The 143,326-nt window shown below is 48.7% G+C and overlaps 3 protein-coding genes across 4 annotated transcripts in view; 1 reads left to right on the top strand and 2 right to left on the bottom strand.

Annotated features, from left to right (window-relative positions):
• The first annotated feature begins 51,377 nt into the window (after positions 1-51,377).
• LOC147096708 (proteasome subunit alpha type-6-like) lies at positions 51,378-70,781 on the top strand. Of its 2 annotated transcripts, XM_085973306.1 has the most exons (7): positions 51,378-51,487; positions 55,912-56,006; positions 57,450-57,531; positions 57,648-57,803; positions 61,702-61,880; positions 67,281-67,375; positions 70,375-70,781. In XM_085973306.1, the coding sequence occupies exons 1-7, from the start codon at positions 51,412-51,414 to the stop codon at positions 70,430-70,432; spliced, it is 741 nt and encodes a 246-aa protein (XP_085829432.1). In that variant the 5' UTR covers positions 51,378-51,411; the 3' UTR covers positions 70,433-70,781. The 2 variants fall into 2 exon arrangements, with proteins under 2 accessions (XP_085829432.1, XP_085829433.1); XM_085973307.1 differs by lacking the exon at positions 55,912-56,006 and having other exon boundaries at positions 51,422-51,487.
• A 13,998-nt stretch (positions 70,782-84,779) lies between these two features.
• On the bottom strand, positions 84,780-116,343 carry LOC147096707 (NF-kappa-B inhibitor beta-like). Its single transcript, XM_085973305.1, has 6 exons — positions 115,659-116,343; positions 101,575-101,680; positions 100,153-100,393; positions 98,139-98,227; positions 96,926-97,171; positions 84,780-84,882 (listed from the first exon to the last, which is right to left on the bottom strand). The coding sequence occupies exons 1-6, from the start codon at positions 116,036-116,038 to the stop codon at positions 84,847-84,849; spliced, it is 1,098 nt and encodes a 365-aa protein (XP_085829431.1). The 5' UTR covers positions 116,039-116,343; the 3' UTR covers positions 84,780-84,846.
• A 14,533-nt stretch (positions 116,344-130,876) lies between these two features.
• The window catches only part of LOC147096706 (NF-kappa-B inhibitor alpha-like), a 17,425-nt gene continuing 4,975 nt past the window's right edge, over positions 130,877-143,326 (bottom strand). The window contains exons 2-6 of the mRNA XM_085973304.1: positions 141,409-141,508; positions 138,478-138,703; positions 136,124-136,212; positions 135,052-135,306; positions 130,877-133,219 (exon numbers count right to left, since the gene is read on the bottom strand). Coding sequence (XP_085829430.1) covers positions 133,169-133,219; positions 135,052-135,306; positions 136,124-136,212; positions 138,478-138,703; positions 141,409-141,508 — 721 coding nt within the window. The 3' untranslated portion in view covers positions 130,877-133,168. The remainder of the gene's footprint in view (positions 133,220-135,051; positions 135,307-136,123; positions 136,213-138,477; positions 138,704-141,408; positions 141,509-143,326) is intronic.

Raw genomic sequence — 143,326 nt, 5'->3', positions numbered from 1 at the left:
CTCGTCCCCTTAAAGCTGCAGCAGCAGCTGCCCCAGAGCAGCATTTAAAGGGGCCCAGCTGCCCCCAAAGAAGTTATTTAAAGGGGCCAAGCTGCACAAAAAGAAGCATTTAAAGGGGCAGTTAACCAAAACAAATATTTAAAGGGCCCAGCTCCCCAATACAGCGGCCCAAAAGTAGCATTTAAAGGGGCCCAGCTGCCCAAAATAAGTTATTTAAAGGGGCCCGGCTGCCCCAGAAGAAGTTATTTTAAAGGGGCCCAGCTTCCCAAAAGAAGTTATTTTAAAGGGGCCCAGCTGCCCAACAGCAGCAGAAATGTAATTGTAATCTGTTTGTGTAAATAGAGTACCATGTATGGCTTTGTTCTGAATTGTGCTGTATATATGATGATTTTTGAATTGTATTGTAATGCATTTTGACAAGCATTGAAATGTAATTTTGACAAATTTTATGAATAAAGTATATTTTTGAAATATAATTTTTTTTAAAGGGGCCCAGCTGCATAAAAGAAGCATTTAAAGGGGCAGTTAACCAAAACAAATATTTAAAGGGGCCCAGCTCCCCAAAAGCAGCTGCCCAAAAGAAGCATTTAAAGGGGCCCAGCTGCTCAAAAGAAGTTATTTAAAGGGGCCCAGCTGCCCAAAAGAAGTTATTTAAAGGGGCCATCTGCCCAAAAGAATCTGATGATGAATCTGCCATTCCCATTTACATCTCTTCTCGACCCATCTTTTTGTTCAGGGCCCCAAACACTCCTTCCAGCTGAAACAGCGATTTACTTGTACTTAAGCAAAGTACTGCGGATGCTGGAAATCTGAAATAAAAGCAGAAAATGCTGGCAACACCCAGGCAGCATCCGTGGAGAGAGAAACAGAGTTAACGTTGCAGGTCGATGACTCTTGTGATGTAGGGAAACGCGGCAGCCAGTTTGCGCACAGCAAGCTCCTGCAAACAGCAAATGTGTTAATACAAAAGCAAATTGGGGGCTGGCGCCAGTATTTCGGGGAATTGAAAAGAAAGACTTGCAGTTGTGACAAACAGTCATCGACCTGAATCGTTAACTCTGTTTCTCGCGCCACAGATGCTGCCCGACCCGCTGAGTGTTTCCAGCATTCTCTGTTTTTATTTACTTGTACTTCTTGCAATTTAGTATACCGTATTCGCTGCTCACGACACGGTCTCCTCTACATTGGGGAGACCAAATGCAGATTGGGTGACAGCTTAGCGTAACGCCCCCATTCAGTCCGCAAGCGTGACCCCGAGCTTCCGGTCGCCTGTCACTTTAATTCTCCGTCCACTCCCACTTTGACCTCTCCGTCCTCGGGCTCCTCCACTGTTACAACGAAGCTCAACACAAGCTCGAGGAACAGCACCTCATCTTTCAATTAGGCACTTTACAGCCTTCCGGACTCAGCATTGAGTTCAACAATTTCAGACCATAACCTCGGCCCCCATTTTTTCAGACTGCAGCTGTTGATGATTCTGCCATCCCCATTTACACCTCCTCTAGACCCATCTTTTTATTTCTTTACTTGTTCCATTGCCATCTCATTTTGCCTCGCACCATCACCCCTTTTGTCTCTTAATCTCTCCTGCCTTCCACTCTATCACAGACCTTCCCTTTTGTTCTTTCCTCCCCTCCCCCCTTTCCCTGCACTTGCTTAAAACCTGTTACATCTCTAACTTTTTCCAGTTCTGACAAAAGCACATCGACCTGAAACGTTAACTCTGTTTCTCTCTCCACAGATCTCCTTCTTAGGCAGTCCCTCGGAACCGAGGATGACTTGCTTCCACTTTAAGAATGAGTTCTCAGGTGACTGATGAGTCCAATGCGGGACCTACAGTCTCTGTCACAGGTGGGGCAGATGGTGGTTGAAGGGGGTGGGTGTGGGGTGCTTGGGTTGACGTGCGCTCCTTGCGCTGCCTGCGCTTGGCTTCCGCTTGCTCCCGGCGAAGAGACTCGAGGTGTTCGGCACCTTCCCGGATGCTTCTCCTCCACTTTGTGCGGTCTTGGGCCAGGGATTCCCAGGTGTCGGTGGGGATGTTACACTTTTTCAAGGAGGCTTTGAGGGTGTCCTTGAAGCGTTTCCTCTACCCACCTGGGGCTCTCTTGCCGTGTCGGAGTTCCAAGTAGAGCACTTGTTTTGGGAGTCTCCTATCGGGCATGCGGACAATGTGACCCGTCCATCGGAGCTGATCGAGCGTGGTCTCCACAGATGCTGCCTGACCGGCTGAGCAGTTCCAGCATTTTCTGTTTTCATTTAAGTTATTTAAAGGGGCCAGCTGCCATTCTGATGTACTTTGTTGACGGTCTTTTTTTTATATAAGCAAAGTCACTGTTGTAACGTAGGGAAACGCGGCAGCCAGTTTGCGCACAGCAAGCTCCCGCAAACAGCAAATGCAATAATAGAAAAAGCAAATTGGGGGCGGGCGCCAGTATTCGGGAGGATAGAAAAGAAAGACTTGCAGTTCTGACGAAAGGTCATCGACCTGAAACGTTAACTCTTGTTTCTCTCTCCACAGATGCTGCCTGACCGGCTGAGTGTTTCCAGCATTTTTGTTTTTTTATTTCTTGCATTTCTATAGCGCCTTTCACGACCTCAGGACGTCCCAAAGCGCTTTACAGGCAATGAAGTACTTTTTGAAGTGTAGTCACTGTTGTAATGTGGGAAACGCGGCAGCCAATTTGCGCACAGCAAGTTCCCACAAACAGCAATGTGATAATGACCAGAGAATCTGTTTTTAGTGATGTTGATTGAGGGATAAATATTGGCCCCAGGACACCGGGGAGAACTCCCCCCCTGCTCGAGTTCAAAATAGTGGCCCCGTGGGTTCTTTTACGTCCACCTGAGAGAGCAGACGGGGCCTCGGTTTAACGTCTCATCCGAAAGACGGCACCTCCGACAGTGCGGCGCTCCCTCAGTACTGCACTGGGAGTGTCGGCCGAGATTTTGTGCTCAAGTTCCGTGAATGAATGAAAGAAAGAAAAGCTCCTACATGAGTAACGGCCACTGGGCGGGTTACTGGAGGGCAGCGGGTGGAGTGTCTATTCGATAGATGAATGCTATATAATCGATCCAATAGTTAGACAAAACAGAAGAAAATGAAGCCATTTCCCTGCATATTGAGATTTCATACTGGAAAGAGTATAAATATGCTGCAACCATCACATGTCCGCACTCCCTAAACCCCTTCACGTTGCTCTACAGTGTCAACCGTGGCTCAGTTGGTAGCGCCATCGCCCTCTGAGTCAGTAGGTCTCTGAGTCCGAAGGTTGTGGGTTCGAGTCCCACTCCAGAGACCCGAGCACAAAAAAAAAATCCAGGCCGACACTCCCGGTGCAGTACTGAGGGAGTGCGGCACTGTCGGAGGTGCCGTCTCTCGGATGAGACGTTAATCTGAGGCCCCGTCTATCTGCCCTCTCGGGTGAACATAAAAGATCCTATGGCGCTGTTTCGAAGAAGAGATGCAGGGGGGGAGTTCTCCCTGGTGTCCTGGGGCCAATATTTATCCCTCAATCAATGTCACTAAAACAGATGATCCGGTCATTATCGCATTGCTGTTTGTGGGAGCTTGCTGTGCGCAAATTGGCTGCCACGTTTCCCACATTACAACAGCGACTACACTTCAAAAAGTACTTCATTGGCTGTAAAGTGCTTTGGGACATCCGGTGGTCGTGAAAGACGCCAGAGAAATGCAAGCCTTTCTTTACTTCATTCCACCTTTAGAAGGCTCCTCAAACCTCACTCGTCAACCGTGCCTCAGTTACCTCCCTGATTCTGGACAGTGCTTGTCCCGTTTTCCCTCCCGCCCCGCCCCATGTAATGCTCCGCTTCGGGCCATTTTGGGCGTTTATTTTGAACACGCGCCTGTTGGTTTGTTTTGTTCAGAACGAACCGGCTTTCCAAAACAAAATTCAGACAGGGAAAATCAAATGATTGGCCCGGTTCCTGCCTCCGCCAATACTGCCACCCGGTGGGACTCGTAGGGACCATGCCAGCATGAACAAGGGCCAGCGGTAATCTGAGGAGGGCTCTTGCATTGTTCCAATGAAGCTCAGCGTAAGCTCGAGGAACAGCACCTCATCTTCCGATTAGGCACTTTACAGTCTTCCGGACTCAATATCGAGTTCAACAATTTCAGATCATGACCTCGGCCCCCATCATATTTATATATTTTTTATCCACACTTTAGGTTTGTGCCTTTTCTCTCCCACGTGGCAGCTGTCTCTCACTCTGCCAGTGCATTTCACACTTCATCCAGAGCCGTCTTTTGTTTCTTTACCTGTCCTATTACCATCTCGTCTTGCCTTGAATATCTCTCAATGTCTCTTCACCTCTCACTGACCTTCCCCTTTGTTCTTTCATCCCCTCCCCCATTTCCCAGCCCCCAACTTACTTTTTCATCCGTTTCATTTCCTACTTTTTTTTCTCAGTTCTGACGAAGGGTTTCGACCCGAAACGTTGGCTCTGTTTCTCTCGCCACGGATGCTGCCCTGGCCTGCTGAGTTTTTCCAGCGTTTTCTGTTGTTAATCTGAAGAGATTGTCCAGGCCAACTTTGTAAAACCAGCACAAAGTCCGACCCGCTCACCATAACCAGAAGACAAGCCAATCCTTCCATCTCATGACACTTCGAAGCCATCCCGTTTATATCAGAAAGTCTGTTGCTCCACGATACAAGGAAGTTTGATTATTAACTTAACTTCCCAGGACGTCCAAGAGGCAGTTTTTTTTTTGTGGTCTCCAAGGGGTTAAATTACGAGGAGAGATTACACAAACCACGGTTGTATTCCCTGGAATTTAGACGGTTAAGGGGTGATTTGTTCGAAGTATTCAAGATATTGAGGGAAACAGATAGGGGAGATAGAGAGAAACTATTTCCGCTGGTTGGGGAGTCTAGGACTAGGGGGCAGAGTCTAAAAATTAGAGCCAGACTTTTCAGGAGTGAAATTAGGAAACGCTTCTACACACAAAGGGTGGGAGAAGTTTGGGACTGTCTTCCGCAAACGGCAATTGATGCTGGGCCAATTGTTAATTTTAAATCAGAGATTGCTAGATTTTTGTTAACCAAAGGTATTAAGGGATGTGGGGAAAGGCGGGTAGATGGAGTTAGGTCGCAGATCAGTCATGAACTCATTGAATGGCAGAACAGGCTCGAGGGGCTGAATGGCCGCCTCCTGTTCCTATCTGATTCGCTGGGACGGAGAGTTTGATGAATGGCCTTAAAAGATCGAGGAGACTTGGGAGTGCTGAAGTGTTAAGCCGCGCAACTGCGTTTGTGCCCACGTTTCCCCGCGTCTCTGGGGCACCAAAGCAGAGGAAGCTCCCGGCCTTTATACAATTACAAACTGGTCGAGTAGTGGGTGTGACCGTGACACTGACTGTGTTGGAGCAGCACTACCACATGCTGCCCACCAGATGTCGCCAACTTACTGCCCAAAGTTCAGTCTCCTGCTCCAAAGGAGGGAAACTCCACAATCCACGCAATTTCCAGGCTGTTCTTCCCAATATTCGGTTCCCAGAACTAATTCATGTTATCATTTCTGCTATCAAGGGGAACAAAAAGCAAAATTTCCAAGGAGGTGTGTTACATTCCGCTTCCCATAGAAGATAGGAGCAGGAGTAGGCCATTCGTCCCCTCGAGCCTGTTCCGCCATTCAATGCGATCATGGCTGATCATCCAAATTCAGTACCCGGTCCCTGCTTTCTCCCCATACCCCTTGATCCCTTTAGCCTTAAGAAATATATCCAACTCCTTCTTGAATATATTTAATGAATTGGCCTCAACTGCCTTCTGTGGTAAAGAATTCCACAGGTTCACCACTCTCTGGGTGAAGAAATTCCTCCTCATCTCTGTCCTAAATGGCTTACCCCTTATCCTTAGACTGTGACCCCTGGTTCTAGACTCCCCGACCATCGGGAACATCCTTCCTGCATCTAGTCTGTCCAGTCCTGTCAGAATTTTATAAGTTTCAATAAGATCCCCTCTCATTCTTCTAAACTCCAGCGAGTACAAGCCCAATCGTCCCAATCTCTCCTCATACGTCATTCCTGCCATCCCAGGTATCAGTCTGGTGAATCTTCGCTGAACTTCAATATCCCTTTGGATATTGATTCCACCTCCCCTTCCCCTTTAGGTCTCAGCCCGTGGCTCAGTGGGCAGCGCTGTCTCTCTCGCCTCTGAGTCAGAAGGTTGTGGGCTTAAGTCCCACCCCAGAGACTTGAGCACGTAATCCAGGCCGACAACCCCCAGTACAGAACTGAGGGCGCGCTGCACTATCGGATGGGACCTTAAACCGTGGTTCCCCTGTTAGGTGGACGTAAAAGATCCCGTGGCACTATTTCAGAGATGAGCAGGGGGAGTTCTCCCTGGAGTCCTGGGGCCAATATTTATTCCTCAACCAACACCTAAAACTGATGATCTGGTCATCGTCACATTTGCTGTTGGTGGGAGCTTGCTGTTCGTGAAATGGCAGCCAGATTTCCCTACATTACAACAGCGACTGCACTGCCAAAAAGTACTGCATTGGCTGTAAAGGTGAGGCACCCACGTGCAGCGCAGCCTCAGTCATTCCGAAAGAGTACCTTTGACGCAGTGGGCCACGTGATTTACAGTAACCCCTTGAAAGGGCACGAGTGTGTTTTCACGGGCTGTTTTGATCCTCTATAGAAGCGGGGTTTCAGAGAGGGAAGCTGAATTCTATTCCGTTTGCATAACATCGCCAAAACACGCACACATGGCAGGGCACTCTCAGTGGTGGCAGCTTGAGTATGAGTCACCCACTATCGGTGAAAGTCTGATTACTACAATGAATCTCCCTGCACATAACTGTTAGCAGATTGGAATCGTAAAATGGTGCATCGTGCCTGTGCTCTCCAATTAGTCCCATAGCCCTGCAAATATTTCTCTTCAAGTATTTATCCAATTCCCCTTTTGAAAGTTACTGGTGAATCTGCTTCCACCGCCCTTTCAGGCAGCGCGTTCCAGATCACAGCAACTCGCTGCTTAAAGAAAAATCTCGTCTCCCCTCTGGTTCTTTTGCAATTACCTTAAATCTGTGTCCTCGTGAGTACCGACCCTCCTGCCACTGGAAACAGTTTCTCCTTATTTACTCTTATCAAATTCTTTCATGAATTTTGCACACCTCTATTTAATCTCCCCTTAACCTACATAGAAGGGAGTGGGCCTTTGGCGTAGCGGTAGCATCCCCGCCGCTGGGCCAGAAGGCGTAGGGTTTCGAACCCCGCTCCAGACAGTCCCGGCAAGTGGAGTCGGAGCTCCGGCTCTAAATTCTGGGTTGACATCCAGCGGGATACTTGCGTCCGTGGGTGTGGGTGGCCCCCCCCCCCCTCGTATGGGTTGTGGGAGCCCGTAAAACCCTCCCGCCATAGGGCTAACCACCCTAATGGCTGGTACGAAGATGGTTACGGTCACGGAAGGAGCGTTAATCGCGGCCAGAAATCCTTCCACCACTTCATACAGTTCCCCAAAGGGAACAGTGTGAAGACACGTATGGCGACGACCTACATAGAAATATTGTTATATTGGTGTTTATTGGTACAGAACCACTCTCCCAAGTGTTTTTCTAACGTATCTTATACCATCTCTATTTAAGTTTCCATCTGTTTGCCTGCTATGAGCAGTTCTGGAACTTTCTAGTTGTCAATGAAATTATTTTCCAATTCGACGAGGCTGAAAAAACAAAGTGACTCACGAGGCGAAGGAATGTCACCATGGCGATTCCTCCTTCACAGTTTCCTTCTCTGTTGTTTTTAATTTTTTGTCACCTCATCCTCTTCTCCTATATGTCAGAAAGATAAGAAAAACCTGCATTTCTATAGCGCCTTTCACCACCTCAGGACGTCCCAAAGCGCTTTACAGCCAATGAGGTACTTTTTGGAGTGTAGTCACTTTTGTAGGAAACGCGGCAGCCAATCTGCACCACATCAATCTCCCACAAAAAAGCAATGTGATGGTGACCAGATTATCAGTGTTTTTTTAGTGATGTTGGTTGAGGGATAAATATTGGGCCCGGGACACCGGGGAGACCTCCCCCTGCTCTTCTTCGAAATAGTGCCTGCAGGATCTTTTACGTCCACCCGAGCGAGCAGACAGGGCCTCGGTTTAACGTCTCATCCCAAAGCTTGGGACAGTTGGTCGCACTCTCGCCTCCAAATCAGAAGGTTTATGGGGTTCAAGCCCCACTCCAAATTTGGGCATGTCATCGTAGACTGACATGTCTGCAGTACTGAGGGAGTGCCGCATTGTCCGACGAGCTGTTTCTCAGGGACTATGTTAAACCTGTGGAATTGTGCCGCGGTGAGAGTCAGCACCTTTCGGAAGGAGGGGATGAAAGCGCCGTGCCTCAGTGGACAGCACTCTCGTCCCCGAGTCTGCAGGTTGTGGGTGCGTCCCACTCCAGAGGCCTGAGCACATAATCTAGGCTGACACTCCCAGTGCAGTACTGAGGTCTTCCCTCTCGGGTAAAAGATCCCATGCCGCTTGACATGAATCAGTCATTCATGAAAGAAAGACTTATGAAATAATACTGAGCGGCCTGCGGGTGGCGCTGTCCAGGGAGAGTATAAATACTCGGGCACGGGCCCAGCTTGCGCAGTACATTCTTAACAGGAACTAGTGAAGGACACAACTAGACCTCCATGTTGCAAAACAGTTGATTAAAGCTTTGTTTAACGTTTAGACCAAGTGCCTAGTAGTTTTCTTACGTCACCACTATTGAAATAAGAGCAGGGGAGTTCTCCCTGGTGGCCTGGCCAACGTTTATCTCAGCCAACAACACTAAAACTGGTCATTCATCTCACTGGGGTGTGTGGGGGCTTGCTGTGCACAAATTGGCTGAGGTATTTTTCTACATCACAACAGTAATGAAAAATAGTGGAAGCGCTTTGTGGCCTCCCGAGGACGTGAAAGGTGCTATATAAATGCAAACTCCTCTCCTGAAGGGACCGACTCACGCTGGGGTAGGGGCCCACTAATATTCAATGGAGGGGGCACCACAGACTAACCCAATCCTGCCCTCACCCGACATCCAATTCTTCCCACTTTCCAGCAGGGGAACCACTGGATAGCGACCAGGAGCAGGAAATCATGTCTGCTTCGCCCATCCTCAATTTTAATCACCCCACCATTGGCGGCCGTGCCTTCAGCTGCCGAGGCCCTAAACTCTGGAATTCCCTCCCTAAACCTTCTCTGCCTCTCTACCAGGTTGGGTGATTGGGCAGAAGCATGGCAGATGCAGTATAACGTGGATAAATGCGAGGTTATCCACTTTGGTGTCAAAAACAGGAAGGCAGATTATTATCTGAATGGCAATAGATTGGGAGAAGGGGAAGTGCAATGAGACCTGGGCATCCTTGTGCACCAGTCGCTGAAAGTAAGCATGCAGGTGCAGCAGGCGGTTAAGAAGGCAAATGGTATGTTGGCCTTCGTAGCGATCTGGAACGCGCTGCCTGAAAGGGCGGTGGAAGCAGATTCAATAGTAACTTTCAAAAGGGCATAGCAATAGGGAAAGAGCAGGGGGGAGTGGGACTAATTGGATAGCTCGCTCAAAGAGCCGGCACAGGCACGATGGGCCGAATGACCACCTTCTGTGCTGGAACATAAGAAGCATAAGAAATAGGAGCAGGAATAGGCCACTTGGCCCCTCGAGCCTGCTCCGCCATTCAATAAGATCATGGTCTGATCTTGGGCTCAAAACCACTTCCCTGCCTGCTCCCCATAACCCTTCACTCCCTTATCTTGCAAAAATCTGTCTATCTCCACCTTCAATGTATTTAATGACCCAGCCTCCACGGCTCTCTGGGGCAGAGAATTCCACAGACTTACGACCCTCTGAGAGAAGAAATTCCTCCTCATCTCAATTCTAAAAGGGCGACCCCTTTATTCTGAAACTATGCCCCCTAGTTCTAGATTTCCCCACGAGGGGAAACATCCTCTCTGCATCTACCTTGTCAAGCCCCCCTTCAGTATCTTATATGTTTCAAGATGTCTGCTGTATGATTCTACGATAATTGAACTGTTCTCTCTCACTAACCACTCTTTAAATTGTAATTCTGATACTAATTATTAAAATCTAACCGGTGTAAATTACAACCTTTAAAAGGCAGGAATGTCTAAGCTTTCTGTCCCGAGTTTAATTGTGGAAAATGAAAGTATGTAGAGATACGTAATAAATATTTTGTATCGGTTTGTACCAGTGATGATGGAAGTGAAAGTGTAGGTGTACCAGAGGAGGATGTGGAACAATCGATAGAGATAACTGTAGCAAAGGAAATTGTTCCAAAAAAATAGCAACCCTCAAGGTGGCTAAGTCACCCTGATCCCCAGTACCCTTGGCTGTTGAAAGAGGTCAAAGAGGAGAGAGCAGAGGCTTTGGCCAACTATTTTTCAATGCTTCTTAAATATGCAAATTGTGCCATTGGAGGCAATAGAACACCTTTGCTGAAGAAGGGAGGGGAGAAACATAGAAGATAGGAGCAGGAGTCGGCCATTCGGCCCCTCGAGCCTGCTCCGCCATTCAATGCGATCATGGCTGATCATCCAAATTCAGTACCCTGTCCCTGCTTTCTCCCCATATCCCTTGATCCCTTTAGCCTTAAGAAATATATCCAACTCCTTCTTGAATATATTTTTAATGAATTGGCCTCTACTGCCTTCTGTGGTAGAGAATTCCACAGGTTCACCATTCTCTGGGTGAAGAAATTCCTCCTCATTTCTGTCCTAAATGGCTTACCCCTTATCCTTAGACTGTGACCTCTGGTTCTGGACTCCCCGACCATCGGGAACATCCTTCCTGCATCTAGTCTGTCCAGTCCTGTCAGAATTTTATAAGTTTCAATGAGATCCCCTCTCATTCTTCTAAACTCCAGCGAGTATAAGCCCAATTGACCCAATCTCTCCTCATACGTCATTCCTGCCATCCCAGGTATCAGCCTGGTGAATCTTCGCTGAACTCCTTCCATGGCAAGAACATCCTTCCTCGGCAAGAACATCCTTCCTCAGATAAGGCAACCAAAACTGCACACAATACTCAAGATGTGGTCTCACCAAGGCCCTGTACAACTGCAGCAAGACATCCTTGCTCCTGTACTCAAACCCTCTCGCTACGAAGGCCAACATACCATTTGCCTTCTTAACCGCCTGCTGCACCTGCATGCTTACCTTCAGCGACTGGTGCACAAGGACACCCAGGTCTCATTGCACTTCCCCTTCTCCCAATCTATTGCCATTCAGATAATAATCTGCCTTCCTGTTTTTGCCACCAAAGCGGATAACCTTGCATTTATCCACGTTATATTGCAGGATAAACTGGGAAACTATAGACCAGTTAGTCTAATGTTACTCTTAGCATCAATAATTTGAGATAAAATAGCGAGTATTTTAGAAATGCACAGGATATTCAAGGACAGCGAACATGGATTTATTAAAGGCAAGTCCTGTTTGACAAATTTAGTAAGAGTGTGACTGATTAGATAGATAATGGGAATGCGGTGGATGCATTGTATATGGATTTTCAGAAGGCTTTCAATAAGGTGTCTCATGAGAGGCTCATTAGAAAAGTTCAGGCATATGGTACAAGAGGAAATATAACAGCATGGTCCAGATAGTTAGTTCATGGACAGGAAATGAAGAGTTAGGATAAATGGGCATTGCATGGATTGGAGAACGGTTGGAAGTGGCATAGCTAGGGTCAGTACTGGGTCCACTTTTGTTCTTGGTATATGGAGACGATTTTGAGTTGGACACAGGGAGCACAATTTTGAAATCCCGATGGCTCAGAGGTAAAACTTTTCATCTCTCAGCTGGACTGACCAAGAAGGGGTTGAATCCCCAGTCAGTGAATTGATATCAGCCAGTGTGGTGGCGGTACTCTCGGGTTAAGAAAGAGGGAACACCAGCTGGCCAGCACCCAGTGACTCCAGAGAGGGGAGAAGTCGGGAAAGTCGGAGGACCTCCTGGTGGGTCTGCTCCTGGGTCTGGCTGAGGTGGCCATCCACAGGTCCAGGTTGGTCACGTCCCATGGGGGTGGTCACTCTGGCTCTGCCTGCCTCTCTTCCGCGGTCTTGTCCGCGCCTGGGTGGTCCTGAAGAAGGAGCGTGGTGTCCACCGGTGCGCTTGAGGCCTTCCGCGACCAGTGGGCACCTGCAGGGACTGTAGTGTGAGTGCAAATAATATTGTGAGTTTCCTTTATTTTTGCTTAAAGATATATTGGTCTTGGAAGGAGTGCCACGCAGACTCACCAGAACATTACCATGGGTCCAAGGGTTATATTACGAGGAGAGATTACATAAACTAGGCTTGTATTCCCTTGGAATACAGAAGGTTAAGGGGTAATTTGATTGAAGTTTTTAGGATTTTGAAAGGAATTGATGGGGTAGAGAGAAACCTTTTCCACTGGTGGCGTCTAGGACAATGGGACACAACCTTAAAATCAGAGCCAGGCCATTCAGGAGAGATGTTAGGAAACACTTCTTCACTCAAAGGGTGGCAGAAGTGTGGAACTCTCACCCACAAAAAGCAGTAGATGCCAGCTCAATTAATTTTAAATCTGAGTTTGATAGATTTTTGCTAGACAAGATAATGGAACCAAGGTAGGTGGATGGAGTTAGGATACAGATCAGCCATGATCTCATTGAATGGCTTAACAGGCTCGAGGGGCTGAATGGCCTCCTCCTGTTCTGATGTTCCTCAGTTCTTTATTAGTTGTGCCCCTTTAAAAAGGGGGCACTTTTGTTAGGTTTTTGGTCTACTTATGGTTTAATAAAGAAAAGTCATCCAGTGACTGCTGCACAGGAGAAGAGTCAGGTGATAACAACAGAAAACGCTGGAAAAACTCAGCCGGCCAGGGCAACATCCGTGGAGAGAGAAACAGAGTCAACGCTTCAGGTTGAAACCCTTCGTCAGAACTGAGAAAAAAGCGGGAAATGAAACAGATTAAAAGGCCAGTTTGGGGGCTGGGAAATGGGGGCGGGGATGAAAGAACAAAAGGGAGGGTCTGAGAGGTGAAGAGACATTAAGAGATAGTTAAGGCGAGACGAGATGGTAATAGGACAGGTAAAGAGACAAAGGATGGCTCTAGATGAAGTGTGAAATGCGCTGGCAGGATGAAAGACAGCTGCCATGTGGGAGAGAGAAAAATAGAAAAGGCACAAACCAAAGGTGTGGATATAAAAATATAATAATAGGGGCCGAGGTTATGATCTGAAATTGTTGAACTCGATATTGAGTCCGGAAGGCTGTAAAGTGCCTAATCGAAAGATGAGGTGCTGTTCCTCGAGTCAGGTGATGTTGTCTACACTTGGATAGATGGCACTCAAAGCTCACACATACATAATGGCCTCCCATTGAGGCAGCCACTGCCTGTGGAACTACACCTGTAGTGTATGTACCCGTCTACCTTTAAGAGAACTATTGTATGTAACCGTCCACCTTTAAGAGAACTACTTTAGGTGTTGCACTACTTTGTTGGCTTCTGTATACTGTAATACCGACGGTGACCACACCGGTATATAAGTGCTGTGTCAGGATTTATTGGGCAGATTCGCCCTGACCTTCGAATAGTAAAGTCCTGTTTTAAGTTACTCTGGTAGTCTGTGTATTAATTAACTAACAACCCACAGACTTTACAGTGGCGACGAGTCCGATCGTACCCTGCGGCAACAATACTTCCGAAGCAGTTAACGAGCGTCGAGAAGAGGCAACCGCCCTCGTCGTTCTGCTGGGAGAAAACTCGAGGCTGCAGAACTAGAAAGGAGGAAGAATTTAGAGACAAAGACTTCCATCAGCAACAGGCACTGACTGTCCCTTCTGCCACGGTGAGGAGTGAGCCGATCAGCACGAGAAGCAAGGCGGCCACGGTGACTGTGAGTAAGGGAAAGTAAAAAGAATAACCGGAGGATAAGGGCGGTGCACTCGACCACGGTCGAGGGGGAAAGGAGCTGGACAGAAGTCGGGCCCAGAGGCGCTGAGACTGGGGCAGCGTGGAGCAAGGAAGCCGCGGTACAGACAGGCTGGGGATGCAACGGCGTCGTGAGACAGCTAGACCGCGACCGGCGAAAAAGGCCGGGCAGCGACCGAAGCCACGAAGAGCTGCGACCGGGAGCGTAGGCGTGGGAAGATATAAAAACTCAGCCGCAGCCGGGGAGGGAAGCACCGGACTGCGAGAGGGCTGGGAGGCGCGATTGGGAGCCGAGCGAGCGGGAGAGGCAGAGCCGACCAAGGGAGACTGAGCGAGAGCCAGTCCAGCGGCTGAAACTGTTCTCCGTCAACGGGGTGTACCCAGCGCCGGTAGAGCCGAGCGAGCGGGAGAGAGACAGAGCCCAAGCAAGGGAGACTGAGCGAGAGCCAGTCCAGCGGCTGAAACTGTTCTCCGTCAACGGGGTGTACCCAGCGCCGGTAGAGCCGAGCGAGCGGGAGAGAGACAGAGCCCGAGCAAGGGGAACTGAGCGAGAGCCAGCCCAGCGGCTGAAACTGTTCGCCGTCAACGGGGTGTACCCAGCGCCGGTTGCCCTGCCGAGAAAAGGGAAAGCACTGAAGCCGACGCGCAGGCTGTGAACCTGAAAGCCAGCGGCCGTCGCCCGTGGGGAAAGTGTACCCCTCCCGCCAGGGAAGAAACGCGGGAAGCCGCCATTAGGCGGGGAAGAAGACAGAAGCGGGAAACCGCCATTGAAGTGGGCGGGGAGAGAAGATAAGCGCGGGAAACCGCCATTTTCGCGAGAACCGCCATCTTTGAAAAAAAAAGAAAATTTAAAGAAATAATCCGTGGTGTCATCAGGAAGAGAGGAAGATGCCTAAGCGTGGTAACATCAACGATTTTAATTCCGAGGTAGAAGACTGGGCCACGTATGTGGAACGCATTGAGATCTATGGTGAGGCCAATAAAATAGAAGAAGATGACAAAGCTATAACCTTGCTAAACTCGATGGGCGCGAAGACATACGGGCTCTTGAAGCATCTACTAGCACCAGCTAAACCGGCGGATCAGACTTTCGATGATATTGTCGCTGTCCTGAAGGATCATTTTAACCCCGCACCACTGATGTTAGTGGAACGATCCAAATTTTACGCGAGAACGCAACGGAAAGACGAAAGCAACGCAGAATACTTGGTCGAACTGCGTAGACTAGCGAAATACTGCCAGTTTGGAGGGACTCTGACAGAGGCATTGCGAGACAAGTTCGTGTGCGGATTGGCAAAGGAAAGAACGCAAAAGCGACTACTCGAAGAGAACGACCTTACACTTGACAGGGCTGTCCTTATTGCAGCATCGCACGAAGCCGCAGCGAAGGGAACTGCGGAAATGCAGCTAAAGACAGCGGCACTCAGTGTGGATCAAATTACCTCGACAACAACAAAATGTTATCGTTGTGGGAAGACAACACATGACCAGAACCAATGCTGGTTTAAAAACCAGGAATGTAGGAAATGTGGCAAGCTCGGTCACATAGCTAAGGTATGCCGGTCAGGAAAGAAGACCAACAATAATGAGTCACCACAAAAGAGGTACAGAAAGGTACATGAGGTGACTAGGAAGAGTCCGGAAGAACAGAATTCGGACTCACACTCCAACTGCAAGGAACTGGATAGTCTGAGAATTCACAATGTGAGTAATGAAGCTGACCGACAAGCTATCTGGATCACACTACAGATTGCAAAAGTCCAAGTGAAAATGGAAGTGGACACCGGATCGGCGTTGACGGTCATGAATAAGCATGATTATAAAAAGTTATTCAAGCATATTCCCCTACGGGATACGGAACTAGTATTGCAGACATACACGGGGCACAAAGTATACCCCATCGGAAAGATAGAAGTCAAGGTGAGATACAAGGACAAAGATCACCAAAGGATGGACCTGTATGTGTTGCCTGAGGGAGGTCCACCACTTCTGGGACGGGAGTGGATCAGGAAAATAAAGATAGACTGGCATTCACTAAACACCATGACGGTAGATTCCGGAAAGGAAGATGTCAAACCTGAACGGTTGTCCAGAATATTGGACGAAGCTAAAGAGGTATTCCAGCAAGGACTGGGAACACTGCGAGGAATTAAAGCAAAGGTTAAGATTGCAGAACATGCAAGCCCAAAATTTTTCAAAGCCAGATCGGTACCTTACGCGATACGACCTGCTGTGGAGGCAGAATTGGAAGAACTTGAACGATCAGGGGTACTGTCAAAAGTGGACTGGAGTGAGTGGGCCACGCCCATTGTTCCCGTCATGAAGTCTTCACCAAGTAACAAGCCAGGGGGACCGGGGAAGGTCCGCATCTGCGGAGACTTCAAGATCACAGTGAATCCGGTGCTTCACACGGTACAATACCCGCTTCCACGGATTGAAGATATCTTTGCTTCGTTGGCTGGAGGGAAACACTTCACCAAGATAGACCTGGCACAGGCATACTTACAAATGGAAGTCGAGGAAGAGTCGCGTCAGTACCTCACCATCAACACACACAGAGGCTTGTATCGTTATAATAGACTGGTTTTTGGGGTAGCTTCGGCTCCAGCAATTTGGCAGAGGGCCATGGAGCAAGTATTACAAGGAATTCCAAGCACGCAGTGTTACTTAGACGATATCCTGATTACGGGAGAAGACGAGGAAGAACACCTCACAAATTGTGTGGGGCGTAAAGAAATTCAATCATTACCTGCAGGGCAAGAAGTTCACATTACTGACAGACCACCAGCCGTTGGTGTCCATATTCAACCCTAACAAGGCCGTTTCCATCATGACAGCGCAAAGGTTACAGAGGTGGTCCGTGTTACTTGGGGCACACCAATATGACATCGAATACAAAAGGTCCAAGCAGCATGGAAATGCTGATGGGTTATCGCGTTTGCCATTGCCGATAGTAGAAGAAGCGACTACAGTGGACCCGGTAGAGATGTTCCACTCATCCATAGTGGAATGTCTACCAGTAACAAATTCGATGATCGAAAACGAAACAAGAAATGACCCGACTCTCTCACGAGTCTATGATTTAACGGTGGAGGGATGGCCAGCACAGGGCAAACCAACGCTGCCAGCATTTTTGCAGAGAAAAGAACAGCTGTCAGTGTGTCGAGGAACCCTGATGTGTGGATCTAGAGTGGTGATTCCACCCAAACTTCAACAGAAGGTGTTAAAGGAGCTGCACGAGGGACATCTGGGTGGAGTGAAAATGAAGAACCTAGCAAGAGCGTTCGTGTGGTGACCAGGCATTGATGGGGACATCGAAGAAATCACTAAGAGCTGTCTAGGATGCCAGAAGGTCCAAAACGCGCCACCACAGGCTCCTCTGCATCCATGAGAGTGGCCCTCATCTCCTTGGCAAAGGGTACACATCGACTTTGCTGGTCCATTTATGGACTCAATGTTTCTAATAGCGGTGGATGCACACTCCAAGTGGCCGGAGGTAATAAAGATGTCCACCACCACCACGGAAAAAACCATCACAGTGTTAAGGACCATGTTTGCTAGGAATGGGCTGCCGGAACAGATCTGTTCTGATAATGGACCGCAATTTGTGTCCGAAGAATTCAAGAAATTCTTAAAGAGCAATGGGGTTAAGCACTACACGTCAGCCCCATACCATCCCGCCTCCAATGGATTGGCTGAAAGGTTTGTCCAGACCTTCAAGAAGGCCATAAAGGCCATGGGTAATGAAGCCATTAACTTACAACATAAGGTGGATAGCTTCTTGTTGGCATACAGGAATGCAACACATGCGGTCACAAATCAAACTCCCGCCATGATGTTTTTTAATAGACGACTAAGATGCCGGCTGGATTTGCTTAAGCCAAACGTCAGAAGGGACGTAGAGAACCGGCAATTCCAGGGCATGAATGAAAGGCCAACTAGATCTTTTCAGATAGGTCAACAAGTTTTGGCCCGGGACTACCGTACCGAGAAATGGCAGCCTGGAACTATTGGAAAAAGGCTAGGGCCATTGATGTATACGGTGGACATTGGGGACAGTATAATAAGGCGCCATGTTGACCAGATCATAGGGTCAGCCACAAATGGCCAATCTACTCCACCACCTTACACGGTTAATGTTGAGACAGAGATACCCAGAACACCTACCTCCGATCTGGTAATACTGGAATCAGATTAACCTGACACTGTCCTTCAAGCCGAATCGACCTTGCCAGAAGCACCTGCTACCCCGCCGGGAGTTACGACACCACCGAGGCGTTATCCGGACAGAGTCCGGAAACCTCCAGAGAGACTGAATCTGTGAACTGTCTTGCATAAAGTTGTATATATGTTATAATGTATGTTTAATGGGGAATCAGTATGTTGTAAGCTAAAAAGGGAGGATTGTAGTGTATGTACCCGTCTACCTTTAAGAGAACTATTGTATGTAACCGTCCACCTTTAAGAGAACTACTTTAGGTGTTGCACTACTTTGTTGGCTTCTGTATACTGTAATACCGACGGTGACCACACCGGTATATAAGTGCTGTGTCAGGATTTATTGGGCAGATTCGCCCTGACCTTCGAATAGTAAAGTCCTGTTTTAAGTTACTCTGGTAGTCTGTGTATTAATTAACTAACAACCCACAGACTTTACAACACCCAACTAAGTTGGTCCTGGGGGGGGAAGTCCCATCGCAGGCAGGCCTTGTGTCTATCTTGATTCGGTGACCGGGTCCGTTCCACTCTGATGGGAATTTTGGTTCTTGGCCTTGGATACCAGACCGGTCTTCAAATGACGAGACTTCCTCTTCAGTCACCACACACCTTGAGATTTTCATTCATGAATTGGCAAAATATGAATCAGTTGCTCAAAAAGCGATTGGTGGGGGGCGGAGGGAGTCAGGCAACTGTGACTCATGGCATTTCAAGCAAAGTTTTGCGATGAATACACAACTGAAATGTTGGTGTCTGTCGTGCAGCGTAAACGAGAATCCGCACGCGCCGTTTCGGTACTTGGATGACTCTTGGTAAAGTACAACGTTAGATCCTTTCTCCATCAAGTCACAGCGGGTAAAGGTGCTTACATATCCACGGGGGAGGTGAGGGAAGACTCTCTTAAGATCTACTGATAAGATCAGGTTGTGTTTAATATCATAAATTTCCCTCACGTACAAACTGTGGTCATTTGCTGCCAAAAGGTAATGAAGCTTTACTCTGTAGACGGACCCAATCCAGTTTTCATAGAACTGACCTGTACTGTATGTTTTTTAACAAGTGAATCTCACTTCACCTAAGCAGGAAAAGCCACCCTACCCATTCTCAGCCTCTCTTCAAGACAGGCATGGAGCCATTGACAGCCCTCATTCGGAGCTCCCAAACCCGTGTCCTCCACCATCTAGAAGGACAAGGGCAGCTGGCGCATGGGAGCACCATCGCCTCCAAGTTCCCCTCCAAGCCACACACCATCCCGACTTGGAACATATATCGGCCGTTCCTTCATCGTCGCTGGGTCAAAATCCTGGAACTCCCTACCCGACAGCAAATAAAGGAAGCAAGAATTTGCATCTATATAGCGACTTTCACGACCTCAGAAAGTTCCAAAGTGCTTTACAGTTAATTAAGCACTTTTTGAAGTGTAGTCAGACGCTGTGCATCGGCGCTGATGAGGTCGGCGGGGAGGCAGCAGAAGCAGCGATGGAGGCCACGACGACCTGCTGTAGCACGGCGGCCGGCAGCTCCTCGGCGGGAGGCTCGGAGGTCGAACCGGTAGGAGGGGAGGCGGCCAGCGGACCGAGGGCGGGAAAAGCAGGCCCTGGAAGGTCGGACACCGTGGGAGGCTCGGAGGTCAGACCGGGTGGAAGGAGAGCCAGGGAGAAGCAGGCCCCGGGACATCGGTACCACGGCGGCTGAAGATTGTCGGGCAGGAGTGCGGGAAAGGCGGAGCAAGGCGAGGGCGGACCCTATTGTGATGGCGCCGATGAAGATGGCTGCCGTCCTTGCGGGCTCCGTGCGTACCAGGCAGTTAAGTGTCCTTTGCTGCTCGGTGCGCTCGGCTCGTTAAGAAAAAAGCATTTCACTGACTGGATTTCACTTGCTGTATTTGGTTATGTGACAAATAAAATTGAAATTGAAATATAATGTAGGGAAAATAGGACTGTGTTGCCTGGGCTTTGAGGGTTGGAATGCCAGGGGTCGGGGGCAGTATGTAGCACACACACTGCAGATTGCATATCCCTCCTGTAGGTTATTGGCAATCCCCCATAGTGAGGCATAGTCCCATAGCAGAGGCCGATGGCCATGTACATCGCTTAGTCATAAGGACTGAGAACAAGGGTTAAAATGTCATCGCTCCTCTCACCTAGAGCCCGGGCTTTCCCCAGTGCGCTGTCTGATGTCTCATTCTCATTTCCTTTTAATTACGAGCCCCTTGTTTATCATCCCATTAGGGCAGCCCACCTTATAAAGAAAGAAAGACTTGCATTTCTACAGCGCCTTTCACAACCACCGGACGTCCCAAAGCGCTTTACAGCCAGTGAAGTACTTTTAAAGTGTGGTCACTGTTGTAATGTGGGAAACGCGGCAGCCAATTTGCACACAGCAAGCTCCCACAAACAGCAATGTGATGATGACCCAGATAATCTGTTTTTTAGTGATGTTGATTGAGGGATAAATATTGGCCCCAGGACACCAGGGGGAGAACTCCCCTGCTCTTCTTCGAAATAGTGCCGTGGGATCTTTTACGTCCACTGAGAGGGCAGACGGCACCTCCGACAGTGCGGCACTCCCTCAGCACTGCACTGGGAGTGTCGGCCCAGATCTTTGGGCTCAAGTCTCTGGAGTGGGGACTCGAACCCACGACCTTCCGACTCAGAGGCGAGGGTGTACTGGAGGCGGGAGATCATGCGATGAAACCTCCAGGGATCCATCCAACCAGAGTTGGCAACCCAAATCAGGAGGCAGGGAGCGAAAACCACCTCTCGGTTTCTTCACGGGATGTGGGCATCGCTGGCAAGGACTGGCATTTATCGCCCGTCCCTAGTGGCCCTGAGAAGCTGGTGGTGAGCCTGCTTTTTAAACTGCCGATAGCGCTTTGTCTTTGGGCAGCAAAGAGACTACCACGTGTTGGTGTGGGAATGGAGTCACATATAGGCCCAGACCTGGGTAAGGGCCGCAGGTTTCCTTCCCTAAGATTCGGTGAACCGATTGTTGTTTTTAATGACAATCCGACAGCCTCGTGGTCACTTTTACTGACGCCAGCTTTATATTTCCAAATTTTAAAACTGAATTCAAATTCTCAAAACTGCCAAGGCGGGATTTGAGCTCGTGTTCTTTGGATAGAGTCGATTATTCCGATGCCTCTCCTGGCCCGGCCTCCCACTTTCCACCCTCCGTAACCTTGAGCTCAACCAAAACTCTGCTGCCCCCGTGTTCCTAACTCGCACCAGGTCTCGTTCATCCATCACTACATTAGTTCCCGGTCCGGCAACGCCTCGATTTTAAAATTCTCATCCTTGTTTTCGAATCCATCCACGGCCTCGTTCCCCCCTCCCTATCTCTGTAACCTCCTTCAGCCCCACAACCCCCCCTCCCAGATCTCGGCGCTCTTCCAATTCTGGCCTCTTGACCATCCCCGATTTTCATCGCTCCACCATTGGCAGCCGTGCCTTCAGCTCTCTAGGTCCCAAGCTCTGGAATTCCCTCCCTAAACCTCTCCACCTCTCCTCCTTTAAGACGCTCCTTAAAACCTACCTTTTTGACCAAGCTTTTGGTCATCTGTCCTAATATCTCCTCATGTGGCTCGGTGTCAAATTTTGTTTGATAATCGCTCCTGTGAAGCGGCCCTGGGACGTTAAAGGCGCTATATAAATGCAAGGTGTTGTTGTTGATAGTATGATGCACTGCCTCCAATGACATCTCGTTTGCATCACAGCGTTGCCTACGAGAACAGGAATGGAATACGTAGTGCCTTTAACACAGAAGCCGCAGCACAGAGACCTGAGCCGAAGATTGAGAGACCAGGAGCAGTGACCAAAAGCTTGGTCAAAGAGGGGGGGTTTTAAGGAGAGTCTTAAAGGAGGAGAGGGAGGGGGAGATGCGGAGAGGTTTAGGGAGGGAATTCCCGAGCGTATGCCTAGGTGACTGAAAGCACATGGAAGTTTCATCACATGAGCACGGTGGCATAGTGGTTAGCACTGTTGCCTCACAGCGCCAGGGACCCGGGTTCGAATCCGGCCTCGGGTGACTGTCTGTGTGGAGTTTGCACATTCTCCCCGTGTTTGCGTGGGTTTTCTCCGGGTGCTCCGGTTTCCTCCCACAGTCCAAAGATGTGCGGGTTAGGTTGATTGGCTATGATAAATTGACCCTTAGTGTTAGGGGGATTAAATACGTGGGGTTACGGGGATAGGGTGGGATATGTGTTGGTGTAGGGGTTACGGGGATCGGGTGGGATATGTGTCGGTGCAGGCTCGATGGACCGAAATGGCCTCTATCTACACTGTGGGGTTTCTGTGATTCTGTGACCTCCTGCCTCCAAACGCCCCGCCAAGTAACTTTTTGCCCCCCCCACCCATTGCCAATATTTTCATAATAATCAATGTTTAAAGTAACACTCATAGGAACAAGAGGAGGCCATTCAGCCCCTCAAACCTGTTCTGCCATTCAATGAGATCATGGCTGATCTGCGACCTAACTCCATGTACCCGCCTTTGGCCCATACCCCTTAATACCTTTGGTTAACAAAAATCTATCAATCTCAGGTTTAAAATTAACAATTGACCCAGCATCAATTACCATTTGCGGAAGAGAGTTCCAAACTTCTCCCACCCTTTGTGTGTAGAAGTGTTTCCTAATTTCACTCCTGAAAGGTCTGGCTCTAATTTTTAGACTCTGCCCCCTAGTCCTAGACTCCCCAACCAGCGGAAATAGTTTCTCTCTATCTCCCCTATCAGTTCCCCTTAATATCTTGAAAACTTTGATCAAATCACCCCTTACCCTTCTAAATTCCAAGGAATACATCCCTAATTTGTGTAATCTCTCCTTGTAATTTAACCCTTGGATTCCTGTGATTTTTCTCCCGGGTTTTGCTTGCAACAGTGTCCAGGAGATTAATCTTTATTTCCTGGAGACTCCAGGCCAATCTTCTTAGGCAGTCCCTCGGAACCGAGGATGACTTGCTTCCACACTAAAAATGAGTTCTCAGGTGACTGATGAGTCCAATGCGGGACCTACAGTCTCTGTCACAGGTGGGGCAGACGGTGGTTGAAGGGGGCGGGTGGGTGTGGGGTGCTTGGGTTGACGTGTGCTCCTTGCGCTGCCTGCGCTTGGCTTCCGCTTGCTATGCTTCTCCTCCACTTTGTGCGGTCTTGGGCCAGGAATTCCCAGGTGTCCGTGGGAATGTTGCACTTTTTCAAGGAGGGTGTCCTTGAAGCGTTTCCTCTGCCCACCTGGGGCTCTCTTGCCGTGTTGGAGCTCCCAGTAGAGATCCTGGAGTTATGGCAACCTCTACTCCAGAAGAGGAGAGGGAAAACTGGGGAAAATACCAACAACAGTCCCTTTCTAAGGAGTTTTCACTTATAGAACAAAGTAAATAACCTTTCAACTCCCTCCCCCCACCTCGACACTCCATTTTCCATAGAAATAAGGTCGGAAGATACCCGGAACCCGACAAGAGGAGCTGCTGTTTATTTTATTTGACAATATTCCATTCTGCGATCAAATGGAATCCCTCGCCAAAGCCGTCACGCGGTGTAAACATCAATGGCCCGGGTTGCTTGTGTGGTTTTGTTGCTATCTTACAACAGCTACAACCTCTTCTCCTGGTGAAGGTTTGTCTGTGTCTGTGTGGCATTTGCTGTGGTCTGATGTGGAGTACAGTGAATCTGGAAGATATGTGTCATATTGGGTCGTTGCCTCAGTAACCGGGGCCGGCTTTGACCCAGCTAGGCTGAAAAGTAGGAGTTACTCTGTTGATATATTCCATTGACTCATCTGTCCGTTTTAAATGAGGTTTTTTTTTTCCAAACCCTCACTGGCCCACCACAGTGAGCTATATATAAAACGGAAAATATATATATATATACACATATTTTTAAAATGTTTCACCGTTTTCAAGAATTTCCAACTGCAGATTTACAATGGATTGTTTTAAACTTTTGTGTAGAATTTTTTTGACTCTCCCTTTTTTCTGTCTGCGCCCACGCATTTGATTACAGAAAGTCGCAAAGGTGTCGCGGGTTCAGTGTGTGGGACTCTCGGCAGCAAGAAACCAGTGGGTTTCCTGTTTATTATTTGGGTTAAAAGCCCGGGCCTAGACTGTATAACCTCAGCCCTGAGCTCAGTCACAAATCAAAGCAGCTTCTGAGTCCCTGACATAAGTGTACAACCCCAATCCCATCTGACAGACTCCCACTTACGAGCGTACGACCAATGAAGGACCGGTAAAGACCCTCTGGTCCATCCAGTCTGACCCCCACAATTGTGCATCACAATATATACAAATGTGAGAAGTCACACAACACCAGGTTATAGTCCAACAGCTTTATTTGAAATCACAAGCTTTCGGAGCGCTGCTCCTTCGTCAGGTGAAGTGAAAAGATGCATATAGGCACAGCATATATAGTCAGAGAAAACTGCCAGATGATTACAGGTAATCTTTCTAACAGGTAACCTTCTAACGAGGTGTGATAAAGGGCAGTTAGAAAGATTACCTGTAATCATCTGGCAGATTTCTCTGACTATATATGCTGTGTCTATATGCATCTCTTCACTTCACCTGATGAAGGAGCAGCGCTCCAAAAGCTTGTGATTTCAAATAAAGCTGTTGGACTATAACCTGGTGTTGTGTGACTTCTCACATTTGTCCACCCCAGTCCAACACCGGCATCTCCACATCACAATATATATATACACTCCTCACCCCATCCCATCCCATCCCAAACCACGTGATCTCCAGAGAGAGGCAAAAAAATAAATAAAACCCCAGGACAATTTGGGAGAAAAAAATCTGGGCAATTCCTCTCCGACCTATCTTGGCAATCGAAACTAGTCCGGGAGATCACTGTGGCCCTGAATTTCCTGCAGTGCCTCCCTTCTGTAAGAGGTGACCTCCGCCCCGGCCAGAATCAGGCCCAGCTCTCGCTCGAAGGAATTCAGCGAGTCCGCATCCACCGCACGAGCCGGCAGCCTGTTCCGGAGGTCCACTATTCTCTGGGAGAAGAACCACCTCCTGACATCGAACCGAGATCTGGCCTTATACAACTTAAATTAGTGACCCCTGGTCCTCCCCAACCTGTTTAATTGGAACAAGCTGCCGACTGGAACACAATCTATTCCCTTCATCATCTTATAAACCTCGACCTGATCACCCCCAAGTCTATGCTTCTCTAAAGTGTAGAGTCCCAACTCTCTTAGCCTATCTTGATAACAGATGCTTGTTTTGAAGGAGCTGTATTCATAGATCCCCTTTTAGTTCCAAGCATAAATCCCTCAACCTGTGTGATACTGAAGCATGCAAAAAAAAGACTTGCATTTATCGCCTTTCACACGCTCAGGACCTGCCGAAGCACTTTACAGCCAATTAAGTACCTTTCGAAGTGTAGTCAGGTTTAAAGACCTTTCCTGGTTACTCATTGCACAATTTTTATTACCCTTTTAGGTGCAAAGTTTTATTGCTAGACTGGTTCCTTCCAGTCTGACACGGCCTCTGTCACAACTGATGCCTCCTGAATCAGAAGGCTGTGGATTCAGTCCAGGACTTTAGCACATAAACTAAGGTGACAGTACTGAGGGAGCCTTTTGCGATGAGACACTGAATCAAGTCTGCCTGTTCAGGTAGATGCGGAGAAGCTGGGGTTGTTCTCCTCAGAGCAGAGAAGGTTATGCGGAGATTTAACAAGAGGTATTCAAAATTATGAAGGGGTTTTGATAGAGTAAATGAGGAGAAACGGTTTCCAGTGGCAGGAGGGTCGGTAACCAGAGGACACAGAGTGAAGATAATTGGCAAAAGAACCAGAGGGGGAGATGAGGAGAATTTTTTTTTACGCAGCGAGTTGTTGTGATCTGGAACATGCTGCCTGAAAGGGCGGTGGAAGCAGATTCAATAGTAACTTTCAAAAGGGAATTGGATAAATATTCGAAAGGGTAAAAGAATTGCAGGGCTACGGGGAAAGAGCAAGGGGGAGTGGGACTAATTGGAGAGCTCGTTCAAAGAGCTGGCAGAGGGATGATGGGCCGATTGGCCTCCTTCTGTGCTGTATGGTTCTATGATTCCATGTAAAAGACTGTTCAGAGGGCAGGGGAGTTGCCCACATGTTCCGGCCAACACGCCTCCCTCAATCAAAAACAGATTATTTGGCTGTTTATCTCATTGCTGTGCACAACATTGCTGTGCACAACATAGTTTAGAAGAATGAGAGGGGATCTCATTGAAACTTATAAAATTCTAACAGGACTAGACAGACTAGATGCAGGAAGGATGTTCCCGATGGCGGGGGAGTCCAGAACCAGGGGTCACAGTCTAAGGATAAGGGGTAAGCCATTTAGGACAGAGATGAGGAGGAATTTCTTCACCCAGAGAGTGGTGAACCTGTGGAATTCTCTACCACACAAGGCAGTTGAGGTCAATTCATTAAATATATTCAAGAAGGAGTTAGATATATTTCTTCAGGCTAAAGGGATCAAGGGATATGGGGAGAAGGCAGGGACAGGGTACTCATAGAGTCATAGAGTTATACAGCACAGAAAGAGGCCCTTCGGCCCATCGCGTCTGCGCCGGCCATCAAGCCCCGTCTAATCTAATCCCATTTTCCAGCATTTGGTCCGTAGCCTTGTATGCTATGGCATTTCAAGTGCTCATCCAAATGCTTCTTGAATGTTGTGAGGGTTCCTGCCTCTACCACCCTTTCAGGCAGTGAGTTCCAGATTCCAACCACTCTCTGGGTGAAAAAGTTTTTCCTCAAATCCCCTCTAAACCTCCTGCCCCTTACCTTGAATCTATGCCCCCTTGTTATTGACCCTTCTACTGAGGGGAAAAGTTCCTTTCTATCCACCCTATCTATGCCCCTCATAATTTTGTATACCTCAATCAGGTCCCCCCTCAGCCTTCTCTGCTCCAAGGAAAACAACCCCAGCCTGTCCAGTCTTTCTTCATAGCTGAAGCGCCCCAGCCCAGGTAACATCCTGGTAAATCTCCTCTGCACCCTCTCCAAAGCAATCACATCCTTCCTATAGTGTGGCGACCAGAACTGCACACAGTACTCCAGCTGTGGCCTTACCAGCGTTTTGTACAGCTCCATCATAACCTCCCTGCTCTTATATTCTATGCCTCGGCTAATGAAGGCAAGTATCCCATATGCCCTTTTAACCACCTTATCCACCTGTTCTGCTGCCTTCAGGGATCTATGTACATGCACACCAAGGTCCCTCTGATCCTCTGTCTTTCCTAGGGTCTTACCATTCATTGTGTTCCCTTGCCTTGTTAGTCCGTCCAAAATGCATCACCTCACACTTTTCAGGGTTAAATTCCATTTGTCACTGTTCCGCCCATCTGACCAACCCATCTATATCGTCCTGTAGCCTGAGGCTTCCCGCCTCGCTATTTACCACCCCACCAATTTTCGTGTCATCTACGAACTTACTGATCATACCTTTTACATTCACATCCAAATCATTAATGTAGGCCACAAACAGCAAGGGACCCAGCACCGATCCCTGCGGTACCCCACTGGACACAGGCTTTCAGTCACAAAAACAACCTTCCACCATCACCCTCTGCCTTCTGCCACTAAGCCAGCTTTGGATCCAATGTGCCAAGGCACCCTGGATCCCATGGGCTCTTACCTTCCTGACCAGTCTCCTATGCGGGACTTTATCAAAAGCCTTACTGAAATCCATGTAAACCACATCCACTGCATTACCCTCATCCACACACCTAGTCACCCCCTCGAAAAATTCAATCAAATTGGTCAGACATGATCTTCCCTTGACAAAGCCATGCTGGCTATCCCTAATTAATCCTTGCCTCTCCAAGTGGAGACCAATTCTGTCCCTCAGAATTTTTTCCAATAATTTCCCTACCACTGATGTTAGGCTCACTGGCCTGGAATTCCCTGGTTTATCCCTACTACCCTTCTTGAATAATGGTACTATGTTAGCTGTTCTCCAGTCCTCTGGCACATCCCCTGTGGCCAGAGAGGTTCTGAAAATTTGTGTCAGAGCCCCTGCAATCTCCTTTCCTTTGCCTCACATAGTAGCCTGGGTAGCTTTGGATGACCAGCCATGGTCTCATTGAATGGCGGAGCAGGCTTGAGGGGCCGAATGGCCTACTCCTGCTCCTATCTTCTATGTTTCTATGTCCCATTTTCCTACATAACGACAGTGACTACACTTGTGAAGCTCCTTGGGACACCCTGACTGGTTTGTCCCCTCCCTAGCCTGGGGAGGGGGGTTTCCATTGCGCTCTCCAACTGAAGCCTCCAGGAGCCTGGCTGCATGAGTCCCAGGGCAGAAGGATTATAAATAGCAGCAAAGTGGAAGCAGATTGAAAATAACCGTGCACCCCAGACAGGAAAATCAGGAATGTTAATGCGTTTGAGTCATGCGGATTTTTTTTTTTTAAAACCTCGTTCTATCAATCTTCTCTCCGTCTCCCTTCCTGAAGGCGTTGACTCCTTGCTCAGGTGTGAGCCGTGGCTCAGTGGGCAGCACCCTCGCCTTCCTGCGGTCAGGAATAGTTGTGGGTTCAAGTCCCACTCCAGAGACTTTGAGCACCAAAATTGAGGCTGACACTGCCAGCGCAGTACTGAGGGAGTGCTGCACTGTCGGAGGTGCCGTCTTTTGGCATGAGACGTTAAACCGAGGCCCCGTCTGCTCCCTAAGGTGGAGGTAAAAGATCCCGCGGCCGCTATTTCAAAGAAGAGTTAGGGGAGTTATCCCCGGTGTCCTGGGCCTCAATCAACATCACAGAAAACAGATTGTCACATTGCTGTTTGTGGGAGCTTGCTGTGCGCAAATTGGCTGTTGCGTTTTCTACACTACAACAGTGACTACACTTCAAAAGTAAAGCACTCTGGGACATCCTGAGGTTGTGAAAGGCGCTATAGAAATGCAAGTCTTTTTTTATTTTCTTTCCACTGGTGGGAGTCACCCTGGTGATACCTCACCCTAGTGGCTATATGTGAGCCCTCACAGCGAGTGCCAATCGACTGCAGGGGGGGCATCACAGTCCATTCCTGTCCTGTCCCACCAGCCACATTCACAGACTGTCCGGCAGGGGTCAGTGGCGGCAACCATTTACACCGAGGGAGGAGCAGCCAATCTTTAGCTCAGGGGTAGCAACGTCGCCTCTGAGCCAGAAGGTGCAGGGTTCGAATCCCACTCCAGACAGTCCCGTCGAATGGAGGCTGGAATTCCAGTTTGACATCCAGCGGGATATTCGCGTCCGGTAGGTAGATGTAGATGGCCCCCTTGTCGTACGGGTTGTGGGAGCCTATAAAACTCTCCCCCCTTGTGGGACTAACCATCCTTCCGCACCGATCGTGAGGTCCCACGCAGGCCGCACTCCAGCTCCTGTCGCTGGAAGAGACACCGCGCAACAAATTTAAAGGGACTGCGCACAAGAAAAAAAAATTAGAGGGAACGTTGATGGTCACATTGCGGCCAGTCAGGCTGCTAATCAGCCCACAAATCCTCCCACTGTTCGCCAAGGGAAAAACGCTGAATGAAGCACTAATGCGAGTTAGGAGATGGGACACTGCCTGCCATGGGATCTTTTCATCTACAGGAAACTTTGTGTTATCCGGAGGCTAAATGTCCGGCAAGCTCGAGCCACCGGCAAAAATCAGGAGCTGTTTTTTTTCTTTTCGTTGCTTTTTTCTCAACAGTCAAGCTCTGCAAGGTCTGTAGCTGAGCAACAGCTTCAGCTAGAGACGCTACAGAGACGCTTGCCGATTGTTTAGAAGCTGTTGCTAAGCAACAGGGTTTGTTGATTCACACGGAGCTGAAAATCTCCGTATGTTTCAACATTAGCGCTGGAGTGTCCGGCAGTTTTGATGGAACGGCAACAGCTCGGTCCCGTCAGTGCCGGATAGCACAAAGTTTCCTGTACTTGAGAAGACGGGGCCTCAGTTTAATCTCTCATCTGAAAGACGGCACCTCCGACAGTGCAGCACTCCCTCAGTACTGCACTGGGAGTGTCAGCCTGGATTATGGGCTCATGTCTTTGGAGCAAGACTTCGAACCCACTAACCTTCTGACTCAGAGACGAGAGTCCTTCCCACTGAGCCAAGCTAACAACACACTGTCCTCCCACTCTATATCAATGTACCGCTCCTCTAACGGCAATTGTTTAGTGTGTGAGGTCTGCCAAAAGATTTATCAATCAGGAACTGTTTCCACAGGGGAGGGGGAATCCTAACTGATTGGGGGAGGGAAGTGGGGGGTTTACAATGCCAAGCTTAGTCACTTTATCACCCCGAATGTCCTCAGCAGACAGAGAGAATCCCCCCTCCCACACACATACAAACACATACATCTCCAACCTTCCAGTGAGTCTTTTTTTGAACATTCTTGAGATAAAGGTTTCTTCGTAACCGTTGTAATAACTGCAGTGCGGTACCGAAAAGGTTGTCCGGGGTTCCGCCTTTCAGATGAGACGTTAAACCCCTGCCCTGTCTGCCGGCTCGAGTGGACCTAGAAGATCCCATGGCATTATTGGAAGAGCAGGGAACTCTCCCGGTGTCCCGGCCAACATTCATCCCTCAACCAACACCACCAACAACATAGAATCTGCTCAATGCCTTCAAGGGGAGCGGGGGAGAATTACCGGGGGAAACAAAAGAACAAGACAGATTTGAACATCCAGTTTACATTCAGATGAGGAGAAAATCAGAGGGGAGTTTAGTGAATGAATACAGAGTGCATTAATCCAGCTTGATGCTACAACAACTTGCATTTATACAGCGCCTTTAATGTAGTAAAATGCCCCAAGGTGCTGCACAAGAGCGTTATCAGACCAAATTTGACACCGAGCCACATAAAGAGATATTAGGACTGATGACCAAAAGCTTGGTCAAAGAGGTCGGTTTTAAGGAGCGTCTTAAAGGAGGAGAGAGAGGCGGAGAGGTTTAGGGAGGGAATTCCGGAGCTTAGGGCCCAGGCAGCTGAAGGCACGGCCGCCAACGGTGGGGAGATGGAAACCAGGGATGCGCAAGAGTTGGAGGAACGCAGATATAGCGGAGGGTTGTGGGCTGCAGGAGGTTACAGAGATAGGGAGGGGCGAGGCCATGGAGGGATTTGAACACGAGGATGAGAATTTTAAAATTGAGACGTTACTCGGGAGTTGGACTTCCATTGAGATGCGACTGAATGTTCCCTTTCAGCGACCAACTCTATGATCTTTCAGACTCCTTATCGCTCTCCCCTTTCCCATCTCTTGCTTTTTCCCCTATTCCAAGCTATTCAAAAATTCCATCTGCCAGATTCTGTTGCTTGCTTTTATCCTCACTGGCAAAACACGGGCTTTTTCCTTTATCCCAGAGAGAGAGAGAGAGGGAAAATCTCTTTACCACATTCTCTGCCAAACTCCAAGCAAACCTGGATCAGATTTATCCCAGTGTCTGATTGTACTTTGTCAGCTTGCTCAGTGGCTAGGGTAGCACCTTTGCGTCCAAGTGAGTTCATAGTCCCACTTAAGGTGCAAAATCTAAGCTGACTGTCCCAGTGCGGTACCGAGGGAGCGCTGCACTGTCGGAGGTGCCGTCTTTCGGATGAGAGGTTGAAACGAGGCCCCGTCTGCCCTCTCAGGTGGACGTAAGAGATCCCACGGCCACTACTTGAAGAAGAGCAGGGGGAGTTCTCAAAAACGATCATCACATTGCTGTTTGTGGGAGCTTGCTGTGCGCAAATTGGCTGCCGCATTTCCTACATTACAACAGTGACTACACTTCAAAAAGTACTTCACTGGCTATTAATGATGCTATATAAATGCAAGTCTTTCTGTTGGTATCAGGAAATCACAGACATACTGACTACAGTTTTCAGCTTGGCTCAGTGGGTAGCACTCTCACCTGTGAACCATTGAAGGTCATGGGTTCAAGCCCCGCTCCAGAAATATGAGACGCGTAATGCGGGCAAATGTTTCGGTGCGGTACCAAGGTAGTGCAAGTTCACCTTGCAGTGACTGGCCCCTTGGGCGATAGCTGCTGGTGGACCTCAACTGCCCTCCACCAACCCCCAGAAACAGTCGGCAGCTTCGGGAGAGGAGGAGAGAAAGGGGGAAAAATTCAGTATCGCCCCGTTTGGGGCGCCATTATCGGCCGTGCACAAAGTTCAGCGCCTGGCCCTAATTATCGCCTCCGACGGCAAACTTGGCTTTTATCGCCCCTGGAGGTGATTGGAGCGCTAAATCAGGCGCTTCACACCTGTCTTAAGGCGCAAAGGCCAAGCAGCGAGGCGCTACCTCAGAGCGCTGGCGAAGCAAGGAAGGGCAAATCAAAATAAACCTGCAAAGTGCTGCTCAGTACTCAAACCTCCTTCACACAGCGTTGAATCTCTCCAGAAGTCTCTCTCTCTCTCTCAGAATGCGTGGTGCAAAAACGTCACCAACAAAAAAAGGCAGGAAGTGGTCGCCTTTAAATAGCGCTCCCCCAGTCCCTTTCTGACTCCATAACGCTCCCCTCAACCTGTCGTTGCTAGCAGCAGGCGGTAAGGCAGGGGGCGCCACTCAATATCCGGTCCGGGGCGCTACCGGAGCGTTGCGCACTCGACTGACGTCACGATCTGCCGGTGCAGGAGATCGTGGCGGTAGTGTTTAGCGCCGCCGCAAAAAATGTCTAGTTAATTTCGCGAGCAGCGCAAACATCGTCGCGCCCGGGCGCGAGTTGCTTTGCGCCCCATTAGCGCCCTCTTAAGGCGCTAACGGGAGGCGCAAACAACTGAATTTTTCCCCCAAAGTTTGAGAGAAAAAAGCTTCAATAAAAGGATTAATCGTCAAGAGGCAGAATTTTCTTCTGCCAAATCATTTTATAGGATAGAGAGTACCTGCAGGATTTAGTAAACATTGTAACCATTATTAAATAACTATAATATTTGAAATTGTATGTTAGAAACCTAAAAAGCCCGTATAAAATGGCGAGTGGCTAAGAAGCAAAGCAGGATGGGAAATGATGCCAACCCGACTAAACTCTGTTAGAAAATGCTGTAGTAATGAAATGTTGTGTTAAGTAAACCCAGAGACTGTCGGAGAGAGACATGGAATTCGGTAATGTTATGGAAAAGAGATAAGAGCTCGAGGGGAGAGATAGGAGTTAGAGACAACCTTCACTTAAGAAGCTGCAGAACAGACTAAGGGCTAGATTTTCAGTATAGACAGTTTTGGGGCGCTAACCTTAGCGCCCGCCCGAAGTTAGCGCCCGCCCCAAAGTAGCGCCCCGTTGCCGGAAATTCAGTGGCTTCGCCCTAAGAGAGTGGTGGAGCGCTAAAAGAGGCGTTCCACTCCTACCTTTAGGCGCTAAGCCGGCGGTCCAGAGGGATAGCGCCCAGGCGGGGCGCAGCACGGGTGCGGTCATTTTTGCACTGACAGCAGACCCCGTGGTGCCGACCAGCTCTTAAAGGGGGAAGGGACGAATTGGTCTGCTGCCACGCCCTGCACACTGCAGCCTTGCAAAGAGGCCTCAACACTGCTGCTCAGCCCCAGGGAGTCATGGCAACGCCAGAGAAGGCCCGTCAGCGTGCCCTGCGCTTCTCAGAGGGTGATCTGGACATAATGGTCACAGCTCTGGAGGTGAGGCGCAAGATCTTGTTTCCAGAGAGTGGGAGGAATCCAACCCACCATGACTACACCAAAGCCTGGAAGCAGATCGCCCAGAGGGTGACGTTCACCGGCGAGGCCCCCAGGACCCACAAACAATGCCGTAAGAAATACAACGATCTGACCAGGATTGTGAAGGTGAGTAGCCTTTCCAGTCTCCTCCTCATTCTTGCATGTACACCTGACATGATGGGCAAAGGGACCTGAAAGTCCTATTGGCCAGCCCTCAGCCAGCAGCATTGGGACAGTCATGAGCATCAAATGGCCATTCGGCACTCTACACTTTGGCCAAGCTATTCCACCATGGGAGGCAGTGCACAGTACATCAGGGCTTCACTCTGTCCAAGCTATTCCACCATGGGAGGCAGTGCACACTACATCAGGGCTTCACTCTGTCCAAGCTATTCCACCATGGGAGGCAGTGCACAGTACATCAGGGCTTCACTCTGTCCAAGCTATTCCACCATGGGAGGCAGTGCACACTACATCAGGGCTTCACTCTGTCCAAGCTATTCCACCATGGGAGGCAGTGCACACTACATCAGGGCTTCACTCTGTCCAAGCTATTCCACCATGGGAAGCAGTGCACACTACATCAGGGCTTCACTCTGTCCAAGCTATTCCACCATGGGAGGCAGTGCACACTACATCAGGGCTTCACTGCGCACTTACAGCCCGTCCTTTCTCTTGCAGGCTAAAGTAGCGTTTAATCGCCAGGCCCGTGCCAGGGGTGGCCGCGCCAAGCTGCAGAAGCTCACTCGGCTGGAGGAGCGCGTGTGTGTGCTCATGGGAGCCCGTGTGATTGTCCCCACAGCGTGCGGTGTATCCGACCCTCCACTGCCCGGCAATGGTAAGGACCTCGCCTTTTGGCCCTCTCGCGTCGCACTGGCCCATCCGAGCTACCTCCTTTGCCACTGTCCCACCAATGCGCTGAATCCCACCAGTCCTAACTCCCTCGCTGACGCCGTCTCCTCACTCTGAAGCTACTCTTGTGCATTCCTGCTTTCAGCTGGTGACGACCAGGACCCTGAAGCTGCCAGTGACAGCACCTCCGACCAGGAGGAGGAGGAGGAGCAAGCCGGACCTTCGGGGGAACAGTCACGTCCCGCAGGAGAGGAGGAAATGCTTGACACCTCCTCACTGGACGAGTGCCTGGAGGAACTGTCGCAGGGCAATGCAGCTTCTGGGACCAGTGGCGTCCAGCCACCCAGCAGCCGTGCGCGTGGCCCGCGGCCTTCCCCCCAAAGGGGGGAAGGATCAGAGGGGAGTGCTGCTGCTCGGCACACTCGCCGTCACCAACGCGGCAAGGGTCCCCTAGTTCGGCCCCCTCCTCCCCAGCGGGAGAGTCGCGACTCCAGTCCGGACACCTTCACTTCGGAGGAGGTGCGGAAGCTGGATAAGATGGCCGACGACTCGGACCGGCGCCACACGGAGCTCATGAGTGTGGTGGGGCGCATGCCTGAGGCCATCGAGTCGCTGGCGACCAGTGTGCGCGAGTTCGGGGCAGCAACTGCCGCGAGTGGCCGCATGCTGACTGATGCCGTCAAGACCCTGGCGGATGTGATGTGCGCGCACACCAGGACCACAGGGCCACTCACTGCTGCCACACGCGCTGTCTCAGGCAGGCATCGCCAGGGCAGGCGTCGCGCTGCACCATCCCAGCAAGCCGCCCGTCGGCTGATTGCTGCGGATCCTGCAGTGCGGGCCCGGCCGAGTGCCACCGCGCCACAGCACCAGCCAGCGCATCCCAGACGCCAGCTGGCCCACATTGCGCCATCCGTCGCCGCCATTCCCCCTCTGGGGCATCAAGGGCAAGCGGCTGCAGCTGATGGTGGCCAGGCTCAGGTGCGCCACTCAGCAGACGGCCCCTCGAGGCCCAAACGCCGTATAGGCCGCCCCCCAGCGGCATCTGGCGGAAGGGCATCTGAGCCTCAGGCGCCTTCCCCCAGCCTCGCAGCAGCCACTGGGCAGAGCTTGCGAAGGAGCAGCAGGCCGGGCAGGGGAGGCAAAATGCTGGCCAAGGTCTCGCCCTCGCGGGCCACTCAGTAGAGGGTGTGGGCAGCTTTCCTTTAATATGGCGGTGGCCATCTTTATTTTGCCCATGGTTGTGCTTTTGGAGGGCTTATTTTTTGCGTTAGGCCGACGTTGAGGCCCGGTTTGAATAAATGTGGAGTGGCTCCTCCCCAGTTTGTGGGAGTGAGTCGTTTGTTGGGCTTTTTGTGGGGCCCGTTTATTGTTTTTGGGGATTCATGTGGGAAGGGCTTTTCATTTTTGTGAAATAAAAAATTATCTTTATTCATGCAGTCTCCATGGTTGTTCTTCTTAGTGTTTGTTGGCTTCGCCGGCTGAGGGCTTGCGGAGCGGCTGCATTCATCTTCCCTCATGGCCCCTGGCCATTCCCTGACAGGGGGCTTAGAAGTACCGTGTAATAAGGTGGCGTCGTGCGGCCCTTGGCCCTGGTCGCTCCCTCCTGGGAACGTACTCCTGCTCCTCCTCCTCCTCCTCCTCCTCATGCTCCTCCTGCTCCTCCTCCTGAGGTGCTGGTCCAACGTCAGGTGGCAGTGCCTGAGTCCTGCGGATAGCCAGGTTGTGTAGCATGCAGCAAACCACCACAAATTGGGAGACCCGGTCCGGCGAATACTGGAGAGCTCCTCCGGAGCGATCAAGGCAGCGGAACCGCTGCTTGAGGACCCCAATAGTTAGCTCGATGATGTTGCGGATGGTTTGATGGCTCTCGTTGTAGGCCTCTTCAGCAGCGGTCCTGGGCGCGCGGAGCGGGGTCATGAGCCAGGTGCACAAAGGATAGCCTTTGTCCCCGATGAGCCATCCTCTTGGGGGAGGCTGTGCCTGGAACATGTCATGCACAGTACTCTGCCGCAGGATAAAGGCATCGTGGCTGCTGCCTGGGAAGCTGGCATTGACTGCCATGATGCGCTGCTTGTGGTCACATACCAGCTGCACATTCAGAGAATGGTAGCCCTTCCTGTTGCGATACTGCTCGCCATGCTCCAGAGGGGCCCGCAAAGCCACATGCGTACAGTCAATGGCGCCCTGCACCAAGGGGAATTCCCCGAGTCTGGCAAATCCCAATGCGCGCTGATGCTGGCTCTCGAGGGCCATGGGGAAGGAGATGAATTGGCTTCTCCTTCTGAACAGTGCTTCGGTCACGTGGCGGATGCAGCGATGCGCGCCATACTGGGAGATGTTTGCTATGTCCCCAGCAGCGTATTGGAAGGAGCCGGTGGCATAGAAGTTCAATGCCACCGTCACCTTCACTTCCACCGACAGAGACGTCCTGCACCTGAGCTTTGGCCGCAGATCTCGGCGAAGCAGGTGGCAGACCTCTGCAATCACCTCCTTTCGGAATCGGAGCCTTCTAACACATCGCGCGGCACTCATGTTTAGGTAGGAGCGCTGCTGGCGGTATAGCCTGACTGGGTAAGGCCTACGTGGCCGACGCCTGTAGCCCCCTCTGCCTCTAGCCAGGGCTGCCCCTCTCACAATGCGTCTGCGAGCCCTACGGACATGGCGCTGCAGCTGCGCGTTGGCACCCCATGCAGCCCCCATCAAATCCTGGCAAACAGTCTAATTTCCAAATGGCCACTTGCAGCGCTATTGCCTGAGTCCAAAAATACCTGGCTCTTGCTGCTTGAAACCAGTTAGCTATCTTCCTTGTTGTGTCTCCAGAAATGCGTTGCACAAGACTGTTTTCTGAAAAAAGGATGGCCTTTATACTGGAGAGGACGTTCCCTTTAATTAGCGCCCCCCGGGGCCCGCGCTGGTTGTGTTGCGTTCCTTTTTCCAAACGCTCCGGCCGCCCGCCGCACAATGGGGCGGTCCGACTGAAGTTTGCAATCGGGGCGGCCAAAGGGCGTTGCACGAGGATGTGATGTCATTTTCTGCGCGCGCATCCGGGCGGGCGCTAAACTTTGCGCCGGCGCTAACGGGCAACTTAATTTGGGGCGGGGTGTAAACTGCGCTGCGCCCGGGCGCTACACGCATAGCGCCCGGAAATCACTTCTCTTAAGGCGCTAACTGCTGGCGCAAGCGACTGAAAATCTAGCCCAAACTGTTTAAAAAAACACCTCAAGAATGTTCTGTAAAGTGAAACTCTTAGATAAGGATAGCTTGTTATGCACAGAAAGAGGCCGAGTGGGAATTCACAAGGGTCCTAAGATGACCGGCAAGGAGAGGAGGGACATTTACAAGGTGTCGGAGGGCTAGTTAATGCCACGTAGGCAAAACGAAGGAGATATAAAAAGGTATAAATGAACAGCTATTGAACACTGAAGGTAGCGTGAAGCCAGAGGAAGAAGAAGCTTCAGTCAACAGAACACAGCAAGAGAAGAAAGAGATCGCGCCACAGTCACTCGGAAGGAACGCCGGGGTTCGATGAACAGACTGCGACTATCCTCTTGTTAAGTGTTACTTCTTTGTACTGGATGATTTATACTTAATAAACCTGTTATACTTATACAGGAATCCCTCCCCAACCACGGAGCACACGTCCCTGAAAACCCCCGTGGTTAGTAAAACCGTGTTTGGCAAATACAGTATAAATGTTCAAATAACACAATAAAAAAGAATATAAAAGCAATAAAATCATGTTATTTACCTTAATCCTAAATTTAAAACCGTGTATACGCAAAATTCAATGCCGCAAAAGTTGGCGCAGAGAGGAAACTGTGTATACTTGAAATCCGCGAATGGCAAAACCGCGGTTGGGGCGGGATTCCTGTACACAATATACCTGTACCCGGAGTGGTTTGTGACGTAAGAAAACTACTAGGCACTTGGTCTAAGCGTTAAACAAAGCTTTAATCAACTGTTTTACAACATGGAAGTCTAGTTGTGTCCTTCACTAGTTCCTGTTAAAGAATGTTCCGAGCAAGCTGGGCCCGTGCCCGAGTATTTATACTCTCCCTGGACAGCGCCACCAGCAGGCCGCCCAGTATTATTTCATAAGTCATTTCCACATGAATGACAAGATTCGTGTCAGTTTGTGTAGTCACGGACAAATTATTATAAAGAGCTTTTAAAAGCTACAATTTGTAAAAGCAGGGAAAATGAGGAGAGGCTGATCCAGTTGTAACTGGATCATCACTTGGTGCACCTGTACTGCCGCTCTTTGTCTTGCTTTTACACATGTCTGGATGTCAGTGAATAGGGAATTTCCAGTTGGGAAGCGTGCCAAGTGGACCTCACTGTACGTTGGGCCTCACACGTCCCGGAGACAATGGTCAGGTGGGACTCCTAGGCAACAAGGAAACATCTCAAAACCGCAAGCCACACCCTCTCCTCAATGATTGTTTTTCTATCCTTTGTGCCACAGGAATGTCCTCCAGGAAAATGCACCTTGAAGCCTGTTGTTGTGTTTTTCGAGGCTAAACATGTTGGCAGACGGAGGGGGGGGGGGGAAGAGGGGGGAGGGATAAATGCTACCCAACCGCATCAGACGTAGCAACATCGTAAACCTGCTCTTAATGACGAAGTGTTTACAATTTGGTACAGAGACGGAATCTTCCCCCTTCTCCCTCCACAACGCCCCCCCCCCCACACCCACAATTAATCCTTTTACAATATCACCCTTCACTTGCATTTATATAGCACCTTTCACAACCTCAGGATGGCCAATAGTGCAGTCACTGTTGTAATGTAGGACACGCAGCAGCCAATTTGCACACAGCAAGCTCCCACAAACAGCAATGTCATAATGACCAGATCATTTGTTTTCAGTGATGTTGGTTGAGGGATAAATATTGGCCCCAGGACATCGGGGAGAACTCCCCCCTGCTCTTCTTCGAAATAGTGGCCGTGGGATCTTTTACGCCCACCTGAGAGAGCAGACGGGGCCTCGGTTTAACGTCTCATCCGAAAGATGGCACCTCCGACAGTGCGGCACTCCCTCACTGCGGCACTGAAGGGGTTGACTCTCGTGCCGACAACCCTCTGGTCCCACACTCCAGTGGCCATTTTCCACATGAACCCTGATTGAGTGTCGGTGTGGGGCCTTGTAGCTGAGACTGACCCTGTCCCACCCTTAGCTGATTTTCAATTTCAATTTCAATTTTATTTGTTTATTTCTTTATCTTCCCTAACCCAGAGGTAGTTAGGCTAATTATTGCACCCTTCCCTAACCCATGACCCCAGTTGAGACCAACTAGCTCAGCACAGACTTGGGAAATGAACCTGCCACTACCTACAGAACCATAGATGTACAGAAGGAGGCCATTCAGCCCATTGTGTCAGTGCTAGCTCTTTGCTCACAGCCTCTCTCCCCTTTGGCTGAGGGGTCTAGAATGAGAGGTCACAGTCTCAGGATACGGGGTAGGACATTTACATAAGAACATAAGAAGTAGGAACAGGAGTAGGCCATACGGCCCCTCGGGCCTGCTCCGCCATTCAATAGGATCATGGCTGATCCGAATCTAGACTCACGTCCACTTCCCTGCCCGCTCCCCGTAACCCCTAATTCCCTTATCAGCTAGGAAACTGTCTATCTCCGTTTTAAATTTATTTAATGTCGCAGCTTCCACAGCTCTCTGAGGTAGCAAATTCCATAGATTTACTACCCTCTGAGTGAAGAAGTTTCTCCTCATCTCAGTTTTGACATTTAGGACTGAGATGAGGAGAAATGTCTTCACTCAGAGGGTGGTGAACCTGTGGAATTCTTTACCACAGAAGGCTGTGGAGGACAAGTCACTGAATATATTTATGAAGGAGATAGATAGATTTCTAGACACAAAAGGCATCGAGGGGTATGGGGAGAGAGCGGGAATATGGTATTGAAACAGAGGATCAGCCATGATCATATTGAATGGCGGAGCAGGCTCGAAGGGCCGAATGGCCGACTCCTGCTCCTATTTTTCTATGTTTCAGCCCTAAATCTTCCTCTGCCTCTAGTAGTTATCTGGTTTTCCCTTAAAATGTGCAATGATTTCTGCCTCAACCACTCCCTGTGGCAACACATTCCATGCTCCAATAACCCGATGTGGAAAAACATTTCTCCTAACCTCTCTCCGCACTCTCAATTTTAAATTGATGACACCTCATCACTGTCTCCCCAACCAGAGGAACTATTCTTGCCCTATTCTCTGGATCAAAAACTCTTCAACATTTTTTTTAAAAACCTCTATTAAATCTCCCCTGAGATGTATCTGCTTCCGTGGAAATAATCCCAGTGTCTCAAATCTCTCCTCGTAACTATAGTTACCCATCCCTGGATTCAGCCTTTCTCTCTCACTCCATCACCGTGTGAGGAGACTACTCTAGACAGTCTTTCTCTCTCTGACCCTCTCTGTCACCATGTAGGTACTCTAGACAGTCTTTCTCTCTCTCTCCGTTACCCTATCAGAAGAGTACTCGACAGTCTTTCGCTCCTCTCTCCCCTTCTCTCTATCTCTCTCTCTTTCTCATTCTCTCCCTTTCCCTTCCCCTCTCAAAAAGTACTTCATTGGCTGTAAAGCGCTTTGGGACATCTGGTGGTCATGAAAGGCGCTATAGAAATGCAAGTCTTTCTTTTCTTTCTCTCCCTGTCTCTGTGGCTCAGTGGGCAGCACCCTCACTTCTGAGTCAGAAGGTTGTGGGTTCATAGTCCCACTCCCGGGACTTGAGCACACAAAGCTAGGCTGACACTCCCAATGCAGTGCTGAGGGAGTGCCGCACTGTCGGAGGTGCCAACTTTCGAATGAGACGTTAAACCGAGGCCCCATCTGCTCTCTCAGGTGAACGTAAAAGATACCATGGCCACTATTTCGAAGAAGAGCAGGGGAGGTGTCCTGGGGCCAGTATTTACCCCTCAGCCAACATAACAAAAACAGATTATCTGGTCATTATCACAGTGCTGTTTGTGGGACCTTGCTGTGCGCAAATTGGCTGCCCCCTTCTCCCCTTTTTCTCTCTTCCCCCTCTCTCCCTTTTTCTCTATCTCACTCCCCCCTTTCTCTCTTCCCCTCCATCCCTTTTTCTCTCTTGTGTGTCTCCTTCACCCTGTGGGGAAACACTCCCTCTGTGACTCGGGGACTCCGGGCATGGCAGACTGCAGGCACCCAATTCCTAGCCCAGCCCACTGCTTTCTCCAACATGCCGGGGTGGTGGGGGGCGACCCCTCCTCGCACAGTCTGACTCTGGGCGCTTGCAGTGTGGTACGGTAAAAGAAGGTGCACTGAGGGGCGAGTTGTTCTCTGCTTGATGCTGCGTCACAGAAAACAAAAACCACAAGTGATGCAGCTATGGGTGGCGCCAGCTCTGTTTCCGTTGCCTAGCAACAACAACAACTTGCATTTATAACACGCCTTTAACGTAGTAAAACGTCCCAAGGATTTTAAAATCGAGGCTAAAGTTCCCAGTGTTACAGAATTTGCTCCTCAGTTATTATTCCCGATAACTTTCGACCTTTCCTCTAACATTTCCTCAGCTTTGGCTCCACGGATTGTACAGTGAACAGTTGGGGCATCCCAAATATACATAAGACCAGAAGACGTAGGAGCAGGAGTAGGCCATTCGGCCCCTCGAGCCTGCTCTGCCATTCAATAAGACCATGGCTGATCTGATCTTGGCCTCAACTCCACTTCCCTGCCCCCTCCCCATAACCCTCGACTCCCTTATCGTTCAAAAATCTGTCTATCTCCACCTTAAATATATTCAATGACCCAGCCTCCACAGCTCTCTGGGGAAGAGAATTCCAAAGATTCACGACCCCCTGAGAGAAGAAATTCCTCCTCATCTCAGTTTTAAATGGGTGCCCCTTTATTCTGAAATTATGTCCCCTCGTTCTAGATTCCCCCACGAGGGGAAACATCCTCTCTGCATCTACCCTGTCAATCCCCCTCAGAATCTTATATGTTTCAATAAGATCCCCTCTCATTCTTCTAAACTCCAATGAGTATAGGTTCAACCTTTCCTCATAAGACAACCCCTTCATCTCCGGAATCAACCTCATGAACCTTCTCTGAACTGCCTCCAGTGCAAGTATATCCTTCCTTAAATAAGGAGACCAAAACTGTACCTAGTGCTCCAGGTGTGGTCTCACCAATGCCCTGTACAGTTGTAACAGGACTTCCCTACTTTTATACCCCATTCCCTTTGCAAGAAAGGCCAACACTCCATTTGCCTTCCTAATTACTTGCTGTACCTGCATGCTAACTTTTTTTGATTCATGTATGAGGACCCCCAGATCCCTCTGTACCTCAGCATTCTGTAAAGATTTTACAAGAGGCGATATCTTGGCAACGTGACAAGATGTTACAAGGTTTAAGTCCTTTCAACCAGCTGGGTACAAAGGAAAGAAATTCTTATCGCGATTCCCATTCAGCCCCTTCCTGATTCTCTTTCCAGTTTTATTTCCCTTTATGAGGGGGTGGGGGGACAATTGCACTCCTGCTGAATGGTTCCCCGAGCGCGAGGCGGGCCAGGGCCGATCGACCACGGGGTGCGTCATGTCTCTCCCCGATCCCCGTACTTGCCCTGAGCCCACACGTCCGCACTTTTCACAGGGCAGCGATCTGCGAAGGGGATCCCTGGATGATTTCCCCCTCCCCGCCATCCTCTTCCCCAGCCCAGCAGCAGAGGGACCAATAGCACCCTAAGTGCTACATACCCCGTGTCTGAGATTAGCGATGTGGGCACAGACTGGGTTTCAAGCCCGTGCCCACATAAAACCGGTGTATTTAGTATGTGGGCCGTCGAGGTTTTTAGGGAGGGTGGGGGCTGGTGCCCATAGTTTCGAGTATCCGAGTTGTTAAAATTCTCATCCTTGTTCTCAAAACCCTCCATGGCCCTTGCCCCCCTCCCTATCTCTGTAATCTCCTCCAGCCCCACAACCCTCCGAGATATCTGCGCTCCTCCAATTCTGCCTCTTGTGCATCCTGGATGTCAATCTCTCCACCATTGGCGGCCGTGCCTTCAGCTGCCTGGGCCTTAAGAAAGAAAGAAAGACTTACATTTCTATAGCGCCTTTCACGACCACCAGACGTCTCAAAGTGCTTTACAGCCAATGAAGTACATTTTGAAGTGGGGTCACTGTTGTAATGCGGGAAACACGGCAGCCAATTAGCGCACAGCAAGATCCCACAAACAGCAATGTGATAATGACCAGATAATCTGTTTTTGTTATGTTGGTTGAGGGATAAATATTAGCTCTGGAATTCCCTCCCTAAACCTCTCCGCCTCTCTCTCCTCCTTTAAGATGCTCCTTAAAACCGACCTCTTTGACCAAGCTTTTGGTCACCTGTCCTAATATCTCCTGATGTGTCTCGGAGCCAAATTTTGTCTGAGTTACGCTCCTGTGACGCGCCACGGGGACGTCTTACTACATTAAAGGCGCTGTATAAATGCAGGTTGTTGTTGTTTGTGATCCAGGAGCACATTGCTCTGGGCATTAAGTATGAACCTAGTATTAATGGTCTGGATTTCTACGTGGCCATGGGGCGACCGGGTTTCAGTATTTCTGATACAAAGGGAACGCATTGGTTCCAAATAAAAAGGCTCAGAAATTCTTCTCGGGCGGAGGCGCAAAGGCGGGCGGTATCGGATCGACCCGCCCGTTCATACGCAGCGCCTAGTGTTCAGTTCGATTGACTGCGGCGGGGCTGAATATCAGGCGCTGCGTATAACGGGCGGCCGATCTGATGCCGCCCCCCCCCCCCCCAACGAGACGAATTTCTAGGCCAAAATTTCCAAGGCGGAATCGATGAGGTGGTTTCAGCAGGAATATGACGGCATCCTCCTGCCCGCAAAATAATTTGAAGAGCACGTGAGAAGCAAATTGAAACAGTGAGAGGGAAACAAAAGGGTAAGGGTTACCGTGGTGATGAAACCTGGGCGAGAATGGTCCAATCAGCTGCAATCCCTCCTGTCCCATTAATAAATCACTCCTTCGACTGCAAAAGACCTCGAACCTTACAGACACACCCCATCGACCAGCTCCTGTTGCAAGCAGATTCACGCAGCCTTACCTTCTGTGCTGGCTCGCTCCCTGATAAAGAGTTGCTAAAGTAGGTTACTGGTCGCTCGGTCCTGAACACGGTTCTGTATGTGGAGCAGCCCTTTCACTCAAAACTAAATTCACAGTTTTCCACAAATGGGACCGTGGGATAAAGAGGAGGCAGGGACCAAATCAGGGTGAATTCGATCTCCTTTCTGTGTTTAACTCTGTGCAGGTGATATAACATAAAACACACAGAGAGCTTATCTTGTAAGGGGTGTCGAAAGATGCTCAGATAATACCGGAGGATGGATAGGGAAACACACTCTGTCTCTGTCACGCTCTCTCCCACACACACTCTTTCTCTCTATCCCCCTCTCCTTGTCTCCTCTCCTTCAGACGGTTTGGGAGGGTTATTCTGAGTGGATCGACACCTTTGTTAACTTGTTCCAAACTCTTCAGGCCATCTAGTTGTCCTCAGCACCGGTTCCTTGTCCCTTCTCCACCCCCCATCCCCGCACCCCCCCAGTTCTGAATCCTTGTCCTTGTGTACTGAGGGAGGGCTGCACTGTCGGAGGCGCCGTCTTTCAGACGAGACGTTAAAACCGTCTGACCCTGATCAGGTGGACGTAAAAGATCCCGCGGCCACTTCTTCTTTGAAGAAGTGTAAGAAGTCACACAACACCAGGTTATAGTCCAACAGCTTTATTTGAAATCACAAGCTTTCGGAGCGCTGCTCCTTCGTCAGGTGAAGTGGAGAAATGCATTTCTGAATGGTGAAGTGCATTTCTCCACTTCACCTGACGAAGGAGCAGCGCTCCGAAAGCTTGTGATTTCAAATAAAGCTGTTGGACTATAACCTGGTGTTGTGTGACTTCTTACATTTGTCCACCCCAGTCCAACTCCGGCATCTCCACACCATCTTTGAAGAAGAGCAGGGGAGTTCGCCCCGGTGTCTGGTCATTTATCACGTTGCTGTTTATGGGACCTTGCTGTGCGGAAATTGTCCGTAAGGTCGGCCCTGACCGTACCAGAAGAGGCACGGCGGGGTACAACATGTTCAGCTGTACCCTTAGCAAACACGAACGGCTCTCCATTCTGTTTCGGTTTCCCTTAGTTACAATTGATAAGTGGGTTACTGTAACTTGAATCTTTTAATCTCGAGCAGGGCGTAGCCTTTTTCAGTAAATCATTTTGTTTTCTCTCTCCGTTCAATGGGAAAAATTGAACAGAGAGAGAGATAAGGAGATATTAGGACAGATGACCAAAAACTTGGTCAAACAGGTGTAAGAGCATAAGAAGTATGAGCAGGAGTCGGCCTTTTGGCCCCTCGAGCCTGCGCCGCCATTCAATAAGATCACGGCTGATCATCCAAATTCAGTACCCTGTCCCTGCCTTCTCCCCATATCCCTTGATCCCTTCAGCCTTAAGAAGTATATCTAACTTGAATATATTAATGAATTGGTCTCAACTGCCTTCTGCGGTAGAGAATTCCACAGGTTCACCACTCTCTGGGTGAAGAAATTCCTCCTCATCTCAGTCCTAAATGGCTTACCCCTTATCCTTAGACTGTGACCCCTGGTTCTGGACTCCCCCGCCATCGGGAACATCCTTCCTGCATCTAGTCTGTCTAGTCCTGTTAGAATTTTATAAGATTCAATGAGATCCCCTCTCATTCTTCTAAACTCCAGCGAGTATAAGCCTAATCGACCCAATCTCTCCTCATACGTCATTCCTGCCATCCCAGGTATCAGCCTGGTGAATCTTCGCTGCACTCCCTCCATGGCAAGAACATCCTTCCTCAGATAAGGCGACCAAAACTGCACACAATACTCAAGGTGTGGTCTCACCAAGGCCCTGTACAACTGCAGCAAGACATCCTTGCTCCTGTACTCGAATCCTCTCACTACGAAGGCCAACATACCATTTGCCTTCTTAACCACCTGCTGCACCTGCATGCTTACCTTCAGCGACTGGTGCGCAAGGACACCCAGGTCTCATTGCATTAATACAGATGGCTCCAGTTCCATTTCATCTCCCGCAAAAGCTACGTTCATTGTTATTGAGTTTCCTCTCTGTCTGTGTCGTAGTGAATGACCTTTCCTCCATTGATCCCCCAGGCTCTGTCCCACATCAGTAACCCCCTCTGACCCTCATTTCTCATTTTAGGCTCCTACACTGCTCAACACTCTTGCTTCCTTCTGGCCCACCAGGAAACTAAAAAATATATATATAACTTACCTTGCCATTAAAGAAGCAAACCATGTATTGGGGTTCATTTCTCGAGGGATAGAATTGAAAAGCAGAGAAGTTATGTCAAACTTGTATCGAACCTTGGTTAGACCACACTTGGAGCTCTGTGAACAGTTCTGATCTCCATATTACAAAGAGGATATAGAGGCACTGGAGAAGGTACAAAAAAGATTTACTAGAATGATACCAGAACTGAGAGGATGTACCTATCAGGAAAGACTGAACAGACTGGGGCTCTTTTCTCTAGAATAGAGAAGGCCGAGGGGTGACCTGATGGAGAGGTCTTTAAGATTATGGAAGGGTTTGATAGGATGACGTAGAGAAGATGTTTCCACTTGTGGGGAAGTCCAGAACCAGGGGCCATATATATATAAGGTAGTCACTAATAAATCTAATAAGGAAATCAGAAGGAACTTCTTTACCCAGAGAGTGGAGAGAATGTGGAACTCGCTACCACAGGGAGTCATAGTCGTAGAGTCATAACGGCACAGAAGGAGGCCATTCGGCCCACCGTGTCCGTGCTGGCTCTCTGCAGAGCAATCCAGTCAGTCCCATTCCCCGCTCTATCCCCGTAGTCCTGCAAGTTTATTTCCCTCAAGTGCCTGTCCAGTCTCCCCTTGAAAACATCGAGTGTCTCCGCTTCCACCACTTCCATCGGCAGCGAGTTCCAGGTCCTCACCACTCGCTGCGTAAAAATGTTTTTCCTCACATCCCCCCCTGTATCTCTTGGCCAAAACTTTAAATCTGTGTCCCCTAGTCCTTGTACCATCAACTAGTGGGAACAGCCTTTCCCCGTCTAGCCTATCCAAACCCGTCATAATCTTGTACACCTCGATCAAATCACCCCTCAACCTCCTTTGCTCTAATGAAAACAAATCCAGCTTCTCCAACCTGTCCTTGTAGCTAAGATCCCCCATCCCCGGAACCATTCTGTTAAATCTCCTCCACTCTCCAGGGCCTTCACATCCTTCCTAAAGTGTGGTGACCAGAATTGGATGCAATACTCCAGTTGTGGCCTAACCAGCACTTTATAAAGGTTCAGGATCGCACAAAATGGAGGAGAAGCATCCGAGAAGGCGCCGAACACCTCGAGTCTCTTCGCCAGGAGCAAGCGGAAGCCAAGCGCAAACAACGCAAGGAGCGCACGTCAACCCAAGCACCCCACCCACCCGCCCCCTTCAATCACCGTCTGCCCCACCTGTGACAGAGACTGTAGGTCCCACATTGGACTCATCAGTCACCCGAGAACTCATTTTAATGTGGAAGCAAGTCATCCTCGGTTCCGAGGGACTGCCTAAGAAGAGGATAAAGGTTCAGCATAACTTCTCTACTTTTGTACTCAGGGGGTGGTTGAGGCAAATAGCATAGAGGCATTTAAGAGGAAGTTAGGTAAACACATGAGGGAGAAAGGAACAGAAGGATATGCTGAAAGGATGAGATGAAGAGGGGTGGGAGGAGGCTGGTGTGGAGCATAAAGACCGACCAGTTGGGCCGAATGGCCTGTTCTGTGCTGTAAATATAACGCAATTCTATGTAGTTACCTGTCCCTGACTCCTGTTTCCAGCAGGTTTGGCCAGGCGGAGAAGCTATCCCTGCTCCCCCAGCTCAGACCTCATGTTAAAATTGCAGATCGTGCCATCGGAGCCCGAACTGCATATTTAAGGAGGACCCAGCCAGCTTTGGGAGGGTGTCCTTACCGCCTGCAGTTTAAACCACGGTGAAGGAGTGCGCAAGTCCCTCCCCTCCATTTTAAGTGACCCCTTAGGATAGGATAGAAGGCAGGAGAAGTTAAGAGACATTAAGAGATATTCAAGGCGGGAGGAGATGGTAATGGGACAGGTTAAGAAACAAAGGATGGCTCTAGATGAAGTGTAAATTGCGCTGGCAGAATGAAAGACAGCTGCCCTGTGGGAGAGAAGAACAGAAGGCACCCGCCTTCCATCCTATCACAGACCTTCCCTTTTGTTCTTTCATCCCCTCCCCCCTTTCCCAGCCCCTACCCTTGCTTAAAAATCTGTTCCATTTCCTGCTTTTTTTTTCCAGTTCTGACGAAAGGTCATCGACCTGAAATGTTAACTCTGTTTCTCTCTTCACAGATGCTGCCTGGCCTGCTGAGCGTCTCCAGCATTTTCTGTTTTTATTTCAGATTTCCAGCATCTGCAGTATTTTCTTTTTGTAGAAGTAAAACCAGATGTGCATTTTAAAAATGGGAGGTTTTTTTTTTAATGTCTGATTCACACCCTGGAAATTTCCAGAATGAAGTAACACTAGGGGACAGAAGTCCCGTCGCTGTACGACATCAAGGCAATTCCTCGGGGCTGCTCCCACTCCGGGCGATCACGTGATCAAACCTCCAGGAATGCTCCCGGCCAGAGTTGTCAACCCTAGTTTGTTGTGAGCCTGGAGATTTGGAAGGGGCAATTCTTAGCGCTGTGGCCTCAGCAGTGGATAGACCCTAAATCACAACACCAAGATCTGTTGGTATCAACAGCTTCAGATACGTTGGAATTAATGAGAACAGGGTTTTAAACTTTATATTAGGTCCCTTCTCCATTTAACACAAGAATTATGGACTCATAGAATCATACAGCACAGAAGGAGGCCATTTGGCCCATCGTGCCTGTGCCAGCTCTTTGAAAGAGCTCTCCAATTAGCCCCAATTTCTTTCATAGAAACATAGAAACATAGAAGATAGGAGCAGGAGTAGGCCATTCCTGCTCCTATCTTCTATCCAACGAGTAGGGGTTACGGGGATAGGGCTTGGGTGGGATGGCTGTCGGTGTAGGGACTGGGTGCTAGGGTTTGGATGATCAGCCATGATCTCGTTGAATGGCGGAGCAGGCTCGAAGGGCCAAATGGCCTACTCCTGCTCCTATCTTCTATGTTTCTATGTTTCTATTCGGCCCCTCGAGCCTGCTCCGCCATTCAATGAGATCATGGCTGATCATCCAAATTCAGTACCCTGTCCCTGCTTTCTCCCCATATCCCTTGATCCCTTTAGCCTTAAGAAATATATCCAACTCCTTCTTGAATATATTTAATGAATTGGCCTCAACTGCCTTGTGTGGTAGAGAATTCCACAGGTTCACCACTCTCTGGGTGAAGAAATTCCTCCTCATCTCTGTCCTAAATGGCTTACCCCTTATCCTTAGACTGTGACCCCTGGTTCTGGACTCCCCCGCCATCAGGAACATCCTTCCTGCATCTAGTTTCCCCATTGCCCTGCAATTCTTTCTCTTCAAGTATTTATCCAATTCCCTTTTGAAAGTTACTATTGAATCTGCTTCCACCGCCCTTTCAGGCAGCGCGTTCCAGATCACAACAACTCGCTGCATAAAAATAATTCTCCTCATCTCCCCCTCTGGTTCTTTTGCCAATTACCTTAAATCTGTGTCCTCTGGTTGCCGACCCTCCTGCCACTGGAAACAGTTTCTCCTTATTAAACCCATTCCTGATTTTGAACACCTCTATCAAATCTCCACTTAACCTTCTCTGCTCTAAGGAGAACAATCCCAGCTTCTCCAGTCGATCCACATAACTGAAGCCCTGGTACCATTCTAGTAAATCACTTCCACATCCTCTCTAAGGCCTTGAGATCCTTGCTAAAATGTGGTGTGCAGAATTTTCTTTTTTATTCATTCACGGGATGTGGGCATTGCTGGCAAGTCCAGTGGCAGCACGGTGGCATAGTGGTTAGCACTGTTGCCTCACAGCGCCAGGGACCCGGGTTCGAATTCGGCCTCAGGCGACTGTCTGTGTGGAGTTTGCACATTCTCCCCATGTTTGCGTGGGTTTCCTCCGGGAGCTCCGGTTTCCTCCCACAGTCCAAAGATGTGCGGGTTAGGTTGATTGGCTATGATAAATTGACCCTTAGTGTTAGGGGGGGATTAAATACGTGGGGTTACGGGGATAGGGTGGGATATGTGTCGGTGCAGGCTCGATGGGCCGAAATGGCCTCTATCTGCACTGTGGGGTTTCTGTGATTCTGTGATTTATTGCCCATCCCTAATTGCCCTCGAGAAGGTGGTGGTGAGCCGCCTTCTTAAACCGCTGCAGTCCGTGTGGTGAAGGTGCTCCCACAGTGCTGTTAGGGAGGGAGTTCCAGGATTTTGACCCAGCGACGAAGGAACGCCCGATTATATTTCCAAGTCAGGATGGTGCGTGACTTGGAGGGGAACTTGGAGGTGGTGGTGTTCCCATGCGCCTGCTGCCCCTTGTCCTTCTAGGTGGGTTTGGGAGGTGCTGCCGAAGAATTGGGACACAATACTTCACTCTATTAATAAAGCCAAGCATCCCTCATCCCTGGTACCATTCTGGATTTAGCCCATAATTTAAAGGGCTCTGCAACTTTAGATGCACGTTCAATCTGAACTTTTGTAAAGAGCTGGGAGTTGCATTCGCAGTTTATTTCCGGGGTCTGGTGGTGTGTGTGTCCAAATCTGGTGACTGAAATTGAAAGTAAAAGTCCAAAAGGTAAAAAAAACCTCCATTTCTGTGCGGGTGTCGTTTAAGGATGAGCCGCGGGTCGAGCGCCGGCTTCGACCGTCACATCACCATCTTCTCCCCCGAAGGGAGACTTTACCAAGTCGGTCAGTAATTTACACCTTTTTACCGGCCTCCGCCACTTTGAGCCAGAGTTCCGGCTCCTGTTGCAATTCTTTGTTACAGCAATGTAGCTTGTTCGATGATTGACAGCCCGCTTGCCCAATGACAGGAGAAAATCGCTTGTCAATCACAGCGCCTCCTCCAATCGGTGCAAAATGGGGCGGGATCTCGCGTGATTGACACTTGCATTTGATTTCGAATTTACCTTTTATGTAATATTGCGATGATTGAGCTTTTGCAAGTTTTTTCTTTAACGATTAACTTGTTACCAGAGTTCTTTTGCTACAGAAGATATATCAAATCATTGGTCTAATTAATGCAATTAGGCTCAGTGCGGTAGCACACTCACCTCCGAGTCAGAAGGTCGTGGGTTCAAGTCCCCACTCCAGAGACTTGAGCACAAAATTCTAGGCTGACACTCCCAGTGCAGTGCTGAGGGAGTGCCGCACTGTCGGAGGGGCCGTCTTTCGGATGAGATGTTAAACCGAGGCCCCGTCTGCCCTCTCTGGTGGACGTAAAAGATCCCACGGCCACTATTTCGAAGAAGAGCAGGGTGAGTTCTCCCCGGTGTCCTGGGGCCAATATTTATCCCTCAATCAACATCACTAAAACAGATGATGTGGTCATTATCACATTGCTGTTTGTGGGAGCTTGCTGTGCGCAGATTGGCTGCCGCGTTTCCCACATTACAACAGCGACTACACTTCAAAAAGTACTTCATTGGCTGTAAAGCGCTTTTGAGACGTCCGGTGGTTGTGAAAGGCGCTATAGAAATGCAAGTCTTTCTTTCGAAAGATCTTTTAGCCAGGCGGTTTGACCAGTTACAGAGTTCGATTGTTCTTCAGTAAGAGTATTGCTAAATGATTTTACATACTTTAACAGCGAGTGACTAAAGTTGGAAATTCCCATATTCCAGCAGGATTCGGGAATTGCAGGAGATGCATTGCTCAGTTATTAGTCCCAGATGATTTGCTCACCAAAATTTGGGGACTTTTCTATTCATTCATGTGGGCGTCGCTGAAGTGCCAGCATTTATTGCCCATCCCTAGTTGCCCTCAAGAAGGTGGTGGTGAGCCGCCGCCTTGAACCGCTGCAGTCCGTGTGGTGAAGGTGCTCCCAGTTGCTGGGTTTTTATGACTATCCGGTAGTTTCATGGTCACCATTACTGATACTAACTTTTTATTCCAGGTTTATTTAATTAACTGGATTTAAATTCCACAGTCGCTGTGGTGGGATTTGAACATTTTTTTATTTATTATTCGTTCATGGGATGTGGGCGTCGCTGGCAAGGCCGACATTTATTGCTCATCCCTAGTTGCCCTTGAGAAGGTGGTGGTGAGCCGCCTTCTTGAACCGCTGCAGTCCGTGTGGTGAAGGTGCTCCCACAGTGCTGTTAGGAAGGGAGTTCCAGGATTTTGACCCAGCGACGATGAAGGATCGGCCAATATATTTCCAAACCTGTGATGAAACAACAACCTGCATTTATATAGCGCCTTTAACATTGTAAAACATCCCAAGGCACTTCACAGGAGCGATTATCAGACAAAATTTGACAGCGAGCCACATAAGGAGATATTAGGGCAGGTGGTCAAAGAGGTCGGTTTTAAGGAGCCTCTTAAAAGAGGAGAGAGAGAGGCGGAGAGTTGGAGCGGTTTAGGGAGGGAATTCCAGAGCTTAGGCCCTTGGCAGCTGAAGGCGCGGCCGCCAATGGTGGGAGCGATTCAAATCGGGGATGTGGATTTGGCCAGAATTGGAAGGGCGCAGAGATCTCAGAGGGTTGTAGGGCTGGAGCAGGTTACAGAAATAGGGAGGGGGGGGCGAGGCCTTTTGGTAACAGTAAAGGACAAGGCTGACATATTGGCAAGTAGGCCCAACAGACACAAATATAACCAATGTGGCAGCCAGTAACATTAACAGAAAGCCGCACGCAAATAGATAACAGCACCAACAACAATGGGATCAATTAAATATGTGATTAAAACCAAGATTAACTGAGATTAAAACTATTAAACGCGGGATTAATTGCGATTAATTTTTTTAATCGGTTGACAGCCTAATCGCTGTACCGTACCACGTGATAAGCGGGCTACCAGAGCAGCAGCTGGGGAGTCTAGAACCAGGGGGCACAGTCTCAGGGTAAGGGGTCGGCCATTTAGGACCGAGATGAGGAGGAATTTCTTCACTCAGAGGGCGGTGAATCTTTGGCATTCTCTACCCCAGAGGGCTGTGGAGGCTCAGTCGTTGAGTATATTTAAGGCAGAGAGCGATAGATTTTTGGACTCTAGGGGAATCAAGGGATATGGAGATCGGGCGGGAAAGTGGAGTTGAGGTCGAAGATCAGCCGTGATCTCATTGAATGGAGGAGCAGGCTCGAGGGGCCGTATGGCCGACTCCTGCTCCGAATTCCTTACGCCTCATAGGCAGTCTCCACAAGTAGATGTTTACCATCTTGGGAGAGAAACATGCCTGGGAAATCCCTAACTCAAATTGCCAAACTGTTGTGGACAGGAGTGACTGCCCCAAAAGTATTTGTGTGAAGATTGTCCTTTGGGGACACTCCCACAAGTTAATTATTGGGATGGGTTTTTAATCCTCCATTTCAGCTTCGAGTCAACACCCAATGTTTACACTTAAGGTATTTTAAACAGTTAGTGTAGACATCCAGTTCTGAACATACCAGAGGAGTTTTGGAAAACATTGTTGATACGGTAAAACAACAACAACTTGCATTTATACAGTGCCTGTAATGTAGTAAAACGTCCCGCAGCACTTCACTTTACACTGTATCCAATAATATTTTTGCATTGCTACTACAAGAGTACAATTTGTATTGGTTGACCCGTGCCTGTCTTTTCTCATGAGATCTCTGTACGTCTGATTGAATGCAGTTTAGAAATCGCGTATATTCGGCTTGTTCCGAAGGTTGTGGGCAAGGTTTCCCACTAGACGGCGCGGCCCCTCACCGACGTCACGACGGAAATAACCACGTGTGCACAACAACATTAATCGGGCCCCCCAGCCAGTTGAAGGGAATGCATATCCAAACAAAAATTACAGGAAATATTGGTTGTGGGTACAAAAAATCCAGGCTGACACTCCCAGTGCAGTACTGAGGGAGTGCCGCACTGTCGGAGGTGCCGCCTTTCAGATGAGACGTTAAACCGAGGCCCCGTCTGCTCTCTCGGGTGGATGTAAAAGATCCCACGGCCACTATTTCGAAGAAGAGCAGGGGGGAGTTCTCCCTGGTGTCCTGGGGCCAATATTTATCCCTCAACCAACATCACTAAAACACAGATGATCTGGTCATTATCACATTGCTGTTTGTGGGAGCTTGCTGTGCGCAAATTGGCTGCCGCGTTTCCCACATTACAACAGTGACTACACTTCAAAAAAAGTACTTCATTGGCTGTAAAGCGCTCTGGGACGTCCTGAGGTCGTGAATGGCGCTATAGAAATGCAAGTCTTTCTTTCATTAGTAACCAGCTTGTTTGTTGGACCCCAAGATAAGTAAGGATGAAGAATACCACAAGACCCATTTAAGTTCAGCCATTGGCCATTGTAGTGGTTCTGACATCTGATTGGACAATACCACATGACATGAATCAGTCATTCATGAAAGAAAGACTTATGAAATAATACTGAGCGGCCTGCAGGTGGCGCTGTCCAGGGAGAGTATAAATACTCGGGCACGGGCCCAGCTTGCGCAGGACATTCTTAACAGGAACTAGTGAAGGACACAACTCGACCTCCATGTTGTAAAACAGTTGATTAAAGCTTTGTTTAACATTTAGACCAAGTGCCTAGTAGTTTTCTTACGTCACCGCATGGTTCGCATGGACCAATCATAAAGGCAGGAGGAACTCTACAGTCATACAAAACGTTTTGCTGGTCAGATTGATAACGAGTAATGAATAATGACATTAATGATGAATGCCCGCTTTCCACAAATCGTGTCAAGGCTCAGGGACTACAGTAGCTCATTTTGTGCTGATACTAAAAGATTTTTAACAAACTACAGGTAACTCTAGTTCTTGTTTTCACCAAGATTGAAAGGGAATTGGATATAATTTGAAAAGAAATCATTTGCAGGGCTGTGGGGAAAGAGATGGGGGGAGTGGGACTAATTGGAGAGCTCTTTCAAAGAGCCGGCACAGGCACGATGGGCCGAATGGCCTCCTTCTGTGCTGTAAGATTGTGATTTTGGATGAAGAAAAAGGTAAGGATTAAACCCCCCCCCCTACCAAAAAAACTGTGGTGTCAAAGTTCGCCCTGCCCTGTCGGGGCTCACAGTCTAAAATGGCCACTGATGCTGCAGGCCACTCCTTGCCTTCCTGGACTTGTCCCTGTCATCTGTTACTCTTGGGCGGCTTTTTGTTATGACCAATGTGCTGCTTTACTCTTTTTACAGAGTATGCCTTCAAAGCTATAAACCAGGGTGGCCTCACGACGGTGGCCGTGAGGGGGAAGGACTCGGTTGTCGTGGTGACACAGAAGAAAGTGGCGGTGAGTGCAATCCTCTTCTCCGCCTTCACTCTCCCAATGGCGCTGGCATCCAGATCCAATGTACACAACAACAACAACAACAACAGCAAAAACAACGACGAGTTGCATTTATATAGCACCTGATGACCATTTCCCAAGCGCTTCACCGGAGCCAGAGTAGGGAAATATTAGGAGGGCCAACCAAAAGCTTGGCGGGTTTCAAAGAGGGACTTTAAAGGAGGAGAGAGGGGTGGAGGGAGCTTAAGGGAGGGAATTCCAGAGCGTGGGTCAAGATGACTGAAGACGTGTCCACCGATGGTGGGGGGGAAGCGAGAGTGGGGGGGCAATGCACAAAAGGCCAGAGTTGGAAGAATAGAGTGCTCTGGGTTGAGGAGGTTGCAGACAGCAGGAGGGGAAAGGCCAGGCAGAGGTTTAAACGCAAGAATGAGTAGTGCCCATCTGATACCTCACCCTTATGGCCATTCTTCATGGTAAAGCCTAGATGGTAATGAACTCATTTACTGTTTGCGGGATCTTGCTGTGTGCAAATTGGCTACTGCATTTTCTTACAACAGTGACTGCACTTCAAAGTAATTCATTGGCTGTGAAGCACTTTCAGATGTCCTGCGGATGTGAAGGGCGCTATATAAATGCAAGTTATTTTATGTTAACTTTACTTTTAATTGATTTCTAACAAATGTAACTGAACCCACACCATCTACTTTTATTATATATTATTAAAAACTTTGCACAGGGGCACAAACCTTACTTCCTGTTGTCACACTTCACTGTCAAAATTTACCATTTGTAATTTACTATGTCAACATTTCTCATTCAGTTTTGCTATGTCAACCGTCACGGTGTAGTTGTGGGCTTTGGCCACTAGCTGGCGCCGTGGAGCAAGCCTCTGCCAACTCCATCACCATCTAATACATAAACAAACTTATATTAATCAACTAACTATCAGCAATGCCATAAGCAATCTACTAGCAAGTTTTAAATAGAAGCTTAATTTTCATGTCTGGTATTAAGGTCCTAACAAGACTTTGGAACATTGTCTGCCCACCAGTCCTGTCGCGGGCAAGTGGAAGATTGGGGAGGGGGCGGGAGTCTGACATTCATCCCTTAGGATAATATTAGAAGAGATTCTCTCACCAGCAGATTGTGTGAATCCAGCATTGTCATTCCTAGAATATAAACAGAAAATGCTGGAAACACTCAGCAGGTCAGGCAGCATCTGTGGAGAGAAAGAGAAACAGAGATTTAACATTTCAGGCGGGTGACCTTTCGTTCCAGTTCTGACGAAAGGTCACCGACCTGAGACGTTAACTCTCTTTCTCTCCCCACAGATGCTGCCCTGACCCGCTGAGTGTTTCCAGCATTTTCTGTTTATATTTCAGATTTTCAGCATCCACGGTATTTTTGCCTTTTGTCTTGTCATTCCTAGTTTGTGTTTTTTTTCAGGACAAGCTCATTGATGCCAGCACAGTCACAAACCTTTATCGACTGACTGACAAGATTGGCTGCGTTATGAATGGCATGTTGGGTAAGCCATTTTTATTCCATGTTTATATTCCTCTTCTTTTGACTGCGAAACAACTGGGCGTAACGCAGCTCTCCCCGACACTTTCCTCCACCCTTTTGTTCTCCCGGTGTAACCAGCGGACAGCCGGTCACAGGTCCAGAGAGCTCGCTACGAGGCTGCCAAGTGGAAGTACAAGTACGGATACGACATCCCGATGGACATGCTGTGCAAGCGATTGGCCGACGTCTCCCAGGTCTACACTCAGAACGCCCAGATGAGACCGTTGGGATGTTGTAAGTTCAGTCTGCTTCTACGCAACGAGTGGTTGGGATTTGGAACTGATAGGGTGGTGGACACAGATTCAATTATATAGAAACATAGAAGATAGGAGCAGGAGTAGGGCATTCAGCCCCTCGAGCCCACTCCGCCATTTAGAAACATAGAAGATAGGAGCAGGAGTAGGCCATTCGGCCCTTCGAGCCTGCTCCGCCATTCAACGAGATCATGGCTGATCATCCAAACCCTAGCACCCGGTCCCTACACCGACAGCCATCCCACCCAAGCCCTATCCCCGTAACCCCGTGTATTTAATCCCCCCTAACACTAAGGGCCAATTTTTTATTTTTTATCATGGCCAATCAACCTAACCCGCACAGCTTTGGACTGTGGGAGGAAACCGGAGCACCCGGAGGAAACCCACGCAAACACGGGGAGAATGTGCAAACTCCACACAGACAGTCACCCGAGGCCGGATTTGAACCCGGGTCCCTGGCGCTGTGAGGCAACAGTGCTAACCACTATGCCACCATGCCATGAGATCATGGCTGATCATCCAAATTCAGTACCCTGTGACATAAGAAAACTACTAAGCACTTGGTTTGAGTATAAAACAAGGCTTTAATCAACTGTTTCACAACCATGAGATTCTAGTTACATCACTAGTTCCTGGTTACAAAAACGTCCTGAGCAAGCTGGGCCCACGCCCGAGTATTTATACTTTCCTTGGACGGCGCCACCAGCTGGCCGCCCAGTGTTATCTCATGAGTCATTTCTACATGAATGTTAAGATTCATGACACCCTATCCCTGCTTTCTCCCCATATCCCTTGATCCCTTTAGCCTTAAGAAATATATCTAACTCCTTCTTGAATATATTTAATGAATTGGCCTCAACTGCCTTCTGTGGTGGAGAATTCCACAGGTTCACCACTCTCTGGGTGAAGAAATTCCTCCTCATCTCTGTCCTAAATGGCTTACCCCTTATCCTTAGACTGTGACCCCTGGTTCTGGACTCCCCGGCCATCGGGAACAGCCTTCCTGCATCTAGTCTGTCTAGTCCTGTTAGAATTTTATAAGTTTCAATGAGATCCCCTCTCATTCTTCTAAACTCCAGCGAGTATAAGCCCAATCGACCCAATCTCTCCTCATACGTCATTCCTGCCATCCCAGGTATCAGTCTGGTGAATCTTCGCTGCACTCCCTCCATGGCAAGAACATCCTTCCTCAGATAAGGTGACCAAAACTGCACACAATACTCAAGATGTGGTCTCACCAAGGCCCTGTACAACTGCAGCAAGACATCCTTGCTCCTGTACAGGAACCCTCTCGCTACGAAGGCCAACATACCATTTGCCTTCTTAACCGCCTGCTGCACCTGCATGCTTACCTTCAGCGACTGGTGCACAAGGGCCAAGGCAATTTGGATAAATACTTGAAGGAGAAAAATTTGCAGGGGTATGGGGGAAGAGCAGGGGGGTAGTGGGACTAACTGGATTGCTCTTCGAAAGAGCCGGCACAGACTCGATGGGCCGAATGGCCTCCTTCTGTGCTGGACTATTCTTCGATTCACGGTTTTGTAAAGCTGTTAATTTTCCTGCAGAGGAGCCATAGGAACAGGAGGAGTCCCCGCAGCCCCTCGAGCCTGTTCTGCCATTTCCTTGCATCGGGGCTAAGTTGCATCTTAACTCCATCTGCCCACTTTGGTTCTGTAAACCTTGCCTAACAAAATAAGACAATGCAGTCTTGGACTGCTTCGAAAGCAGGCAGTTTATTCCCAGGTGGGGGTGTTTTTTTCTGAAATTTTGAAGGCCCAAAGTGGATATTGTAGGGGCCCCCCCAAGGTGGAAGAGGAGGGAAGATCACGAAAGAAAGAACTTGCATTTATATAGCACCTTTCACAATCTCAGGACGTCCCAAAGCACTTTACAGCCAATTGAAGTGTAATCACTCTTGTAATGTCGGGAAACGCGGCAGAACCAAGATTAGGGAGTCACCCGGACAAGAAGAGCAATGACAAGCCTACACCCCCAGTACCAAGGGCTGCCAACCCTCAAGGATTGGCCTGGAGTCTTCAGGAATTGAAGATTAATCTCCGTGACACCACTGCCAGAAAAACCGAGAGAAAAATCATAGGGGGCGTTAAACAAATTGTATTTTTCTTCATTTTACATAGAATAGACAACAACAACAACTTGTATTTATATAGTGCCTTTAATGTAGTAGAACATCCCAAGGCACTTCACAGGAGTATTTTAAGACAACAAATTTGACACCGAGCCACATAAGGATAAATTAGGGCAGGTGACCAAAAGCTTGGTCAAAGAGGTCGGTTTTAAGGAGCGTCTTAAAGGAGGAAAGAGAGGTAGCGAGGCGGAGAGTTTTGGGAGCTTAGGACCCAGGCAACAGAAGGCACGGCCTCCAATGGCTGACTGATTATAATCAGGGATGCTCAAGAGGGCAGAATTAGAGGAGCGCAGATATCTCGGGGGATTGTGGGGCTGGAGGAGATTACAGAGGTAGGAAGGGGCGAGGAGGCCATGGAGGGATTTGAAAACAAGGATGAGAATTTTGAAATCGAGGTTCTGCTTAACCGGGAGCCAATGTAGGTCAGCGAGCACAGGGGTGATGGGCGAACGGGACTTGGTGCGAGTTAGGACACGGGCAGCCGAGTTTTGGACGATCTCAAGTTTACGTAGGGTGGAATGTGGGTGGCCGGCCAGGAGTGCGTTGGAATAGTCAAGTCTAGAGGTAACAAAGGTGTGGATGAAACAAGCCATTCGGCCCAATTAATCTGTGCTGGTGTTTATGCTCCACGTTAGTCTCCTCCTGTTCTATCTCCCTTATCTCAGCCTTTCAGCGTATCTTTCTATCCCCTTTTCTCTCATGTACTCGTCTAGTTTCCTTTTGAAAGCAGTTAAGCTCTACGTCTCAACCACTCCCTGTGGTAGCCCGTTCCACATTCTCACAATGAGAGATTGAGTAGAATGGGCCGATACTCTCTGGAGTTTAGAAGAAATGAGAGGTGATCTCATTGAAACATGTAAGATTCTGAGGGGGATTGACAGGGTAGATGCTGAGAGGTTGTTTCCCCTGGCTGGAGAGTCTAGAACCAGGGGTCACAGTCTCAGGATAAGGGGTCGGCCATTTAGGACTGAGATGAGGAGGAATTTCTTCACTCAGAGGGTGGTGAATCTTTGGCATTCTCTACCCCAGAGGGCTGTGGATGCTGAGTATTTGAGTATATTCAAGGCTGAGATCGATAGATTTTTGGACTCTCGGGGAATCAAGGGATATGGAGATCAGGCGGGAAAGTGGAGTTGAGGTCGAAGATCAGCCATGATCCTATTGAATGGCGGAGCAGGCCCGAGGGGCCGAATGGCCGATTCCTGCTCTTATTTCTTATGTTCTTATGTTCTCACCACTCTCTGAGTAAAGAAATATCTTTGAACATTTTCATTCATTAGTTATAAAATATTGGAGATGGGGGTGGGGGGGTGAAAAGAAATGCAGTTTGACTGACAGTCAAGATGAATCCAATTGGGTAACAAAGAGTCTGTTCCCTTTCCAATTGGCCGTGGGATGGCGGTGATGCCCGGAGGATGGACCAATGGCGGGAGGCTGGGAGGTCATGTGATGAAACCTCCACGAATACACCTGACCAGAGTTGGCGACCCCTATTGGCACTGCACGGAGGCTCAGTCGTTGAGTATATTCAAGGCTGAGAGCGATAGATTTTTGGACTCTCGGGGAATCGAGGGATACGGGGATCGGGTGGGAAAGTGGAGTTGAGGTCGAAGCTCAGCCGCGATCTTATTGAATGGCGGAGCAGGCTTGAAGGGGGGCCGAATGGCCGACTCCTGCTCCTAATTCTTATGTTCTTAAACCTGCCTCACTCCAGGCTATTATTTTCCAGGTATGATCCTGTTTGCGATCGATGATGAACGCGGGCCCCAGCTGTACAAGTGCGACCCCGCCGGTTACTACTGCGGCTTCAAGGCCACCAGCGCTGGGGTCAAACAGGTGGAGGCCAACAGCCACTTGGAAAAGAAGATCAAAAAGAAACCAGACCTGACGTACAAGGCCACTGCAGAGGTAGCCAGGAATTTCCTTATGTTGCTCATTGACAATATGAGAGTCTCTTTGCTCCTTTTATTGATTTTTAGAAAGAAAGAAAGACTTGCATTTCTATAGCGCCTTTCACGACCTCAGGACCTCCCAAAGCCCTTCACAGCCAATGAAGTACTTTTTGAAGTGTAGTCGCTGTTGTAATGTAGGAAACGCGGCAGCCAATTTGTGCACAGCAAGCTCCCACAAACAGCAATGCAATACTGACCAGATCATCTGTTTTTAGTGATGTTGTTTGAGGGATAAATATTGGCCCCAGGACACCGGGGAGAACTTCCCCCTGCCCTTCTTTGAAATAGTGGCCGCGGGATCTGTTACGTCCACCTGAGAGAGCAGACGGGGCCTCGGTTTAACGTCTCATCCGAAAGACGGCACCTCCGACAGTGCGGCACTCCCTCAGCACTGCACTGGGAGTGTCAGCTTGGATTTTGTGCTCAAGTCTCTGGAGGGGGGGGTCAGATATGTGTGTCTTAGGATTTTTTCAGGGAACCTATCTGTGCGCATTAGGATCTCTTTTAGGCGACAGATGTACATTTTAGGTTTTTTTTTTAGGCCCGGATATGTGTATTTTATCACATTTTGAACGTTTGCCCTTGTCCCCTTTCTACATCTCGCTGCTCTGCTCCCCCTGGTCTGGGTGGCGAGGTCCCACATTGGGGAATGCATTTACTGACGGAGCCCAGGGTGGGGGAGGGGGAGAATCCAGCTGTGTGGGGTTTTTTCATGAAGAGGTCCCATTTAATTCGCAGACGATGAGGAAAGAGCGGGGTGGGTGTGGGAGAACAGGACTAATTGGACAGCTCTATCAAAGAGCTGGCACAGGCAGGGATGGGCTGAACGGCCTCCTCGGTGCTGCATCGTTCTAGGCTTCACGGACGAGAAATGTTGTTCTGAAGCTGAGGGGGATAGCATGTGAGAGGGTCGGTAAATGGATCATCCTCTCCACTGCCTCTCCCAGGGGGTACCAACACTCCACGACTCAACAAAGAATATAGGAACAGGAGGAGGCCATTCAGCCCCTCGAGCCTGTTCCGCCATTCAATGAGATCCTGGCTGATCTGCGACCTAACTCCATCTACCCGCCTTTGGCCCATATCCCTTAATACCTTTGGTTAACAAAATACCATCAATCTCAGATTTAAAATTAATTGATCTAGCCTAAATTGCCGTTTGCGGAAGAGAGTTCCAAACTTCTCCCACCCTTTGTGTGTAGAAGTGTTTCCTAATTTCACTCCTGAAAGGTCTGGCTCTAATTTTTTTAAAACGATTCTGCGCTGACTGTGGGACAGAACCGGCAGGCGATCAGCTTTCTCTCCCCTGTTTGGGGAAAACCCCTGCCTAGGGTCCCAGAAAAAGACGGAACATGCCCAGCCTCTGTTTTCACAGTCTTTCTGAATCATTCGAACCTCGTGACTGCTAACCTTCCCCTGTCAAGAGACCCGAGCAGGTCCAGAGACTGTTTAAAACTGAAAGTTCAACCCGTTTTGATGAACTCTATTTACATATGGAGTTCCCATGGAGGAGTTATGTTACTGAATCACACTGAGTGGAAAGGCCCCAGGTGTAGTCCCTCAACTGTGCTGAGTTCACTGAACTCAAATAGAGAGACAACGACAGGGGTATATTTGGTTTCAATGCCCCTGGGCTATAGAAAGAAAGAAAGACTTGCATTTATATAGCGCCTTTCAGGACCTCCCAAAGCGCTTTACAGCCAATGAAGTACTTTTTGAAGTGTAGTCACTGTTGTAATGTAGGAAACGCAGCAGCCAATTTACACATAGCAAGCTCCCATAGACAGCAATGTGATAATGACCAGATCATCTGTTTTTGTGATGTTGATTGAGGGATAAATATTGGCCCCAGGACACCGGGGAGAACTCCCCCCTGCTCTTCTTCGAAATAGTGGCCGCGGGATCTTTTACCTCCACCTGAGAGAGCAGACGGGGCCTCGGTTTAACATCTCATCTGAAAGGAGGTGGGGGGGGGGGGGGGGGGGGGCGGGGTGTAAAAAAATCAGCCACGTTTCTCACTGACTAATTCTGGGGCAGGGTTCCACAAACCCGCTGGACGCCTCACCCAAGTGCTCATTCCTCATGCCCGAGTCTAGGTAGACCGTGTTGGCAGGGCATTGAAAGATGGCGGCTTTGGGGGCCTGATGATGCCCACTGCAAGCGTGTACTTCAGAGCAAGCGGATGTCCTGCGCCTGAACCTTGGCTGATTTTGGTCCTTCGCAGCCCAATGGCTGGGATTTTTTAAAATTCGTTTATGGGATGTGGGCGTTGCTGGCAAGGCCAGCATTTATTGCCCATCCCTAATTGCCCTTGAGAAGGTGGTGGTGAGCCGCCTTCTTGAACCGCTGCAGTCCGTGTGGTGAAGGTGCTCCCACAGTGCTGTTAGGGAGGGAGTTCCAGGATTTTGACCCAGCGACGATGAAGGATCGGCCGATATATTTCCAAGTCAGGATGGTGTGTGACTTGGAGGGGAACTTGGAGGTGGTGGTGTTCCCATGCGCCTGCTGCCCTTGTCCTTCTAGGTGGAAGAGGTCGTGGGTTTGGGAGGTGCTGTCGAAGAAGCCTTGGCGAGTTGCTGCAGTGCATCTTGTAGATGGTGCACACTACAGCCACTGTACGCCGGTGGTGGAGTGAGTGAATGTTTAAGGTGGTGGATGGGGTGCCAATCAAGCGAGCTGCTTTGTCCTGGATGGTGTCGAGCTGCTTGAGTGTTGTTGGAGCTGCACTCATCCAGGCAAGTGGAGAGTATTCCATCACACTCCTGACTTGTGCCTTGTAGATGGTGGAAAGGCTTTGGGGAGTCAGGTGGTGAGACACTCGTCGCAGAATACCCAGCCTCTGACCTGCTCTTGTTACCACAGTATTTATGTGGCTGGTCCAGTTAGGTTTCTGGTCAATGGTGACCCCCAGGATGTTGATGGTGGGGGATTCGGCCGTTGAATGTCAAGGGGCGGTGGTTCGACTCTTGCTAGTCCCCAGCATGGACTGGTGTGGGGGGGAGGGTGAAATCGAACGTCACAGATTCCGCTCTGAATGGCGTCAAATTTGCCAACTCCCCCCGCCAGCCGCTCGACCTTTCAATATTAATCATTCAAAAAAAAAATTCCTGAAAGTCATTTTTGTAGCAGTAGTGTGAAGAACAATCAAGGTTCTTCATTATTCAAATGGGTTTCTGTTTTAATTGGCGAGCTCGCTGACTGCACCCTCAAGGGAGGCAACCAGAAGGAACTTTAGAGCCAGCTGGTGCGAGGGAGCTGAATTGACCACAAGCACAGCCGAAATGACGAGACCAGCGTCAACACCATGAGAGCCTATCTCCACTGACGTCAACTCGCCCCTGGGCTCAGGAGAGAGACGGACCTGGCATTTTAATCTGTTCCATTTCCTGCTTTTTTCACAGTTCTGACGAAGGGTCTTCGACCTGAAACGTTAACTCCATTTCTCTCTCCACGGATGCTGCCCTGACCTGCTGAGTTTTTCCAGCTTTTTCTGTTGTTATTTCGGATTTCCAGCATCTGCAGTATTTTGCTATCGTACTTGCATTTCTATAGCGCCTTTCACAATCTCAGGACCTCCCAGAGTGCTTTACAGCCAACGAAGAACTTACTTTGAAGTGTGGTCACTGTTGTAATGTGGGAAACGCAGCAGCCAATTTGTGCACAGCAAGCTCCCACAAACAGCAATATGATAATGACCGGATCATCTGTATTTTAGTGATGTTGGTTGAGGGATAAATATTGGGCCCAGGACACCGGGGAGAACTCCCCCCTGCTCTTCTTCGAAATAGTGTCAGAGGATCTTTTACGTCCACCTGAGAGAGCAGACGGGGCCTCGGTTTAACGTCTCCTCTGAAAGACGGCACCTCTGACAGTGCGGCACTCCCTCAGCACTGCACTGGGAGTGTCAGCCTGGATTTTTGTGCTCAAGTCTCTGGAGTGGGACTTGAACCCACGACCTTCTGACTCAGAGGTGAGAGTGTGGTAACCACTGAGCCATGGGCTGACACGTAAAGGTGGCTTGGCCTCCATTTACTTTTCTCTCCTCCTCCTGTGCTGTGAAGGAGCAAGTGATTCCCCGGAGTTCACTCACTGCACCCCTGGGACCTGGGGAATGGTGTGCAACCTCTCCGCCCCTCTACCTCTCCGCCCCTCCACTCCTCCACCCCTCTACCTCTCCGCCCCTCCACCTCTCCGCCCCTCCGCCTCTCCGCCCCTCCGCCCCTCCACCCCTCTACCTCTCCGCCTCTCCGCCCCTCTACCTCTCCGCCCCTCCGCCCCTCCACCCCTCTACCTCTCCACCCCTCCGCCCCTCCGCCTCTCCGCCCCTCCGCCTCTCCGCCCCTCTACCTCTCCACCTCTCCGCCCCTCCGCCCCTCCACCCCTCTACCTCTCCACCCCTCTGCCCCGCCACCTCTCTGCCCCTCCGCCCCTCCACCTCTCCGCCCCTCCACCCCTCTGCCCCGCCACCTCTCTGCCCCTCCGCCCCTCCACCTCTCCGCCCCTCCACCCCTCCATCTCTCCACTCCTCCACCCCTCCACCTCTCCACTCCTCCACCCCTCCACCTCTCCACCGCTCCACTCCTCCGCCTCTCCGCCCCTCCACCCCTCTACCCCTCCGCCCCTCCACCTCTCTACCTCTCCACCCCTCCGCCCCTCCGCCTCTCCGCCCCTCCGCCTCTCCGCCCCTCTACCTCTCCACCTCTCCGCCCCTCCGCCCCTCTACCTCTCCACCCCTCTGCCCCGCCACCTCTCTGCCCCTCCGCCCCTCCACCTCTCCGCCCCTCCACCCCTCTGCCCCGCCACCTCTCCACCCCTCTGCCCCGCCACCTCTCTGCCCCTCCGCCCCTCCACCTCTCCGCCCCTCCACCCCTCCATCTCTCCACTCCTCCACCCCTCCACCTCTCCACTCCTCCACCCCTCCACCCCTCCACCTCTCCACCGCTCCACTCCTCCGCCTCTCCGCCCCTCCACCCCTCTACCCCTCCGCCCCTCCACCTCTCCACCGCTCCACTCCTCCACCTCTCCGCCCCTCCACCCCTCTACCTCTCTGCCCCTCCGCCCCTCCACCTCTCCACCCCTCTACCTCTCTCTCCTCCTTTAAGACGCTCCTTAAAACCACCACTTTGATCCTAATAGCTCCTTAAGTGGCTCGGTGTCAAATTTTGTTTGAGAATCGCTCCCGTGAAGCGCCTTGGAGGGTTTTACTATGTTAAAGGCGCTGTATAAATGCAAGTTGTTGTTGTTGCGAGGATGTTCTGGCCAAATCCTGAAGGGTACGGAGTCTTAGTACAGCGATGATCTCTTGTGAAAACATGATGTTGTCTTGAATTTAGATTTTTCCTCTTATTTTCCACAGCTTGCAATTTCCTGTTTGTCCACCGTCTTGGCGCTTGACCTCAAAACATCAGAGATAGAAGTTGGGGTGGTGACTGTGGACAATCCCAAGTTCAGGTCCGTATCAGTTTGTGAACTAAGAGTTACACAGGAGGCCATTCGGCCCCTCGAGCCAGTTACACAGGAACAGGAGGAGGGCCATTCAGCCCCTCGAGCCTGTTACACAGGAACAGGAGGAGGGCCATTCAGCCCCTCGAGCCTGTTACACAGGAACAGGAGGAGGCCATTCAGCCCCTCGAGCCTGTTACACAGGAACAGGAGGAGGGCCATTCAGCCCCTCGAGCCTGTTACACAGGAACAGGAGGAGGGCCATTCAGCCCCTCGAGCCTGTTACACAGGAACAGGAGGAGGCCCATTCAGCCCCTCGAGCCTGTCATACAGGAACAGGAGGAGGCCATTCAGCCCCTTGAGCCTGTTACACAGGAACAGGAGGAGGCCCATTCAGCCCCCTCGAGCCTGTTACACAGGAACAGGAGGAGGCCCATTCAGCCCCTCGAGCCTGTTACACAGGAACAGGAGGAGGCCATTCAGCCCCTTGAGCCTGTTCCGCATTCAGTCGGATCAGGGCTGATCTGTATCTTAACTCCATCCACCCGCCTTGGTTCCGTAACCCTTAATACCCTTACCCAACAAAAATCTATCAATCTCAGTTTTGACATTTCATTTGACCCCCAGCCTCAACAGCTTTTTGGGGGAGAGAGTTCCAGATTTCCACCACCCTTTGTGTGAAGAAGTGCTTCCTGACATCACCCTGAACGGCCTGGCTCTAATTTTAAGGTTAAGCCCCCTTGTTCTGGACTCCCCCCACCAGAGGAAATAGTTTACATAGAAACATAGAAGATAGGAGCAGGAGTAGGCCATTCGGCCCCTCAAACCTGCTCCGCCATTCATTGAGATCATGGCTGATCATCCAAATTCAGTACCCTGTCCCTGCCTTCTCCCCATATCCCTTGATCCCTTTAGCCTTAAGAACTATATCTAACTCCTTCTTGAATATATTTAATGAATTGGCCTCAACTGCCTTCTGTGGTAGAGAATTCCACAGGTTCACCACTCTCTGGGTGAAGAAATTCCTCCTCATCTCAGTTCTAAATGGCTTACCCCTTATCCTTAGACTGTGACCCCTGGTTCTGGACTCCCTGGTTTCTCTCTATCTCCCCTATCAAATCTTTTAATAAAACATAAACACCTCAATTTGATCACCCCTTCATTTTTTATACTCAAGGAGATACAAGCCTAGTCTATGCAACCTATCCTCATAATTGAACCCTCTAAAAGGCCCGGTATCATTCTAGTTAGGGAGGAGACATGGGCTGGATTTTCTGAATGGGAAGCTTTTGGAGGCGGGTCTCCCACTTGTCGGGTTTCAGTCCCGCCTCCATCAGCTTCTGGCCAACCAGCGAGATTTTCCCTTGATTGACCTTGTTAAGCCCACCCGGCGGGCTCAGCAGGCCAATTAGGGGGACGTCAGTGACAGACCATGTCAACGTATGACGTGTCATCTGTCAAGAACTTTTGAAAGAAGAACTGTCATCGTTTGACAGCTCTGTGAAGCTGTCAAACACTGACATTCTGTGCAGTTTGATGAGACTTTGTGTTCAGGACTCATCAAACCTTTCTACTTTGCAAAAATCAGCTGGCTGTTGGATCGGAGGATGCAACAGCCAGTCTGTGATCTCTACAATGGAGATGTCGGGGACTCCGGCAGTTACAGGAAACTTTTTTTTATCCGGCACCGAAGGGACCGACGTGGTGCCGGTTCATCAAAAATTCCGGATAACCGAAAGCCATAGTAAAAGATACGGAGCTGAGAGCTCCGTATAAAGCAACAAACCCTGTTGCTTAGCAACAGGTTCAGAACAATGGTCGCAAGTTCCAAGCGTCTCTGTAGCTTAGCAACAGCTGCAGCCACACCCTTGCACAGCAACAGATCAAGGAAGGCAAGTAATAAAACTTACCTGAACCTACTCCTGAATTTTGCCGGTTAACCGAGATTTCCGGTTATTTAGGTGCCGGTAAATCGAAAGTTTCCTGTAATAGGCTTTAATCCCTTCCCGCCTCCAAGGAGACGGAACCCGGGGCAGGACAGCTTCCTGCCTCCTGGCAAGAGGGCACGTAGAAGGGTTGGGGGCAGGTTTGCCACCCGCCCCCAAATTCTGCAACTTTCCCAGCAGTCCCGCCCCCATACCCGCCTCCTCGGGGCTGAGAAAATCCAGCCCAAAGCCTCCACACACACTGATTAAAGGTAAACTGTGTGCCAGTGGAAGCCAACTTAAGTGCAGTTGGTTTGAGAGGGAGCTGATCTACAGGGTTACGTTATCTGTGCCGTTTTGAAAAAATGCTACCCCCCTCCCCCCGATGGTGCTGATATGGGATGTGGCATGAATCAGTCATTCATGAAAGAAAGACTTATGAAATAATGCTGAGCAGCCTACGGGTGGCGCTGTCCAGGGAGAGTATAACTACTCGGGCACGGACCCAGCTTGCGCAGGACATTCTTAACAGGAACTAGTGAAGGACACAACTAGACCTCCATGTTGTAAAACAGTTGATTAAAGCTTTGTTTAACGCTTAGACCAAGTGCCTAGTAGTTTTCCTACGTCAGGATGGGTTCCGTTTCCGCAGCCCTCTGCCTCCCATCGGTACCTGACTGGGTGGCCGCTCTTCCGCGTGCGAGCCGAGACGGTGAATGTCAGCCGGCCGTTCGACCGTGAAGGGCATCGCAACCAACGTTGCCGCCCAGCTGCGTGGTCCCACACAGGCCGCTCACTGGCTTTGCAACAGAAAAACCACGCGCGCGGGCGTGAAATTTGAATGGGCCACGCAGCCCGTTAAAGGGACCGTGCACCCCCCAAAAAAATTAAAGGGAACATTGTTTATGACCCCCTGGTTTTTGGATTACCCCCCACAAGCGGAAAGGTTTGCTTGGGTTGGGGGCTGGAGGGGGGTAGATGGGAGAGCCGTGAGAAGCTTCAACATTGTTTGAGCGTCACTGCAGCCGTGACAGATGCGACATTCGTCATGACCCAGAAATTCTTCATTTTTTTTCTTCACAGGAGCCTCAGTGAGACAGAGATTGAAAAGCATTTGTCGGACGTTGCGGATAGAGAATAACGCTCCTTCACCGATCCCAAGAAAACTGCATTTAAACAAAGCTCGACAAACTTAAGAACGCAGGAAGGCAAGTCCAGGGAGACCTACCCTTCAAGAAAGAAAACTGGGCCAGCTTGTTTAAAAAAAAAATCCTCTGCCCTCCCCCACTCGCTTAACCCACTTTAAACACCTTGTATTCTGTTTGCAATTCAAAAACATTTGCAGCAACGCTCACAAGGGAACAGTTGATTGTTCAATGGATAAAATAAGCTCGTAATAAAAAGGAACTTAACATGCAAATAAACTGCTCTGAGCTCTACTTTAATCATTTAAAAAAATTAATAAATTGTTCATGGCTTTGTTCATAGTCCATTGATGAATCTAAGCTTTTTTTTTAATCCATATACAAGATGCCAATTTGTATTCAGATTTATATTTTCTCATACCAGGCAGTGAATCTGCGCTGTGCCCTCTCTATTGCCTCAACATCCTTCCTATAGTGTGGAGCCCAAAACTGCGCGCATGGTTCTCTATCGGTGCAGAACTTTCCCTTTATCAGTTTGAACTGACGTCCTGTTGATCTATAGTTGATGTAGTGCCCAGGTTGTTTTTAAATTGTCGTTTTATTTCGGAGGAAGATGGGGGGGGTGGTCCTGTTTCAACAGAAAGCTGGGTGGGCGTGTGTGCTGTGAGGAGGATGCCGAGAAACTCCAGGATGATTTGGACAGGTTGGGTGATTGGGCAGATTCATGGCAGATGCAGTATAATGTGGATAAATGCGAGGTTATCCACTTTGGTGGCAAAAACAGGAAGGCAGATTATTATCTGAACGGCAATAGATTGGGAAAAGGGGAAGTGCAACGAGACCTGGGTGTCCTTGTGCACCAGTCGCTGAAGGTAAGCATGCAGGTGCAGCAGGCGGTTAAGAAGGCAAATGGTATGTTGGCCTTCATAGCGAGAGGATTCAAGTACAGGAGCAAGGATGTCTTGCTGCAGTTGTACAGGGCCTTGGTGAGACTACACCTTGACTATTGTGTGCAGTTTTGGTCACCTTATCTGAGGAAGGATGTTCTTGCCATGGAGGGAGTGCAGCGAAGATTCACCAGACTGATATTTGGGATGGCAGAAATGACATATGGAGAGAGATTGGGTCGATTAGGCTTATATTCGCTGGAGTTTAGAAGAATGAGAGGGGATCTCATTGAAACTTATAAAATTCTAACAGGACTAGACAGACTAGATGCAGGAAGGATGTTCCCGATGGCGGGGGAGTCCAGAACCAGGGTTCACAGTCTAAGGATAAGGGGTAAGCCATTTAGGACAGAGATGAGGAGGAATTTCTTCACCCAGAGAGTGGTGAACCTGTGGAATTCTCTACCACAGAAGGCAGTTGAGGCCAATTCATTAAATATATTCAAGAAGGAGTTAGATATATTTCTTAAGGCTAAAGGGATCAAGGGATATGGGGAGAAGGCAGGGACAGGGTACTGAATTTGGATGATCAGCCATGATCTCATTGAATGGCGGAACAGGCTCGAGGGGCCGAATGGCCTACTCCTGCTCCTATCTTCTACGTTTCTATGTTTCTAAAGCCCGAAACGTACAGGTCAATGAGTTCAATAACCAGGGGGCACAGATTTAAAGTAATTGGTGGGAGGATTAGAGCGGAGCTGCAGCGCATCTTGTAGATGGGACACACTGCAGCCACGGCCCGGGGTTTGATGTTTAAGTGGGTGGATAAGGTGCCGGTGCAACACACATGGAGTTGGACATCTGGGAGTCACTGCTTTCAGGATAGGAGAGTATTGGGGGGAGGGAAAAGCAGCAGTTTAAGGTTTTAATCCCATTTATTGGATTCACTATACAAAGAACAAGTGCAACAAGTACTGAAAAAGAAAAACTTGCATTTCTATAGCGCCTTTCACAACCACCAGACGTCCCAAAGCGCTTTACAGCCAATGAAGTACTTTTTGAAGTGTAGTCATTGTTGTAATGTAGGAAACGTGGCAGCCAATTTGCACACAGCAAGCTCCCACAAACAGCAATGTGATAATGACCAGATCATCTGTTTTTAGTGATGTTGGTTGAGGGATAAATATTGGCCCCAGGACACCAGGGAGAACTCCCCTTGCTCTTCTTCGAAATAGTGGCCGTGGGATCTTTTATATCCACCTGAGAGGGCAGACGGGGCCTCGGTTTAACATTTCATCCGAAAGACGGCACCTCCAACAGTGCAGCACTCCCTCAGCACTGCACTGGGAGTGTCAGCCCAGATTTTTGTGCTCAAGTCTCTGGAGTGGGGACTCGAACCCACGACCTTCTGACTCAGAAGTGAGAGAGAGTGCTGTCCACTGAGCCACTGGCTGACACGTGAAAGGTCTCAGAGGGTCAAAGGTGAATGTTAAAAACACCATAAATAAGCCATCCACCTTCAGAAGTCTTACACCTGTAACCACTTGGAGGCTCATTCCATCTCCCCGCTGTAGTAAGAGAGCCATTAAGGCATTACAGTACCACGTTTTAAAAGTGGCAAACACAGTACATTTCCTTTCCTGGAGCGCAGAGTTCTTCTGAATTCATCTCTGCGGCTGGCCATTCCCAACAGTATGGACTCTGATACAATAGCGAAACACTGCAGATACTGGAAATCTGAAATAACAACAGAAAATGCTGGAAACACTCAGCAGGCCAGGCAGCATCCGTGGAGAGAGACACAAGCGTTAACGTTTCAGGTCTGGGACCCTTCGTCATCAGGTATGGACTCTGACATTGGCTTGCAAAACTCAAAAGCCTTGCGAGGCGGCAGAACGCAATCTACCCCAATCCGGGGGGGGGTAAACACAACTATCCCGTGGGATATGCTTTCACTCAAACCCTTTTTCGACCACCTTCCAGTCCTACTTATCTGAGGAAGGCTGTTCTTGCCATGGAGGGAGTGCAGCGAAGATTCACCAGACTGATACCTGGGATGGCAGGAATGACGTATGAGGAGAGATTGGGCTTGTACTCACTGGAGTTTAGAAGATTGAGAGGGGAGCTCATTGAAACGTATAAAATTCTAACAGGACTAGACAGACTAGATGCAGGAAGGATGTTCCCAATGGCGGGGAGTCCAGAACCAGGGGTCACAGCCTAAGGATAAGGGGTAAGCCATTTAGGACTGAGATGAGGAGGAATTTCTTCACCCAGAGAGTGGTGAACCTGTGGAATTCTCTACCACACAAGGCAGTTGAGGCCAATTCATTAAATATATTCAAGAAGGAGTTAGATATAGTTCTTAAGGCTAAAGGGATCATGGGATATGGGGAGAAAGCAGGGACAGGGTACTGAATTTGGATGATCAGCCATGATCTCATTGAATGGTGGAACAGGCTCGAGGGGCCGAATGGCCTCCTCCTGCTCCTATCTTCTATGTTTCTATGATACCACCACACAGTTTGCACAAAGCACTCCCTCACCCACCACCAGCAAGAGGCGTGTGAAGTCTGAAATAAATGGTAGAGAGAGGTGAGCCAGACCAATGGAGCCCAGAGGACATAAATTAGGGAAGATATAATTAACACAAATATTGAAGAAGGATTCAACATGCAAAATGTTTGGGATAATTGGTCAGGCGAAGTGCAGTTGGATCCCAACGGATGGCTTTCACGAAAACAAATGAGGTTTTCTTGGCCGCATTTGTGTTGGAAAAAAATGGGGGGGGGTGATTCAAAAATACATTAGACGCTTTGATTAGAATTAAAATACTACATGGGGATGAATGGTAAAGGGCCTTTTCCCATCGACAAGGGTACCACCACACCCTTCTAAGCTGGGCAAAGCAAAGTTACTGGACACCGATTCCTGTTTGGGGACCATGTCCTTTGAACGGAATGTCCTACATGCCATTGGGAGCCACCAGTCAGTGATTCAACAGCAAGGTATTTCAGGTATTTCCCGTTGCCTAATCGCTCACAGTCACAGCGCAGGTGACTTCAGGTAATTAAACTTGCTGTCATCAGTACAAGTCACGAGCCTTTCGGAATCAAGGTGAGTTTGGGCTGCAATTGCGACAATAATCCGGGACAGGGAGAGAAAGGATTCACTTAAATGACTTAACGACCGGAGTTATTTTAATTTAAATGACTTGGAATTCTCGATTTCTTTTTCAGATGTTGAGTCATCAGTTGAGCTGAGTTACTGTTATGCAATTGCAAGATCGGAAATTCCAACTTTTATCAGCAACTACAATGTAATCAAGGTGAGACTGAAAATGTTAAAAGTGCAAATCAGGTGCTTTAAGAACCGAACAAGAAAGGTGGGTGGGCGGAGCCCATTCAACTCGGCCCCCTAGGACCCTGACTCACCCCACCCTAGCATCCAACTGGAATTTAAACACACTAATTTCTTTAACTGATACTTGATTATTTCAAACATTCATCACGCTTTTGAGAAAAATAAATTTAAAAAACTTGCATTTCTGTAGGGGGTGGTGGGGGGGGGGTAACTACAGCTCTGTCGAAACCTGGGTCTGTACATTGTCAATGGTAGGTTCATAGGAGACCTCCTAGGAAGATCGACCTACTGCTCACCTCTTGGCTGCAGCACAGTAGACTATATGATTACAGACTTGGACCCATCCTCTTTCAGAGCATTCACAGTCAAACCACAAACAACACTGTCAGATCACAGCCAAATTACTATGTTTCTCAAAAAGACAGAAACAAACAACATAGAAACACAACCCAGTAAACTGTACAACACCAAAAAATCGTACAGATGGGCCAAAAATGACACGGAAAAATACCAGAAAACAATTAGCAATGCATCAACTCAAGCTCTCTTAGACACCTTTCTGGATAACATATACACTCACAATAAAGAAGGCGTAAACCGGGCAGTTAGTAAACTAAACAATATTTTTGATAATTTGGCAACAAATGCAAACTTGAAAGCTCGCAAGAACAAACCCAAAACAAAAAACTATGAAAAATGGTTTGACCATGATTGCCATAACATGAGGAAAAAACTTAGAAAACTATCAAACCAAAAACACAGACATCCAGAAAACGAGGAATTACGCCTTACTTATTGTCAGACGCTAACACAATACAGAAACACACTCAGGACCAAAAAAGAGCAATTTATTAAGAATACACTCAGCTCCATGGAGGAATCCATTGAGTCGAATTGTTTCTGGGACAACTTGAAAACACTACACAAAAAACAACACGACGATTTGTCCATTCAAAATGGGGACACATGGGTAAACCACTTTGAAAAATTATACCAGAAAAACACACTAGGACCAGAGCAACACCAAATACGCAAAAAACTTGAAAAGCTTGAAATGGCCATAAAAGATAACCAAAACCCGCTAGACGCCATAATAACAGAAAAAGAACTTCTTGAAAAACTCAAGGACCTGCGACCAGGAAAAGCTTGCGGGACAGACGGCATACTAAACGAGATGATTAAACACGCAGACGACAAACTGAAACTGGCTATCCTAAAACTCTTCAACTTGGTTCTGAGTGTCGGTTATTTCCCTGACATCTGGAACAAAGGACTCATAACACCCATATACAAAAGTGGGGACAAAATCGACCCAAACAACTATCGAGGCATCTGTGTAAACAGTAACCTGGGGAAGGTATTCTGTAGTATCATAAACAAAAGACTTATAAACTTCCTTGAAGAGCACAATGTCTTGAGTAAAAGCCAAATTGGATTCCTGCCAAACTATAGAACATCCGATCATATCTTCACCCTACAGACCCTAATTGACAAACACGTTCACCATAACAAAAGCAAAATCTACGCATGCTTTGTAGATTTCCAGAAGGCTTTCGACTCCATCTGGCATGACGGTTTATTCCTGAAACTTATCGAAAGCGGGGTAGGAGGGAAAACATATGATGTAATTAAATCAATGTATACAAACAATAAATGTGCAGTTAAAATTGGAGACAAACAAACAAAATACTTCCCACAGGGGCGGGGGGTTGACGCAGGGCTCGCCAATCTCACCGACACTCTTTAATATTTACATTAATGGATTGGCAAAACTACTTGAACAATCTACAGCACCCGGCCTCACCCTATATGAATCCAAGGTTAAATTCCTCCTCTATGCCGACGACCTGGTTCTGCTGTCACCAACTAAGGAGGGTCTACAGCAGAACCTGGACCTGCTGGAGTCGTACTGCCAGACTTGGGCCCTGACAATAAATCCCCAAAAAACCAAAGTCCTTGTGTTCCAGCAAAGATCCAAACAACATGGACCCACAATAAATTTCACAGTAGAAACAACCAAAATTGAACAAACCACTCACTACACATACTTGGGCTTAAAAATCAGTTCTACGGGAAACTTCAAACTGGCTGTGAATGAACTGAAAGAGAAAGCAAGAAGGGCTTTCTATGCCATCAAAAAATCAATCCAAATAGAAATCCCAATTAGCATTTGGCTCAAAATTTTCAAATCAGTAATTGAACCAATTGCACTCTATGGCAGTGAGGTCTGGGGACCACTAACACAACAAGATTTTGCAAAATGGGACAAACACCCAATTGAGATCCTACATGCGGAATTCTGTAAAAGTATCCTCCGGACTCAAAGGAAAACAGTAAACAACGCATGCAGGGCGGAACTAGGCCAATACCCATTAATAATCACTATCCAAAAAAGAGCCACCAAATTTTGGAATCACCTACAAATGAGCAACCCCCAATGCTATCACTACGACGCCCTGAAATGCCAAGAGCTGACCATAAAGAAGAATACCCTCAGTCAACTAGTCCTGGGACTCAATAAAGTAACTAATAACAATACTAACAATAACCAGTCCCAGGACAGTGACAGGGTAACACAAAGAATTCGACCCAACACAATCGTCGCTAAGCAAAAGGAAAAATATGTCATATTGGGCAGAAACAACAAAAACCCAAAGCAAACTCAATTGCTACTTGGCCCTAAACAGACAATACAACATAGCTGATTACCTGACCATGGTAAAGGATAACAAACTGAGAAGAACCTTGACAAGGTACAGACTTAGCGAACATAGCCTAGCGATCGAAAAAGGCAGACACAGGCAGACCAGGCTGCCAAGAGAAGACAGGATATGCTCTCACTGCAGTCAGGGAGTAGTTGAGACAGAGATGCACTTCCTCACAGCCTGTGGAAAATATCAGGGCATCAGAGAGAATTTCTACCAAAAATTCTCACAAATATGCCCTGAATTCAGAAATCTGACTGACAACCAAAAACTCCCATTCCTACTGGGGGAGGAGAGAAGCTGTGTAACACTGGCGGCACACTATGTTACAGCTTGCCATGAACAGAGGGACAACCAGTAAACTAAGACAAGAGTATATATAAACAAGGCGAATGTATATTTATAAACTCAGGGATATACCTGTTTATACACTGTATGAATGGAACCACGTTTATGTGTTCAACCATAAATGTATTTTGATGCTTTGGCAACATAAGATGTACCTTATCATGCCAATAAAGCGATTTGTATTGTATTGTATTGTATTGGGTGGTGGTGGTGGTGGGGGGGGGGTGGTGGGGGGGGGGGGGTGGTGGTGGTGGTGGGGGGGGGGTGGTGGGGGGGGTGGTGGGGTGGTGTTGGGGGGGGTGGGGTGGGGTGGTGGGGGGGGGGTGTGGGGGGGGTGTGTGGGGGGGGGGTGGGGTGGGGTGGTGTGGGTGGGGGGGGTGGGTGGTGTGGGGGTGGGGTGGGGGGGGTTGTAATAGATTAGCAGGGAGAGAGGATTGGTTAACAGAGAGCAGGGATAAACGGGTCATTTTCCGGTTGGCAGGCTGTAACTAGTGGGGTGCCGCAAGGATCAGTGCTTGGGGCCTCAGCTATTTACAATCTATATTAATGACCAGAGATAAAGGGACTGAGTGCAATGCATCCAAGTTTGCTGACGATACAAAGCTAGGTGGGAAAGTAAGCTGTGAGGAGAACACAAAGAGCCTGCAAAGGGATATAACCAGGTTAAGTGAGTGGGCAATAAGGTGGCAGATGGAGTATAATGTGAGGTTATTTACTTTGGTAGGAAGAATAGAAAAATAGATTGGCCCAGTACTTCGGGGACTTGATTCTTTAAGGTAAGTGGTCTATTATTTAAAATTGTAACATTTTTTCCACAGCTTTATTGTTTTTAAGGACTTTACAGTAAGGTAAGTGTATTTTTAGACCCGATTTTTAAAAAAATTATTTTTTTCAAAAATTTGAATAATTGTTTAAAATAGTTTTTTTAAAGTTATTTATAGTTCATTTAATTAGTAGGATTTAAAAAAAAAATTATTTAAAGTTTAAGTAGTGTGTTGGGCGCCCGTAATTTTCATGAATCACAGAAACCCCACAGTGCAGATAGAGGCCATTTCGGCCCATCGAGCCTGCACCGACACATATCCCACCCGATCCCCGTAACCCCTACATCAACACATATCCCACCCTATCCCCATAACCCCACGTATTTAATCCCCCTAACACTAAGGGTCAATTTTTATCATAGCCAATCAACCTAACCCGCACATCTTTGGACTGTGGGAGGAAACCGGAGCACCCGGAGGAAACCCACGCAAACACGGGGAGAATGTGCAAACTCCACACAGACAGTCACCCGAGGCCGGATTCGAACCCGGGTCCCTGGCGCTGTGAGGCAACAGTGCTAACCACTATGCCACCGTGCTGCCTTACTATCAAACTCATGAATGAAGTTTTCCCTCCCCTGATTGGCTGCCCAGTGCTCACCTGATCCCAGCCGGCACATCGCACTAACTACGCTGCTGGATCAGGCAAGCACAGCGCGCCGACAGCTGAACCAGGCCAGTGACAGGAATTCCAAGCAGGCCCAGGCTTCAGCTGTCGGCGCGCCGGGTAAGTGCACATCGGGGGCTTGCACGTGCGGCAAGCCCCCGAACCTAATTTCTGAGCCATTATTTTTTAAATGGTGAGAAACTATTAAATGTTGGTGCTTGGAGAGATTTGGGTGTCCTCGTACAGGAAACACAAAGTTAGCATGCAGGTACAGCAAGCAATTAGGAAGGCAAATGGCATGTTGGCCTTTGTTTGCAAGGGGGTTGGAGTATAAGAGTAAGGAAGTCTTACAATTGCACAGGGTCTTGGCGAGACCACAGCTGGAGTACTCTGCACAGTTTTGGTCTCATTATCTGAGAAAGGACATACTTGCCTTAGAGGAGGTGCAACAAAGGTTCACTAGATTGATCCCTGGGATGGGAGGGTTGTCCTATGAGGTGAGAGTGAGTAGATTGGACCTATACTCTCTGGGGTTTAGAAGAATGAGAAGTGATCTCATTGAAACATTAAGGTGGATTGACAGGGTTGATGCCAAGAGGTTGTTTCCCCTGGCTGGAGTCTAGAACTAGGGGGCATAGTCTCAGGATATGGGGTCGGTCATTTAAGACTGATGAGGAATTTCTTCACTCAAAGGGTTGTGAATCTTTGGAATTCTCTACCCCAGATGGATGTGGATGCTGAGTCATTGAGTACATTCAAGGCTGAGATCGCTAGATTTTTTTGACTCTAGGGGAATCGAGGGATATGGAGATCGGGCAGGAAAGTGGAGCTAAGGTCAAAGATCAGCCATGATCTTATTGAATGGCGGAGCAGGCTCGAGGGGCCGAATGGCCTACTCCTTATGCTCTTATGTAGTCACTGTTGTAACAGCACGTTCTCCAACCAATTTTTGCTTCCTCCTACAGGGAAGGGCCTGGCTCTGCTTCTGCGCCTTGCTGTGGTGGCATGACCGAGATAGGGAACTCACGTGAATTACAAACAATTTTTAATTAAGAAAAAACAAAATGTTAGAAAACACACAGCAGTTCAATCAGCATCTGAAAGGGGGGGGAAAAAAAAGGAAAGTTAATATTTGGGGTGGGGCACCTTCAGCAGAAACAACCTGACAAAGGGCCCCCATCCAAACTGCCGCTTCTTCAGGTGCCGACAAACCTGCTGTGTAATTCCAACACTTTTGGTTTTCTTCTCACATCTCCAGCATTAAAAATTAGTGGATACAGTTTTCATTTATGCAATTCGAAATCTTTTATTAAAAAAAAAAAAATTTTTTTTTTTTTTTTTTAATTCAAAAGTTTGAAAACACAAAGTTGTTGCTCGTCACCCAAATGTTTGCAATTTTACGATGGTCTGTCACGCCCGCACTGCCACGGGAAGTCCCACTGGTTTAAATCCCAATTACAGGAAACTTTTTAAAAATCCGGCACGGACGGGACCGACGTGGTGCCGGTTCATCAAAAATTCCGGATAACCGGAAGCTATAGTAAAAGATACGGAGAGCTGAGAGCTCCGTATAAAGCAACCAACCCTGTTGCTTAGCAACAAGTTCAGAACAATGGACACAAGTTCCAAGCGTCTCTGTAGCTTAGCAACAGCTGCAGCCACACCCTTGCACAGCAACAGATGGAGGAAGGCAAGTAATAAAAGTTACCTGAACCTACTCCTGAATTTTGCCGGTTAACCGAGATTTCCGGTTATTTAGGTGCCGGTAAATCAAAAGTTTCCTGTATCTGGTAATAGAAGGATAAATTACAAAACGAGTTTCCAAAAGTAACTGTGGGGGTTGGGAGGTGACATCAAAGTTCTATTTGCGAGGCTAAATGCGATGACAGCCTCATAATAGTTTTATTGCAGAATATGTCACAGAGCAGGGAAAAGAGCAATGTGATAATGACCAGATAATCTGTTTCAGTGATGGTGGCTGAGAGATAAATATTGGCCCCAGGACACCGGGAAGAACTCCCCTGCTCTTCTTCAAAATAATGGCCGTGGGATCTTTTACGTCCACCTGAGGGGGCAGACGGGGCCTCGGTTTAACGTCACATGCGAAAGACGGCACCTCCGACCGTGCGGCGCTCCCTCAGTACTGCCTGGAGTGTCAGCCTGGATTATGGGCTAAAAGCTCTGCAGTGGGAATTTAACTCACCACGTGAGAGTGCTACTGCCGAGAAAGAAAGCAAATAGACTGTGCTCATTATTTTCGTGCACAACAGCACCAAAACGAGTCTGCATTTTTTTTTAAAACAGTAATACTTGCAAACGTTTATTTGTCAGTTTTTTTTTAAAAAGAAAAAGTGCCGGTTATTCTAAGTGGTTACATCTGTCTGTGAGGCAAGCAACACACTGATTACCTGGTGTGTAGTTACAATAAAGAAAGTAAAAGGTACAATTAAAATACAAAACTCTAGCAAAAAAGCCATAGCTGTACACTTTAAAAAACCCAGCCCTGCTTAGCCCCAGGGATGCCCATATGACACTATCATCGTTTTGTAGCTCTGGAACATCTACACTGAAGCAGGCATTCTGTACATATACAACGTAAAAAAATGCATGTTGTAACAGAAAATAACTGCAATATAAAATAAAATAGAAAACAATAATTAATACAGGCCAAAATGTCACGATAGGTTTCTAATGAAACCTTTGATACTGGTAATTGTCCAGGACATTGCCCACAAATTCAGTTTTTTTTTTAATATACAAGATGGTGATGGAGTTTGAAGAGACTTCAGAAACCAGCACCACATGCAGGACAAAGACTGCAACTACACCGTTACAGGCAATTGTTTACATACATGATTTCCATTCTACATATTTATACAGGCAGTTTCAATCTTAAATGTTTAAATAAAAGAGTGATCAAATATCGTTACAGCATAAGACAAGATTTTTTCCCCCTAGGTTTTCTAAATAATACGCCAGCTTTCCATTTAGTTTCAAAGGAATTCGATGAATGACGTTTGTATAAACTGAGGAGCTCTGATCGTATTTCACTCGTGCTATTTGAGGAGTGTACATTGCGCACTCAATAGGCATTTCTTTCAACCTGAAGCTTGAACTGGTTATATACTCTTGTAACAAGTCGCACTGGAGAGTGTCAAACTGTCAGCTACCAATCTTTGCCATCTCGTCTGCCGTAGGCAAAATGTCAAGCCGAATCCAGAGGCTTCCCTGCAGCTAGGAGGACAAAAACTACCGGGGGGGGGTGGGGGCGAGTACTCCCAGTAACTGCAGAACATCTCTGAGCAGCTGATTAGACGGCAGCAAGGCAGAGACTTTGGTGGCACATCTCCGGATTATTTTCTGAACACGGAGAGGAGGATGGGAGGAGGTTCCGAAAGGCAAAAAAAAATAAACCTCTTCCAAATCTACTACTATTAACCAGATTGCGAGGAACGCCGTCCCTCCACATTCGCTTGCAAGGTGTTTGCATTTGCCCGAATGGGCCAGCGTGGGTTTTTGACACCCATATTATCTTGATGATTTGCCATCAACGAACCGGCAGCTTAAGGAGGTGGGTTCCAAACCTCTGGACTGCTGCTCTCCAAGTTCTCCCGGGACAACACAAAACTCAGGCCTTCAACAAGGGACCAGCAGCACACCGAAGACAAAACCTTAAGGGTTTGGTGCTCGTAGGTTGTGGGTCTCCAACTGGGCACATTGACTGACTGTGTAAAACTGCATTAAAAGTTCAGTGGGAATGAGGGCAAGGAAAGAGTGAATAGATTCCCCCTCCAACAGTACAGCTCTCTCTCCTCTTTCACCAATGATGTACTTTCAAAAAAGGAGCTTCCGACAACCCCACCACCTCAGTGGGAAAACAAAGCTATTGAGGCCACGGTTTAGGGCTGTGTCTTAAATATTAAAACATATATAAATGTTCTTAAATGACGATAGTCCACGTGTTCCGTTGCAAGTCCGATCAATGTTTAGCATGAATTACTATTTGCTTTTATGAAACCAGAAAACGAATTTTGTTTTGCGGCTTTACTTATTTGTTTCCCCTCCTCACCCTACCCCAGCGCATCACGTATCCTTATCCAACACAGCCGTAGATGGTGAAAGGGAAAATTCAAAAGTAATTTCGACTGTTGAATCACAAAATCTTCCTCCAATTATGATGAACGATGAGATCCTACACTAACATGATCGGTATTCTCCAAGTGGCCAGCAATATATAAGCCTCTGCTGCCCTTGTTTGGCCAGCAAGTATGATTCCAAATGCAACTACAGGAAACTCTTTATTATCCGGCACCAATGGGACCGGCGTGGTGCCGGTTTATCAAAAAGTCCGGATTACAGAGAGGTATAGTTAAAAGGTACGAGAGCTCCGCACACAGCAACAAATCCAGGCTTCCCTGTTGCTTAGCAACATGTGCAGGAACTCCGGCCACAGACCAAGTGTCCCTGTTGCTTAGCAACAAGTGCAGGAACCCCAGTTACACAGCCACAGATCCAGGAACTGCCACTAATATGAAGTAAAACTTACCTGAACCTACTCCTGAATTTTGCCGGTTAACAGAGATTTCCGGTTAGTTTAGGTGCCGGTAAATCGAGAGTTTCCTGTAGTTAGTTAACCTGCTTTAGTGCAGTCGAATATGTTGCAACCTGATCGGGTGGTGGATACAGATTCAATAGCAGCCTTCAAAAGGGAATTGGATAAATACCTGAAGGAGAAAAAAATTGCAGGGATATGGGGAAAGAGCGGGGGAGTGGGACTAACTGGATTGCTCTTCGAAAGAGCCGGCGCAGACTCGATGGGCCGAATGGCCTCCTTCTGTGCTGGACTATTCTATGATTCTCTGAATAATGACTCTCTCTACCCCCATCTATTTTTTTTTTGGTAACTGGGCAAATATTGCCGGGAAGTTCATGCAGGGAATAGAAACCCAGTCAGCATTCATTCAGCATAAAGTTCAGAAGTTCAGGAGCTTGCCTGTGAGTCAACTTTGGAAATTCTCCAAAAACACGCCGAAAAACTTCTGTTCCTTGTCGGGGTAGCTGTGGCAAAGGAGCGATGCAAGATTTTTTTTTTTTTTTAAAAAAGCTTGCGTCAGGAGTCTCTCTCTCGCTTACCTCTAGTTAAGAACGACACCGATGGAAGCCTGGCTGCAGGTTAACTATGCCTCCCGACAGAGGATTGCTGCAGTGCGCGAGCGGCAGCAGAACTACAAACTTTAAAAAAATAACAGCGATGATCCCTTCTCTCCTCCCCCACCCCGTGGCCCCCCTTCATTCAGGTTCAACACTCGGGACTAAAAGCACCTTCTCCCATGTTTGCCTGGTACACCCCTCTGCCCCAGATCACACTGTGCCCACTCCATGCTGCCCAACTCCAGTACCTGTTGTCTGTCTCACCCGATTGGCATCCGTGTTGGGTTCCCCTGTGATAGACATCTGGGTGGCAACCAGTTACATTCAAACCACAAATCCCTATTTTCAGACACTAGGTTATAAAGACTACTCCATTCCTAGATATTGGTTCAATACAAGGCTACAAGACAGTTAAGAGGACTATATGACGGCACTCCTTTACAGTAGAACGGAGCCACTTTAATGCTACAACTTTAATGTTTAAATACGTCATACAGCAGGATATCAGAATTTTATGATCTTCCATTAACATCCATGCACCACAAGGTCGTCATACTCTCCCTACAAAACAAGAGAAAGAGAGAGGGGAAAAGAATTAACAAAAAGTCAGAACATTTGTGGAATGTTATTTCATAGAATCATAATGTTCCAGAAAACAGGCCATTTGGCCCATCAAGTCGGAGTTGGTGTTTCACTACCCTTGGTCTAATCTTACTCTCTTCGTAACTTTTAATGTTCCTCTTTTACCGCCAACTATCCAATTCCCTCTGGGAACCATTTATGGACTCCTCTTACATAACAGTTTGTGGCAGGGAATTCCACAGCCTCACCTCCCACTGTGCAAATAAATTGTTTTCTATAAGCTCCCCATTAATTCTTATCGTGATTACTTTAAATTTGTGCTTTGAAACTTATAAAGTGATAAAATTCTAACAGGACTAGATGCAGGAAGGATGTTCCCAATGGCGGGGGAGTCCAGAACCAGGGGTCACAGTCTAAGGATAAGGGGTAAGCCATTTAGGACAGAGATGAGGAGGAATTTCTTCACCCAGAGAGTGGTGAACCTGTGGAATTCTCTACCAGAGAAGGCAGTTGAGGTCAATTCATTAAATATATTCAAGAAGGAGTTGGATATATTTCTTAAGGCTGAAGGGATCAAGGGATATGGGGAGAAGGCAGGGACAGGGTACTGAATTTGGATGATCAGCCATGATCGCATTGAATGGCGGAACAGGCTCGAGGGGCCGAATGGCCTACTCCTGCTCCTATCTTCTATGTTTCTATGTGCTCCCTCGTTACTGACTCACCAACAGATGCAAACAATCGCACTATTCATAACCAATGTTCCCTTTAATTTTTTTTTGGGGGGGGGGGGGGGGTGCGAAGCCCATTCAAAAATACGGCGCATGCGCGGTTTTTCCTGTTCAAAAGCTGGTGAGCTGCAAGGCGTTGCGCGGCCGCGCAGCTTGAAGGGAACATTGTTTATAACCCTTCACAATCTTGAAGGCCTCCATCAGACCTTAACGGCTCACCAGAATTTCAACACGAAGAGGCTGAGGATTTTCAGAAGTATAAAGAACTTCTCTTACTTGTCTCCTTTGAGACGATTGATTCATTTCAGTGATCGGCCTGCTGTAGGACTGGTGTTGGAAAAGAAAGAGGAACTGAAATGTCGGACGGAGGATTAATGCCCAATCATTGCGAGATTCATAAAACAATTAAGTCAGTTTGCTGGTTTGTGCGTGTTGAATGTGAAAGTTATATTACACAGGAGGGGCTTTCTAAAACCTTAATTTTCACATTTCCTCTTGTTCACTCACTAGGCCACCACCGGAGATCACCGAACAGCAATTTCTGGCAGAAAGCCTTGCTGATTTTTTTTTTTTTTTTTACTCTGAGGTGCTGAGGCATATTGTCGTCCCCCGCCCCCCCCCCCCTCAACTGCTGTCCCAGTGGGTCAGCAGATTTGGGCAAGCTTTAGGAAAGGAGCTAATTGCCTCAGCTGGTAAATGCGCTGCCCAGGGTGGCACGGAGCCGTATCGAGCAAAAAGGTCCCCAACCTCGAGCCCCAAGTCTCCGCCAAGTTAGCAGATCTCAGCAAGAGTGACAAGTGGGGGTGTGGGGGCCACTGCAACTGACATCGCCAATTGGCAGGGCGGGGAGGGGGAGGGGAGCCAGCCTCCTGTTCCTGATCACATCCCAGCAATCTCTGCTGGAGAGTACACGTGTAAAAGACGTCGAGTGAGGACAGGATTTCCCCCCACAGTCGAATAGCTTGTATAGGCTTACGTATGAAGTATGGCCACTATGTTGCTGTATCAAAGTAACCCACGAGTTAGCACCTTCAGGAGAGGAGACGCAAAAACTGAAGGGGTGCGGCCATTACAAAGTCTTCAATATTGTGGAGGGAAGCAATATTCCTGCTCCTACCTCATGTTCTCGCTAAGCTGCGCGCCTGTCCGCAGGAGAGATTCACCGTGACAACAATGCCCAAACCTCAACTCACTCTCTCTTGTTCCTTCCTTTCCCCGCTTCTTGTGTTTTCATTCAGTCTTCTGGAGGGGATTGCTTATCTCCCAGTTTTAAAACATTAACCCGTTTCCCCCCCCCCCACCCCCTCTTTACAGATCTGACATTTCCTGTTCTTATTTCATGTAGCCGCCAATGGTGCAGCAATTAAAATCAGGGATGCATAAGAGATCAGAATTGGAGGAGCGCAGAGATCTCGGAGGTTAGAGAGATTGGGAGGACGTGAGGCCGTGGAGGGATTTGAAAACAAGGATGAGAATTTTAAAAATGGAGGCGTTGCTTAACCGGGAGTCAATGATGAGTTGATTCAGCACGTACTGGTGACCGAATCGGAGATTTTCCAGCTATGCACGGCACAGCAACGTACCAACCCGTACATTTAATTACTGAGACATCTAGGGCGGCAGTTCTTAAATCATGATTTATGTTTATCACTTAAATACTCTGCAGCCGTCTCAGAAAGCCGGGGAAAGGTTTTAAGTAGAGTTATGTAACAGCTGGGGCTCAGTTCTCTCCGATGTCGGGACTCCTCCTCCTCGCAACATCAGGGGGGCAAAGCAACACTCACTGGAGCGCCAATAAACCATACCTCCGTTTTCTTTTTAAATATAAAAGCAATCCAAAAAGATCTGCAAAGATTGACGGCAGCAAAGTTGCACGCACACGCAGCTCTCCGTGTCTGGGGAAATCTCTCCTGCGCCGTGTTGCCTTCCACTGTGTCCCTTGGACACTAATTAAATTGCTCCTTTAAACCAGCATTTACTGGAGAGCAAGAAACCAGACAGTCTGCAGCAACTACAGATCGCAGCTGTCTGCCCCATTTTCCTGCCTGTTTCTCCCATTAGTCTTGCACTTAATTTCCCCCAACTTTGGAGCTGCTTTAGCCTCGATTTTTTTGTCTTTCAAACGCCTCTGACAGAGATGACTTTTCTGCATCATTCAGGACTTAGTCCCATTGTTTAAAAAAAAGACATATCTAGACGATTAAACCCATTAACTGCTTCACCGTGACAACAATGCCCGAATCTTAACTTTCTCTCTGTTGTTCCTTCCTTTCCCTTCTTCTTGGGTTTTCGTTCGGTCCTGTGGAGTGGGATTGCTTATCTCCCAGTTTTAAAACATTAACCTGTTCTTTTCTCTTTGCAGATCCGACATTTTCTGTTCTTATTTCATGTGGGGAAACCTGCCGGCTTCTGGAAGCCACTTCAATTACTTTTCTGTGGTCTCCCCAACCGCCAGGGTTAGATTTGACAGCACAGTTTTACTCGTTAACAGTTGCCGCAGGCTGCGTCCTACTGTTGAGTCACTTATTAGAAAATACAACCAAGGGATTATGTAAAATGACTCGGTAATTACTTCGAATCGCCTCCGTTTGGCTGCACTTAGGGCTCCGTCAAAAAGCTGACCCAGTTGATGCTGCCACTGACTATACAGCGCTAAACCATTGCACTACAGTTGCCCTGATGATCTAGTGGGTAAAAGCACCATTCTGTGCAGTACCAGGATGGGATTGTTCTCAGGGCAGAGAGGATTAAGGGGAGATTTAAAGAGGTGTTCAACATTGACAGGCTTTGATAGAAACATAGCAGATAGGAGCAGGAGTAGGCCATTCGGCCCCTCGAGCCTGCTCCGCCATTTAATGAGATCATGGCTGATCATCCAAATTCAGTACCCTGTCCCTGCCTTCTCCCCATATCCCTTGATCCCTTTAGCCTTAAGAAATATATCCAACTCCTTCTTGAATATATTTAATGAATTGGCCTCAACTGCCCTGTGTGGCAGAGAATTCCACAGGTTCACCACTCTCTGGGTGAAGAAATTCCTCCTCATCTCAGTCCTAAATGGCTTACCCCTTATTCTTGGACTGTGACCCCTGGTTCTGGACTCCCCACCATCGGGAACATCCTTCCTGCATCTAGTCTGTCTAGTCCTGTTAGCATTTTATAAGTTTCAATGAGATCCCCTCTCATTCTTCTGAACGCTAGTGAATATAAGCCCAATCGACCCAATCTCTCCTCATACGTCATTCCTGCCATCCCAGGTATCAGTCTGGTGAATCTTCGCTGCACTCCCTCCATGGCAAGAACATCCTTCCTCAGATAAGGCGACCAAAACTGCACACAATACTCAAGGTGTGGTCTCACCAAGGCCCTGTACAATTGCAGCAAGACTTCCTTGCTCCTGTACTCGAATCATAGAGTAAACGTCGGCGGGTGTTTCAGCGGCAGAGCGGGGCTACAAAAGGCCCCCCGAGACCCAGGTAAGGCCTACCAGTCTCCGAACTCGGAACACAGAGGGAAGGAGAGAGGTAAAAAGAAATCAAAGTGTGACGTCACCAGAAAGCAGGTAAGTGATTGCTTGGTGAGTATTTCTCTCTCTAAGTTCAAACTCTGGTTTATAGTTTCTAAGTTGCGATATTCACCATCTAGAATCGGGGCAGTGGGCATTTAAAAATATTAATAAATTTAATTAATTACATAGAATGGGAGAGCAGGTGATGTGTTGCTGCTGCAATATGTGGGAGCTGGTGGACACCATTGATGATCACGGTGATCACATTTGCAGTAAGTGTTGGCTGCTCGAGGAATTCCGGCTCCGTGTGGAATCTGAGCTTCAAACACTGAGACACATCAGGGAGGGGGAGAGTTACCTGGACTCTGTGTTCCAGGAAGTAGTCACACCAATTAGATTAATTAATTCAGATGTAGTCCGTGGCCAGGGTCAGGATGGTGTGACTAGAAGTGAGGCAGGTACGGGGATCCAGGAGGTAGTGTTGGAGGAGCCGCAGCCCTTGTCCAACAGGTTTGAGGCTCTTACTCCCTGTGAGGATGGGAACGGGGACTGCGGGGAGGATGAGCAACCTGGCCACAGCACCGTGGAGCGGGGGGCCATTCAAGTGGGGGGAGTTAAAAGAAATGTTGTAGTGGTAGGGGATAGTATTGTTAGGGGGATAGATAGGGTTGCTTGCAACCTAGAGCGAGAGTCCCGAAGGCTGTGTTGCCTGCCCGGTGCCAGGGTTAAGGACATCTCCTCTGGGCTGGAGAGAAACTTGGAGTGGGAGGGGGAGGATCCAGTTGTCGTGGTCCATGTTGGTACCAACGACATAGATAGGACAAGGAAAGAGGTTCTGCTGAGGGAGTTTGAGCAGCTAGGGGCCAAATTAAAAAGCAGAACCACAAGGGTAATAATCTCTGGATTACTACCTGAGCCACGTGCAAATTTGGCTAGGGTAAATAAAATTAGAGAGTTAAATGCGTGGCTCAAAGACTGGTGTGGGAGAAATGGGTTTTGCTTCTTGGGACACTGGCATCAGTACTGGGACAGGAGAGAGCTGTTCCGTTGGGACGGACTTCACTTGGCCAGTGCTGGGACTAGAATCCTGGTGAATCGAATAACTAGGGCTGTAGAGAGGGCTTTAAACTAATTAGCGGGGGGTTTTAAGAGAGCGAAAAATAAAAATGACAGCAGAGAAGGCAATAGAGCAAGGTAGCAGTGGGGAAATTAAAAACCAGAGCGTGTCAGGAAGGGACAGAATGTATAATGGTAAAGTAGTAAAGGGGGTAAAAGCAGGAATAAATTGTCAGAAAACATATTTGAAAGTTCTTTATCTGAATGCACGCAGCATTCGTAACAAAAGAGACGAGTTGATGGTACAAATGACTACACATGGGTATGATCTGGTGGCCATTATGGAAACATGGCTGCAAGATGATCATGACTGGGAACTAAACATACAAGGGTATTTGACAATTAGGAAGGACAGACAGGAAGGAAAGGGAGGTGGGGTTGCTATGTTAATCAAGGATGGAATCACTGCAATAGTCAGAAATGATATTGGGTCAAAGGATCAGGATAGTGAAACAGTTTGGGTGGAGATAAGGAATAATAAGGGGAAAAAGTCACTAGTGGGTGTAGTCTATAGGCCTCCTAACAGTTGCAACTCTGTTGGTCGGTGTATAAATCAGGAAATAGTTGGGGCTTGTAATAAGGGAACAGCTATAATCATGGGGGATTTTAACTTTCATATTGACTGGACTAATCAAATTGGGCATGGCAGCCTTGAGGAAGAGTTCATAGAGTGTATTAGGGACGGGTTCCTTGAGCAGTATGTAACTGAACCAACCAGGGGGCAGGCAATCTTAGATCTGGTCCTGTGTAATGAGACAGGATTAATAAAAAATGTCCTAGTAAAGGATCCCCTTGGAATGAGTGACCATAATATGGTTGAATTCCAAATTCAGTTTGAGGGTGAGAGAGTTGGATCTCAAACCAGCGTACTGAGCTTAAATAAAGGAGACTATGAAGGTATGAGAGTAGAATTGACTAAAGTGGACTGGGAAAACAGATTAAAGTGTAAGACGGTACAAGAGCAGTGGTCTACATTCAAGGAGATATTTCACATCTTTCAAGATAAATATATTCCACTGAGGAAAAAGGGGAGTAAAAGAAAAGACAGCCATCCGTGGCTTAGTAAAGTAATAAAGGATAGTATCTGACTGAAAACAAGGGCATATAAAGTAGCCAAATCTAGTGGGAGGATAGAAGATTGGGAAGCATTTAAAAGCCAGCAAACAATAACTAAAAGATTAATTAAGAAAGGGAAGATAGATTATGAAAGTAAACTAGCAAAAAATATAAAAACAGATAGCAAGAGTTTCTACAGCTATATAAAAAGAAAAAGGGTGGCGAAGGTGAACATTGGTCCCTTAGAGGATGGGACCGGGAAACCAGTGGTGGGGAGCATGGAGATGGCAAAGACGCTGAACAAATATTTTGTATCAGTCTTTACAGTAGAGGACACTAAAAATATCCCAACACTGGACAAACAGGGGGCAATTGGGGGGGGGGGGGGGAAAGGGAGGAGCTAAACACGATTAAAATCACTAAGGAGATGGTACTCGGTAAAATAATGGGACTTAAGGCGGATAAATCCCCCGGACCGGATGGCCTACATCCTAGGGTCTTGAGAGAAGTGGCGGTAGGGATTGTGGATGTATTGGTGATTATTTTCCAAAACTCCCTGGACTCAGGAAAGGTCCCGGCAGATTGGAAAACTGCTAATGTAACACCCTTATTTAAGGAGGGAAGTAGACAAAAGGCCGGAAACTATAGACCAGTTAGCCTAACATCTGTGGTTGGCAAAATGTTGGAGTCCATTATTAAGGAAACAGTAACAGAGCATTTGGATAAACATAATTTAATAGGACAGAGTCAGCATGGTTTTATGAAGGGGAAGTCATGTTTGACAAATTTGCTCGAATTCTTTGAGGACGTAACATACAGGGTGGATAAAGGGGAACCAGTGGATGTAGTGTATTTGGACTTCCAAAAGGCATTTGACAAAGTTCCACACAAAAGATTACTGATCAAGATAAGAAATCACGGGATTGGGGGTAATATACTGGCATGGGTGGAAGATTGGCTATCTAACAGAAAGCAAAGAGTTGGGATAAATGGTTTGTTCTCGGGCTGGCAATCAGTAACCAGTGGTGTTCCACAGGGGTCAGTGCTGGGACCCCAGCTCTTTACAATCTATATTAACAATTTGGAGGAAGGGACCGAGTGCAACATATCCAAGTTTGCCGACGATACAAAGATGGGAGGGAAAGCAGCGAGTGAGGAGGACATAAAAAACCTGCAAAAGGACATAGACAGGTTAAGTGAGTGGGCAGAGATTTGGCAGATGCAATATAATGTTGGAAAGTGTGAGGTTATGCACTTTGGCAGAAAAAAATCAAAGAGCAAGTTATTATCTAAATGGAGAGAAACTACAAAGTGCTACAGTACAAAGGGATCTGGGGGTCCTGGTGCATGAAACACAAAAAGTTAGTATGCAGGTGCAGCAGGTGATCAGGAAGGCCAATGGAATCTTGGCTTTTATTGCAAGGGGGATGGAGTATAAAAACAGGGAAGTCTTGCTTCAGTTATACAGGGTATTGGTAAGGCCACACCTGGAATACTGCGTGCAGTTTTGGTTTCCATATTTAAGAAAAGATATACTTGCTCTCGAGGCGGTTCAGAGAAGGTTCACTCGGTTGATTCCGGAGATGAGGGGGTTGACATATGAGGAAAGGTTGAGCCTCTACTCATTGGAGTTCAGAAGAATGAGAGGCGATCTTATCGAAACATATAAGATTGTGAGGGGGCTTGATCGGGTGGATGCGGTGAGGATGTTTCCAATGATGGGTGAGACTAGAACTAGGGGGCATAATCTTAGAATAAGGGGCTGCCCTTTCAAAACTGAGATGAGGAGAAACTTCTTCACTCAGAGGGTAGTAAATCTATGGAATTTGCTACCCCAGAGAGCTGTGGAAGCTGCAACATTAAATAAATTTAAAATGGAGATAGACAGTTTCCTAGCAGATAAGGGAATTAGGGGTTACGGGGAGAGGGCAGGGAAGTGGACGAGAGTCTAGATTCGGATCAGCCATGATCCTATTGAATGGTGGAGCAGGCCCGAGGGGCCGTATGGCCTACTCCTGCTCCTACTTATGTTCTTATGTTAACACCTTGCATTTATATAGCGCCTTTAACGTAGTAAAACGTCCCAAGGCGCTTCACAGGAGCGTTATCGGATAAAATCTGACCGAGCCATGCAAGGAAAAATTAGAAATAACAACAGAAAATGCTGGAAAAACTCAGCAGGTCAGGCAACATCCGTGGAGAGAAATTTGAGTTGACGTTTCGGGTTTGACCCTTCTTCAAAACTGGAGAGAAAAGGAACTAGATCGAAGGCAGGGCTGCGATCGGACAAAAGAATAAAAGAACCAAAAGAAGTAAAAGAGATTAGAAGCTAGACGAGATGGTAATAGGCTGGGATTAGGTGTAAAGTGTACTGGCAGGGCAAAAGATAGCTGCCAGGTGTGAGAGAGAAACAAAAGGAAAGGGGGGGGGAGGAAAGGAGTGGAAAAATATAAGTAAAAATGAAATAGGGGCCGAGGTTATGATCTGAAATTGTTGAACTCGATATTGAGACCGGAAGGCTGCAGAGTGCCTAATCGGAAGATGAGGTGCTGTTCCTCGAGTTTACGTTGAGCTTCCGTGGAACAGTACAAGAGGCCAAGGACGGTGAGGTCCGAGTGGGAATGGAGCGGTGAATTGAAATGACAGGCGACCGGAAGCTCGTGGTCACCCTTACGGGCTGAACGGAGGTGTTCCGCAAAGCGGTCACCCAATCTGCGTTTGGTCTCCCCAATGTAGAGGAGACCGCATCGTGAGCAGCGAATACAGTATACTAGATTGCGAGAAGTACAAGTAAATCGCTGTTTCACCTGGAAGGGGTGTTTGGGGCCCTGGACAGTGGGGAGGGGGGAGGTATAGGGGCAGGTGTTACACCTCCTCCGCTTGCACGGGAAGGTGCCAGGCGAAGGGGAAGGGCTGTTTGGGGTGATAGAGGAGTGGACTAGGGTGTCTCGGAGAGAGCGGTCCCTGCGGAATGCTGAAAGGGGAGGGGAGGGGAAGATACGTTTGGTGGTGGGATCACTTTGGAGGTAGCGGAAATGCCGGAGGATGATCCGTTGAATGTGGAGGCTGGTGGGGTGAAAGGTGAGGACAAGGGGAACCCTATCGTGGTTCCGGGAGGGAGGGGCAGGGGTGAGGGCAGAGGTGCGGGAGATAGAACTGACACGGTCGAGGGCAGTGTCCACCACGGTAGAGGGGAATCCTCGGTTGCGGAAAAAGGAAGACATGTCTGAAGCACTGGTGTGGAAGGTGGCATCGTCGGAGCAGATACGGCGGAGGCGGAGAAACTGGGAGAATGGAATAGAGTCCTTACAGGAAGCGGGGTGGGAGGAAGTGTAGTCCAGGTAGCTGTGGGAGTCAGTGGGCTTGTAGTAAATATTGGTCGATAACCTATCCCCAGAGATGGAGACGGAGAAGTCGAGGAAGGGAAGGGAAGAGTCAGAGATGGACCATGTGAAGGTGAGGGAAGGGTGGAAATTGGAGGCAAAGTGAATGAAATTGTCAAGTTCGGGGCGAGAGCAGGAAATGGCACCGATACAGTCATCAATGTATCGGAAAAAGAGGTGAGGGAGGGGACCCGAGTAGGACTGGAACAAAGATTGTTCCACATAGCCCACGAAAAGGCAGGCATAGCTAGGACCCATGCGGGTACCCATGGCAACGCCTTTGATTTGGAGGAAATGAGTGGAGTTAAAGGAGAAGTTGTTCAATGTGAGAACAAGTTCAGCCAGGCGGAGGAGGGTCGTGGTGGATGGGGACTGGTCGGGCCTCTGTTCAAGGAAGAAGCGGAGTGCCCTCAGGCCATCCGGGTGGGGGATGGAGGTGTAGAGGGATTGTACGTCCATGGTGAAAAGGAAGCGGTTGGGGCCAGGAAACTGGAAACTGTTAAAGTGGCGGAGGGCGTCCGAAGAGTCGCGGATGTAGGTGGGAAGAGACTGGACAAGGGGAGAAAAGATAGAGTCAAGATAGGAAGAGATAAGTTCCGTAGGGCAAGAACAGGCTGAAACGATGGGTCTACCAGGGCAGTCCTGTTTGTGGATCTTGGGAAGGAGGTAGAAGCGGGCTGTGCGGGGTTGGGGAACTATGAGGTTGGTGGCAGCGGGGGGAAGATCTCCAGAGGAGATGAGGTCAGTGACAGTCTTGGAAACGGTGGTTGTTGGAATCCACGTGGAGTAAGTCGGAACCGGAGACAGTTGCTGAGGAAAATGATGTGGCTGTGAAACCGAGTCTTGGCAGATACCTGATCAAACACGAGAAGGGAAACTGAAAGTAATGAAGATGAACAAGGTTGAAGAGCCAAACGGAGATCCCGTCGCAGAGAAGAGCAGAACTTCTTCAAGGAAAAATTAGGACAGGTGACCAAAAGCTTGGTCAAAGAGATAGGTTTTAAGAAGCGTCTTAAAAGAGGTAGCGAGGCGGAGAGGCTTAGGGAGGGAATTCCAGAGCTTAGGGCCCAGGCAGCTGAAGGCACGGCCGCCAATGGTGGAGCGATGGAAATCGGGGGATGTGCAAGAGGCCTCAATTGGAGGAGCGCAGAGATCTTGGGGGTGGTTGTGGGGCTGGAGGAGGTTACAGAGATAGGGAAAGGGGGGGCGAGGCCATGGAGGGATTTGAAAACAAGGATGACAATTTTAAAATCGAGGCATTCCTGGACCGGGAACCAATGCAAGTCAGTGAGCGTATGGGGCTGATGGGTGAACGGGACTTGGTGCGAGTTCAGTTACAGGCAGCAGAGTTTAGGATGGGCTCAAGTTTACGGAGAAGCTGTTTCCACTGGCAGGAGGGTCGGTAACCAGAGGACACAAATTTCAGATAATTGGCAAAAGAACCAGAGGGGAGAGGAGGAGATTTTTTTTTTTAACGTAGCGAGTTATGATGATCTGGAATGCGCTGCCTGAAAGGGTGGTGGAAGCAGATACAAGAACTTTCAAAAGACAACTGGATGCATACTTGAAAAGGAAAAATTCGCAGGGCTATGGGGAAAGGGGCAGTGGGACTAATTGGAGAGCTCTTTCAAAGAGCTGGCACAGGCGCGATGGGCCGAATGGCCTCCTTCTGTGCTGTATTATTCTAGGATTGTACTAAGGCATATAGACCAAGAGATTCCTGTTCGATCCCTGATTTGTGGAGTTAGCTGAAGACAGACGAGGCTCTACAATTGACTGCAGCCCCCCCGCCCCCAACCCCCCGTGGCTATGCAGTGGGGGAAAAATAAGCCAGGATTGCTGCTCCTGACCATTATCTAGTGAACCTTGCTTCAAACTGTACATGTGCTGAAGCCACAGGTGGAGGCAGACTGGGCTCAGCTGTGAAGCTCCTAATGGTCTAGCAGCCCGGCCGCTCTCGCCGTCTAGACGCACACACGGAGAATGGACACGAGACATGGGCACCACAGAACCGTTATCTCAATCTGAGTTTTGAAGAGAAAAGAAATAGTCCATTGCTGGCACGCTCTAGTTCACCTCGATAAATTCACAGCTGAATTTGGAAAAAGCCTCTAGGCTTGAAACCGTGCACTTCTTTTCTGGTATCACAGCCGACTCCAATCCTGTACCCACTTGGCATCTACACACGCACAGTTTCAGGCAAGGCTCCCTTTACCAGCTCTACATACCATGCCATCTTCATCAATTCCTTCATCCTCATCGGACTCCTCGTCTGTAACCGGTTCAGACGAGCCATAGTCTCTGAGCATCTGAGTTATACCAGAATCCGGTCTGTACACAGCCAGACAAATTGGTGTGCAGCCATTGTACATCTGGGCATGAACATCTGCCCGCCTGTCTAGCAAGAGTTTGACGATCTGCTGATTCTGCTGTTCTACTGCCAGGTGCAACGCAGTTCGACCTCCACATTTCTCCTAAAAACAGAGATTGATACACAGGGCTTTATATACCCGACAGGAAAAACGGGCGCCCCTTCCTCGTCCACAGAACACCTTCTCATTAATTCCCAATTCCACACGCAGGAAAATTTAGGAAGAAAATCATTTCCATTCGTACATCGCTCCTCAGAGACATCCCGAAGTGCTTTACAACAATGGAAAAGGAAGTGATCAAAGGTGGGAGCACATCATTCTGAATGTTGCCTTGCAGGCAAAAGGTGGCTGCGATTTTGTGCACAAAAGATCCTACAAACAAGAACATAATTAGTGGGTCTGGGGCTCCCCGGACTGATCTCTGGCGGTTGGAGAGGCATTCTTGAAAGAGGACCCCTGAATTGATTACTGTTCTTTGGCATTCTCAGGAGGTGGAGGGGGGAAGGAGAGTTGGTGTACGAGGGCAAAAATCAGCAGCTTCTAAAAACAATGAATTACTTTGAAGTGCAGTGATTGTTATTCAGTAGGCAAATGTGGCAGACATTTTGCACCCAGATCCTACAAACAAGGATATGAACGACCAGTTAGATAATCTGTTTCTTTGGTGGTGTTGGCTGAGGGAGGAACATTAGCCGGGGCGCGAAGATAACTTCCTGCTCTTCTTTGGATAGTGCCGCGGGATCTTTAACATCCACCTGAAGCACTGGCACGGTAGGACGGGGCCTCGGCTTAACGGCTCACCAAAAGGTGACGAGTCTGCTCCAGGCTCACGCTCTGCAGCGGCAGCGTGAGGCTGCAGAGCGAGGCTGCACACTCACCCTCTCAGCCGAGGAACGCTGCCTGTGGGAGGGGAGACCCCGAAGCGGGGAAGAGAGAAAATCATTTTAAAAATGGGGCAGTCCCCTCCCCCTCAAAAACAAACCAAAAGAAAAACCAGATCTTTTGCACCCCTGCAGTTGGCTGGGGAGCCCGAAGGCTCAAACTGTTTTGGACAGATTAGAATACTTGCCTTCGCATTTACGTCAACTTCAAACCACAAAAGATATTCAACGATATGAACATCATTGAGCATTACAGCCACGTGGAGAGGTGTGAAACCTGTGAAAGGAGGTAAACTCATTAGAACAAGATTTAGGACATTTTTTTTGACCGATTTGGTTTTGTACACATCAATTTTCTTTTTCCCTTCAATTTTCTCCCCACCTTTTCTGAAGGTGCTGATTCCTTACTGAGGTACCATTCCAGGGGCTTGCCCAAATGGACATCCTTACCTGCAAGCGGAGACAGTAAGCCACTCTACCAGGAGGGTTAACGGAGCTGTCCTCAACTGATGTGAACTGTCCTGCAGGAATCACTGGCTCGTCGGAACCCGGGACACTTTTCCCCTTAAACCCAGAGGTGCTGAGGCCAATTTCAGTGCTCCTACTGAGACAGTCAACTCAGCACAGACTGGGAACCGAACCTTCAGGTCTGTCTGCTTCAGGGTGTCAGCCGTGGCTCAGATGGTAACACCCTCGACTCTGAGCACGAGTATCTAGGCCGACACTCCCAGTGCAGCTCTGAGGGAGTGCTGCACTGTCGGAGGTGCCGTCTTTCGGATGAGACGGGAGACCGAGGTCCTACCTGCTCTCAGGTGGACGTAAAAGATCCCACGGCACTATTCCGAAGAAGAGCAGGGGGAGTTCTCCCCGGTGTCCTGGCCAATATTTATCCCTCAATCAACATCACAGAAACAGATGATCTGGTCATTATCACATTGCTATTAGTTGGAGCTTGATGTGTGCAAACTGGCTGCCGCGTTTCCTACATTACAACAGTCACTACACTTCAAAAAAGTACTGCATTGGCTGTAAAGCGCTGTGGGACGTCCGGCGGTCGTGAAAGGCGCTATAGAAACGATTTGGAGGAAGGGACCGAGTGCAACGTATCCAAGTTTGCCGACGATACAAAGATGGGAGGGAAAGCAGCGAGTGAGGAGGACATAAAAAACCTGCAAAAGGACATAGACAGGTTAAGTGAGTGGGCAGAGATTTGGCAGATGGAATATGATGTTGGAAAGTGGGAGGTTATGCACTTTGGCAGAAAAAAATCAAAGAGCAAGTTATTATCTAAATGGAGAGAAACTGCAAAGTGCTACAGTACAAAGGGATCTGGGGGTCCTGGTGCATGAAACACAAAGTTAGTATGCAGGTGATCAGGAAGGCCAATGGAATCTTGGCTTTTATTGCAAGGGGGATGGAGTATAAAAACAGGGAAGTCTTGCTGCAGTTATACAGGGTATTGGTGAGGCCACACCTGGAATACTGCGTGCAGTTTTGGTTTCCATATTTAAAAGATATACTTGCTCTCGAGGCGGTTCAGAGAAGGTTCACTCGGTTGATTCCAGAGATGAGGGGGTTGACGTATGAGGAAAGGTTGAGTAGGTTGGGCCTCTACTCATTGGAGTTCAGAAGAATGAGAGGCGATCTTATCGAAACATATAAGATTGTGAGGGGGTTTGATCGGGTGGATGCGGGGAGGATGTTTCCGCTGATGAGTGAGACTGGAACTAGGGGGCATAATCTTAGAATAAGGGGCTGCCCTTTCAAAACTGAGATGAGGAGAAACTTCTTCACTCAGAGGGTAGTAAATCTATGGAATTTGCTATCCCAGAGAGCTGTGGAAGCTGCAACATTAAATAAATTTAAAACAGAGATAGACAGTTTCCTAGCAGACAAGGGAATTAGGGGTTACGGGGAGTGGGCAGGGAAGTGGACGTGAGTCTAGATTCGGATCAGCCATGATCCTATTGAATGGCGGAGCAGGCCCGAGGGGCCGTATGGCCTACTCCTGCTCCTACTTCTTCTGTTATGTTATGTATAGAAATGCAAGTCTTTCTTTTTACACACTTCCTTTACAAAATGAGCCATCAGGGGAGCCCAGTTTTGCTTCGTCTTATTAATTGCCGACCTCCTGTCTAACCAGACTAATGCATTCCAATCAGAACATAATTTATCAAAAATGTATATTGACTGAGTCTTTACCTTGGTAGTTATAGCAACGCAGCTGCTGTCTGAAGTGTGAAGGGTCACATAGACTGGAATCCTTTCGTTCACTGGAACTGTGAAACAGGAGTGCCTGAACACAACCAGTCGCCATTTCTTTGCACGCCAGGTGTAAGGCAGTGTTCCCATTCTTCTCTTGAAGCAAGAGGTTAGCCCCGGCAGACACCAACTTCGTCACTAACTCTGGTTGCCCAACGATCACAGCCAAGTGCAGTGCAGTCTGTAAAAGGCGGGGGGGGGGGGGCGGTGGAGGTAGGAAAAATCAGATTGTTTTAATAATCTAGACAAGGGAACTAGATGTAATATCTCCAAGTTTGCAGACAACACAAAGCTGGGTGGGCGTGTGTGCTGTGAGGAGGATGCAGAGAAACTCCAGTACGATTTGGACAGGTTGGGTGATTGGCAGATGCATGGCAGATGCAGTATAATGTGGGTAAATGTGAGGTTATCCACTTTGGTGGCAAAAACAGATTATTCTCTGAACGGCAATAGATTGGGAAAAGGGGAAGTGCAACAAGACCCGGGTGTCCCTGTGCACCAGTCGCTGAAGGTAAGCATGCAGGTGCAGCAGGCGGTTAAGAAGGCAAATGGTATGTTGGCCTTCGTAGCGAGAGGATTCGAGTACAGGAGCAAGGATGTCTTGCTGCAGTTGTACAGGGCCTTGGTGAGACCACAGCTTGAGTATTGTGTGCAGTTTTGGTCGCCTTATCTGAGGAAGGATGTTCTTGCCATGGAAGGAGTGCAGCGAAGATTCACTAGACTGATACCTGGGATGGCAGGAATGATGTATGAGGAGTGATTGGGTCGATTAGGCTTATATTCGCTAGAGTTTAGAAGAATGAGAGGGGATCTCATTGAAACTTATAAAATTCTAACAGGACTAGACAGACTAGATGCAGGAAGGATGTTCCCAATGGCGGGGGAGTCAAGAACCAGGGGTCACAGTCTAAGGATAAGGGGTAAGCCATTTAGGACAGAGATGAGGAGGAATTTCTTCACCCAGAGAGTGGTGAACCTGTGGAATTCTCTGCCACAGAAGGCAGTTGAGGCCAATTCATTAAATATATTCAAGAAGGAGTTGGATATATTTCTTGAGGCTAAAGAGATCAAGGGATATGGGGAGAAAGCAGGGACAGGGTACTGAGTTTGGATGATCAGCCATGATCTCATTAAATGGCGGAACAGGCTCGAGGAGCTGAATGGCCTACTCCTGCTCCTATCTTCTATGTTTCTGTTTTAGGAGACTGCAGAATGAGACGTGGAAGGGGGAGTTTATACTTTTAAAAATACAGGGAAATAATATGGAATGATGTGCAGGAGGAAGTTACTACAAGGAAATAATCTAACCAAATATTTGAATGACAACGATCGTGATTATTGCTTTATCTCCACTCGAATCACCTGCTTCATGTCGTTCTGCAGGTCCAGGTAATTGGTGCCTTTTGTAAAATCGAGAACGTGATCCAAAAAGGATTCTTCCTCATGAATGACAGCAAGGTGCAGTATCCTATTATGAAAAATAATTTACATATTAGTTGATTATTGCTCACAATTTAAAAAAAAATCAGTGTTATGACACAGTGCACTGCAGACAGTAAAATAAGTGTAGATAGAGGAAGAGAGAGAAAAAAATAATGAAAGCTGCCAATACAGACCACGTCTGTACATGTCCTGGAGGCTGATTAATGACAGGGTTTTAGTAGTTGCCCACTGCAGGTGGTCTATCCTCCTAGAGTCATACAGCACAGAAAGAGGCCCTTCGGCCCATCGTGTCTGCGCCGGCCATCAAGCCCCGTCTATTCTAATCCCATTTTCCAGCACTTGGTCCGTAGCCTTGTACGCTATGGCATTTCAAGTGCTCATCTAAATGCTTCTTGAATGTTGTGAGGGTTCCTGCCTCTACCACCCTTTCAGGCAGTGAGTTCCAGATTCCAACCACCCTCTGGGTGAAAGAGTTTTTCCTCAAATCCCCTCTAAACCTCCTGCCCCTTACCTTGAAACTATGCCCCCTGGTTATTGACCCCTCTACTAAGGGGAAAAGTTCCCCTCTACCTTATCTATGCCCCTCATAATTTTGCATACCTCAATCAGGTCCCCCCTCAGCCTTCTCTGCTCTAAGGAAAACAACCCCAGCCTGTCCAGTCTCTCTTCATAGCTGAAGCGCTCCAGCCCAGGTAACATCCTAATTGGCAATGATAGCCTTTTGTTTCTGTCCATTCACCTCCTTCAGACTTGGAATCACTGGGTCTTCGCATCGCCCAATCCACCTGAACAAGTTGCTTCAAAGATTCAAACCCACATTGCTCCCAGTGCAAGCGTACCCATGCCCAGAAACCTTTACACTGATGTACCACTCCAACAATATGGTATCAAAGGGGACTTCAGAAAAAGCTATACAAATATGAACATTTGAAAATATAATGTAACATTTAAATGATAAGGCGTTCTAGCCTCAGTTAACTTTAACACTTCTCTCAACTTGAACTGAATCACGTACCATTAATTTCCTCTAAGTTCAGTGACTGTTGGTATGTAAGCTAATGCAGCAGCCGTCTTCAACACATAGAAACATAGAAGATAGGAGCAGGAGTAGGCCATTCGGCCCCTCGAGCCTGTTCCGCCATTTAATGAGATCATGGCTGATCATCCAAATTCAGTACCCTGTCCCTGCTTTCTCCCCATATCCCTTGATCCCTTTAGCCTTAAGAAATATATCCAACTCCTTCTTGAATATATTTAATGAATGAATTGGCCTCTATTGCCTTCTGTGGTAGAGAATTCCACAGGTTCACCACTCTCTGGGTGAAGAAATTCCTCCTCATCTCAGTCCTAAATGGCTTACCCCTTATCCTTAGACTGTGACCCCTGGTTCTGGACTCCCCGCCATCAGGAACATCCTTCCTGCATCTAGTCCTGTTAGAATTTTATACGTTTCAATGAGATCCCCTCTCATTCTTCTAAACTCCAGCGAGTATAAGCCTAATCGACCCAATCTCTCCTCATACGTCATTCCTGCAACAAGATTCCACAAACCGCAATGATCAGTTAATCTAGTTCTTGATGAGGGAAGCAGAATGTCGGCCAGAAGACTGGGAAAACTCCTTACAATGGGATCTTTAACATCCACCCGACTCATCAGAACAGACAGATGAGTCTCAGTTTAACAGAACAACAACCTGTATTTGTATAGCGCCTTTAACGTAGTAAAACATCCCAAGGCGCTGCACAGGAGTATTTTAAGACCAAAAAATTTGACATCGAGCCACATAAGGATAAATTAGGGCAGGTGACCAAAAACTTGGTCAAAGAGGTAGGTTTTAAGGAGCGTCCAAAAGGAGGAGAGAGAGGTAGCGAGGCGGACAGGTTTAGGCAGGGAATTCCAGAGCTTAGGACCCAGGCAACAGAAGGCACGGCCACCAATGGTGGAGCGATTATAATCAGGGATACTCAAGTGGGCAGAATTAGAGGAGCGCAGATATCTCGGGGGGGTTGTGGGGCTGAAGGAGATTAGAGAGATTGGGAGGGGCGAGGCCATGGGAGGGATTTGAAAACAAAGATGAGAATTTTAAAATCGAGGCGTTGTTTAACCGGGAGCCAATGTAGGCCAGCGAGCACAGGGGGTGATGGGTGAACGGGACTTGGTGAGAGTTAGGACACAAGTTTTGGATGACCTCAAGTTTACGGAGGGCAGAACATTTGAAGCTGGCCAGAAGTGTGTTGGAATAGTCAAGTCTGGAGGTAACAAAGGCTCGGATGAGGGTTTCAGCAGCGGATGAGCAGAGGCGGGGCGGAGACGGGCCCAGCCAATCAACAATAACTTGCATTTATGACTTGCACAATGTAGAAAAGAAAACTGCAAGGCACAAATATATATGCAAATCAATCCCATATGTTTGAATTGAGCTTCCTAGCCCCTCCCTCATATGTGGCAGGCAAAATGACTAATCAGGAAACTACTGCGCCAAACTAAAGTAGGGCAAAGCTCGGAGAATGAAGTTGGCACTTAATCCCCGATGTACCAGGCAGAATTAACGCAGCCAATTACAGGAAACTTTCGTTTAACCGGAGGTTAAATGTCCGGAAAGCTCTATCTACCGACAAAATTCAGGAGCCGTTTCCTATAAGTTTTTTTTACTTCTCGTTGCTTTTTTTTTTCCAGTCAGGCTCTGCAAGGTCTAGCTGAAGCTGTTGCTTAGCTACAGAGACGCTTTTAAGCTGCGGCCGACTGTTTTGAAGCTGTTGCTAAGCGACAGGGTTTGTTGATTCACACGGAGCTCAAAAGCTCCGTATGTTTTAACATTAGCGCTGGTTTCTACGGCAGTTTTGATGGGACGGCACCAGCTCGGTCCCGTCAGTGCCGGATACCAGAAAGTTTCCTGTAACACGCTCCATCTCGAGACAAAAATGCTTCAATTTTGTCACAGTGCCACAGGGTCTTCATCATCCGGGTGGAGCACTGGGAAGAGGCAGACGAGCCTCAGTTTAACATGTCACCTCAAGAGCTGCAATACCGGCAACGCAGCACTCCTTCAGGGCTGCACTGAAATGTCAGCTGTGGTTCTGCATTCAAAATCCTCGAGTGGGGGGTGGGTGGGGACTGCTTACTGACCCCAAAATCTTCTGGCTCAGGAGACAAGAGTGTGAAGCCAATCAAACACGCTTGACATCACTGGGAGAAACTGGTTTAGTCAGAGACTTATGAACCACATCCTTGTTGACGACAGGATTCAATTCAGCTCATCATTTTCCTCAATTTCCTTTAAGGCAGTTATTTAAGTCACTAATCCACACTCCAATAACTATATCAGCATTTTCAAAAAAGGCACGCATTAAAAAAAGAGCCACATCTACTTTGCTTCCCCTCCCCATTATAACAACTTGTATTTGCATAGTACCGTTGACAAGAGAATGTCGAGGCACTTCACAGAGGGACGGACTCCGAAAGTGTTAGGAGACCGAAAGCAGGGTCAGAGAGGGAGAGATAAAGTCGAGGAGGCTTCTATATGACGGAAATTAGCAAGACTTTGGCGGGGGGGGGGGGGGGGGGGGGAAAAGAGAAAGAGGAGCCAATATAGCTGAAGGTAGACTGGAAGGGGGAATGCCCAGAAGGCTCAAGTTGGAAGGCAAAAGGACACCAGGAGGGATATAGGGCTGGAGAAGGCTGCTGAAGTGAAACAAATGGAGGCTTGTAAACGATGGCAAGGATAGTCAGTTCAATGCATTGATGTACAGGAACCCGATGGATATCAGGGAGCAGGGTAACGGATAAGTGGCACTTGACTTGGGCTGTGGCGTTTTGGGAAGAGTTCAAGGTGTGTAGAATGGGATTTGGGAGGCAAATGGAGAAGTCAAGTCTGGGGATTGACGAAAGCCATTAGACTGTGGCCAACATAAATTGCTGCCTTTAGCCCGACTACCTGAAATCCTCCTGAACCTGTTCCTACCACAAAGCACTTTACACAGCGCCAATCAATGACTTATCAGAGCACGAGGTACAGTAATTAGCCCAACACTTTTGATTATCAGAGTGCAAGAAAAACATTGCAGATGCTTTGTGCTAATCATTTAAAGTACATAGCAGTCGGTGCTAAATATAAGCACTGGAACTATCTAACACCCTGCCTGTAAAACCAAAGAGGCAGCAGTTCAGGTTTGCCCGACATGTCAAGGCTGGGGCAGGACACAGAATGGAATTCAGGAATGTGTACTTAAAATACCGCGGGTGCAATGCTCCCGCTAATTCTTTGTTGGGTGCGCGGTGCCTTTAATGAGCTGCGCGGCCCATTCAAAATTTCATGCATGCGCAAAGTCTCCCGTTGAAAAGCTGGTGAGCGGCCTGTGCGGGACCTCCAGACAGCCGCGCAGCATAGTGGGAACGTTGCTCCGGTGTAGCCCAGGTCAATCACTGGTCTACACCAAGTTAACTCTCTGCTGAAGCACTGCTTTCAGTGCCACTGGGCTATGAAGGGGAGAGGGGGGGGGTTGGAAAAAGGACAGGTTTCCCACTACTGATTGCTATCTAGTGATTCCCACTGAGGGATACCAGTGTGTGGGCACCGAGGAGGAGAAGGATCGGGCTTAGGTCGGAGTAGCTTGCCATCGCTTGCTGTTTAGGCTGACGTATGAAGATTGGCCGCTTGGATCAGGTACCAGAGCTCTGGTGGAACAGTACCATGGCTAGAGCCTTCAGGAAAAAAGGCAAGCGGAAGAGAAAATTGGGGAGGAGGGGGGGAATTCCTTGGATGCACTGTGAATCAGCAGTAAATGGTTAACAGTCTGGTAATAAGGAACAATGCCCATAAAGAAGTTATAAGCCAGAACACTGAGGATTTGTTTATCTAACAAGCGTCGGGAAATTCCCGGGCTGTTGCTGCATTCTGGACAGCTACTGCAACCGGCATGTCCAGTCAAGACAAACATCCGCAGCTATTTCAAGAGCAGGACTGACACTATTTGCCTATTTATTCCTTTATTAAAAGCACTGATCACGATATGAAACTAAATGGCCTCAATGATTAAATAAGACCGCTCACCCAATCAGTATTGGTGTCAGTGGATTGGAACACAGAGAGAAGTAAAACATTAAAAAGGGCGGGGGGGGGGGGGGTCAGGGGAAGATTTACTCAGAGCGAGGCATGTGATCTGACACGGCATGCAGCACAATCTGTAACACAAGCCACAATTTCATGCAAGAAGTGCCAAAGGCAGCAGATGTGCCAGTTTTCTGAGTGATAACTGATCACTTGCTCTAACCATGTACGGTGAGCTCAGAGACGCACGAGTGACAATGATTTTGCCGTGTGACATAGCGCACGGAGGACATCTTCCCTTCAGATATTCCCATTGTGGGATTCATACATAGCTTTCTAGCTGGAAATTCCAACCTTTATCTCAGAGCAAAACAGCAGGAACTGAAAATGAAGGGAGGAGGGGAACAGAACGAGACACCGAGGGGTCGATTTTAACTCCATCGCGCCAGGCAGGAGCGGTTGGAGATCGGGCGAGTGGATATCACTCTATTCCCACCCTCCGCCATTTTATCTTTGCCAGATTTCCAGTTGGCAGGGGCCTCATAATGCCGGGGGGGGCCGCTGACATCATTCGGGCCCTGGCGCAAATTTGACCCACAAATCCCGCCCGCAAGAAGCAGGATCAGCCCAGGTTAGCATCATTTACAAACTTTTTCTTTTTGGGGAAAACAGCCTTTTCCAAACTTCCAGGGCTACTAAATCAAAGGAGGACAAATCAGTGAGGGGGAAACACAAGTGCAGAGAGAAGCGGGGGCCCTCGATTGCTGGACTTGTGGGCTGATTATGGCCGTGTGACTGCTCTATGGCCCTTGTATTAATTGTGCCGAACTGATGCAATAATGTGGTCAAGCGCATCACAGGTATTAATAACGAGGGAATTTTTGCTGTGCTAAAAATATACCGAGAAGCTCAATAAACGTTACGGTTTATTTCCTCGCCTGGCTGCAGCCGGGAGGAAAACACTTTTAGTATCCGACATGTGACGACGTCTATCTTTAAGAGCAGAGGTTCCTGTCATCTGTATTTTACTTTCACCTGCGCCGTGCACAGAAGCAAGAAAAGCAGAAATGGGTTCTAAACGACACACAAGGCAGCACTGTGGCACCAACACATGGTCGGACACAATTCCAACCTCCGAGCCAGGATTTGGCCTTTGTAAGCTACACAGCTGGGCTCGGAGCCTCAAGGGCCACATATTTGGCTTTGTAAATAGGGGCATTGAATACAAAAACAAGGAAGTCATGCTAAACATTTACAAATCACTGGTTAGGCCGGAAAGAAAGACAGACTTACATTTCTATAGCGCCTTTCACGACCACCTCACAGCGCTTTACAGCCAATTAAGTACTTTTGGAGTGTAGTCACTGTTGTAATGTGGGAAAGTACAGCAAACTTTCGATTAACCGGCCCCTAAATAACCGGAACGCTCTATCCACCGGCAAAATTCAGGAGTCGGTTCAGGTAACTTTTTTTTTACTTTTAGTTACTTTTTTTACTCCATTTGTTGCTGTGCAAGGGTGTGGCTGCAGCTGTTGCTAAGCTACAGAGACGCTTGCAACTTGTGCCCATTGTTCTGAAGCTGTTGCTAAGCAACAGGGTTTGTTGCTTTATACGGAGCTCCGTATCTTTTACTATAGCGTTCGGTTATCCGGATTTGATGATGAACCGGCACCACGTCGGTCCCGTCCGTGCCGGATACCAGAAAGTTTCCTGTATTGTGTACAGTTCTGGGCACCGCACTTTAGGAAGGATGTCAAGGCTCTGGAGAGGGTGCAGAGGAGATTTACCCAGGATGACACTGGGAAGAGGGAGTTCAGTTATGTGGAGAGATTGGAGAAGCTGGGATTGTCCTCCTTAGAGCAGGGAAGGTTAAGGGGAGATTTAATAGAGGCGTTCAAAATCACGAGGGGGTTTTGATAGAGCAAGTTGAGGGAAACTATTTTGTCTGGCGAGTGGGTCGGTAACCAGAGGTCATAGATTTTAAATAATTGGCAAAAGAACTGGAGGGGAGAGGAGAAATTTCTTCACACACAGGGCGGTCAGGCTCTGGAATGCACGACCTGAAAGGGTGGTACAATCAGATTCCATAGGAACGTTTAAAAGTATTTAAAGAGGGTTATGGGGAAAAAGCTGGGGTGTGGAATTAAATCGGAGAGCTCGTTCAAAGAGCTGGCACAGGCGTGACGGGCCGAATGGCCTCCTTCTGTGGGGCAAGATTCTATATAATGTTTAAATCTCTGTTCCCGTTAATTCCTGTATCTGTCAAGGTTGCTGATACCAACAGATCTTGGTGCTCTGATTTAGGCTTTATCCAGCAATGAAATATTAGTGCTAATAGAACCCTTTCCAAACCTCCGGGGCCCACGAAATTCAAACAGGGCAAACCAATAAGAGATAGAAGCACAAACAGGATGGCGTTTCAGTGGCAGGATCGTCGGGGCTCTGAGGTGCATCTGATCCATGGCAGCAACTCGGATAGTCCTACACGGTGCACTTTAGCCCGCGAGGTGACACCATCTCCAGTACACTGCTTTCACGCCAGCATTGCACTAGATGCAGTATAACTCAGCTCCAGCAGGAAGCCACTTTTTAAAAAAATGTCCAGGAAAGGTGAGGGAAGGGTGATTGACCCGGAGAGCTGGAATTCAGTCAACTGAACATTTATCCCTTAACCAACATCACGGCGACAGGTTTATCTGGTCATTTATCTCTCTGTCGTTTGTGGGACCTTGCTGTGCACAATTTGACTGCCGTCTTTCCCTACATTACAACAGTGTTTCACATTTCAAAAGTACTTCATTGGGTGTGAAGCGCTTTGGGACATCCTGAGGTCGTGACAGCCACTGTATAAATGCAAGCCCTTTCTTAGAAATATAAGCGCAAATAGGACTGGGCTTCCAGAGCTACGTTGCTGGGGCTCAGAGACCCAGTGTGGTCCAGGGGCACAGTTTGGACATGCCTACCCTACACTACCGAGTTGATTTCAATCTAAACTGAAGTAGAGGCAAGCACTATCCCGGGTGGGGGGCGGGGGGGGAAAGCAGGGGAAGGGAAGTAGGAAATGGTGTTGGGGACGGCTTTGGGCCATTGTCACAACCAACACCTCCTGGCAGCACTGGTGTATGTCTTGAGCCAGATGCCCTCGGATGCAGATGATAAAGGGCCTGTCGGGACCAGGGAAGAAAGCAGAGGCTTCAGACCCCCTTGCAAACCAAAAGTGTAAATCATAATAATGGTCAGCAATACTGCTCCTGTTGATTGTTATCGCTGCCACCACATTGCGATTGTTTCTCAGTACAAGCTAGTGGATCTCCCTTGGCATTGCCCACAGTAGGCCAAGATAAAACTGAGCTCGCCTCATAGAAACATAGACGATAGGGGCAGGAGTAGGCCATTCGGCCCCTCGAGCCTGCTCCGCCATTCAATGAGATCACGGCTGATCATCCAAACTCAGTACCCTGTCCCTGCTTTCTCCCCATATCCCTTGATCCCGTTAGCCGTAAGAAATATATCTAACTCCTTCTTGAATATATTTAATGAATTGGCCTCTACTGCCTTCTGTGGTAGAGAATTCCACAGGTTCACCACTCTCTGGGTGAAGAAATTCCTCCTCATCTCGGTCCTAAATGGCTTACTCCTTATCCTTAGACTGTGACCCCTGGTTCTGGACTCCCCGGCCATCAGGAACATCCTTCCTGCATCTAGTCTGTCTAGTCCTGTTAGAATTTTATAAGTTTCAATGAGATCCCCTCTCATTCTTCTGAACTCCAGCGAGTATAAGCCCAATCGACCCAATCTCTCCTCATGCGTCATTCCTGCCATCCCAGGTATCAGCCTCACTGTGCATCAGTGGCGCTCTAGATGTCAGTATGGGCATCTGCAGCTTCTGGAGCTTGGGAAGCTCTGTATTACTTTTGTACGATGCGAAAAGCTTATAACGGAATGTCTAGTTTGGCTCTCCATTCGATGGCCTCCCGAGATGCCGTGTGGGGAAATGAGGGGTCTCCCGCAACAGATCTCATTGGGCAGGTTGACGTGATGTGCTCCATGGTCTGGGACTCATGGCCACAGTCGCACTTCGGGTCGACCAGCACCTTCCACTTGTGGAGCGGGCGGCCGCATCGTCCGTGCCCCGTGCGGACTGGGTTGAGCGCCGTCCACTGACTTTGAGGGAGGTCGAAGCCAGGGACATTCCATGATTCCGTCCATCTGGACAGTGGGTCGATACCAGCTGCATGAATATTGGCCGCTGCTCCCAGAGTGGCCGGCACGAACTTAAGCGCTTTCGCGGTGGGTTTTTTGAAGTCTTCGTGAATGGGAGGGTCGATGTTGCTCATGATTGTTTCCGTCTCATGGGGCGCGGTGCCGTCGCGGCGAATGGCAGGCGGGTCAATGTGGGACAGCACCTGGAGCCACTCAGTTGGAGTGGACTTAAGCGTCCCCGACACTGCCCTCATGGCGGCGTTTAGCTTTATCTAGTGGTAGAAGCGTGTAGCTGCAAGATGATGGGTCGCTTTAGAATGGGAAAATACCCTCAAGACGTCAACAGAAATAAGGAGTGTGTGCCTTACACAGCAAATTTCATAGACGGACATTCCTCCCACTGCAACCAACAAGATCAAGACTTGCATTTATACAGCACCCTATCATATCTCTTCAAAATATCGCAAAGCGCTTCACATCCTACTTCAGAGACTTAAGTACAAAACTCTAGGCTGACACTCCCAGTGCGGTGCTGAGGGAGTGCCGCACTGTTGGAGGCGCCGTCTTTAGGATGAGACATTAAACCGAAACCCCGACTGCTCTCTCAGGTGGACGTAAAAGATCCCGCGGGCACTACTTCGAAGAAGAGCAGGGGGAGTTCTCCCCGGTGACCTGGGGCCAATATTTATCCCTCAATCAACGTCACTAAAAAAAACAGATGATCCGGTCATTATCACAATGCTGTTTGTGGGATCTTGCTGTGCGCAAATTGGCTGCCGCGTTTCCTACATTACAACAGTGACCACACTTCAAAAAGTCCTTCATTGGCTGTAAAACGCTACGGAACTTCCGGTGGTTGTTAAAGGCGCTGTATAAAAAAGACTTGCATTTCTATAGTGCCCGTTACGAGTACCTCCTGCCTCCACACCCTGCCCAAACAGTATCTTTTCCCTCATCGACAATATTTTTACAACTAATAAACCAAAGTGTTTGAAGAAAATGGAGGGATGGCTCGAAACAATATTTTTTTTTTTTTTTTTTTTTTTTTTTTAAATGGCAGTATTATTTTCCTTCTGTGTCCAGGAAATTAATCTTTCATTCCTGGAGACTCCAGGACATTCCTGGAGGGTTGGCAACCCCAGTGCCAACAGAGGACTGAGGGGCCCACAGCGACACGTGGCAATAACACAGAGCAGTGAGACAGGTGGCGCAGTGAGTCAAACGTCTCTGGGGCCCGGGTTCCGGTCCGACCGAATGACTGCAGCGATCCCGCGCGAAATGGATTGGGCAGTCTCAACCCAGGTCCAAGTGGGTCCGCAGCGCAAAGCTCCTCCTTAACTGGCAAGCTCACTTAAAGAGGCCGCAAGGTGGCTCGTGCAGAAATGTCACACTGGTGCAGTTGGAGGTGTTGTTGGAGCGGAGGTGTGCTGTTGGGCAGAGTAGAGGGAGCTTTACTCGGCATCCAGCTGCCCTGGGAGTGCGTGATACTGGCATTAACACCCCTTGGCTTGAGGAGCGCAATATTCACATTAAAATAGTTTTGAGAGAAAAATACTGTAGTGGCATTCAAGGTCATATAGCCTAACCTGGCGGTAACCCCAATTTTAATCGCTCCACCATTGGCGGCTGTGCCTCCTTCAGCTGCCTAGGCCGCTAAGCTCTGGAATTTCCTCCCTAAACCCCCTCTATCCTCCTTTTTAAGACACTCCTTATAACCTTTCTTTCTCTTTGACCAAGCTTTTGGTCATTTGTCCCAATATCTCTATGTGGCTCGGTGTCAAATTTTGTCTGAAGCACCTTGGGACGTTTTGCTACGTTAAAGGCGCTATGTAAATGCAAATTGTTGTTGGTAGAGGATCTTTCTTTTAGACTGAGGTAAATATCGTCGGGGCTGACGCAAGCTGCACGCGACCCAGGAGTCTGCGGCCAGCCGCACCAGCACCCCCTTTGAGGCCAGCATCAAAGCAGCGATTGTGGAATAGCTGACCAGGCTCAGCAATACAGTGAAGCTGCAGAGGCCCGGAATAATCCGCAGAGGCCCGGAATAACCCGCAGAGGCCCGGAATAACCCGCAGAGGCCCGGAATAACCCACTTATCACACGCAATAGGTTGGGATGGAGGCTTTTCAGCTCATCTGATCTCGCCTTTTCAGAATAAAAGAATGAACTTGTATTAACTTTCAAACCCTCAGCACATCCCAAAGCGCTTCACAGCCAATGCAGTACTTTTTTGAAGTGTAGTCACTGTTGTAATGTAGGAAACGCAGCAGACAAATTGCACACAGCAAGCTCCCACAAACAGCGACATGATAATGACCAGATCATCTGTTTTTAGTGATGTTGGTTGAGGGATAAATATTGGCCCCAGGACACCGGGGAGAACTCCCCCTGCTCTTCTTCAAAATAGTGGCCTGGGATCTCTTTACAACCACTCGAGAGGTTTCACGTCTGCCGAAAGTTGGCATGGCTCGTTGTAACAGCTGCTCTTGCAGTCAAGGTGTGCTGAGCCAGCTGTGGCTCAGTGGGTAGCACTCTCTCTCTCGCCTCTGAGTCAGAAGGTTGTGGGTTCAAGTCTCACTCCAGAAACTTAACCACAAAAAAGGTCTAGGCTGACAGTCCCAGTGCTGAGGGAGTGCCGCACTGTCGGAGGTGCCGTCTTCTGGATGAGACGTTAAACCGAGGCCCCGTCTGCTCGCTCAGGTGGATATAAAAGATCCCATGGCACTACTTTGAAGAAGAGCAGGGGGAGTTAGCCCCCTTAACCTGGGGCCAATATTTATCCCTTAACCAACGTCACTAATCTGGTGATAATCTGGTCAGTATCGCATTGCTGTTTGTGGGAGCTTGCTGTGCGCAAATTGGCTGCTGCGTTTCCTACATTGCAAGTGACCCAGAGTAGCATCCGGGAAGGCGCCGAACACCTCGAGTCTCTTCGCCGGGAGCAAGCGGAAGCCAAGCGCAAACAACGGAAGGAGCGCACGTCAACCCAAACACCCCACCCACCCGCCCCTTCAACCACCGTCTGCCCCACCAGTGGCAGAGACTGTCGGTCCCGCATTGGACTCATCAGTCACCCGAGAACTCATTTTTAATGTGGAAGCAAGTCATCCTCGGTTCCGAGGGACTGCCTAAGAAGAAGACAAGTGACTCCATTCAAAATGTACTTAATTAGCTGCAAGCTGCTTTGGGACATCCGGTGGTCGTGAAAAATGCTTATATTAAAAAAAAGACTTGCATTTCTATAGCGCCTTTCACAACCACCGGACGTCCCGAAGTGCTTTACAGCCGACGAGGTACCTCTTGAAGCGCAGTCGGTGTCGTAATGCAGGGGGAACGTGGCCACCAATTTGCGCACAGCGATGCGACAATGACCAGATCATCCGCATTTTAGCGACGCGGTTCAAGGGATAAAGACTGGCCCCCAGGACGGCTGGGGTTAAACCCCTTTTTGCTCTTCCTTCGAAACAGCGGCCGCGGGAATCGGCTCACCTTCACGCGATTTAAGGTCTCGCCTTATCTGAGGAAGGATGTTCTTGCCATGGAGGGAGTGCAGCGCAGATTCACCAGGCTGATACCTGGGATGGCAGGAATGACGTATGAATCAGAATCACAGAATCACAGAAACCCCACAGTGCAGATAGAGGCCATTTCGGCCCATCGAGCCTGCACCGACACATATCCCACCCGATCCCTGTAACCCCTACACCAACACATATTGGGTCGATTGGGCTTATACTCGCTAGACTTTAGAAGAATGAGAGGGGATCTCATTGAAACTTATAAAATTCTAACAGGGCTAGACAGACTAGATGCTGGAAGGGTGCTCCCGATGGCGGGGGAGTCCAGAACCAGGGGTCACAGTCTAAGGATAAGGGGTAAGTCATTTAGGACAGAGATGAGGAGGAATTTCTTCACCCAGAGAGTGGTGAACCTGTGGAATTCTCTACCACAAAAGACAGTTGAGGCCAATTCATTAAATATATTCAAGAAGGAGTTAGATATATTTCTTAAGGCTAAAGGGATCAAGGGATATGGGGAGAAGGCAGGAATAGGGTACTGAATTTGGATGATCAGCCATGATCGTATTAAAACATAGAAGATAGGAGCAGGAGTAGGCTCGAGGGGCTGAATGGTCTACTCCTGCTCCTATGTTCTATGTTTCTATGTCTGGAAAGACGGTGTCGCTGGCAGTGCGGCACTCCCTCAGCACTGCACAGGAAAGACAGCACCGCCGGCAGTGCGGCACTCCCTCAGCACTGCATGCACAAGAAAGACAGCACTGCCGGCAGTGCGGCACTCCCTCAGCACCGCACAGGAAAAGGCGGCACTCCCTCAAGCACTGCACAAGAAAAGACGGCACCGCCGGCACTCCCTTAGCACTGCACAGGAAAGACAGCACCGCCGGCAGTGCGGCACTCCCTTAGCACTGTACAGGAAAGACGGCACCGCGGCACTCCCTCAGCACTGCACAGGAAAAGACGGCACCACTGGCAGTGCGGCACTCCCTCAGCACTGCATGCACAGGAAAAGACGGCACCACCGGCAGTGCGGCACTCCCTCAGCACTGCACCGGAAAGACGGCACCGCCGGCAGTGTGGCACTCCCTCAGCACTGCCTGCACAAGACGGCACCGCCGGCAGTGCGGCACTCCCTCAGCAGCCTTTTTTTTCCCCCACCTAGGTCCATACTTGGGGCACGGTTGCAGGTTTAAGGTCACTTTTGCCCGCCTGCTCCTGTGGAAGAGATACTCACGAGTCCAAGTTCTCGGTGCGGTAGGCGAGCAGCTGGCTCATGTTGGTCAAAGTCTCCTGACCCTGGTCCTGGCCGCCGAGCTCCACCTTCTCGATGCCCCGGGTGATCTGACCGACGCCGCTCTCCAGCCGGTGGTGGTGGTGGCGGCCGGACTGCGGCCAGACGTCGGGCTCGGCCAACAGCTGGTGCCCGCACTCGCCGCCCGGCTCGAGGGGGCCGAAGTGGCGGGCCTGCAGCTCGCCCAGCGAGCCGATGCCGCTGTCGAAGCAGTCGTCGCCCTCCGCCTCCGGGCCCGAGCTCTCCAAATCGGCCTTGCCCAAACCCCACTGCTTGGAGCCCACGGCGTCCAACTGATGCTGCTGCTGATGAACAACCTCCATCTTTTTAGTGGTACACAAAAAATTGTGTGTGTAAAATCGCCCTTTTTTGAAATTCTAACCAGACATCTCGACGCTTTAGCCAAATCGATGAGGTAAAGTGGCCATTATTTTCATCAGAGGAGCTTTAAAGGAAGGTGGGGGTGGAAAAAAAATACCGATTAATTCGCGCCAGCTCTCGGCTTGGGAAAAGAAAAATGGCCGCTGCGTTGTTTACTCTCCCGACGGGAGGGAATTCCCCCGGTTGGCCATCCGCCAATCCCAGCGCGCTTTACTGCTGAGTGCCCTCCGCTGGGTGAGAGCTAAATCGGGGGTTTGGGGGGGGGGGCGCAGAGTGCGCATGCGCACAGGCTGCCGGCTAGCGCAGTGGCTTGTGGTAGTTGTAGTCCTGCTCAGCAGCAACAACAACAACTTGCATTTATTATTACTACAACAACAACTTGTATTTATATAGCGCCTTTAAGAAACACAGAAGATAGGAGCAGGAGTAGACCATTCGGCCCCTCGAGCCTGCTCCGCCATTTAATGAGATCATGGCTGATCATCCAAATTCAGTATCCTGTCCCTGCTTTCTCCACATATCCCTTGATCCCTTTAGCCTTAAGAAATATATCTAACTCCTTCTTGAATATATTTAATGAATTGGCCTCAACTGCCCTGTGTGGCAGAGAATTCCACAGGTTCACCACTCTCTGGGTGAAGAAATTCCTCCTCATCTCTGTCCTAAATGGCTTACCCCTTATCCTTAGACTGTGACCCCTGGTTCTTGACTCCCCCGCCATCGGGAACATCCTTCCTGCATCTAGTCTGTCTAGTCCTGTTAGAATTTTATAAGTTTCAATGAGATCCCCTCTCATTCTTCTAAACTCCAGCGAGTATAAGCCCAATCGACCCAATCTCTCCTCATACGTCATTCCTGCCATCCCAGGTATCAGTCTGGTAAATCTTCGCTGCACTCCCTCCTTGGCAAGTACATCCTTCCTCAGATAAGGTGACCAAAACTGCACACAATACTCAAGGTGTGGTCTCACCAAGGCCCTGTACAACTGCAGCAAGACATCCTTGTTCCTGTACTCGAACCCTCTCGCTACGAAGGCCAACATACCATTTGCCTTCTTAACCGCCTGCTGCACCTGCATGCTTACCTTCAGCGACTGGTGCACAAGGACACCCAGGTCTCGTTGCACTTCCCCTTCTCTCAATCTATTGCCGTTCAGATAATAATCTGCCTTTCTGTTTTTGCCACCAAAGTGGATAACCTCGCATTTATCCACATTATACTGCATCTGCCATGCATCTGCCCAATCACCCAACCTGTCCAAATCATCCTGGAGTTTCTCGGCATCCTCCTCACAGCACACACGCCCGCCCAGCTTTGTGTCGTCTGCAAACTTGGAGATATTACATCTAGTTCCCTCGTCTAGATCATTAATATATATTGTGAATAGCTGGGGTCCTAGGACCGATCCCTGCAGTGCCCCACTAGTCACTGCCTGCCACTCGGAAAAAGACCCGTTTATTCCAACTCTTTGCTTCCTGTGTGCCAACCAGTTCTTTATCCAAGTCAGTACCTTGCCCCCAATCCCATGTGCCTTAACTTTACACGCTAATCTCTTATGCGGGACATTATCGAAAGCCTTCTGAAAGTCCAAATACACCACATCCACTGGTTCTCCCTTATCTATTCTACCAGTTACATCCTCAAAAAATTCCAGTAAATTAGTCAAGCACGATTTACCTTTTGTAAATCCATGTTGACTTTGTCCGATCCTGTCACTATTTTCCAAGTGCTCTGCTATTACATCTTTTATAATGGATTCTAGCATTTTCCCCACTACCGATGTCAGGCTTACCGGTCTATAATTCCCCGTTTTCTCTCTACCACCTTTTTTGAATAGTGGAGTAACATTAGCTACCCTCCAATCCATGGGAACTGTTCCAGAGTCTATGGAATTTTGGAAGATGACCAGCAATGCATCTACTATTTCTAGGGCCACTTCCTTAAGTATCCTAGGATGTGGATTATCAGACCCTGGGGATTTATCGGCCTTCAATCCCGTCAATTTCCCTAACACCATTTCCCTACAAATACTGATTTCATTCAGTTCCTCCCTTTCATCAGACCCTATGTTCCCCGACATCTCTGGGAGGTTATTTGTGTCCTCCTTTGTGAAGACAGAACCACAGTATGTATTTAATTGGTCTGCCATTTCTTTGTTTCCCATTATAAATAAGGTAGTAAAACGTCCCAAGGCACTGCACAGGAGTATTTTAAGACAAAAAAAAATTTGACACCGAGCCACATAAGGGTAAATTTGGGCAGGTGACCAAAAGCTTGGTCCAAGAGGTAATTTTTTTTAAATTTCTTTATGGGATGTGGGCATCGCTGGCAAGGCCAGCATTTATTGCCCATCCCTAATTGCCCTTGAGAAGGTGGTGGTGGCGGGAATTAAAAAGGGGGGTAGAGAGAAAGCAGGGAATTATAGACCAGTAAGCCTTACATCGGTTGTGGGCAAAATGCTAGAGTCCATTATTAAGGATAAAATAGCGGAGCACTTGACAAATGGGGAAAGGATCGGACAGAGTCAACATGGATTTACAAAGGGTAAATCGTGTTTGACTAATCTGCTGGAATTTTTTTGAGGAAGTAACTGGTAAAATAGATGGGGGAGAGCCAGTGGATGTGGTGTACCTTGACTTCCAGAAAGCCTTCGATAAGGTTCCACACAAAAGATTATCATGCAAAATTAAGGCTCATGGAATTGGGGGCAAAGTATTAACGTGGATAGAGAACTGGCTGGCGGATAGAAAACAGAGAGTTGGAATAAACGGCTCGTTTTCGGAGTGGCAGGCAGTGACCAGCGGGGTGCCGCAAGGATCTGTCCTGGGACCCCAGCTGTTCACAATATATATAAATGATCTGGATCAGGGAATTGGATGCAATATTTCCAAATTTGCTGACGACACTAAACTAGGAGGAGGGGTGGGCTCTGATGAGGATGTCAGGAGGCTACAGTGCGATTTGGACAGGTTGGGGGAATGGGCGGATACGTGGCAGATGCACTATAATGTGGATAAATGCGAGGTTATCCACTTTGGGGGTAAAAACAGGAGGGTAGATTATTATCTAAATGGCAATAGATTGGGAGATGAGGAAGTGCAGAGGGACCTGGGTGTTCTTGTGCACCAGTCACTGAAGGAGAGCATGCAGGTGCAACAGGCGATTAAGAAGGCAAATGGTATGTTGGCCTTCATATCAAGGGGGTTCGAGTATAGGAATAGGGATACCTTACTACAGCTGTACAAGGTGCTGGTGAGACCGCATCTGGAGTATTGTGTACAGTTTTGGTCGCCCCATCTGCGGAAGGATGTTCTTGCCATGGAAAGAGTGCAACGGCGATTCACCAGGCTGATACCTGGAATGGCGGGAATGACCTACGAAGAGAGATTAAATAGTTTGGGCTTGTACTCACTGGAGTTTAGAAGATTGAGAGGGGATCTCATCGAAACATATAAAATTATGGCAGGCCTGGACAGGCTGAATTCAGAGAGAATGTTTCCAATGGCCGGGGAGCACAGAACCAGGGGCCACAGTCTAAAAATAGCGGGCAAATCATTTAAAACAGAGATGAGGAAGAATTTCTTCACTCAAAGAGCGGTGAGCCTGTGGAATTCCCTGCCACAGAGGGCTGTGAGGCTAATTCAATAAATATTTTCAAGAGAGAATTGGATATATTTCTGAAGGCTAAGGGGATTAAGGGTTACGGAGAAAAGGCGGGGACGGGGTACTGAACTGGTAAGATCAGCTATGATCTCAGACGAAGATCAGCCATGATCTCATTGAATGGCGGAGCAGGCTCGAAGGGCCGAATGGCCTACTCCTGTTCCTATCTCTATGTTTCTATGTTTCTTGAACCGCTGCAGTCCGTGTGGTGAAGGTGCTCCCACAGTGCTGTTAGGGAGGGAGTTCCAGGATTTTGACCCAGCGACGATGAAGGAACGGCCGATATATTTCCAAGTCAGGATGGTGTGTGACTTGGAGGGGAACTTGGAGGTGGTGGTGTTCCCATGCGTCTGCTGCCCTTGTCCTTCTAGGTGGAAGAGGTCGCGGGTTTGGGAGGTGCTGCTGAAGAAGCCTTGGCGAGTTGCTGCAGTGCATCTTGTAGATGGTACACACTGCAGCCACGGTGCGCTGGTGGTGGAGGGAGTGAATGTTTAAGGTGGTGGATGGGGTGCCAATCAAGTGGGGCTGCTTTGTCCTGGATGGTGTCGAGCTTCTTGAGTGTTGTTGGAGCTGCACTCATCCAGGCAAGTGGAGAGTATTCCATCACACTCCTGACTTGTGCCTTGTAGATGGTGGAAAGGCTTAGTGGAGTCAGGAGGTGAGACACTCGCTGCAGAATACCCAGCCTCTGACCTGCTCTTATTGCCACAGTATTTATGTGGCTGGTCCAGTTAAGTTTCTGGTCAGTGGTGACCCCCAGGATGTTGATGTTGGGGGATTCGGCGATGGTAATACCATTGAATGTCAAGGGCCGGTGATTAGACTCTCGCTTGTTGGAGATAGTCATTGCCGGGCACTTCTGTGGCGCGAATATTACCTGCCACTTATCAGCCCAAGCCTGAACGTCGTCCAGGTCTTGTTGCATGCGGGCATGGACTGCTTCATTATCTGAGGAGTTGTGAATTTAAGGAGCTTCTTAAAGGAAGAAAGAGAGGTAGCAAGGTAGTGAGGTGGAGAGGTTTAGGCAGGGAATTTCAGAGCTTAGGGCCTAGACAACAGAAGGCACGGCCGCCAAAGGTTGAGCGATTATAATCAGCGCAGCTATCTCGGGGGGGTGGTTGTGGGGCTGGAGGAGGTTACAGAGATAGGGAGGGGCGAGGCCATGGAGGGATTTGAAAACAAGGATGAGAATTTTGAAATCGAGGCGCTGCTTAACCAGGAGCCAATGTAGGTCAGCGAGCACAGCGGAGATGGGTGAACGGGACTTGGTGCGATTTATAGAGAAGAAAGAAAGACTTTCTATAGCGCCTTTCACGACCACTGGACATCCCAAAACGCTTTACAGTTAATGAAGTATTTTTTAAAGTGTAGTCACTGTTGTAATGTAGGAAACGCGGCAGCCAATTTGCACACAGCAAAGTCCCACAAACAGCACTGTGCTAATAGAGACATAGAGTCATACAGCACAGAAAGAGGCCCTTCGGCCCATCGTGTCCACGCCGGCCATCAAGCCTGTCTATTCTAATCCCATTTTCCAGCACTTGGTCCGTAGCCTTGTACGCTATGGCGTTTCAAGTGCTCATCTAAATGCTTCTTGAATGTTGTGAGGGTTCCTGCCTCTACCATCCTTTCAGGCAGTGAGTTCCAGATTCCAACCACCCTCTGGGTGAAAAAGTTTTTCCTCAAATCCCCTCTAAACCTCCTGCCCCTTACCTTGAAACTATGCCCCCTGGTTATTGACCCCTCTACTAAGGGGAAAAGTTCCTTTCTATCTACCCTATCTATGCCCCTCATAATTTTGTACACCTCAATCAGGTCCCCTTCATAGCTGAAGCTCTCCAGCCCAGGTAACATCCTGGTGAATCTCCTCTGCACCCTCTCCAATGCAATCACACCCTTCCTATAGTGTGGCGATCAGAACTGCACACAGTATTCCAGCTGTGGCCTAACTAGCGCTTTGTACAGCTCCATCATAACCTCCCTGCTCTTATATTCTATGCCTCGGCTAATGAAGGCAAGTATCCCATATACCTTTTTAACCACATTATCTACTTGTCCTGCTGCCTTCAGGGATCTGTGGACATGCACACCAAGGTCCCTCTGATCCTCTGTCCTTCCTAGGGTCCTACCATTCATTGAGTATTCCCTTGCCTTGTTAGTCCTCCCAAAATGTATGATAATCTGTGTGATGAAATATTCCATTCATCACTCATCAGTATTTCTCTGCCTGTGACTGTGGTTGGTTTCAGTTTCATTTCCATTGTATTGTACTGTGTGTAGGGCTCCGCCCATACCTGGCTCCTATGTAAGCTGGCCCAGCCTGCAGCACATCCAGTACGGCAGACCTCTGGATGGAAGATACATTCTCCTCTGTGTGTTACCTTCTAAGTCAATAAAAGCCTTGTTTTGTTTCGCTAACATCGAGTCTCGGATTTATTGAGGCACATCAATCTGTTTTTTTGTTATGTTGGTTAAGGGTTAAATATTGGCCAGGAGGGAGGAGGCTCGTGTGGGGCGTGGACTAGTTAGGCCGAATGTCCTGTTTCTGTGCTGTAAACTTGAGGTAATTCTCTACTGCTGAACCCATTGAACCTGAATCATTTGTGGCCTGAACGCCCTCACCAGGCCTGGCCTCCACTCAGTGGCTGAGACTGGGGTGTGGTGGTTGGGCACAATGGGCCAGGGAATTGCATACGAATTAGGAGCAGGAGGAGGCCACTCGAGCCTGCTCCGCCATTCAATAAGATCATGGCTGATCCGATTACTCCGCATTCCCGCCTACCCCCGATAGCCTTTCACCCCCTTGCTTACCAAGAATCTATCTACCTCTGCCTTAAAAACATTCAAAGACTCTGCTTCCACCGCCCTCTGAGGAAGAGAATTCCAAAGACTCACGTCCCTCTTTGAGAAAAAATTTCTCCTCAATCTCTGTCTTAAATGGGCGACCCCTTATTTTTAAACAGTGACCCCTAGTTCTAGATTCTCCCACAAGAGGAAACATCCACTCCACATCCACCCTGTCCAGACCCCTCAGGATAAGAACATAAGAACATAAGAAATAGGAGCAGGAGTAGGCCATACTGCCCCTCGGGCCTGCTCCGCCATTCAATAGGATCATGGCTGATCTGAATCTAGACTCACGTCCACTTCCCTGCCCTCTCCCCGTAACCCCTAATTCCCTTATCTGCTAGGAAAATGTCTATCTCCATTTGAAATTTATTCAATGTCACAGCTTCCACATCTCTCTGAGGTAGCAAATTCCATAGATTTACTAACGTCTGAGTGAAGAAGTTTCTCCTCATCTCAGTTTTGAAAGGGCAGCCCCTTATTCTAAGATTATGCCCCCTAGTTCTAGTCTCACCCATCAGTGGAAACATCCTCACCGCATCCACCCGATCAAGACCCCTCACAATCTTATATGTTTCGATAAGATCGCCTCTCATTCTTCTGAACTCCAATGAGTAGAGTCCCAACCTACTCAACCTTTCCTCATACGTCAACCCCCTCATCTCCGGAATCAGCCGAGTGAACCTTCTCTGAACCGCCTCGAGAGCAAGTATATCTTTTCTTAAATATGGAAACCAAAACTGCACGCAGTATTCCAGGTGTGGCCTCACCAATACCCTGTATAACTGCAGCAAGACTTCCCTGTTTTTATACTCCATCCCCCTCGCAATAAAAGCCAAGATTCCATTGGCCTTCCTGATCACCTGCTGCACCTGCATACTAACTTTTTGTGTTTCATGCACCAGGACCCCCAGATCCCTTTGTACTGTCGCACTTTGCAGTTTTTCTCCATTTAGATAATAACTTGCTCTTTGATTTTTTCTGCCAAAGTGCATAACCTCACACTTTCCAACATTATATTGCATCTGCCAAATCTCTGCCCACTCACTTTGCCTGTCTATGTCCTTTTGCAGGTTTTTTATGTCCTCCTCACTCACTGCTTTCCCTCCCATCTTTGTATCTTATATGTTTCAATCAAGTCACCTCTTACTCTTCTAAACTCCAGCGGATACAAGCCTAGCCTGTCCAACCTTTCCTCATAAGACAACCCACCCATTCCAGGTGTTAGTCTAGTAAACCTTCTCTGAACTGCTTCCAATGCATTTACATCCTTCCTTAAATAAGGAGACCAATACTGTACACAGTACTCCAGATGTGGTCTCACCAATGCCCTGTATAACTGAAGCATAACCTCCCTACTTTTGTATTCAATTCCCCCTCACAATAAACGATATTGCCTATTCATATCCTCACTCCGCCACTCCGCAGGCCGCTCCGCCCCCCCCCCCCGCCCGCCCTTTCTAGTTAGGCCTCAGCTAGAGTACTGCGTGCAGTTCTGGTCACCACATTACAGGAAAGATGTGATTGCACTAGAGAGGGTGCAGAGGAGATTTACGAGGATGTTGCCAGGGCTGGGGAATTTTAGCAATGAGGAGGGATTGGATCGGCTGGGGTTGTTTTCATTGAAACAGAGGAGGCTGAGGGGAGACCTTATTGAGGTGTATAAAATTATGAGGGGCCAAGATAGAGTGGAGAGGAAGGACCGATTTCCCTTCGCAGAGAGTTCAATAACCAGGGGGCATAGATTTAAAGTAATTGGTCGGAGGATTAGAGGGGAGTTGAGGAGAACTTTTTTCACCCAGAGGGTGGTGGGGGTCTGGAACTCACTGCCTGAAAGGGTGGTCGAGGCAGAGACCCTCATCACATTTAAAAAGTACTTGGATGTGCACTTGAAGTGTTGTAACTCACGGGGCTACGGACCAAGTGCTGGAAACACATCTTCCCCTCCCCTCCCCTTTCAGCATTCCGTAGGGACCGCTCCCTCCGAGACACCCTAGTCCACTCCTCTATCACCCCCAACAGCCCTTCCCCTTCGCCCGGCACCTTCCCGTGCAAGCGCAGGAGATGCAACACCTGCCCTTATACCTCCTCCCTTCCCATTGTCCAGGGCCCCAAACACCCCTTCCAGGTGAAACAGTGATTTACTTGTACTTCTTGCAATCTAGTACACTGTATTCGCTGCTCACGATGTGGTCTCCTCTACATTGGGGAGACCAAACGCAGATTGGGTGACCGCTTTGCGGAACACCTCCATTCAGTCCGTAAGGGTGACCCCGAGCTTCCGGTCGCCTGTCACTTTAATTCACCGCCCCATTCCCACTCAGACCTCACCGTCCTCGACCTCTTGCATTGTTCCACGGAAGCTCAACGTAAACTCGAGGAACAGCACCTCATCTTCCGATTAGGCACTCTGCAGCCTTCCGGACTCAATATCGAGTTCAACAATTTCAGATCATAACCTTGGCCTCTATTACTTTTTTCCTTTTAATTTTTTCCACCCCTTCGTTTTGGGTCCTCCTTCCCCCGCCCCCCCTCCTCTCTCACCCGGCAGCTGTCCTTATCCTGCCAGTACACTTCACACCTAATCTCAGCCGCCTTTTGTCTCCACGGGCCCATCACCATCTCATCTGGCTTCTAATACCTTTTATTGTCTCCTTTTCTTCTTTTGTTCGATCGCAGCTTTGCCTTCGATCTTTTTATTTTCTTTCCAGTTTTGAAGAAGGGTTTCGACCCGAAACGTCAACTCAAATTTCTCTCCACGGATGTTGCCTGACCTGCTGAGTTTTTCCAGCATTCTCTGTTGTTATTTTAGGCTGGCGAGCTCTTTCTGGGCCAGCATGGACACGATGGGCCGAATGGCCTCCTTCTGGGCCGTAAATTTCTATGATTCTACTGCCTGTGGCAAAAAGGGCAAGTTCCAGCAAGAAGGGGCTTGTGCGCTGGGTTGATTACGTGGCAGGCTTGTGGTTTCTGCAAACTCTGCAGCTCCCCGCCGAGCTTGCGTGGGCGTCACCACGGCAGCTTCACTCCAACTGGATGTCGTTCCCCCCTCCCCCCCACACCCACGTACTTCAGAAATAAAAAGAGTTGCTATTTTTTGTCGGAGCAGGATGCTCACCGTCTCTCAGTGGCTTCGTGCCAAAGCAATACTGACTGAGACTAAACGTTGAAAACCAACCCGGGTGGGCGGGTGGAGAAATGAGAATTTTTTTTAACGCGGCAAGTGGTTGTTCAATTTCAATTTCAATTTTTATTTGTCACATAACCAAATACAAGTGAAATCCAGTCAGTGAAATGCTTTTTTCTTAACGAGCCGAGCACACCAAGCAGCAAAGGACACTTAGCTGCCTGGTACGCACGGAGCCCGCAAGGACGGCAGCCATCTTCATCGGCGCCATCACAATAGGGTCCGCTCTCGCCAAGCTCCGCCTTTCCCGCACTCCTGCCCGACAATCTTCAGCCGCCGTGGTACCGACGTCCCGGGGCCTGCTTCTCCCTGGCTCTCCTTCCACCCGGTCTGACCTCCGAACCTCCCGCGGTGTCCGATCCTCCAGGGCCTGCTTTTCCCGCCCTCGGTCCGCTGGCCGCCTCCCCTCCTACCGGTTCGACCTCCGAGCCTCCCGCCGAGGAGCTGCCGGCCGCCGTGCTACAGCGGGTCGTGGTGGCCTCCACCGCTGCTTCTGCTGCCTCCCCGCTGACTTGCCGAACTCATCAGCGCCGATGCACAGCGTCTGTAGCGGGAGTGGGCCGACCGACTCAGGGAGAGCGCTTACCCTGCGACCGCCACGGACGCCATCTGGAACGTGCGCTGCCTGAAAGGAAGCAGATTGAATCGTAATTTTCGAAAGGGGAATCGGATAAGTACTTCAAAAGGAAACATTTGCAGGGCTGAGGGGAAAGAGCAGGGCGGGGGCGGAAGCGGGACTAATGTTCCCTCCAATTTTTATTTTAGGTGTGCGGTCCCTTTAAATCTGCTGCGCGGTGTCCTTGCCAGCGTCGCAGCCGGTGAGCGGCCTGCGCGGGACCGCCCGATCGCGGCACGGCTCAGTAGGAACGTTGAGTGGATGCTAATTGGAGAGCTCGTTCAAAAGGGCCGGCATAGGCGCGATGGGCCGAATGGCCTCCCTCTGTGCTGTATCGTCCTCTACATTTGGGATTTTACTGACTCAAAAATCACTAAAACATTAAAAAAACATGAGTTGAGAGCAGGCAGTGATCAAAACTGCTGACACAGAGAGTGAGGTAATTCCCGTCATAATTGATCACTAGGCATGATTCATCATCTTATGATATTTCAATGGATTGTACAGAATTAGGTAACAATGGAACACGTCAATGTCAGCTGTCACTTACATACATAAGGAACAGGAGGAGGCCATTCGGCCCCTCGAGCCTGCTCCGCCATTCAATAAGATCACGGCTGATCCAATCTTGGCCTCAACTCCACTTTCCCGCTCTCTCCCCACACCCCTTGACTCCCTCGTAGTTCAAATATCTGTCAATCTCCGCCTTGAATATATTCAGTGACTCCGCCTCCACAGCTCTCTGGGGCAGAGAATTCCAAAGATTCACGACCCTCTGAGAAGAAATTCCTCCTCATCTCAGTCCTAAATGGACGACCCATTATTCTGAAACTATGCCCCCTAGTTCTAGATTCCCCCACGAAGGGAAACATCCTTTTTTTAAATTCGTTTATGGGATCAGGGTGTCGCTGGCAATGCCAGCATTTATTGCCCATCCCTAGTTGCCCTTGAGAAGGTGGTGGTGAGCCGCCTTCTTGAACCGCTGCAGTCCGTGTGGTGAAGGTGCTCCCACAGTGCTGTTAGGGAGGGAGTTCCAGGATTTTGACCCAGCGACGATGAAGGATCGGCCGATATACTTCTAAGTCAGGATGGTGTGTGTGACTTGGAGGGGAACTTGGAGGTGGTGGTGTTCCCATGCGCCTGCACAGCCTCTCAGCATCCACCCTGTCAATCCCCCTCAGAATCTTATATGTTTCAATAAGATCACCTCTCATTCTTCTAAACACCAATGAGTGAGTATAGGCCCAGCCTGCTCAACCTTTTGTCATACGTCAACCCCTTCGTCCCAGGAATCAGCCTCGTGAACCTTCTCTGAACTGCCTCCAATGCAAGTATATCCTTCCTTAAATATGGAGTCCAAAACCATACAGCATAGGAAGAGGCCATTTGGCCCATCGTGCCTGTGCCGGCTCTTTGAAAGAGCACTCCAATTAGTCCCACTGTCCCTTTCCCCACAGCCCTGCAACTTTTATTCTTTTCAAGTATTTATCCAATTCCCCTTTTGAAAGTCACCGCTTCCACCACCCTTTCAGGCAGCGTGTTCCCGATCACAACAACTCGCTGCATTAAAAAAAAAATTCTCCTCATCTCCCCAACTTCCCTGGCTATTTTTCAGCCACACCTATCCCGTGATAGTGTTGGTTGTCATCTTCCAAAATTCTATAGATTCTGGAACGGTTCCTGCAGATTGGAGGATAGCAAATGTAACCCCGCTATTTAGGAAAGGCAGGAGAGAGAAAACGGGGAACTACAGACCTGTTAGCCTCACATCAGCAGTTGGGAAAATGCTGGAGTCTATTATAAAGGATGCAATAACTGGTCACTTAGAAACTAATACAGTAGTAAGATTGGGCAGAGTCAACATGGATTTATGAAAGGGAAATCCTGTTTGACAAACCTATTGGGAGTTCTTTGAGGATGTAACCAGTGGAGTGGACAAAGGGGAACCGGTAGATGTGGTGTATCTGGATTTTCAGAAGGCCTTCGATAAGGACCCACACAAGAGGTTGATGAACAAAATTAGGGCACATGGAATTGGGGGTAATATACTAGCATGGATTGAGAATTAGTTAACAGACAGAAAACAAAGAGTAGGGATAAACGGGTCTTTTTCAGGATGGCAGGCTGTGACGAGTGGGGTACCGCAAGGATCGGTGCTTGGGCCCCAGCTATTCACAATCTATATCAATGATTTGGATGAGGGGACTAAATGTAACATTTTCAAATTTGCTGATGACACAAAGCTAGGCGGCAGTGTCAGTTGTGAAGAGGATGTGAAGAGGCTTCAAGGGGATCTCGACAGGCTCAGTGAGTGGGCGAGAACATGGCAGATGGAATATAATGTGGATAAATGTGAAGTTATCCACTTTGGTAGAAAAAACAGAAAGGCAGAGTATTTCCTAAATGGTGAAAGATTGGGGAATGCAGATGCTCAAGGGGACCTGGGTGTCCTTGTACATGAGTCACTGAAAGTGAATGTGCAGGTGCAGCAAGCCATTAGGAAGGTAAATGGTATGCTGGCCTTCATTACAAGAGGATTTGAGTACAGGAGTAAAGAAGTCTTACTCCAATTATATAGGGCCTTAGTGAGACCACACCTGGAGTACTGTGTACAATTTTGGTCTCCTTACCCAGGGAAGGATATACTTGCCATAGAGGGAGTGCAACGAAGATTCATGAAATTGATTCCTGGGACGGTGGGACTGTCGTATGGGAAGAGATTGAGTAAACTAGACCTGTATTCTCTTGAATTCAGAAGAATGAGAAGGGATCTCATTGAAGCATAGAAAATGATTACAGGGCTTGATAGGGTGGATGCTGGGAGAATGTTTCCCTTGGCTGGGGAGTCTAGAACCAGGGGCCACAGGCTCAGGATAAAGGGTAGGCCATTCAGGACTGAGATGAGAAGAAATTTCTTCACACAGAGGGTGGTGAATCTTTGGAATTCTCTACCCCAGAGGGCTGTGGAGGCTCAGTCATTGGGTATATTCGAAACAGAAGTCAATAGATTTCTGACTAGTAAGGGCATCAAGGGATATGGCGATAGGGCCGGTGAATGGAGTTGAGGCAGAAGATCAGCCATGATCTCATTGAATGGCGGAGCAGGCTCGAGGGGCCGAATGGCCGACTCCTACTCCTGTTTCTTATGTTCTTAGTGTGACAGATGCCATGTTCTTGGACATCTTTTAAAATGTTACTTTGCCAAAAGGAATTTCACGTGTGCATTGCAGGCTCTGTGAATAGTGCGGTTATCCCCCTTGTTGCTCCTCTGCCATTTTCACTGTTACGATAGCAAAATACTGCGGATGCTGGAAATCTGAAATAACAACAGAAAATGCTGGAAACACTCAGCAGGCTAGGGCAGCATCCGTGGAGAGAGAAATAGAGTCAACATTTCAGGTCTGGGACCCTTCGTCAGAACCGGAAAAAGCTGGAGATGTAACAGATATTAAGCAGGTGCAGAGACAGGGAGGTGGGAGGGGAGGATCTGAAGGAATTCTGTGCTAGGGTAGGAGGTAGGAGAGATAATATGCTGCAAATGGGGATGGCAAAATCATAAACAGCCTGAGGGGTTATAGTCTGAAATTGTTGAACTCTATGTCGAGTCCTGAAGACTGTAAAGTGCCTAATTGATAGACGAGGTGCTGTTCCTCGAGCTTACATTGAGCTTCATTGGAACAGTGTAAGAGGCCGAGGACAGAGAGGTCAGAGTGGGAGTGGAGCAGAGAATTAAAGTGACAGGCGACCGGAAGCTCAGGGTCACCCTTACGGACTGAACGGAGGCGTTCCGCAAAGCGGTCGCCCAATCTGCGTTTGGTCTCCCCAATTTCACTGTATTGTTTTCCCGCCGTCGCCCATAAAATATAAAAAGCAGGGCCGGGAGACTTGCTCGCAATCGTCTCCCAGTGTCAGTGATGCGAGACAGACCCTGCCTACAACTTGTCCCTTTTGATTCACCCCCCCACCCGCCGTTTTGGGGGGGGGGGGGGGGGAAAAGAGGGGTGGCGAGTCTCACCCCATCACCGCCACCTGCTGGTAGATCCGAGAGCGGTAACTTGGCATGGCGGGGTGGGGGAGAAATCACGGCCATCACCCATCAATAAGGGGCTGCCCTTTCAAAACTGAGATGAGGAGAAACTTCTTCACTCAGAGGGTGGTAAATCTATGGAATTTGCTACCTCAGAGAGCTGTGGAAGCTGCAACATTAAATAAATTTAAAACGGAGATAGACAGTTTCCTAGCTGATAAGGGAATTAGGGGTTACGGGGAGCGGGCAGGGAAGTGGACGTGAGTCTAGGTTCGGATCAGCCATGATCCTATTGAATGGCGGAGCAGGCCCGAGGGGCCGTATGGCCTACTCCTGCTCCTACTTCTTATGTTCTTATGTCACACCCAACCAGCCCGGCATAAAACATTTAAATCCCGCTCAGATTCCTCCAGACAACAAAAAAAACACAAAGCAGCACCGGCAATATTTACTGATCATTTTTTAATGTAAAAAAATAAAATTTATAACACGTTATGTACAAATGTAGGAATATTTCATGTGTCCTGTGCGGTTTTTCAGTCTTTGTTAAATGCCGTAGAAAACATCACAATGCAGCAGAGTAAAGTCTTCAGCAGTTTTGTAATAATAATATAAATAAAGCGGAGATGTCCAACAAAACACAGTTGCTGTGTTGCGCTAATTCTATGGACAAGACAGGTCAATGCCATCCCTTCTTGGACTGGTATATGAAATATAATATTAGGTGAATTATAATGATTAATTAATGTCAGATTGTTTTCACCGTTTTATTCGATACCATCCGTGTCCCGCTCCTCTTCCTCCCAACAGCCCATGCCCGCTTCACTAATCGCCCGTTTTACGCTATTGCCCACAGACAAATTTATTCCCCGCGTGACAATGCGCACAAGTCAGAATTGGCATTGTAAAGGTTAACAAAACTCGCAAAAACATCATTCCTTCCTCAATCAGTCTTGTACACAATCCAGAATATTTAATTTCCAGTTCAGCTTCCCTATCGTCACATACAGGGTCTACAGGGATCCCCCAATTCATCCCCGTCCTCGAGTCACACAGACATGAATAAAAGGATTAGTGTCCATTGTGCCAGTGTCGAGCAATTTGCCACGTGTGACGGAGTCCGCTGGTAATCAGGCGCTGGCGGCGGCCGGGAGGGGAGAGTGGGTACGAGGATTCCGTCATATAACCAGATGAACAATTGATCGGGAAAGGATTCGTGAGAAACACAAGACAGTAACAAAGGGTGTTACAGGCGTGGTGGACTTGATGTTGATGAAGAATCAGCTCAGGCAGTTCAGCAATGTCATCGTAACCCTGAGAAACGTCGCTGCATCTTCCCGCCATGAAGAGAAGCTGTTAAACCCTCAGGAAGAAACACGGTCACGGTGGAGTTAGGGGAATGGGACGTTGCGTCACGCGATTCATACCTGGGCCGGTTTATCGGTGCCAAGTCGCAGTGAGGGACGCTAGCAAAGGGACTGGAAGACTTTTGTGTCACCCAGTGTCGGCACCAAGCTCTCCCAGCTCAGGCACGGGCCCTGGTTAGATGTAGAATAAAGCTCCCGCTAGGCTGCAGCTCAGTCCGATCCTCAGAAGAGCCTCCAATTCTGACACCAGCACCACCACCCCCCCCCCCCGTGGCCCCTCTGCACGAGAACCCCAAATTTGAGGGGGTTGTGCGCTGTGGGCCAACGCTCAGTAGGAACTGGGTTGAGGCGGCTTCTCTTCATTCCCTGTCGACCTCGAACTACAGTCAACAGAAGAGACCTTTATCCCACTAGCCAAGAGTAGACTTGAACCAAAGTCCCAGATCCTAAAGGATAGCTTCTGAACCACTGCACCACCCAACGCTATTGGCTTTTAGTTCACACCGTGTCACAGTGCATACTCTCACTCTGTATATACTATCTTTGTGCGAGATGGGGGGGGGGGGGCGGTCGGCCAGCGGGATGGGGTTTAAAATCCAGCTTCATTTCCCCACCCACAATCGCACCTCTGTCAGTTTATACACATCCACCGAACTCTCAGCGCAGGGAGCCGCAAAGTGACTCAGTCCCTTCTTGGGGAGGCTACTCTTCAAGTCATACGTCGGTCACAAGTTAACCCTTGTGACCAGTGGTCGCCTTGCAGGCCAATGACAAGGCTGAACGGAAGGAAGCGAAGGCAAAGCTGCCCCTTCTCCACCATCTACCCAACCCCTATTGTCAGTCTTGTAACACGTTAACGCACCCCGCTTCCCCAGTCAGGAGATTATATGGCCACGGGAGGGAGGGCGGTGGGGGGGGGGGGGGTGGGGGGTGAATAAAGTCTTTAGTCACGCTACTCCAGCCTTCATGCGTGGGGGGTCAGGCTTGACGGAGCATCTGGTCTTTCCCTACCCGGCAATTTCCTATGTCCATATGTTATCCACCCATCTCCCGCATGAGCCGCTCTCTTTTCCACCTTGCTTTGTACAGCCTCTCTCTCAAAGCGTTGGTTTTTGAAGTTTCAGTGAGCTTCACGGGTGCCCAGAGGATACACACAGGATTCCAACATGCTGTGGTTGGACCTTGAGAACGTCGGGGTGCCCATACCTCTTGGGGTGGGGAAGAGTGGGGTGGGGGGGGGGGGGTGGTGGGAGAGAGACGGTGATCCTGGGCGGACGTCGTCTGCTGGTAGTTCCTCTTCAATGACACGATCGTCGTCATAGTTGGAATCACAGGCCACTGCACTGCAGCAAGTGCGCTGGGTATTCAGTGGAGAGAATGGCCTCCAATCTGAAGATCGTCATAATCTAGAGGCATCTGTAAGACAGGAATCAGAAACCGGTTAGCTTTTTTTCCCCCTTATAATCCCACTTCTCCCCTCCTCTCCCCCAAGGGTGCTGTCTCATGCTGGGGTGCAGTTCTAGATTTTTGTTGGGTAAGAGTATTAAGGGTTATGGAACCAAGGCAGTTAAATGGAGTTAAGAGGCAGATCAGCCACGATCTCATTGAATGGTGGAACAGGAGCGAGGGGCTGAATGGCCTCCTGTTCCTATGTTCCACCAATGCTCCCTTTGGTACTTCACCCAAGTAGCTATTCTTCATGTTTGGGCCTAGATGGGGGATGTCCAAACCTTTGGTCCTTGTTGACCATTTAACTGCGTTCCATGGAGTTTTAGGGGCCATGTAGAAAGTCTAAATCCTTGTTGTCATTAGCTCTCATCTGTGCCTGGCAGGTAATTGCCAACACGAACTGATTAAGCAATACCTCGATTTTAAAATTCTTATCCTTGTTCTCAAATCCCTCTGTGGCCTCGCCCCCTCCCTATCTCTGTAACCGCCTCCAGCCCTACACCCCTCCGAGATCTCCGCACTCCTCCAATTCTGGCCTCTTGCGCATCCCCCATTTTAATCGCTCCACCATTGGCGGCCGTGCCTTCAGCTGCCTGGGCCCTGAGCTCTGGAATTCCTAGACACAAAAGGCATCAAGGGGTTTGGGGAGAGAGCGGGATTGAGATAGAGGATCAGCCATGATCATATTGAACGGCGGAGCAGGCTCGAAGGGCCGACTCCTGCTCCTATTTTTCTATGTTTCTTCTATGTTAAACCTCTCCGCCTCTCTCTCCTCCTTTAAGATGCTCCTTAAAACCGACCTCTGTGACCAAGCTTTTGGTCACGTGCCCTAATATCTCCTTATGTGGCTCGGTGTCAAATTTTGTTTGATAATCGCTCCTGTGAAGCGCCTTGGGATGTTTTACTACGTTAAAGGCGCTATATAAATACACGTCGTTGTTAAGCAGAGTGACCTATTTCCGTGTTGTAACTTCTATGTATCTGAAGTAGCTGATACTATCCGATCTGTGTGTTCCGATTTAGGAGTCATCCACCAATGAGGCAATAATGCACAGGATAGACCTTCTCCATGAATTTCAAAATCGGATAAATCAGCGAGTGAGAAATACCCGGGCAAGTAGGACCGAGCCGGAATTCCCAGGGCTCAATCTGCCGTTGCGAGTGCTTGAGGCCCTGGTCCAGGCACAGCCTTGGCTATTCCATTGAGGAGGGCAGCACAGCCCCATCCTCACCTAACGTTCACACTCCAAGAGACTGGAGCACGAAATCTAGGCAGTCACTCCCAGTGCAGTGCTGAGGGAGTGCTGCACTGTCGGAGGTGCCGTCTTTCGGATGAGACATTAAACCGAGGCCACGTCTGCCCTCTCAGGTGGACGTAAAAGATCCCACGGCCACTATTTCGAAGACGAGCAGGGTAGTTCTCCCCGGTGTCCTGGGGCCAATATTTATCCCTCAATCAACATCACTAAAAACAGATGATCTGGTCATTATCACATTACTGTTTGTGGGAGCTTGCTTTGCGCAAATTGACTGCCGCGTTTCCTACATTACAACAGTGACTACACTTCAAAAAGTACTTCATTGCCTGTTAAGCACTTTGGGACATCCTGAGGTCATGAAAGGCGCTATAGAAATGCAAGTTCTTTCTTTTCTCACGCTTGCACTAGAACTCTTCCCTGATTTGTTTACTCCTCTGTAATTCGAGAGGGACTGAGGCCAATGGCCATGCACAGACACACACACTTCCACTGAACTATTGGCGACAGCGTTTACTGGCGATCTTACGGAGAGGCACTCACATCACAATCCGACCGGAGGTCCCACTCTGCGTCGGAGTCGGAGTCCTCGTACAGCGGGATGAGCAAAGAGTTGGTCAGCTGGAAAAGCCGCTCTTGGATCTCTCGGTCGGGCCGACCCGCCGTCAGGTGGAAGGCCGTGCAGCCGTTGTAAGTCAGCCAGTTGACGTCCACCCCGTGTTCAATGAGGAGCTGCACCACCTCCCGGCTCTGGAACTCGACCGCCAGGTGCAGGGCCGTCCTCCCGCTGTTGGGTTCCTGTCGGCAGGACCAAAGAGAAAACAGTCACGATTTATTCCAACCGCGGAGTTGCTGCTGCGGTATCAGAGAGACAAAAAAGAGTTTCCCCCGCTCCGCCCCGCTCCCACTTTGTTTCTTTCCCCCCTGACATGAATCTTGTCATCCATGTGGAAATGACTTATGAAATAATACTGGGCAGCCTGCTGGTGGCGCTGTCCAGGGAGAGTATAAATACTCGGGCATGGGCCCAGCTTGCTCAGGACATTCTTTAACAGGAACTAGTGAAGGACACAACTAGATCTCCATGTTGAAAAACAGTTGATTAAAGCTTTGTTTAACGCTTAGACCAAAGTGCCTAGTAGTTTTCTTACGGCACCCCCCCGCATCTGTCCTGAAGGCAATGACCCACAATGGGGAGGGTCTTGTGGGAGCTGGCTGTGCGCAAAATCGGCCGCCATGTGTCTTAACATTACAACAGATGAGGCGTTAAACCAAGGCCCCCGAACGTAAAATATCCCACGGCCACTATTTCGAAGAGGAGGGGGGGGGGGGGGGGGGGGGGGGAGTTCTCCTCCCTCAACTAACATCAGTAAAAAAACAGATGATCTGCTCATTATCACGTCGCTGTTTGTGGGAGCTTGCTGTGCGCAAATTGGCTGCCGCGTTTCCTACATTACAACAGTGACTACACTTCAAAAAAAGTACTTCATTGGCTGTAAAGCACTTTGGGACGTCTGGAGGTTGTGAAAGGCGCAATAGAAATGCAAGTCTTTCCTGTAGGTACAATATACACAACAACACCATGTGCAACTTGGCAGGCGAGTGGAAGACTTACCTGAGCGTTAATGTTGGCTCCTGAAGCAAGCAGTTGTCGCATGGTTTCACAGTCTCCTTTCATGGCCGCGATGTGAAGACAGGTATGACCTGTAATGGAGGGAGAGAGAGACCGGCCTTTAACACTCGGATCATCGAGGCGTGCGCGCCCACACAGCGCGTTCAAACCACATTCTAAAAAAGTTCATTTTCAACTGGGCGAGGGCACCGCCCAGTGTAGGACTGAGCCTTCAAGTGCAGGACGGTCCTGGGATAAAGCCATTGAGGACTGAGATGAGGAGGAATTTCTTCACCCAGAGAGAGTGGTGAACCTGTGGAATTCTCTACCACAGAAGGCAGTTGAGGCCAATTCATTAAATATATTCAAGAAGGAGTTGGATATATTTCTTAAGGCTAAAGGGATCAAGGGGTATGGGGAGAAAGCAGGGACAGGGCACTGAATTTGGATGATCAACCATGATCTTATTAAATGGTGGAGTGGGCTCGAGGGGCCGAATGGCCTACTCCTGCTCCTATCTTCTATGTTTCTAGGTTCAATTCTTGGACTGCCCCGGGTGAGCGGGTCTCAGTTTGGGCACTTTAATTGGCCTCAGCACCCCGAGGTTGGGGGCTGGGGTGCTGAGTGTCTATCAGCCATTCGCCATTACCGGTGATCACCTAGTGGAAGTGTGCTTGCCTGTGCGCGCACATATCAGGCGAGGACAGGATAAGACTTGGCTGTGATGCTCCCACAGTTGAATAGCCTACTGACATTCACTCTACAGCGTCGCGCATGAGGAAGTGGCAAGCTGGGTGAATTGCGAAGGGCCCCTTCCAGTGTTGATGTAACTGTACCTCAGCAAGGAGTCAGGGACTTACAAAGAAGATACAGCACCGAAACAGGCCATTTGGCCCAACCAGTCTGTGCTGGTTTTTATATTCCACGCGAGCCTCCTCCTGTTCCACCTGCCTCATCTCAGCCTTTCAGCCTATCTTTCGATTCCCTTTTCTCTCATGTACTCGTCTAGTTTCCTTTTGAAAGCAACTAAGCTATTTGCCTCAGCCACTTCCTGTGGTAGCCGGCGCAGACTCGATGGGCCAAATGGCCTCTTTCTGTGCTGTACTATTCTATGATTCTATGGTAGCGAGTTCCACATCCTAACCACTCTCTGAGTAAAGACATTTCTCCTCATTTCCCTATTGGATTGATCAGCGACTATCTTGTATTTATGGCCCCAAATTTTGGATTCTCCTACAAGTGGAAACCTTCTCTCCACATCTATCCTGTCCAACCCATTCACAACTTCAAAGACCTCCATCGAGTCTCCTCTAAGTCTTCTCTAGTCTAAAGAAATAAGCCCCAACCTGTTCAATCTTTCCCAAACGCTGCAATCTCTCTGGTACTATCCTTGCAAATCTGTTTTGGACTTTCTCCTGTGCTTCGACGCCCTTTTTATGGTATGAAGACCAGAACTGTGCAATCAGTCTTAATAAATACTGAACAACAACAGAAAACGCTGGAAATACTCAGCAGGTCAGGGCAGCATCCGTGGAGAGAGAAACAGAGTTAACGTTTCAGGTCGAAGACCCCTCGGCAGAACTGGAAAAAAAAAGCAGGAAAAGGGAATAGATTTTAAAGCAAGTGGGGGCTGGGAAAAGGGGGAGGGGATGAAAGAACAAACGGGAAGGTCAGAGATAGGATAGAAAGCAGGAGAGAGTGAGAGACATTCAAGGAACAAAGGATGGCTCTAGATGAAGTGTGAATGAAGACCTTCCAGTTTGTTCTTTCATCCCCTCCCCCTTTTCCCAGCCCCTAATTGCTTTAAAAATCTATCCCTTTCCCTGCTTTTTTTTTTCCAGTTCTGACGAAAGGTCATTGACCTGAAACGTTAACTCTGTTTCTCTCTCCACGGATGCTGCCTGGCCTGCTGAGTATTTCCAGCGTTTTCTGTTATTATTTTGGATTTCCAGCATCCGCAGTATTTTGCCATCGTACAGGAAACTTTTTTTTAAATCCGGCACCGACGGGACGCCGGTTCATCAAAAATTCCGGATAATCGAACGCTATAGTAAAAGATACGGAGCTCTAAAGCAACAAACCCAACAGCTTCAGAACAATGGCCACAAGTTGCAAGCGTCTCTGTAGCTTAGCAACAGCTGCAGCCACACCCCTGCACAGCAACAAATGGAGGAAGGCAAGTAATAAAAGTTACCTGAACCTACTCCTGAATTTTGCTGGTTAACCAAGATTTCCGGTTATTTAGGTGCCGGTAAATCGAAAGTTTCCTGTATTAATAAATTCTCGTTGCGTCGCTAGCTGTGCGTTTATTCTGCTGCGCGCTAGTGCCTGGCTGGAGCAAACATGCAGGTAAATACCGTAGTAATTGCGAATTCCCAGGTCCTGCGGTTGGCGCTGCAGCGTGATGTTGCCGGCACCCATCGGGTGGAGGAGCGAGTTAATGCAATCCAGGTCCCCCCGGTCGCAGGCGAGGTGCAGCGCGGTGTTCCCGAGGGTGTCCACGATCTCCCGGTCCGCCCCAGCCTGGACCAGGTCCCTGGTCACCTCCGGCATGTTCATGATCACCGACAAGTGCAAGGGGCTCTGGAAAATCAAAGAAAAGAAAAATGAGTGAAATCTTCAAAGACTTGCATTTACATAGCGCCTGTCATACACCCCAAAGCGCCCTACAGCCAGTGAAGAGTGCTTTTTGAATTGTAGTCACTATTGTAATGTAGGTAACACGGCAGCCAATTTGCACACAGCAAGCTCCCACAAACAGCAATGTGAGCATGACCAGATAATCTGTTTTTAGTGATGTTGGTTGAGGGATAAATATTGGCCCCAGGACACCGGGGAGAACTCTTCGAAATAGTGCCATAGGATCTTTTACGTCCACCTGAGGGGGCAGACGGGGCCTCGGTTTAACGTCTCATCCGAAAGACGGCACCTCCGACAGTGCAGCACTCCCTCAGCACTGCACTGGAGTGTCAGCCTAGATTTTCGTGCTCAAGTCTCTGGAGTGGGGACTTGAACCCACAACCTTCTAACTCTGAGGCGAGAGAGTGTGCCTCCCACTGAACCGCTTCAATAAAATTAAACGGCAGGTTACCCATGACACAGGAGCAAAGATGAAGTAAAAACCCGCTGATTCTGTAAATCTCAGATAAATAACAGGAAATGGCAGATTGCAGGTGTCTGAAGGGTCACATCTGAAACTTTAACCGGTCTCATTCTGCTTCAGATTCCAACAGGCCTTGTAGAATCATGGAATGATAGGCCATTCGGCCCATTGTCCATGTGCCGGCTCTTTGTAAGAACAAACAAATCTCTGATGGCCCGTCCGTACACCCGCTGTGTATTTCCAATATTTTCATATTTGATTCACACATAATCTCCACCCCTTTTAAAGTTCAGAGGGATAATTTTGCATTCGCGCCACAGAAGTGCCAGGCAATGACTATCTCCAACAAGCAAGACTCTAACCACCTTCCCTTGACATTCATCGGCATTACCATCGCCGAATCCCCCACCATCAACATCCTGGGGGTCACCATTGACCAGAAACTTAACTGGACCAGCCACATAAATACTGTGGCAACAAGAGCAGGTCAGACGCTGGGTATTCTGCAGCGACTGTCTCACCTCCTGACTCCCCAAAGCCTTTCCACCATCTACAAGGCACAAGTCAGGAGTGTGATGGAATACTCTCCACTTGCCTGGATGAGTGCAGCTCCAACAACACAAGAAGCTCAACACCATACAGGACAAAGCAGCCTGCTTGATTGGCACCCCATCCACCACCTTAAACATTCACTCCCTCCACCACCGGCGCACCGTGGCTGCAGTGTGTACCATCTACAAGATGCACTGCAGCAACTCGCCAAGGCTTCTTCGGCAGCACCTCCCAAACCTGTGACCTCCACCACCTAGAAGGACAAGGGCAGCAGGCGCATGGGAACACCACCACCTCAAAGTTCCCCTCCAAGTCACACACCATCCTGACTTGGAAATATATCAGCCGTTCCTTCATCGTCGCTGGGTCAAAATCCTGGAACTCTCTCCCTAACAGCACTGTGGGAGCACCTTCACCACATGGACTGCAGCGGTTCAAGATGGCGGCTCACCACCACCTTCTCAAGGGCAATTAGGGATGGGCAATAAACGCTGGCCTTGCCAGCGACGCCCACATCCCATAAATGAATTAAAAAAAAACAGATTAACTGGTCATCTAACTCATTTATTGTAGGAGGGGTGACTAAAAGATTGGTCAAAGAGAGGCTTGTCTTAGATGGCTGATGGCACAGCCGCCATTGGTGGGATTATGGGAGTGCGGGATGTGCAAGAGGCCAGAATCGGAGGAGCGCCGAGTTCTCAGAGGGTTGTAGGGGGTACCAGAGATAGGGAGAAGTGGGGCGAGCAGGCCACGGAGGGAATTTGAACACGAGGATGAGAATTTTAAAAAATTGAGGCGTTGCCGGTCCGGGAGCCAGTGTAGGCCAGCGAGCGCAGGCGGTGATGGGTGAACGGGACTCGGGGCGAGTTAGGACACGGGGTGGGGGGGGGGGGGCAGCCGAGTTTGGGATGAGCTCAAGTTTACGGAGGGTAGAAGATGGGAGGCGGGGCCAGGAGAGCGTTGGAATAGTCGAGTCTAAAGGTGACAGAGGCACGGAAAATTTGGTACCATCTTCAATTTTACTCCACAAACCCACGGTTGCTATGGTGAAAGAGCCAGTCCTTTGCTAAGTTTAATCTGGCGAGGTCAAACCGATTTTAGATTACATGTTGCATTTTAAATTCGAGGTGTTGCCGGACCGGGAGCCAATGTAGGTCAACGAGCAACAGGGGGGATGATGGGTGAACAGGACTCGGTGTGAGTTAGGATACAGGGCAGCAGAGTTCTTTCTTTACATAAGACGTAGGAGCAAGAGGAGGTCATTCGGCCCCTTGAGCCTGCTCCGCCATTCAATAAGATCATGGCTGATCTGATCTTGGCCTCAACTCCACTTCCCTGCCCGCTCCCCATAACCCTTGACTCCCTTATCGTTCAAAAATCTGCCTATCTCCACCTTAAATATATTCAGTGGTCCAGCCTCCACAGCTCCCTGGGGAAGAGAATTCCACAGATTCACGACCCTCTGAGAAGAAATTCCTCCTCATTTCCGATTTACAAGGGTGCCCCCTTATTCTGAAACTACGCCCCCTAGTTCTAGATTCCCCCATTCTTTCTATATCCCTTCTTGTCACGGGGGGGCGGTGCGGAGCGTTGTCCTGCAGCTAGACGGTGATGGAGGCAAGATGAGACTCACCTGCCGGGATTTGTTGCAAAGGTCGACAACGGCTGGTTCGGACTTCAAGAGGAAGCTGGCAATATCCGGGCGCTTGTGCAGAATGGCCAGATGGAGAAACCTGAGGAAAAAGGAAAGAGAGAGAGAGATGAAAAATAAGCAATGGTGAGGGGGTCCGGGGGAACGACGTGGCTGAGAACACACACAGGGCAGGAACTTCCTGAGAATTCCCATGTCTGCCCGACAGCATGGAAGTGAGTAACTATTTCCACATTGGGCGGCAGCTGTGAAGCGAAAGCAAAGCAGTGGTGCGATGCTGACACATCGAGAAGGGGAATTCCAGAATCAATTCTTACTGTAAAAGGTCCCATTGGTTTCATAACAGGGGAAGGGAAGGTACATAAAAAACCTGTTAAATCTAGAACTATTTCCTTATGCTCCAATTTCCTCTCCCACACCCCTCCTCATCCAAACAAATTGTCTTTATACAGCATCTTTACTCCAGTAAAACTTAAAGGAAGGATATACTTGCATTGGAGGCAGTTCAGAGACGATTCACTCGGTTGATTCCTGAGATGAGGGGTTGACTTACGAAGAAAGGTTGAGCAGGTTGGGTCTATACTCATTGGAATTTAGAAGAATGAGAGGTGATCTTATCGAAACATATAAGATACTGAGGGGGCTCGACAAGGTAGATGCAGAGAGGATGTTTCCCCTCGTGGGGAAATCTAGAACTCGGGGGACACAGTTTCAGAATAAAGGGTCGCCCTTTTAGAACTGAGATGAGGAGGAATTTCTTCTCTCGGAGGGTCGTAAATCTGTGGAATTCTCTGCCCCAGAGAGCCGTGGAGGCTGGGTCATTAAATACATTTAAGGTGGAGATAGACAGATTTTTGCAAGATAAGGGAGTGAAGGGTTATGGGGAGCGGGCGGGGAAGTGGTTTTGAGCCCAAGATCAGCCATGATCTTATTGAATGGCGGAGCAGGCTCGAGGGGCCAAGTGGCCTATTCCTGCTCCTATTTCTTATGTTCTTAAAACGTCCCAAGGAGCTTCACAGGAGCGTAAATCAGACAATACTCGACACCGAAGCCACACAAGGAGACAGTAAGCCTGGCAGCATCTGTGGAGAGAGAAACAGGGTTAACATTTCAGGTCGATGACCCTTTGTCACAACTGACGAAGGGTCATCGACCTGAAACGTTAACCCTGGTTTTCTCTCTCCGCAGACGCTGCCCTACAGAATCCCTGCAGTATTTTGCTTTCGGGATAATAAACCTCTTGCGTATTCCACCCCCCCCCCATTTCCTTCACCCCACCATTGGCGGCCGTGCCTTCAGCTGCCTGGGCCCTAATCGAGAGATTTCTGCACTCTGAGGGATATGGGGGATCGGGCGGGAAAGTGGAGATGAGGTCGAAGATCAACCGTGATCTTACTGAATGGCGGAGCAGGCTCGAGGGGCCGACTCCAGCTCCTAATTCTTAAGGTCTGGAATTCTCTCTCTAGACCTCTCCCTCTTCCTTCTCCTTAAGACCTACCTCTTTGACCAGGCCTTTGGTCCTAACATTTTTATCCACACCTTTGTTTTGTGCCCTTCCCCTTTTTTTTCTCTCTCCCACACGGCAGCTGTCTCCCATTCTGCCAGCGTATTTCACACCTCATCTGGAGCCGTCTTTTGTCTCCACTAGTCCGACCACCATCTCGTCTGGTTTTGAATACCTCTTAATGTCTCTTCACTTCTTTTTTGTTCTTTCATCCCCATTTCCCAGCCCCCAAACTGGCCTTTTAATCTGTTTCATTTCCTGTGTTTTTCCTCAGTCCTGACGAAGGGTTTCGACCTGAAACGTTGACTCTCTTTCTCTCTCCACGGATGTTGCCTGGCCTGCTGAGTTTTTCCAGCATTTTCTGTTGTTATTTCGGATTTCCAACATCCGCAGTAT

Source organism: Somniosus microcephalus, chromosome 34 (assembly GCF_052327205.1).
Source record: "Somniosus microcephalus isolate GS21.2 chromosome 34, FLI_Smic_1.0, whole genome shotgun sequence".
In the NCBI taxonomy this organism is placed as follows: domain Eukaryota; kingdom Metazoa; phylum Chordata; class Chondrichthyes; order Squaliformes; family Somniosidae; genus Somniosus; species Somniosus microcephalus.
This window is presented reverse-complemented; position numbering and strand designations above follow the sequence as displayed.

What these genes read in the sequence shown, in the direction of transcription:
- LOC147096708 (XM_085973306.1), top strand. Translation starts at nt 51,412, where the DNA reads ATGAGCCGCGGGTCGAGCGCCGGCTTCGACCGTCACATCACCATCTTC. An exon ending in GATGAGACCGTTGGGATGTT is followed by an intron (nt 57,804 to 61,701) that starts GTAAGTTCAGTC and finishes ATTATTTTCCAG; the next exon opens with GTATGATCCTGTTTGCGATC. An exon ending in CGTACAAGGCCACTGCAGAG is followed by an intron (nt 61,881 to 67,280) that starts GTAGCCAGGAAT and finishes TATTTTCCACAG; the next exon opens with CTTGCAATTTCCTGTTTGTC.
- LOC147096707 (XM_085973305.1), bottom strand. Translation starts at nt 116,038, where the DNA reads ATGGAGGTTGTTCATCAGCAGCAGCATCAGTTGGACGCCGTGGGCTCC. An exon ending in TGCAGAACGACATGAAGCAG is followed by an intron (nt 100,394 to 101,574) that starts GTGATTCGAGTG and finishes CGCCTTTTACAG; the next exon opens with ACTGCACTGCACTTGGCTGT. An exon ending in AAGTTGACGTAAATGCGAAG is followed by an intron (nt 97,172 to 98,138) that starts GCAAGTATTCTA and finishes CTCTGTTTTTAG; the next exon opens with GAGAAATGTGGAGGTCGAAC.